Below are 144,179 nucleotides of genomic sequence, written 5' to 3' on the forward strand. Positions count from 1 at the left end.
TATTTCTCCTCTCTGTCCTCCTTCCTTGTCCGTTCAGCACGGGGAATGAAATGTACAAGACAGCGTACATATTTTATTGTATGCATGCTGTCATGCACGCACGGTTAGGGATAAGAAGTAGGAGGAGGCGTTTCGGCCTGGCAACCCATTATAACACATTTTTCTGAACAGTTTCTCTCCTTTTTAAGGGAGAGTGGAAAGTTTCACGGAGCAAAGGAAACGTCTGTTTAAGCTGAGAAGCAGACAGTTAAAGAATAAAGTGAAACTAACCAACAGGAATACTTCAGAAGGACATCAGGAAGCTGCTTTTTTAGTCTGTTACGCGCCTATAACTGCTAATGGGATAGGAGAAATGCTTCTGATCATCAAACAGATTTTAATATCTGACTAAATAAAATGAATACAGTATGCAGTTTTCAAAAATGATTTCATTTATGACGGGGAAAAGCAATTCAACGCAGCCTGTAAAAACTATAATAGAATGGAGTATAATGAAATAAATGTGATAAAACACAATTTCACAATCTTTTGATCCAGGTGTGATTACTCCCAAAATCCCAAAAATCACTTAAGAAAATGTTCACCCTCTCCTGCTATTAACTTTTTGCTTTTCGATAACAGAGAAAGTGCTCCTATATCGGTTCTGTTACTTGTTGTGTATGTGCTCTGTCTTCTTAAGCCCCCAGTCGGTTGTGGAAGATGGCTGCTCAGAGTGAGTCAGGTTCTGCTGGAGATTTCTTCCTGTAACAGAAGGGTTTTCCTCTCCACTGTTACTGCATGTTTGCTCAGTATGAAGGATGGATGTAAAGTCAACAACTCAAGAGATCGTCTACTGGATGCTACATGTCAGTGGCTTGATGCAATCTGACTTGCATCAAGCAAGTCAAAAACTTTAAACTAATTTCAATAATGAACTGAGCTGAATGCTCAGCATCAATTGGAATGTATGGGTGGATGAACTGAAATCGTGTTTTATTGTAAAATGCCACCAGGTGACACTTGTTGTGAATTGGCGTTTGCAGATGACATCGTCATCATTGGTTTGATCTGCATACAGATGGTCAAGGTGCTGCTACCACTGTGAAAACAGTGAAATGCCTGCAGCTTTTTTCAGTGTTGTTAGCCTTTAGGAAATTTGTACCCTTCCCCTGACTGCTACCTTGACAAAATGGGATCATTTTGGTCTTTTGTGCTCTTACCATTAAATTTTTTCCCCTCTAACTGATTTATTTGTTTTCAACAGATATGATAAATACACAAGGCTGGAACAGTTTTCTATTTTGAAAAACCAAATAATTTACCAGGAGTGTGTGTGCGCGTCTGAGATCCTCTATCTGGAGAGCAATATGAATCAGCGTGTGAATGCATGGGCAAAATAAACGTCCAGTGCTCAACTGTCCACCATCTTAACGCAGTTAATACAGATACAGTGATGCGTATCAAACATCCAAACAGTAAGACCACAACATCATTTGGAGAGAGCAGATTGCATCAACTCATTTCTGCATTTTTAATTGTTTTTTTTTTTTTTTTTTTTTTTTCTTCCGTGGCTCCACTTCCCTCCAGGGACGGAGCCGAGTCTAACAGAAAGGTTAGTAATCTCTGATGCAAGCAAGCTGCTAGATTTCAGATCATGTCAAGTCTTTCTCTGTTAGCGTTTTCTGCCTGGTTAATAATGTAGCTTCCCATTCCCCTCATTCATTTATGCAAGCCAGCAATACCTATCCAGATGTTAAGGGGGAAAAAGTGATATCTGAAATAATTACTGCTACCAAGTGGTCAATCTTCTCTAACTGTTGTTTTCAGCTTTTCATTCAGAGCTTCATCAGTAATCAAGGGTTAATTTCACACCTCAGTGGATTGCCTGCCTTAATCTCTATTCAGTGTAATTAAATCTGTCCAATAAAAGGGAGCTCTTTTCCTCTTTGTTCTCTCACATCTCCTTCTCCTTTTTTTTTATTGTTTTACACCCATCACATCTCATCGTCTGAACTACAAGCCATCCAGTCTCGCTTGACAGGCAGAATCTATCCCTAAAATTAAAACATTCCTGACCGAGATTGTAAGAGAGGAAGAGTGGGAGGGAGAAGGAAAAAAGGGGGAGTATGCAGAGTTCGGCAGAGGGAAGGGAAGAAGGGAAAGCGAAAGGAAACTGACACATCTTGTGTCTGTTTTACTTTCCTTTTTTTCTTAATTCAGCAGAGTGGAATGTGAAGATATGACCCTGTCAATCAAGACTCGTGACAAGTTTAATCACGGTGTGCCCTCCACAAAATCAGGGCTAAATAGGAATGCAAATAATAGAGCGCTGGGGCCTCTTATAAATGGTAATCAAGAGGACTAATCAACTGACAGATCCACAGATCTGGCTTGCTCAAGGAGTCACTCAAACTTCTTTTCTTTTTAAGAAACATTATCGTGCAGGGAAATTAAACAAATTAACATCTCCATTTGAGTAATTTTTACTTCAGTTACTGCATTTTATTAACTATTTATTTGATTAATCGACTGCCTTTTTTTTTCCCTCGCTGAGGAGGTGACAGCAAGTTGCACTTAAAGCTCCGCAAAAGGGTATTTTCCTTTGAGAGACAGACCAAGCACCAGATTTTCTGAACAATGTAAATGAGCCTTGCCAATACACTCCTCTGTGATCTGCCACAGAAGTCAAGGGCTCCAAGACGACTTTGAAATGTTGATTCAGTCGAGAGTGGTGACTTCCCTTTGCACTTTTAAACATACAGCTGATCTGAAGTTTCATGTGTGCTTGAAACTTGTGAAGGTTGCCTTTCTCCCCAATTGTCAAAGATGTCAAACTTAAATGGGAAACTCTGTCTTGCCCTGACTGCATCAAAAGTCAAAGCAGTTCTTTCTTACAGAGTCCATAAGATAAAAGATAAGGGGAAAGTCTATTATTTTGCCAGATCTGTTTTTCTTTCATCGCACAGCTCATACACAATTAGAATTAGACACTGTTAAAGCTTTAGGCAGCTGTATTATTTAATACATAAATTATTAACTGGGCGAGTCTCATCCAAGTGCAAAAGTAGCACAAATTTGAGGTGTCAAGGTTTGGCTTTATATTTACATTTATACCAGTGATTTATCCAATGAGGAGGGAAAATCAACAGAGATGCTGTTTGAAAGAAGAAACTGGAAGACCCAACAAACCGGCACCTATGATGGAGACTCCTGTGTACACAGTTTACATGGAGATGTAAAAAGCAAAAAAAGTAAATAAAGAAGAAAATTACTTTTTTTGTGAGTTTTGTTCAGTGGAACCACAAAGAAAATATATTGCAGAAAAATATATTCACAAATCACAACAAAACAGAGGAAACAATTTAGCGTAGCGCCTCTGCAGAATCAGAATGCAATACTTGGTTCTGAGTGTTGAGTCAGCTACTCCTTAGAAAAATAACATTTTCTGCACTAGAAAAAGCTACGCCTATGAAAAAATTATACCACTTAACATATGTTGTTGGAAGCATTGGTAGAACATTATAGCAATTTTGAAAAACCCAGTTAATCATGTGTTCTAACAGAGCATAGAGTTTTTGCTTTGCAAAGAAGCTTTAAGTGTATTTATCTGCATAGGGACAATTCAAAGTGTTTTACATGATGAATATTAAACGATGTAAGATGGATTACTTTATAATGGCAAAAGAAATTAAGGTTTGAATAGAGAATAATTAAACATGTGCCCATTTTTATTACTTGACAGCAAATCAGCGCACATGATGTTTTGTGTTTTTTTAAACTAAAACTCAGTATTTCAGCATAATTTCAGTTTTCTGGAAGTTTGTTCCAGATTAGAGGAACAGAAAAACTAAATGCTGCTTCTGCAGGTTTGGTTCTGATCGACTGAAACACTTTTTCTCCCATAGTTAAAGGATTTCTCTATTTTGCAAAGTTGTGAGTGTAAGTTTGAAATTTAAAATTCTAAAAGAAATTTTAAAATATAAGACAAATGTTATCTGGGTTGTTGAGGACCCAAATGTGACTAAAACTGACATGATTTCATGATGTTTTTTGGTATTAGAACTGCCTTAAAATTACAAAAGCATAACAACAACAATGTATGTACAAGTCAACGTGGACTGATTATATTATTTATGATATAGTTTGCAGAAAAAAGGGAGAAAAATGCTAACAATCTCATCTCATTGTGTCTAATGAGATGGACGCATCATTACACTCTTACTGTTCAGTTTAGAATAATCCAATTCAGGTTAGACCAAATAAAGTATATTAGCTTTTGAGTTTCAAATACTGAACTGCAGCCTATAGATTCTTTACAAAAATTGTAATATAGCCCTTTAATTTAGCAAATCTTCAGAAGCTTCCAATCAGAAACCAACTTTATCAATATCCGTATTTTCTTTAAGAATGTACAATATGCACAACATACAGTCAGATGACTGCTCAGTCCCCATTCACTGGGCATGCAAATTAGCAATACAAAATTTAGAGCTTTGGCTTTATGTTATCTTTAATTTACCAAATTAGTGGAAAAATAAATTCAAAGAGGGTAAATTGGATTTTCGTCAGCATGATCATACATCAGCTTCGATGGTTTGGTTTGTCACTGAGAATAAAACGAGTTATACGGCACGTCAAACGGATCAAACATTTTAAAGACTTAACACTTCCTTCGATTCCTAATGATGGCTTACAGGCCAATTCTCTGGGGGGGAATCTAAGTGCTTCCAAGATATAACATCTTCACAGGCAATCCACATAACCCAGAGTGGCAACGCCAAAGGGAGACTTACACACAAGCCAAAAGAGTGACTAAGAGACGTGTCAGAAGCGCACATCACATATAAATCTCTGCAACCAGAACATTACAACATAAAATCCTCTTTCACCTTCGTGCAATGACTCATCTCTGCAAATTACAAAATTTAGGCATAAATCTGAAATGTTAAGGTTTTGCTCTAAAACCCATGACTGCTCTCTTTCCCGTCTTATTATTTAGCCAATAATGCACATCCAGCATTTCACTTCACATTGATAAAAAATCAAGAATTTCATCAGTGATGTTACAGAGGACATTCAGCTCATCCAGCCTCACCTGCAGAGGACAATCAACATCCAAACAATGGAGGAGCCAACAGCAGACATCATTAGGCTTCTTAACACCTCACAACACACAGACGGATTGACATCCAGCCAATTTGGCCATGAGCTGAGAAAAGCTACTAGTAGAGTGCTAGCTCACAGTGGAATAATGATGGCCTAGGCCTGTCTTGGCCCTTCAGAGGCCTTTTTTGATCAGCAAAAGCAAGAATCCAGCGTGACGTGTAATTCAGTTTACATTCATGCACGTTACCTGTGGCAGATGATCAACACAGATGTTATTAAATGTGATGCACATCAGCTTTGCAGAACAACACCTGTCACCTGTCAGTCAATGCATTCTGCAGTGCAGCGCATGCTGAGATTAAAAGCTTATTAAAACAGGGACAAAGAGACTTATAAAATCAGCATTTCAGAATGTGTAATTTGCTGACAACAAATTACACCATCAGTTTAAATTAAGAAAGAAACAGCAGAGATCATTTGGCACAGAGCTGAGATCTGCTCCGGCCTGTACACAGCTGGATGGACAGTATGAAGACAAATATACAGGGGAATGATGCACGTTATTTATAGCATCCAGATAACACATGGTTTGGAAATTGACAGGCCCCCCTAATGATGCTCCTCAAAGTGGCATGGATGCAGACGAGTGGACCTCTTCAAATGGGAGGCCAATCCCTGCTGACACAGGGGATAATAGCCCAGCATTGAGCCCATTGTCTGGGAACCACACACCAAGGCATTTGGAACCGAGCAGCCCCTGTTCCTGTGGACAAATGATCCGCACTCTGCCAGGGGATGTCAGCCATCAGGACTCTCCGTCAGTCTGTTCACATGAGGAATGATGGCAGAGGCCACTTTCCTTAACCCTGTTAGTTTATGAATAAATACCTGTGTAGAACCAAACATCTATCTGTCTACCTAGTTGCCTACCTACCTACCTACCTACCTACCCACCTACCTACCCACCTATCTTCTCTACTACTGTAGCAACGGATTATGTAGTCAGTTACTCTTCTCTGTTTGGGTTCGTTGTCCTCCAGTTGTATGATCCAATTAACCTCTAAAGGTCAGACAGATGGTCTCACTTTTGACTGTAGGGTTCAAATACTTCTTAGTACTAGAACTATTGGAATTTCATGGTCCAATTGGTGACTCAAAGGTACTTCCGCGCCCTGGCTGAAAAACAAGCCCAAATCATGAAACTTCCACCACTGGTCCCTAAAGTTAGCAAAAGATGTTTATGCTGGTATACTTTGTTTGCTTTTTACCAAATATACCACTTCGCATCATAACTGAGCATCTCAATTCATTTCTTTGGAGCTGATTGGCCGTACCCCCAAGAGAGGAGATAAGAAAGAGTGTAGACGTGTAGAAGGGTCAAAATGGTTTCCATTGTGTGTGTTAATTCATGTTTAGGTAAATCTGGTGCTTGAAGTATTAGCATAGGCAGCTACATGCATTTTAAAGGGGTTCTCAAGTATTTGCAGATCCAGCTATTCATGAGTGGTTGAGAAAAACTGTAACATTTACTACACTGAAAGTTTGTATCATGATAAATACAACACTGGGTTGTTTGGTATGTCTCTGACCTCTGTGCACTCTAATGCCAAAATTAATTTACTTGGACCTGCATTCTAAATGTTTGTGAACAATTTTTTATACTGTAGAATATGAAGCTGCAAATAGTCTAGAAATGGCCTCATGAACTTCTTATGACTGTTGGTCAAGAACAGCTTTGTCTAGAATGTACCACTGTTTCTCCAAAACAAAAACCAGTACTAACATACTTAGACACAGATATTTAGCTTCAGTTTTAAAAAGTCTAAGGAATTCAAATTATCATATCGCATTGGCTTGAATGTAATTATAAGGATGACATGTATTGGAATAAATGGAGCTAATCTGACCTGAATTTCTTTAAATACCCCTTACAGATTTCTTCTCGAAAGTAGGAAACTAAACAGTATTTCAGAAAAAGAATAACACACCAACAGTCAGGCATGATGGTGGTAGTATGTCGGTTGGGCTTGCCAAACTTTATTAGAATCTTGACAGCTTTCCATAAATGATACAAACTCAGCTTCTGCCATTATAGAATAGGCCATCAGTTTGTGTCTTTAATCATGAGCGCACTTGGGTTATGCAAGAGGGAAATGATCCAAAGCACAATATTACATTTACCTCTGAATGTCATTTTAGAGTGGTCTAGTCAAAATATAGACTTAAACTTGACTTAGATGCAGGTGTTGTACTTTAGACAGACCATTCATACTCAAATCCCTCCACTGTATCTGATTTTGCAAAGTGCAGTTTCATATTTTCTCAGGAAAGTCAATCAATCAATCAATCAATCAATCAATCAATCTATCTATCTATCTATCTATCTATCTATCTATCTATCTATCTATCTATCTATCTATCTATCTATCTATCTATCTATCTATCTATCTATCTATCTATCTATCTATCTATCTATCTATCTATCTATCTATCTATCTATCTATCTATCTATCTATCTATCTACCTACCTACCTACCTACCTACCTACCTACCTACCTACCTACCTACCTACCTACCTACCTACCTACCTACCTACCTACCTACCTACCTACCTACCTATCTATCTATCTATCTATCTATCTATCTATCTATCTATCTACCTACCTACCTACCTACCTACCTACCTACCTACCTACCTACCTACCTACCTACCTACCTATCTATCTATCTATCTATCTATCTATCTATCTATCTATCTATCTATCTATCTATCTATCTATCTATCTATCTATCTATCTATCTATCTATCTATCTATCTATCTATCTATCTATCTATCTATCTATCTATCTATCTATCTATCTATCTATCTATCTATCTATCTATCTATGTGTCTGTCTGTCTAAAGCTGGATCTGTTATAATTGCAAGTAAACAAAAGAAACACTCAGCAGCCATTATAAACCCACCCACAGCTGCCACAGGGACCTCCATTAAGCCCTGCGTTCCTGAGATGCTCTGGTCTTATCTGATTCATCAACAAGACGCTGGCTGGCATGATTTATCTATGCCACTTACTTGTTTTCATTTTGCCCGGGGGCTGCTGCCAGCATCGGGGGCTTCTTTTTACAATGTGACAGCTCCATCTCAAGAGAAAAGACTCCCTGTGCAAAAACAGTGCATCAAAACAAATAAGGCCCGAGCCACTTAAGAGAAGTGGCTGGCTCAGGACCCATTTTCACTACATGTCAAGCAAATGATGCAACGGCACGCGCAAATCTGCATTACTTCTGTGCTCATTCCCTTTGTCTGCAAATTCCCCGTATGAGCCCGAAAATGGGGTTTGAAAATAAATACCCCAATACATGCCTGCTTCTCCTCATTCAGACAAAGAATGACTGGAAAAATTGCAAATTTGTTATTGATTATCTGTATGTTTTTGTCCGTACGGCTTTTTATTTCTCATGAAAATTCCCCACCTTCTAGTTTACATCTCTCTTCACCTCCTTTGCTGCTTAAATCTACAGGCATCGGGACGCGCTTGTACATTAAATAAGAACTGTCACCCTGGGCAACTTGCAGCAATGAAGCATTTATTCTGCTTCACATTTCCTGGCACTTAGAATTATTTCCTTCATGCCTGATAACCAAATTACAATATGGCAGGTCTCCCCGGAGCCACGGGATTGTTAGTGCCAGCTCACAACATACTTTCAACTGATGTGGCATTTCATGTACAGCTGCCAATCAAAGGCAGCAGAAGGCTGAGATGTAAATGAGGGCGGGCCCGACGGTGTTCAATTACTGCTCTGAGCTCTGCATAATCCCCCTTCCTACTGACTGACTGACTGACAGCTCCACATTCCTCCTCATCCCCAGCTTTCTCCCCTAATTTCTCCACCTATGTTTGGCCTCACATTGGGACACGGAATCAGACGTTGAAGGGAATACTGTCATTTCCGTTTTCATTCACGATCCTGCATAAAAAATGTATTGTCTGAAACCTGAGGAACAATAATGGAGAGGAAGGAAGCCAACAACAAAAACCACACAATCTGTGAGGCCTATGCATGTCAATGAATCAAAATTTGGTGTAAGAGGCAATTCATTTCCATTATGCAGTGGACTTCCTCCTTTTTGCAATTTGGATTTTCCTGTGGAACGTAACTCCAAATTATTCACAAAAATTTTTCCTATTGAAGGATTTTGTCATGAAGGATATCTAAAATGTTCTAAAGAAAATGTGGCTTGTGAAGCTGACATACCTGGGAACAATGCTACTTGACTCTCTAAGGTAGCATTGTGTTTGTAAAGCAGCCAAACCTAAAGCTGCTTTCCTGATTGGCCATACTCCCAAGAGCTGAGATGCAGAAGGCCGAGTACGTTAGCTTCTGTGGAAGAGCCAGGGACATTTCCACGGTGTGTATTAATGGATATTTTGGCTCATATATCTGTGGATTTTCAGCTATTTGCAACACATTCTGGTCCCTAATCCCTGTGAATACCAGAAGTCCACTTTATCTAAACCTAAATAGTTAATGCATATAAAAATCTATCAAAAGTTTTTTTCTTTTTTTACTTTCACATGTGTCACAAAAGTAAACAAATCAGGCAACAAATAATTTTCTTTTTACATATATTTTCCTATTTCTCTTCTTACTGTCATCATTGCCTTCAGCAGAGCTGCAAGTTAGCACACAATCCCAGAATGCAATGCAGTATGACTTCAATGAGCAATTAGCAGTTGCTCCATTTCACTCATCTGCATTGTTGGATTTTGTCTCTCTAATATTCCTCCCATAAATTATTCATTTCAATCAATCAAATTCATTTGTAAAGCAAATTTCAGCAACAAGGCAAATTTAAAGTGCTTTACAACATCATAAACACATCATACAGTCAACGATTGCAAAAACCAGTAACAGACATTGCATTTTGTCAAATGCCGTCATTAAAACCATCATTACAGATCAAATATGTCGGTCATTGTTCCATTTGTTGTGGCTCAAAACCAACTTTAAACCGGTGAGTTTTTGGTCAATCCAGCACCATGTCACCAACGTTAAACAGGCACTGGTACGTTTGAGCAGTGTGGACTGGTATCAAGACTTCCTGGAAACCCAATGGACTTTCTTATAAGTCTTTTTTATTTATCGAACTTTATCCTTCCACTAAACTTGCCTCTGATATGCTTGGATCCAGCTCTCTTTAAACAGCAAACTTTTGAGGTTTGCCTTTCCTTTGAAGGGTATCAACTAAAGTCTGACGGACATCTGTCATGTCACCAGACTTTCTAATGATTATGTAGAGTTATGATATCACATTTCTTTATCAAAAGTTATCTTAATTGTTTCAGTGAGTCCTTTGTGTCACCATGTTGCCAAGTTTAAGTAGTTAAGTAGTAGATGGATGCCTAACACATACATATTTGTATAAATAATCTTTATAATATTTGAGCTTCAGTTTATAAATGGAATAAATTAACTTTATTGATGATATTCTACTTCACCGCTAGTCACCATATGCCAGGTCAGAGTCCTTTTGTTTCCACAATATAATTTTCCTTTTTTCATTTTGGAGAACAACAGAAATTGCAACAGCTGAGTGGGCAGAGACAGTCTTAGCATCCTACCCAGCATCAACCTTTGGTAAATACTCAGATTAAGAAGGTCCATGAATAGTGCTGGTATCTTCTGCTCTTTCTGTCATAAAGACGCCTTTAAATTCCTCCTAATCCTCATGTTAAAGGTGTGCCAGCTGAGTGGCTTAGGCAATGTTCTGCTACTGACTGACAAATGTTGTCATTAGACCTGCAGGATTCAAAATGCTATGCTCTGCTCAGTACTCTTTTAATACCACAATGCATCATGGGCTGTGATTCTATACAGCTCACCTAGCTTCGTTTAATTTTAAAATATCAAATTGTTTTCCTCCACACTCTCTTGATTTCATCTGCAGTCGTCATCGCCGGTTCCCCCTCTACATCGTCTGTCTAAAAACGGGCACTTTTGTTGCATTCCAAGAGGTTGATAAATCAATCCATCAAAAAATTCTTTGCGGTGAAACTCAATCAAGAAAGGTCATGTCGGCGGGAAAAGAACAGATTAAATTAGCATTGAATTAGACATGGAAAGTGAGCTCTGTCAAAACCATCACTGTGCTCAGCACAATTAGAATATGTTAATTATGCATTTCATTAAGGGGCCTCAGTGCTCTTTGAATGTGAGATGAAATGTCACTGGTGTAGGCAGCCGAAAAATGGAAGATTGCCAGGCACAACTTTCTTTGTGCAATGTGTGACACCTTCATTAACATCAGGGATTGCTAGTCTGATTAGACTTTTTGTATTAGTTTAAGCCTTTAGGCTTTCAAATGCTATGCCTTTTTTCTCCTTTTTGATGTGGCAGCTAAGACCCTTCTCTGTTTCCAAGCAGATATTGTCTGTGGTTCAGTTCTTTGTTTAAAATCTCAAACATAATGCCATGACACCGGACAAAACAGCTCATTGTCTTCGGGTGGATGACGGCATTTACCTCGTCTTTGTTTCTCATAATCTTGGGTCACTTTCAGAAATGTGGGAGTTTGAGAATTTCTGTACTGCATATTCAGTATCAGGATTCTGGGGTAAAATACAACGGATATTGATGGGAAGAAGGGTACGGAAGAATGGTAGGTAAAAAGAGAGGGAAACAGGAAGGTACTACAAGTTCTTAAGGGTTAAAAACTATTTCTAAAAGCATTTCAGGGTTAATTATTCAACTAGAAAGACCACTACTGAAGATCATCCAAGACGAGTGTCAATTATCCCCTGAAGTGGAAATTCCAGCAAGTTTATCACAAGGTAAGACGATGCATTGCTGAGACAAACTGAAAATAAGTGTTCTCCTCTACAATAAAAATACCTTATTTTCCAAAATGACGTACCAACACACACCTCACCTGGATCCAGTGTTTTATTTCCCAGTGTGGCCCTCTACAGACCTATCTGATATACTCTGAAGATGTATTAACATAACAGCTGTTTAGTCTGCCTTAATCAAACTCTGGTTCATTTGCTAGAAAGTGATGCTCACCAAAAAAAACAACAACTCTGGTCCATCTAAAAACTTAGGTCTTGGCCTGGCTGAAGTGAACCCTGGTGCAGTTTGAATGCCTATGTGAATGCCAAGCGGACCAGAGACCATTCCAAAAGCAAGAAGTGGACTACAGCACAGGGCGTTCTGGTTAAATACAACCAAAACAAACATGCAAGTCTAGCCTCTGTCTAGTCAAAAGACTTAAAGTCTGACACCACTCCATTTGTGTTTACATCTCATAAAGCAGGGAGTAGCACTGAGTGTTTTCTGCAGAGGTTTTTGTGTCCTTTCCTTCAGTAGTTCTTGGGGCATTGTCATCACAGATCAGGGGTAAACGGGTGTTTTTCAAAATGTTTGGTTTATTTGACACAAATTAGTGTGAAAGCAAGCTGCTCCAGCTGAAACTGTATCAAACGTTACAAATTTTGTCCCCACTGGAACAAAGTCTGCATGCTTAGACATCTTGTGCACCTTGACATGGTATTCTACATAACCTGGTGGTGGAAAATGTTCATTTGAGTTACTTTGGCCTGCTCTGATTTTTTACATCATCAAAACCGCTGCTCACTGAATGTGTTTTCTTTTTTGGCAGACCAATCTATGTAAGCCCAAGAGATGGTTGTGAATGAAAATCAATCAAAAGAAGATTTTTATTGTTAACCTGTTTACATTTATTTATTGTTGAGATTGACGTTGCCTGTGCACCGTGTTCTACCAAACTTTCAGGCTTTTGTAAGAGGCCAAAAAAAAAAACACTGAACATTGAAAACTGAATGTCAATCAGTGGTTCCTGAATAGTCTCTTAAACTCCTTTCTGCCTGAATGCTTTATGTTGCCGTGATTTGATTCTGATTCTTCATTTTGTGTTAGACAAACAATGACATCATTAAATGTGGTGTTCATCCTGAAAGCAGACAACAAAATCTTAATTTAAGATGTAAAACCCAGAAGGCTATTTTTGTTTCATCCTGATACAAAACATTGGACCTTTTTCGTGTGCCTCAACCTGAAGGGAATATTTTTTGTTTTTATCGTTAACTTCCAAGTGAACTTCAAAAATATACCACACATTGAGACAGCCGACAAGTCATCACACTGCATTTTGTGGCAATCAAACGGAGAACATTGTGATAGGTAAGTGAAAGTCGCCTCGTCGCTGCGGCTTACATTACAGATCAGCCAACTTTGAAAACTTCATTAAAACAAAATGAAAGCATTTCTCTTTGCACTTAAATGAAATCGACATGCTTCAGGAAGAAATGATGAAAGCTAGAAGTGGGAGCTGTCTTCACAATCTCAGCGCCCACATACTTTGATGGCATAAGACGATTCTTGCATGCCGGAACTTTATTGTAGGAATGATTGTTTCTGGAAGACCCCATCTCACAGATGTAATATAGATGTCTTGAATGAATGACTACCTGCTGGTCTATCTCTGTACTCATAACTGTGAATATACAGCACCTGTGGAATAGAGCTCCTAGATCAGGAGCTAATCAGAGGGTGAGGGAGGTGGGGATTCAATTCTTCATGCCTTTATGGGTTGTTGTATACCGGTCATTAATGTAAAATCATTCACCGCTGGCATATTTTAGACGAATATCAAGACTTCCTTTTCTTATCAGTTTAACCACAGAAAGTGCTCTGCGGAGCCTCATAGCTGGTCCTGTGAGGATGCATTACAACGTTTGGCAGTTCATATTTTCTGTAGCTACTGTTCACTTCAACCGCCCCGCACGGTCAGCATTACTTTCCACATGAGAGATGGCCCAGAGACACCCGCCATGGTTAGGGTCCTGTAAGCGATGGACTCAGATCATTCACTGTCTGAGCTCAGTTCTAGCTTTCCGCTTGTCGGGATCCAGCCGGAGCATCGAAGGCTCCGGCAGGAGCACAGCTTACATCTCAGGCGGGAGAAATTCAGTTTGTTCGCAACTTTTCCACAGGTGTGCCATTTGCCTTTCTTGTCTTGCTGTCAAGCGTTCGTCACATTAAAACCTCGGCTGCTCCGACAGCCGCTCTCCTCAGAGAAGTGGATTAATTAAAAGGTATCAATCATTTGTTTTGGGCCTTTTTTCCCTGCGTTTGATCTGATAGAGGCGTCAATAACTAAACGAACAATGAAAGCGTCATGTTAGAAAATAATCTACTTACAGGTCCAGTACTGCAGGGTAGAGCTCAATCAAAAGTGAAAAATGGGCGACTCTGTCCAAAGCCTTAAATGTATTCCATGGCCGGAGAATGAACTCGCCGGCCATGTGACACATGATTTACACAGGAAAAGGCCTGTGACTCTACCATGATAGATCTACGCTCAAGTCTGCCTGGGCTCACTCTATGACATATAATCCTTCTCTTTTAAGTTGTAAGATAAAGATAGATAACAAAATGCTGTATTGATTTCCCTGTCTGCACAGTCGCTGGTTTTTTAGGGCTGCACATATGTTGCTCTGAGTCTTGACCATAGTCATTACTTCTTCCTCACTTCATGTTTTAGTTGATGTTTATATTTTCAGCATTAGCCTTAGTTTGATGTAATGACATTTCATGTTCAAATAAAAATGAAATGAATTCCAATCTATTTAACTTTAGACAGACGCAAAACATTTGTGTCGCCACCGATGCAGCTTAAGATTAGAGAGGTTGCCTCAGTCTGACAGTAGCTTGTATGAGGTACGTTTGTTCTAAATGTGGAATGCAATTATACAAAGCTACAGTGTTTGGATTTGAATTTTTCTGTTAGGTTTGGTGGGCTGATTCAGTAAGTAGATTTATACAAACAATCACATCAGAAAACAGAAAGAAAACATCCATCCATCCATTTTCTTACACTCTTGTTCCTTAATGGGGTCGGGAGGTGCTGGTGCGTCTCCAGCTAACGTTCTGGGCGAAAGAACTTTAGCTGGACGGTCACCCTGGACAGGTCGCCAGTCTGTCGCAAGGCAACACAGAGACACAAAACCATGCACGCGCACACACACACACACTCACACCTAGGGACAGTTTGGAGAGGCCAATTAACATGACAGTCATGTTTTTGGACTGTGGGAGGAAACCAGAGTACCCAGAGAAAACCCACGCATGCACAGGGAGAACATGCAAACTCCAGGCAGAAAGACCGGACTGGGAATTGAACCCAGGACCTTCTTGCTGCAAGGCAACAGCTCTACCAACTGCGTCACTGTGCAGCCCACAAAAAGAAAACAATAGCTTCTAAAAATTAAAAGGTTTCTTTTTTGGAAGAGTTGAAGCTTTGTGGTTTCCCTCATGCATTGACTGATCGCCGATCAGGCTTTTCCATAAATGTAAATGGGTTTGTGGAGAGATGATCAGACACATTCTGACAAAAACTAACTTGAAATTATCCGATGAAGAGTGAGCTTTTGGTTTCTGATTGTTTTTCAAAAGTTTCCCAATGTTATTAGAACCAGGATCATGCATATTGTCTATAATCTATTAATATACAGAGATTAAACCGTGAACAAAACATCATCATTATCAATATTTCTATTTTGGATGACTCTGACAGAAAGTGCATGCTATGCCAGATAGATGTGATGCATTTTAATCTTTTAAAGTCAGGCTGTGTGTGAATCTGGGTCTGGAAAAGTGAGCAGCGGCAGGATGTCATGTCACATTACCATACATGATTGTCATTCCGCATTTAATTAGAGTTATATCACACCAGAAAAAAAAAAAGCATTAAAAAAAAGCATGCCTAACCGTATTCTAATGCTGGCTCTCTCACGCTCTTATGGGTCATTTGACAACATCCAGTAGTCTTTGGGTAAGAGATGGGCGGGTATTTTAGCTTTCCCTTTGCTTGGGGCCCACAGACTCAGGCTCTGTTTACAGGCTGGGAGAAATAGCTTAAATCTGCTGGCGTCAACGCTGATTCATGTCAAACTGAGTGGCAGGTGACCCAGGAGCCGGCAGCCAGACACTGAGACGGATTACAAGTGAGCAAAACGGCAACAACCTCTGGCCTGCTGTGGGGCAACAGATGACTGTAGAAGAGGGCAAAAGGTGGAGTCCCCCCTTCCAACTCTCCATCTATCCATCAACCCATCCCCCTCTTGGCCACCATCCACTCACACTGACTGATAGACGAGGGAAAATGAGAGCATTCACTTGTTAAAATAATACAGCTCTGTCAGTCACTGGTCACATGTTGCAGATGCATTGCTCCACTTTGTAACTGCAGAGTGTTGCATTTGGAGGGGAGGAAATGATCTCAATATTTTCGCAGCTCATATACAAAGCACCTGATTTCTGAATTGTTCGTCAATCAAAAAGGGCTATTGTTTCCCCGAGTGCCGGGTGCTGTGGGAATTACACTCCAGCTCAAACCCAAGTGGTGAGGTGTTTCTGGCTTTAGGGCCAGCGAGGCTGCAAGGAAATAATCTAATAATAGGAAGGTGTGAACAGCTCACACTCTTGGAGGAAAAATACAGACCAAAATAAGAGGGGGGCTCCTGCCAGCCTACAAATTCAGGATTTTTTTGCTGCAAGAAGAAAGGGTGGATGTTCTACGGTTGACATTTGGCAACAACAGAGCCAACAAACCAGAATCCTCCTGACGGAGTCTGAGGGGACCGAATTCAGCCCATCCAATTCAGGTTGTTAGTTTCACAGTCAGAATGGCCTTGATTGTGCACCAATTTTTCAGCCAGTTTTCTGCATTTTTTTCCTCCTTTACCTGAGTGTGCAGTGATGTTGTCAAACAATTTGTAGAAAAATGACAATTTGAAACAAGTTTTAGATGTGTTATATTTTGTTTCGCTTTGGAAATCTAATTGATTCTTAATCAGACTGTAATTCTGATTGCTAGTTATTAGACAAGCTCTGAAGCCGTTGCTGCCTGAAAATAATGATTTCAGATTATTTTTTATTTTATTTTTTTGGAGGGTCAGGGGACTGACATCCAATTCCAATTTTCAAAAGTACTCACACTCTTTGAACTTTTTCACATTATGTCTTGTTAATTTAATTGAATGTTTAATGTGATTCATTGTGCTACGTAAACAAAATGTTTTGCACAATTGTAAAAGACAATGAAAATCTTACACATCAAAAAAGTATGGTTTACATTTGCAATCCAGCCTCCCTTACTAACTAATAATAAGAGTCAATGTGTATCAAATTTACTCTCCGTATGATTCCGGCTGTTCCTTGAAGCTGGAATATTGAATGAATAACATAATGGAGTCCAGCAACGTGTTGAAGAAAGTGGTCTAGAAAGTGAGGTTGAAACCTGACCCCAAAAATACAGAAGCTTAAGGTTTGGATGGTGTTTAAATCTTCTTTGGACATTGCTTGAGACTCGAAGATTCCATCTAGTTATACGACTATCATTCTGTGTTGACACAGCCATATGAACAACCCTATTTAATCCTGTTTATGACTCTTATTGATCTTTATCACTTGATTTCCTCAAAGGACATCAAAAAGGAGGAATCTGTGGCGTTATCGACTTAGAAGCAGTGGTATCTCTTTCCTACAATAGCAAAAAGAATCTTAGCTTGTGAAATTCTGCTTTCTTATTCTTAAATCTCTTACATTTCTTTCCACTTGTAGATTGGATCAATGTTCTTGGATATTGATGTCATTAATCTAGAGACCAGGATGTTTGCAGGGTTTTCAGTGTTTGGAAGGAAAAGTCATTTAAACAGTTTCTCCTAACTTTGGCTTCCAGTTGTTACTGGATGCACACAGAAGAACCAGTGCAGGTTTAAGAATCATTAAGTCACAATAAAATGACAAGAATGACGATAACATTACTCGATGTTTGCAGTCTAGTCAATAAACGGGATGTAAAATGTGACCTTTGCTCAGAGGCCGTTGTGCGCCTACTGATGCCCAGGGTGGGACCCATCACTGTAACCACATTAGTAAAAGACAAGCAGCGAAGGGTCAGGAGGTCATCGTCATTTCACATATTTCTGTGAAACAAAACTACATCAGTTGGGTTACCACTGTGATAATGACTGGTGAAAAAAGGTGAATTTCTCCTGCAGATAACTATGAAGTTACAGTTTATCCTCTAAGAATATTTAAATCCCTTTTGTCACCAGCACACTGGTAGTTTGTGGCATTTTTGTCCTTTATTAAAGTGAGTTTCAATACTCTGCATTAACTCTTTAATGTAGGTAGAGCAGTAAGATCTAAGGATGGAACATGATGATCTACTAAATGAGAAAACCAAGCAGTAAAAAGTGAAGCAATAAAATTTAGCAGAAAGTTTTCTGAGAGAAGCTGTGTGTGACTTATTTAAAGAAATACACACCTTCAGTTGCAAATAGATTGTTTATTAGGGAGTCAATAAACTGCTTTCTTTACATGGAATAAATATTGATTAAATAAAGAAGCTGTGGTTTTCAAAGTTAGAGTTCCACTTTCAGCAGCGTTACAGGCTTACAGGCGCTGAACAAGATTATATTTTGAGGTCCAAATTGAGCCCACATTAAAAGTGAACTGTTATTCTTGTCTTTCTGGACAAGTTTTTTTGTTAGCTGTCAGTTTTAAGCTTGAGATCAAGTGACGGAAAGCCTGAGCTAGAAGGACGCATGAATTCTCTGTTCTTATTGACTCTGATTAGAGTTAATAGATAACCAAAATTACTGCAAAGACATTTGCTGCTGAACTGAATACATTCCAGTTCTGCTAAAAACTTGAAATTATCCGATGAAGAGTGAGCTTTTGGTTTCGGATTGTTTTTCAAAAGTTTCCCAATGTTATTAGAACCAGAATCATGCATATTGTCTATAATCTATTAATATACAGAAATTAAAACCTGAACAGAACGTCATCATTATCAATATTTCTATTTTGGATGACTCTGACAGAAAGTGCATGCTATGCCAGATAGATGTGATGCATTTTAATTTTCTAAAGCCAGGCTGTGTGTGAATCTGGGTCTGGAAAAGTGAGCAGGATGTCATGTCACATTACCATACATGTGACATGACAAAAAAAACTCGATTCTAGTGAATGGCGATTGTTCATGCTGGGTTTGCTTAACATAATCCAACCATTTTGTTCTTTTTAGTTGATATTCACACCAACAATGCAGATCTATTGACACTTTGTAATTTTGAGATATAATGTTTAACTATGTCCTAAAGAAAAGATCAGGTTTCAATCTTGTCACACTCATATAGCAGTTCAGACAAAATAAAAGTTAGCTGCCCTGCAAAAGCACAAAATCTAACCAAGTAATTTTGATCTAGTGTAAAAATCTTAGTCCACTTGAAATAAGACAAAACTAACTTACAAATGACTTTTCAGCAAAATGTAGGAGCTGTTACAAGTTAATAACTGATTAATATGGATCAAAAAGTGGCACATTATTTCACTTATAACACCACATTTTTCCGATGGTATGGAACTAATACATTTTGATCAATTTTAAGCAATTACTGACTTAAGACAAGCTCTGATTTCTTGCTGAAAAGTTACTTATAAGTTAGCTTTTAACTTAAGTCAGTTTACTAGATCTTACTGCTCTATCTGTTGATTTGTGGGCTTTGTAAGGACAATTTTATCACATTTTCTGTTATATTTAATGATTTAAAAAGAACTGCTTGGTCTCCTTTAATATGAATAAATCAAGTAATTGTCGCTCCTTGAGCTCAGGAATTATCTTGCAAGAATAAATAAAAACACATTTAACAAATGAATTACTATTAATTAACACGAGGTGCTCAAAAACCGACCTGCTTATTTAATATGTTCCCCATCTCATTTTTAGGTGTAGCTGTTTAATTGTGGGTTTTATTTTTTGCGCCTCTCAGTGTAAAGCGTTTGAATAAGTGAGTGACTCACTGAGTCAGATCTGAATATCCTCTCTGCTCCTGTCACGAGATCCAATATGATCAAACATGCTTCCAGATATAACACTTATTTGCAGCTCATTTATGGATTACTCAAAGCACAGGCCTGTTAAATGAGGTGCATGCGTTTGCAATATCATAACGAAGCCCTCTAATAAGGGAATGTGTCACCTATGTCTCTGGTGTCTGGCCATTTTGCCTTTTTCTCTGCTAGTCCACAGATGCTCCAGAAGCACAGGCAGCCAGTCGGCAAGAATTAGAGCAGCGTCCATGATTGTGCTGACGTCTGCAAGGGGCCGGGTTGGAGATTAAGCCCAATAAAAATGTGTGATTTGTTGCTTTCATATTTGGAGGATGTCAGCTCCAATTTGAGCTAGCACACTGCCTCGAGGCAGGCTGGGTGACAAACATGAAGGATGCACTGATGAACTGCTGGCAATCAACTGTTAGTTCTCTCATCCACTATACGACGGTGGTGAAAGCCTGCACACATTGTTAAACAGAGGTTCGACATCATTTTATTTGAATTTCATGTAATAAATCAGTTAAAAAGCAAGGAAATTGGATTCAGTTAGTCACCTTTTGTTCATCTATTTTGCTGCAAATCAGAAGCCATTTCTTTGCTTTTGTCACACTCTTCTTCCATAAGGAAAAACACGCAATTTCATGCTGTTTCACAATCTTTATTCCACATCATATATATTGTTAAAGTCCCTCAGTTTAGCATTTATATACAGCATGCGAGCATTTTATGCTCTTTATATGACAGTGGGATGCCTATAAGGATGTTAGGACATTTTAAAGGTGAGCATATCAGCTCATTTTAGAAGCAGAAAACCTCAAAATATTAAAGTATAAATCATAAATCAACCACATTCATTTTTCCATTGTTTTTTTTTAAACAGAAAAGAAATTTAAAACACTATTTTCTAATACAAAGAGCCTTTTGAGTCATTCTCACTAAAACTGGTAGGCAAAACAACAAAAACATGTGTTTTCTTTACAACGGAGACACATTGAATCAACGAGTGACACAGAAAATGATGTAATGAGAACCTTTTAAAGATTAGCTGTAAAGGACATGTGGAAGAGCTCCATGGAAGTACACAGGTGAAGAGGATGGATTTCATCTCACACACAGTAAACAGTCTCTATTATGGAAACAATTTTGTTTTCCATAATTATAAAGCACTTGGAATCTTGGATTTATGGAAAAGAACAAACCTGAGGGAAGATGACTCAACAGGCTACATAGTTAGTTGAGTGGGTAGAAAACAGACAGACCTCTGTCACAACCACAGCTGTTGTTTGTGAGCGTTTCCTTTATTACATAACAATGTGCTTCCTTTTACTGCCATTTTTACTTTTTATGTTAGTTTTGTCTGCAGTTCAATTTGGCTTGTTTACAACAAATTACAATATTGTTGAAAAGTTATTTTATTTCACTAACTTAACTGATAAAGTGAAAAACATTAAGCAGATCGTTTCCACACTGACGTTTTTAAGCTTACGTTTCTGTTATACATGATTATATGTATAAAGCTTACATGACATTTAAATTAGACTATAACATCAGACAAAAAAAAAATGTTACACAGAAATGTGGGCTTTATAAAAAGCATGTTTAATTCCTACTTATTTTTTTAAAATTTATTTTAATCTGAGAAATCAGTCTCACTTTATTAATGACTGTTTATAGCAACTATTCACAACAAGACACTTTACAAAGGCAGCTTTGCTGTCAGCTACATGCATTCCAGGTTTATCCTAATTATTACCATAGAGTCAAGTTTAGGTTATTATCAACTAGTAAAAATAAAAAATAATAATAGATAAATAAATAAAATTATATCTAAAAAAGAAACCTCAGATGACTGAAACAAAGATTAGCTACTGACTTGCAGCAATCACTTCTCCTGAATGAGCCTGTAGCAAGAGTAGCAAGAGTGGACTGTTGAATATGTTGAGTCGATAACTTAGCATTAAGCCCTCATACTGAGCCTGCATGCAGCGTCAGCAGATATGAAAAAAAAACATAACATCTGCTAATATATGGAGATTAAATTAAATCAATAACGAGTCTCTCAAAATGATCCTCCCACATGCCAAAGCCATGTTAACTAACTTCAGTTGTGACATTATTTTCTCTGTGTCTGAGCCAAATGAATGACAGAGTTTGACTGCAGCTGCAGTGTTTCAACATGCCTAACATCCACTATATTATCGCTGTTAGCTGGATGTGATTTTTTTAGGATTTTTTAGGACCTTCTAGAGATCCAGTGACACAGCAGATGTCTTTGAATTATATTTCAACAGCCACATAACTGAACCAAACTTGTACAATGTGGCTCACAGTTCAGATGGGTTTCTAGAAAAATATGATGATACACCTTAACAAGCCTATTCAGAACCAGAGTAACTAAGTCTATCTTAATCCTGCCGTGATTTTTGTGTTTTGAGTAGCAAAAGAAAAAGCAGTCCTTCTTTGTGGATGAATAAAATACAGGCTGGGCTAATGATAAAACGCTTTTAAATTCCTCTTTAGGATGCCGGTTTGTTTGGTCTCCAACCTACTTCCTCCTGGTCAAGTTAAAAGTCTTCACTGTATGAGCTACAGTTTGAGCTGTGGAATTTGCAGTCACTAACTTTACCTTTTGTGGACGTTGTGTTTTGTACTCATGCCTGAGTTTTATGCTAAATGTAACCATGTTACTCTTTAGGGAAAGTGCAGCTGCCTTGTACTTTTTCTTTGTACTTTTCTCAATTTCAGTCATGAAAATGAATATAATTATAGTGAGAAACAAGCCTGAAGACAACTGAATAATAAAAGTTGTAAAAAATTATAATAAATGCCAAGTATTCAGCTGTTGTTGTCTTTTACCAACACAGCTGAGTCTGTTTGATTTACTAGCTGGTCATTTATGTTACTAATGTAGAGATCATCATAACAAATCCATATTTCAAGTGGTAGACACATTTATTAAATGTTTATGGCATTCAAATCTAAATTAAAAACAGTAAATGAACACAAAAAGGGCCTGCAAATTGAAATGCAGCCCTCAGAATCGGGCTTACTGGCAATGATTCAGAATTTAGAATATTAATCAATAATCCCTGTTCAAAGCGTGGCAATAGTGAGCATCTGTAATTATTAAACAATCATTACACAAGAAGAGCAAAAGGCCAGAAAAAAAAGTGAGGAGAAATAATTAAAAAGCCAATCAGGCGGAGGGTCTGAGTCATCTGAACACGATCGGGAGCGAGGACAGACGGATGGATGGACTGTTTAAGATTCTGGAAGTTTGGAAATATCTCATGCATTATAGCTGAAGCCCCACCCCTGGTTCCCCTAGTTTAATCCTTTTTGCAAGTGCTTCATCAACCTTCAGCTTTTCTGACAAGACAGAAGTTTCAGCATGTATGATTAATAAGATACAAATGTGCAACTGATATTTGATAAATGACTTGGGTTTCATATTCATGATGTACAATGAATATGCAGCACCAGGGGCTTAGGCCTACTTGATTGATCAAATGTATTCCATTCATCACTTACTTTTGCTTAATTAGCATATTTGGAGCAACACCATTAACATGGGAGGACTATGGGCTATTTGGTAGATATGATGTATGTAAAAGAGCAGACATACATGCAGAACTCTTTGTCTCGTGGCGCTCCTGTTTCCAGCCGGGAGAATACATTATACAGCAGATTTGTACACTTTCTTATTAAACACAAAGCAGCATTAAAATATATGCTTTTCCACTGTATTTGTTCAGCCACATTTGTGACTAAAAATGATGTCACTCCATCTTCGGTAGTTCAATTTAGGACAATAAAATGTTAGATAACTACTTTGCGAACAGGAACAGAGAGATTTAATGCTCTTTCTGGGATATTTCTCAGAGGGGCGTAATAACCTGGGGACTTTAGGGAGAATAAATGGGAGAAAGGGGAGTTAGGATGTGGGTCATTATAGCTATAAGTTCTAAAGCCCTTCATTAAACACATGAGCTAGTCATTACCCTGCTGCAGCGTGATGAACATTTTGAACCCGTCTCCCGCCCCACCTCCGGTTTACATGCCAGATGATGCAGTGAATCCATGCCTGTCTGGCACAGGGCAAAGCTAAGTCAGGCTCAGTGTAAATGTTTCCTGCGTATCCAAGCAGACAAATTCTGATGCACATTTGCCCTATTACAGCACATCAGCGTCAGCCGGATGCATGCTAGTGCAAGCACGGAGCGTACACTTTATCATTATTTGATAGTATTTTTAATGACAGACTGACAAAGGATTTGCAGATGCGAGCCGCCGTCAGTTTTCGTGAGACTGAGTTTAACTCGGGCTGCAGAGCGAGAAAAAGCCACGTGAATAATCTGATTTTTCAGCTGGGCAGCTAAAATGGCTTTGAAAAGTTACTTATTGGAAACAGCTTTATGTTTTTGAGTTAGGCTAAGGGAAGTTTAAGAAGTTTTAAAGGTATATCACAAGACATCAACATCATCAACACAAGGTATGGTGCAGAATTCTCTATAGGAAGAATTCTCTACCTTCTCTATTCATTTTACTGATCCATTTTTATATATATAATCACAAATAAAATAGTCTAAATCAAGATACGTTTTAAAATACAATGTTCAATATATACAATTAAGGGACTCTTAAGGGATTCTTCACATGTTAGAATGATTTTGGAAAGTAAATTTAATGTCAGAGCTCTTGTGTTTAGAAAGTGAGGAATGGGACAAATGGGGAAAATAAATAATTTTGCACTTTTCTACATTTGGAAGAAAATTTGCTATTTACTATAGACCAGCTGTTTCTGGTCTAAATTTTATTTTATTATGTACTTTTTAGTCAAATCCATATTCTGTGGAGTACTAGAAGAAATCATAAAAAATACATTTAAAAAATGCTTCTCATTAGATATGACAACTTAGCAATATAACACTGTTCCATGTAACTAACAGGGCATATAAATGAGCTTAGGAAGAGAAAGTAAAAGTTTATAACAATGTATTGTTTTTAATGCATATGATTTTTAATTTGTATTTCTGTCTTTTCTTTCTCATTACTGAAGGCGTAGCTTCTCTATCATAAACACACAGGAGTCTGTTTTGTGGGTTTACTAGTATTTCTGGTTTCCAGTTATTAATCATGGTGATGTGATCTCTCATACTAATGTCAAGTACCAGATTTAGCCAAATGACACTTGTTGTTGCACCGCTGTGATACATTTTGGTTTTTAATTTGACACACTGTAACAGAGTGTTTACTGTTGGTCACTGATTGATTGGTACAAAGTTATATTTTTGATGATGTTAACAATAGGCTTCAGCAAAGAGTTGGCTTGTTTGGATTTATTCAAACAGCAAGTTAGCCAGAGCCTTGATCATTTTCCAGCTGCATATTGGAAAAAAAATAGATTTGCTCCCAATTCAGTATAAATAATACTTATATATTTTAACAGAATGTAAAAATAAAAAAGGTACAGGTTAGCAAGGAAATGTTAATGGTTAAGCAGAAAAACACCTGGCCAGGCGTCACTTTCAGTGGAAGAAAAAAACAGAGAAAGAACAGAAAGGTCTTAGGTGTAATAATTGCAAGAAACAGATACTGGAGAGTAGTAGGAGAGCACAGCTGAGTGAGGAAGTTGAGGAAATTGAGGTTGTGCAATAGTAAGGGTTAAATAAACGTATTAAGATACCAGTTGATAGAAGCATAAACAGTTCAAAATTTAAACCTGTAACACAATTTTGATGCAAGGTTAACGTTTTACATTGAGATGTCTGGTTGATTTTCGGGTGGTTTGACCTGACTGGGAATCTGCTTGTCAGAAACAAAACAAATCCAATCTTTTTTCTTTAAATCAAATTAAGTTATTTAGGAAATAAGCAAATTTTAGACTCAGCTGGTTGTTTAAAAATGATCTTTGTAAAAACCTTCTCGAAAAAAACAACTTTATTATCTACTATTCATCCAAATTGCCACAAAAGTAGTATAAATCCAGCAGGAGATGGTTGGGCATTTTGAGGCAAGGTGGTTTTGTTTTTATGCACTTCTGAGACATGGATCTCGCTGGATCTGGAAATGTTGACAGCTTTTTGGAAATCTGAGGGTAAAGGTAAGGATCTATATTCTCTGGGGGATACATACAGGAACTGGGAGGAATTCAGCTGCTAATGCTAACAGCCTTAATTGCAAATATAAGATGTCAAGGACAGCTTAAAATGTCACCTCTATGATCATGCTGTCTTTAAAAATAACAGCAGCTTCTTTTAAAAACACATAGTGTGTCATCGCTCTGTCTAATGTAAATGTTACAATTTAACTGGAAAAGCTTCCATAAGGTTCTAAATTGACTGGATACAAATCATTTTATTGTAAATCGGAGCTTTTTCCTAAATATACATTTAAAAACAAAATATTTTTGATGCTTTAAGGTGAGGGGAAATAAGGTTAGAAAGCTGTAACCTGTCCTAATATGAAACAGGAAAGGCTTAATTTGTACAAATATCTCTGTAAAATTGAGCTGTTTGGGAGAAAGTAGTTTTAGTTCAATAAAAACATTTCGTAAAGACAGCTGATTTTATCTTTTAATGAGAGCTTAATTTCTACACAAAGTAGACAAAATATTGTTGATGTCAATTTCAGTTCTTTAGAAGAAAACGGAATAAACATATAAGGGAAAATGAAAATTAAAAACTGGACTTAGATTCTGTGCCTCGTGTATCTCCTGAAACAATTATCTAAGAAATGTTCAGATTTATTGAAAACTCAGAGTCACGGTAACAATGAAGTAAACCTAAATAAATTTTAGAGTTTCACATATTTCAAACAAATTTAGCTCGACTCTTGTTCACTCCAAAAAACATCCATCCTCACATGTCTGACACTGTTTCCAAAAACTTTTCCATTTTCACTTCATATTTGATAAAACTACAAAAAATATATAAATATATAAATATATTGGCTTGAGGGTGTATTTTCAGTTTATAATGACTCTACTTTTAAAAAATGAAAATGAAATACAAATTGAACTAAATACTCATGCATTGCATCATTTCTGAAACGTTTTGGCAAATGTTTATGTTCATTACAGCATTTATGTTTTTCCTTTTTTTTATTTTGACAGTATTTGTTTTCCATACATTTGTCCCATCCTCTGCTGTGGCTGCAAAAAAGGATCCATTTTCCTGGTTTCCTCTGAACTGCGCTATGTCTGTTATTGATGGCAATCAGTTTGTGTTTGGGCCTTTGTGTGCCCAAAGGAGGCTGACTGTGCTTTGTAATTAGCCATGACATGCTTTATAAATGGTGCAATTAACAGCGTTTATATCCAAACATCCTAAATCAATTAATATAAAGCACACCGAGAATTATGAGCCTATTTCACTTGATTTTACGCAATGTTTAATCTGAAGCAGGGAATGTGTTCATTTGAGGGGCAGATCAAACTACTATATGTGAAACAATTGCTTCAATAATTCACATAAATGCTATTGTTCTACACCTGTACACTGTTTTGTGTACAAACAGCAGATTTCTCATTTGAAAACATTTCGTGTCTACTCCTCTATGCATGATTAAGTGCTTATTTCTTAATAAAATCAAACACAAATTTCATTTTAATATGTTGTGTGCATCTCATTTTCAGTATCTTGGTGCAAAATCCGGACTTTAAATCTAAACGAATAACCAGTAACAGGCACAGTTGTGATCCGCTCCTCGACCAAGCTTTCAGCTCCAGCTTAAGAACAATGCCTGCTTCAATATAAAATAAGTTCCTCCTCTAAAACATAATGGCCCTACAGACAAATCAGAGATCCATCGGCAAAGAAAGGCACTAAATAATTTATAGCTTTAATCTGCTCACTGAGGTGTGTGGTCTTTGACAGTAATTATAAATGCAGGGAGAAATTATAGCTGAATACTTTAACTGCATTAGGAGTCATCTGATGAACAACGTGATTGCCTCCTCATTTCCAACAATAGGGGGCAAGTCGGTGTCACAGCATTCAAATCACCACAGAGCCCATGTGCTTTTCCCCATTTACCATCAAATGTCACTTGCCTGTTATAAAACAGAGATTTGATGGGTGGAGGTAATTGAGGACTTGATTGCTTGAAAAGAGATGAATTGCATAAAATGTTTATGAATTTAGGAGGCAATTATTTTTAATAGCTTTGAAATAATAGAGCTGGAGGAAATATGTTTAATTGTTATGATAGTATCTTGCAGCGGCCGCGGCGGCAGCTTTCACGGGGAAGCAATAAAGTCTGACAGGAGGATGTATCTTTCAAGTGTATCTAAAAGTCATAAGGTGAAAAGAGGTTTGCGCTGTGCTGTAGAGGATGGAGCTCTTTGTCTTATATGTTCGAAGTTCTCAGTGGATACAAAAGCACGATCAGACAGATACTGTGAGCTTCAGGTTAATGCTTTGATTTAGTGATGGACTGAACAATCAGTGATCGATTGGATGGTGACCGGTGATCTTTATTAAATCTGTCAATATTTAAAATCTCCATCATTTCTGGTCCGAAGAACTCGTCAACAAACGGATCCACTTTGATTTTAAGATAAATCTGAGGAAAGCTGGAGATACTCCCTGAACTACAAACTGCAGAAAATTTGTATTTAATTTTATGTTTGTAATATAAAATAGCCTTATATGAAAATAATTAAATGAGAATATGGAGGCAGAATCTGAAAATCTGACTTATTGGTAGCTACATTATTTAGACTGTTGTGCTTCCCTTTGGTTTGAAACTGGCTTACTTTAAATATTTTCCTTTCATTATGAGAAATGCAGATGATGACTTAAGAGAAGGGTTTGCAAATATAAGCAAATGTTTCAGGCTTCTTCCTTTTTCAGATACTAAATCATTTATCCATCAGGATTTTGAGATGCTATGTATTAGTTTTTTCTTAAGTGGTCTCTGTCATCATAACCATTAGGTATTATTTTTTTCCTTCTTATTATTTCCTCCCAGTCTGAAATGAATAATTAACTAAACAAATACATAAACAATAAATTTATTGCAATATCTGCATGATATATTTAGTACACAGCATAATTTTTTTTTTCTTTTATAATGTCGCCTTTTGTCAGCCTCAGGTGTCCATGACTAATCCAAACCTCACTACCGATGGTCTGAATACTAGACTAGTGTTGATCAGCTAGAGGCAAAGTTTGTTTTATTTTCCTTTGAAAATCCAAGTAGATGCAAAAGAAAATGCAGGTACATCTCAATAAATTTTCCCATCATCAAAATATTTATTTCATTGAAGCAATTCAAAGGTTTGTTATATTTTTTTATATATCCGTTGCAGAGTGAGAAATATTAAGTATGCATTTTTTTTTTTTTTTTATAATTAAAGTATACAACTAATACCACTCCCAAACCACCAAAAAAAAAGTTTCTCAGGAATCAAGAAACATTTTATAAGTCTTGTTTTGTTCAAGTATGGTAACGGTTATACCTGTTGATCGTTCACCTTGCTGTCACCTTTTCCTTCCACTCAACTTTCCATTCATTTTCTTGGACAAAGCACTTTGTGAGCAACCAGTTTCTTTAGCCTTTGATGGTGTTTCCTCTCTCTGTCTAGTATAATATCAGTGTGTGAGGAATAAGTTCAGGCGTCATCATTTAGGCTGGAATTATTTATACCACTAGAAGATTTAGATCTAAAATGACTTTACAGCCCTGATGTTTGTTTTCTATAGGAAATGAAACAGACACATTCCCTGAGATTCAATCAGAATAAACAAAACCTGTTAATGAAAATAAAAGATGACTAAATCAACAAGGAGGATAAATATGACTTTCGCTCTTTAAACTGAAACAAGTTTACGTTTTAATGACATTCCTTTTTAATCAGATACACGTTTGTTCTGTTCACTTTTGAAAAAAAAGTAGTTGTTTTTTTTCTTGTTTCTGTAACAGTAACCAGTAGGACGTTGCTATAAATTTAGATTTTTCTGTACTGTGTACACCTATGTTTTTATTACTGATCAAATCTATACAGAAACTTCCATGTCAGCTGAAAAAATGTGTAAAAAAAAAAATCCCATTCACAAAACACAAATACAAGCCATTATCAAATGTTAACTCTTTATTTGAATAAGTAAAAAAAGGTGCAGGTAATCACAGGTGTCATGTTGTTCTCATTGTTGCATGAAACTGACTTTTTATGTTTTCCTAAAATATATTTACATGTGAAATGTCCTTGCTTCCAAACAGTCTAATCATTTTAGAGAAATGTACATAATCCGTGTCTAAACTGGTGATTAAACATTTATTAAAGTGCTTTTTATCGTCTTCTATCATTGCAGCACGAAACATCTTTACATAGCGATATACTGTACAGTTCTGCATGTGTGTTATCATTTTTCAAGCTACCTGCTTCAAAAGCTGCACATCTGTCCAGATGCATTGTATCACAGAGGTTGTACAAGTAGTTCAATTAGCTCATTATTATTATTTTTTTTACTTTAAAATACAATTGAAACTTGACATATACAAATAAATAGTAGTCATAGCCAGGGCTATTGCATGCAAACATCAGCAATTATGTTTCTTCAAGCAGTAATACATTTCATTACTGGTGGTGCATTTGAGCTGGGTGCAAAAGTATCTTAGTGTTTCCTCACACAACGTCTAACCAGTGTGTCTCTGCTGAACTCCATGAGGTTTTTTTTCTTTCTGAAAGTCATGTTGATGCACACTATACAACGCTAATTGAAAAATGGTTGAAATATCTGACCCGTGTAATAAAATGAAAAAGGAAGAAAAGGATAAAAGTTAGAATATCCATATAAAACATTACTCCTTGTCCATTTCCACATATTGTGAATGGTTATCAGGGGACTTGCTGTGAGTTTTACTCAAATGGAGCTTGACTGCATGATTGCTCGCAAATGTCCGACAGCAGAGCTTACATTTAAACTTTGAGTCAATGTCTTCCTCTGACACCAGAGAGTCGGTGGCTCTGATGCTGAGGGCCTTCAGCATTTCTGGCTCCTCCACCTTTGTCTGGTGCTCTACCGGCATTTTGCACATGTCTTTGATTTGGAAACCCAGATGGGATTCTAGATGGGAAATGAACATGGTTGGCGACCTAAACTGGGAAGCACAGTCATTGCAGTAGAAGACCGGATGGCCAGTGTCCATATTCTTCAGGAACTTGGTTCCTCCTGTTTTCCTCAGCTGGTACTTTACATTCGCCAGCCAGTGGCTGATGGTGGTCATCGACAACCCAGTGAACTTGGAGATGTGCATCCGTTCCTGAGGGCCAAGATCTGAGAGCAAATACTTCCCCTCAGATGTTTGGAAGAGGCTGGAGGCAAACTGAGCTTGCAGGATGAGAAGATGGCGAGGATTCCAGTTCGACTGCCTGCCCTTGCGTTTGTGGACGGAGTAAACCTCAGCAGACACGTCCTCAAAGCGTCTGACGTCCGACTCCAACTTCATGGTTGGAATCCTTGACGGTAAGGATGGTTTTGGTGTTGTGGCTTTTGGAAGAACCTTAACCATGTCAGCAATGTCAGACAGAGCGTATTTCTGTGGCATAGGTGTAGAAGGCCCTAGCAGCAAGGTGCTCGCCTTGCTGTGCTTAGATTTAGTCAGATCTATTGGTTGGTCGTCATTAGCCATGAGGAAAGTCTTATCAGGTCTGTTTCTTATAGGACTTCCGAGCATTAAAGGCGGCTTCTCATTGCCTCGGTTAAACTCAGCAAAAATTGACTGGGCGTGTGCAGATAGTTTATCTGCTCTGGAGTTATTGGGTTTATTTGCTTTACCCAGATGATTGTTCAGAACTGACTGTAAAGCACTAAGAGGGTTTATGCCAAGCATATCTGGAGTGTCACTGAGAGGCTCTGATGTAGTGCTGCGTCCGTTGCTGGCAGCGGGGCTCGGCGTCTTGCCTCTGTCAGAGAAATCTGGGCTCAACTTCCCTTTGATCGCTTCACTTCCTTCATTCATGCAGTCTGCATCGAGCTTTGAAGAGGAAGAGGAGTCATCCTGACAATCGCTGTCATCATTCTCCAGCAGATCAAACTTAATATTCTGACTTTCTTTACCATCGCTAATGCCAACCTTTTCTTTTTTGATGTCCACGTTTTGATGCAGTCCCTGGGGAAGCTCAACTCCCAAAGCGCTGTGGTACAGTTTCCCCTTTGGGGCAATCGGCCTCAGCTTGTGGTTAAATGTCTGCTTTAGCTGTGCAGGGGGAGATGCAGAGAGAGGGGTGTTTTTGATGATGCCAGAGAGCTGATAGGCAGCATGGATGCTCGGGTAGGCACTCCAGCTTGGTGTCCCTGTCTGAGCTTTATTGATAGCGGAGGCCACAGTATTGGCTAAAGATTTTAGGATGTCCCCTCCTCCACCTGACTCTTGTTCAAGGTCTTCCTCACGAAGATAGGGGTACTTAAAGACTCCATTGCTCTCTTTTTGATCCTCATTCTCCTGCTTGTCATCTTTTGTTTCAGTTTCTTCCATTTTGTCTGACGTTCCTTCCCCCTGGCTATCCTTCTCACTGCTTCCTGGGGAGAGGTTTTTCGGCGACACCTTTTCTCCTTCAGTGTCGCTGGCTGCAGGCTCAGCTACGCCCTGGATCTTCTCCACAGCCAGTGGGTCAAGGGCTAGCTGTTTGCCCTTTTTAGATGCAGAGTTTGTGACTTTGATGAAGTGCCCAGTGACCATCATGTGCGTGGTGAGCTGCTGAAGTGTGTCATGAGAGCTTCCACACTCCATACATTTGAGAATTTGAGACTTACATGTCTCAAACTGCCATGTGTAGCTGGCTCCATTCTGATATCCATAGCGATTGTTGTTGGCGTTTGAAAGCGTGGCGGCCCGCTGTGCCTCAGAGTAGCCAGATGCCCCAGTGGTGGAGTCTGGAGAGCAGGGCCTTGTTGTTTCAAACACCCGTTTCTTCGCTGGCGGCAGCAGTTTGGGTGTAATCACTGGAATTGGCTCTTTTAAAGGCACTTTTTGGTAATGCTTAGTTTTAATCATATGCACACTTAGATCCTGCAGCGAGTCAAAAGAATGGCCGCAAAACATGCATTTTAAAACTTTCTGTGCATCCTCCTTCCCTTCCATGTCTTGCAAATTTCGCTTTCTAGATTTAGAGGATGAGGCTGAGGAGTTGCTCTGCTTGCTGTGGTTATTATCTTGGTAGTGTCCGGTCTTGTTCATGTGGACAGTGAGCTCCACCAGTGTGTCATATGCAGCGCTGCAGTCCTTGCAGCGGAAGCGGCTGGCTCCTGTGAACACTGAGCCACAAGGTTTGGTGGTTTGCCTATAAAGGTGAACGGAACTGAACAGGTTGGGCTTGGATGCGGGTTTCGGTGAAAGCGTCTGCTGCAAGGTCTTGGAGAGCGCGTCCTGGTGCCAGTCAAACTCATTCTTGCTACTCCCATTGGTGCTGTCGCAGTTGGCTTTGCTGGTATTTTTGCCCACTTTTAAGTCTACACCAATTCCTGTCCAGTAGGAATCTGACAGAAAGTTTGCATAGGCTGCTCTCATCTTCTCCAAGCTGCTGCCTGACTCCTCTTTGTGTTTCGAACCACGACTTTCTTCATCCCTCTGGCTCTCTGGCGGCGAAGACGTTTTAAAGTCTGAGAGTCTGTCGCTGCTGTCGCTGAGACGAGACTCCAGCTCCAACTCCTGATTGGAAAGCACGCTAATGGGGGAGTTCTGGTTGCTGTAGGTGTTGGTACTCTTGTTGTCCAACTCTCTGTCCTCACATGCCTTGGGGCTAGTCTTCTCTGAGCATTCTTCTTCGGTTTGAGCTTCAGTCTCACCATCCTCTTCTGGAATGGACTCCTGGAGAGGAGCATCTTCATCTGGTTCGTACACTGAAAAAAAAGATAAAAGGACAAAGAAAATGTGCATTAAAATACAATGTTTACCTCACAAAATCTAATTTATGCTGAGATTTTTAGTGTGCAACAACGCCCTATTTAGCTTTGAGTCCTTGGTTTTATATTTAATCATTATACTGCTGAAAGACACGGTTGCGACACATTTTCAGTTTTACTTAAAATGTCTTGACTCCATGATGCCAGGCATTGTAATTAGGTTCAGAAGGGCAATTGGAAGAAAACAGGCCCACAGCATCAGTAGTCTCCACTATACAAAAAAGTGGTGCTTTCCACATGTTCATCTTTTAATTTGTCAGTTTTATTTTACTGACGTTACCATCCTTTTCTTAAATGAACATGGGTAAAAACAGGTTCCCATTCAATGGAAGTCATGGATTACTACCTAGCAGTTCCCAAACACTTTGATTTGTTGAAAAAAAAAGACAAAAGTTTTATTTATTCTGTTTTATTTAAGTAATTGTTAGTAAGATGCCAAGAATTTTTAGAAAATATGTTTTTTTTAATATGGGACGGTTTTCATACAGAGCAATGTTCTCAAATAAAATATTTTTCTGAAATATTCAGTGCAAAATATGTTGTTTCTAGACTTTTTATACATCTTTATCACTGGCGTAGAAGTTGCTGAACATTTAAACATTCTGTGGAGTATCATGTAAGTAGCCATTGAAGACATTATGACGTTAGATGCTTTGTGCTTGGGGAAGCTAGGAGAGCATAGCTTAACATAATGCTCTTACTAACAGACTGCTGCTGCTGTAACAGCACCATTTGATTCACGACCCGCCATTGACTTAATGCTGTGTCCAAGGGTTTCCTGGCCTCAAGTTGAGATGTTTACAACAATCATTGGCTACTGAGTGACAAAAGGAAATTGATTCTTCTGGGGCCTGTTAAGTGTTATTGCAAATGACCTATTCCACTGTGATTATGGATGCCTCAAAACTGCAATGGAAATGCGAGCCTTCTGTTCTGGGAAACATCTCATCCTCCCTGAAGCTACGTGTGAGGAATGGATTTACACGAGCCGAGTTATTCTAATGTTCAGCATCAGTCCAGAAATAACCTAATAGGCCTGCATGAACAAAAGGAGAAAAACAGTAATTCATGTTCTGCTACAAATACAAGATCTTCATATTTTGTTGACAGTGAAAATTTAAATATGTTGTTGATGCGGAAAAGCTTGTTGAGAAGCTGATTCAGTTATCAGAGAGCATTGTACAAAATTTCCGAAGATAACTGGCAATCTGTCACGTCATTATTTTTTCCCTGACAGTCTCATAAAAAGCAATTACTTCTTTCATTATTCATATGTTTGTTCCCCCAACTCTTGGAGCACAAACATTATTGCTTCAATTAACAGATAATTAAACAACAGAATTTCTAATTGACACATTTCCCATCATCCAATTAATGGAGGCTCTGACTCAGCACTGCAGGAATTTCCTGCAGCTGCAGCGTTGGCTTCATATGAATTAAAACAACATTTTTCTCTCATTACATGTTTAGATTACTTGAAATTTAGCCACTGATAGCCCCTGTCAATGATATCCCTGATAACACTATACCGCAGCTCTGTAAAAATGTATGAACTCTCTTAAAAAATTCTTATTTTTCCTTTTTGTTGTGCTTAAATGTTTAAGATTACTAAATGAATTTTATAATCACACCAATATACTTCCACTGCACACAAAAACCAGACAAGAAAAACAAAGGCAAATAAACAGTCAATAATTCCATTTATTAATGGAAAAACTATGTAAAAACAGAATCGAAAGCCTAATAAGATCAAGAATTTCCAATGAGTGTTTTACATTGCTGTGGAAAAGGTTTGTTGTTTTATTTCAGGTAAACTGAAATATTTTCAAGCGTGTTTAAGATCATATTAGAGCGTCTAACTTGTATTTAAATGTTATACCTTAATGAATTTATGAAAATAGTGGATAATGATTCTCACTTTGGCTCATGAGTCCCAAAGCCTCAGCAATGGTTGTATAAATCCCTTTCTAACTGAAATGCAAATGACTTCGTTTTAATTTTTGGTTGAATATCTTTAGTTTGTGTTGCTTTTGGAAATTATTTAGCCTCCTTCAAGTTGTTAGACAAGTGCTATTTAAAGAATTTCTTGATTCTACCGGTCTGCCAGGAACAAGGCTTTGATGGGTAGGGAAGATGATTCAAGACAGTTTAGTTATTGACAGTAAATTCATGATTTAACAAAAGGGCAATTACTTTTCCACCTACATCCCATCTGGTTTGGGTGAGAAATTTTGCATTTGTCTGAAAATCTATTGCCAATTATAAACATAATGTGAGCAACATGCCCTGAAAGAGAAAATACAAAAATATAATAGTAAAACTAGTTTAATGTTCTGCAACAACTAAGTTTTGACAACAAAAAAATAGAAGTTTTTTTTAAATAGCAGTGTATCTCTTAATGACATCTGCAAAAAAATGCAGTTTGTCAGGACTGTCGCACATCTTTTGAGATACTTTCCACCTCACGGCCATGCAGGAAAAACGGGCATTTTAGGAGAGGCATGGCAGATGTGCTGGGTGTTAAATATGAATAGGACATAACAGCCCTGTCCAGGCACTTATGCATTTCATGTGGTTAATATTTCTCAGCTGAATAGAAGACTGTCCGCAGAGGGAATGGCTGCAGCCGAGCACTCAGGCGTCCCGCACCGGGCAGCCCATAGAACGTCTCCATCACTCTGAAAATAAGACTTTTTTCCCCTGTATCAATATTTCACAAGTGCCTCGAGAGAAACCCTGGAGATGAACTGGTTGCCGGCTAATGGATGAAGATGGAGATGGGATTCGGACTTTCAAAAACAAACATGGGCCAACTGAGGCCCAGTGAACGAGAGCGTGTAAGCACACACACACACACACACACACACGCACACACACACACTCATAAGCATAGATGCGCTGTGACCTTGCTCAACTGCAAAGGGTTGTTTTGATTGGCTGGATGAGATCAGGGATGGAGCCCAAAACACCCTTGATGCTAAGGGAGAGAGTTGTCAAGAGCACAGATATATGTTTTATTTATAATCTTATATATAGTATTCACAGTGAAGGAGAACAGAAATGGCTGTGACAAGCTCCAGGTTGATGTCCTCCCTCTTCAAAGTTAGCCCTAAAAGTGAAAGACTGCTGGGAATGTTCACCAAAAGAGGGGAGGACATCCCGTACGCTGGTGGCTCTTTTCTTATGCCCATCTTCTGGATGAAAGAGTTAGAAATACAGGGCCTTGCAAAACTGTATAATAAAAGTCTTTTTACATGCTGTCAAGTCAGAATTACAAATATGCTTGCATTTAATTGTTTTTTTGTGACATAAAAATTAAATGGAATGAAAATATTATGATTTTAGGGAAAAAAAGGTTGTTTAAACAAGATGCTTTGGAGAGAAACTGTGATTCTTCTTAGGTCCCCGCTTTAACTAGGCCATTCTAACAAATCAAAAGTTTTGATCTACAACTTTCTGTTGTACATTCATGACTGTCCTGCTGGACTGTGCTCCTTTGTCTCTTGTGTCAAGTTTTATACAATCATTAACATGTTTTCTTCTAGGATTGTCCTGCATTTAACTACTTGACTCTGGCCTGCACCCCCATAGCATGATGCTGCCACTATCTAGTTAGATGTGCAGTGTTTGATGTTTAGCAGTTTATGATTCATCAAATCAGAAACTGTATTTTAGGTCTAAAATTATTCATACTCTTCCCAGATTTAGGCCCAAAGTAATCTTCCAATTTTACCAACTTTCTTCTTTTACTGGAAATAATGCTGACATTTTTGCAGAAGGAGGTAAATATTAGGGTTATGGCAGAGAAAATGTGCAAAAAGGTGGTGAGAAATTATTGGAAGGGTTTGACTGTTGTAACAAAAAATAAAGATAAAAAAAAGATGTGCAATTTGCTACTTGTTCCCAATTATTCTTTTTTTTTTGAAGATTTTTGAAACAACGTCAACATTTCTATTACTGAGTGACACCACATAAATACGGCAAACAGAAATTTAATGTGATTTATATTTTCGTTGAAGGTATGCAGTTTCAATCAGTACCTCTAGGAATCCACAGTACAGGCTCTGATCATTTACTGTACCAAATTCCATGCCAAAAAATTAGGCATAGACATTTTGGAAAGGTATTGGTTGATAAAAGTCCAGAAAAACCTTCCAAATGTGTTGTTTTGGCACATTTTGGCACCATGTGTGCAATTACAAATTTCTTTATTCCTTGGTCTTCATAAAACTGTTCATTAATGTTCTTCAACAAATCTCTCATGTAAAATGCCTCACATAAAATGGCAGTTAGTTACATCAGAGGTACAAGTTTGTAGTTGTAACAAAATGAGTAAACTGTAGGGCTGGGCATTTATTGTATTGTTTATCAGTTATCGTGATACGTTTCTCATCATGATACGAGTTTTGATTCATCGTCACAATAAATTCTAATTAATACAATTTAAATCCTCCCAAGATGTTCTTATTGTCAGGATTGATAGTTTTACTATTTTCGTCAATAAAAGATTTCATAAATATCAATAAATTTAAAAGTACAGTAGCTTAGTGATACAAACCACACTTCTTTACGTGACTGGTGCCTTAAAGAAGCATGGTACAAATAGGTATCATTTTCAAGCATTATTTATGTTTGTGGTTCTATAATTGCTGTAACACACAGTCACAGTTGTACATTTACCTAAAAAGGAGATAATAAATTGCTCTTATCATCACTTTTATCATTATCACAATGGTACCGCCAAATATCATGATAAAACTTTAAGTCCATATTGCCCACCCCTAGTAAATATATTTGCAGAGCACTGCAAAAGCCAAAGTAAAGCAAAGTAAAAGTGCAACATACAAAAGAGAGGTTTTCTTTTCCTGGCTAGTCACATGAACTTTTATTGATATTAATATGTATGTTTGTCCTATTCTTGGTATGTGAGAGTGGAATTGACAGAGATTAGCAGCTGCCCTTCCTGCTGTTCTGTGCCTTTCTATCAGATGCCCTAAGCAGCAGACATCCAGAGGCACCAATTAACCTTCTGGAAGGGATTGCTCCGAGAAAGCTGCATGCCTAACTCTGCTTCCTGCTCTGTTTCTAACAGTGCTTTGCCAGCGTTTGATCTACTACGGCGCTGCAGCAAGTCCCAGTTGCACTGCTCAAAAACACGAGAGCAGACTCAAAGACAGTGACAAAGATCACCGACCTAAGATCATTGCTGAATATAGCGAGGAAACAACCAATGAGGGTCACAAAGCAGCATTGATCAAAGAATTCATGCACGATCTGATAAAATAAAAGTCAACAGCCGGTATTTTTATATTTCTGCCAAAAATAAAGAGAAGGAAATGCCTGCTTTGAAAACAAAGCCAAGTAAGACAACTCCTCGCCTGACCGGCCATAGAAAACAAGAGGCTGGCATGCTTGCCTGAGATTTAGCATGTCATAAACTGCTGTAAAGCCTCCAATCTGTGTCACGACAAATTTATATCTTCAGACAGAGATATGCAAAGGTCAAAAAACCTGAGGTGTCGATCGTAAATCAGACGGCTGAAGTGTTTATAACCTTTATCCGTTAGAACAGACTCTTGGCATGGAGAGGCCTGGATTTACAGAAGCAGCGGCCTGATTCTGGGCCAAAAGACTTTTTCTCTACATCCAGAGAGACCAGCTAGCCGCATAAAAATTACAGATTCATGGCTGCATTTCCAACTGGACTGGTGCTAAAAGGCTTACATGACAACATATTTATACCTCAAGTGTAAAGCATTAGTATCTTCATAGAATACAATCTCCTATCCTTTCCAGTGAGAGTATTTGAAGGGTTTCTAGTGTAGAGCTCCCTCGACACTTATTGGTACTTCATGGCAGAGATGCATACAAAGCTTTCAATAAATTTTGTAATCTTTAATTACAGAAACTAAAACTCAGACTGAAAAAAAAAGAAATAAAATGCAACCTTTAATTTGAGTACATTCATATGCATTGGGGATCTATTTTTACATGAAAATCATCACCTATTGGAACTTCTATATTTAACACATTGACTCCCTTGTCAACATTTCACAATATTGGAGCAAAATGGAAAGATGGATCTTTGACTATTATTCTTTGTAAAATCTCTAATGGCTGCCGAGAGTTCTGGGTCCTACCCACTTTTCTTCAGCTCATGCCACAAGTTTTCTGCTGGACTTAGGTCTAGCCTAGGAAAAGCTATGAAGGAATGCCAAATCTGTGTCTGATGAAATATTTCTGTTAATCTGGCCATGTGGTTTGGATTATCATCCTACTGAAAGACGTAAAATAGATCTATTCTCAGTTTTCAGACAGTTGAAGGTGTCATTCACTCTACCAAGATTCCCACAGCTGTTGGTATAGAAACGAGCCACATTACAGTTCCTCTAACATGATTAATACTGAACGTTTTGCTTTCCATCAGGCTTACTCTGCGTTTTTGTTCCTTTGAAGCCCAGTCATCATCCTACACTAAAGAAATTGAAATCCCAGTTGAATTTGGCAAACTATACATTTACATTTGTAATGGTAGGACACAAACGGATTTTTCCTGGAATGCATCCCAAGCAACCATTTGGCAGCCAGATAACGTCTAATAGATGTTATCAAGCAATGCTGTCCTTATCATCCTGCTCACTCTGTAGTGAGAAGATAAACTTATAATAATTCATTTTTTAAAATAAACTTCTTAATATTGGCTCCGACTGTAAAATATGCTAGATTTTTCTATCCATTTCCTGATTTGTGAAGGTTAATCCTCAGAAACCTTATTTGTATGGCATGTTTTCTTGTGTTTTCCAATTTTAAGAGGCCATAATAGAGTCCAGACTGATCACTTTAACCCTCCTGTATTCTTAACACAGCGGTCCTCAGGAGAACAGGCAGACAGGCTTTTCCTGTCAGACCGTCAGTTCCCGAAACCACACAGAAGAAAAACTCATAAAGCGCATGAGGGGTAGGCATAAGAAACTTGTGGGGTCAAATAACCCCATGTCTAAAGACCACAGGAGGGTTAAGACAGTGGACTATGAATTTTTTAAAATAAATCCAATCACACTTACTTTCTTTGAATTGCATAAAGTGTTTTTGTATTGTGCTGTTTGAAAACCAGTAAATAAATTGAAGATTGTTTCCCCAAAATTTTAATTATGAAATTACGCTACTGCAATAAATGATGGATTTAAATTTAAGGTGTTTTTAAAAGTACAAACTAAATGAATACTTCAGTTGCATTTCCTTTTCAAATCAACTTTAACTAATGGTTGAACCCTTCTAACATTTTCAGCTTGTGTGATTCTATTTTAAGGCTTTTTACACATCTTTAACAAGCCTGTCAATAAGTACGAATGACAGCTGTGAAAGAGCGGTTCCAACGTCAGGAGAAACTTTTGTAATGGTGAGAACATCAACATGCAGCCACTGGAAGGTCAACATTTCCTTCATTAATCTGGCGAGCCTCAGAGAGTTAGCACTGTGACGAGCGTGGCTAACGGACAGCTTCAATCCCCATCGCAGGACTCCGTAAGCATCCGAGGTAACACTATCTTCAGAGAAGATTGGGTAATTCATAGGTGCCGGTGACAGGTCTGCACGTCTGTGCCACTTTCCCCACCGCTCTCCACTTGTCTCAAGCTACAGTTTTTGCTGCTCGCAAATCAATATCTCTTTTTACTTCTCATTGATTGCCTAGCGGTGGGACCAACCTAAGCAGGACTGTTATGACATTTCTAGATTTCCCCCTGTCCTTGGAACAATCAATTACACGAGCATGGCAATCAAAACCTCTTTGCAAAATGAACCTGCTCCATGACATTTTCATCTCCCGGATTTATGCCATGAGAGAGGGAGAAAAAAAAAAGAAAAAGAAAGAAATAGAGGAGAGAGAGAGAGAAAAGGAGGCCTGCTGGATGGGCAGAACACACACTAACAACACAGGTCAGTCTCCAGGCTGTCTCAGAAAATCTAAGATTGTGTTTCTTCTTTCTCGTGTAAATTATAGAGCCAGCTAATTGTGCCTGTACGTTCTGAAACTCTTAGTCACAGCGCTCATCTGCCGTTATAAATAGGTGTGAAATGTCAGTCAAAAAGTACTCAGTGTGCAAAAAAATTATTCCCAACAAACTTTTCCGCGCTTGCAACACTGAAAACAGGATGGCATGCTTCCCAAAAAATAAAGATCCAAACAACAAAAAAACAATCAAGTCACCCTGATGTGATTTCTTCCGTGAGCTATCATTAGAATGAGAATCACATGCCACCAGGTTTAAATATTTGACAGTGATATCTGACTAACTCTGCAAGAAGCGTGCGTCACGATCAAATGCATGCATTGTCAGACATCCAGATGATTGCCTTGATGACATGTCTGAAGTTAAGTCTGAACCGAATCACATGAGAAATGGTGAAGACCTAATTTGGAGCCCCGCAGCCATCTTTAAGGATCTACAAACACCTCTCTGGATTGTTCCCTGTCAGGCAGAAGGCACTCTGAGCCCAAGGACACTGCGGTGCGTCGACAGAACCATCAAACTCAGAATGCACCCTTTGACAAAATGTGTTTGGGGGTTAATTGATATAACGAACAGAGAGAGAGTTTTTGACTTGCTCTTAAACATGAGTGTGTCATAAGATCTCACGAGTATTATTTTCTAACACATAAACCTCAATACAGAGCAGACAAACTGTAACTGTAACTCTAACCCTAACCTCTTGTTGTATTCTAACAGCACACTAGTATGTATTCTGGGAGAAAATAAAAAACAAAAAGAAGGATTAGATAATATGAAGTGGGTTTAAAAGCAGCCACGAGCATCCGGAAAGTGGTTTTGTTGGATCTTTTTAAAGCTCTGAGTACAAAACCACGAGATGGAAACAACTCTCAGTTAATTTTTGTATGCATGAAGGAGATGTTACTTAAAGCGCATTACGTACTTCACTAAACACAAGCTATTCATGCAGATAAATGCCTCGCTTTCACCCACCCTCAACTTTAATATTTAATAGACTAATATAATCAAATGAAAAGTCGCAGCTTGGAGAAAAAAAAAAAAAAACAGAAAAAGAAATGGACAACTTGAGGACAGATTGTGAACACAACAAATGGCACAATGTGCTCAGATGGACCCCGAGCCAGATTAATAAGATAGGATCGCAAATATGACACCATATCCTGCCATCTGGCTGTTCATTTGGGCAAAAATGATCACAATAATTATGGCAATTAATCAAAAGTGTTTTCACAACCAGCACTCTGTTAACTAAAAACACGGAGAACCCTGGAATACACAATTAACACATTAACATTAGGCGTGCTTACTTTCGGTTACTGTGGAGCATTTTCTGTTGGTTTCTAAAAGCCTGCCTGTGCATGCTGAACGGGAGCTAACGGTGGTATTAAGTGAGCCACACCAGGCTGCAGCACCTCCACTCCAGGAGCTCCTTCACTCCGTGATGTCAGCGAGCGACGCTGCTCCTTTTGATGCCTGCTAGAAGCTTCTGCACCCATCAGTCGGCCCCTCAGTCTAATTGGAAGTGAGCGGTGGGAGAGCACGGCGATCTGCACTCCAGCACCTAAGTCATCATTTTAAACTTGCCACTGCTGGCACACATTGCATGCTGCTACCTGGTGTAGCCCAGCAACAAAAAGAGTCTTTTCAGGGGAGAAAGAGAAAAATATGTCCAACAGTCCCACCCAGTGAAATAGACTAGTTTCATCGTTTGATTGGACTAATGAGAGGAAGGTCTTTAGCTACATATGTCTAAATCTGTAGTTAAGAGTTACAATGTACTTTTGAAAATAAATTCTAGTCAAACTGTGCCATCTTGATTTTGTATTTTTAGAATTTTTAACGTTTCTAAGTATAAAATACAATGTATCAATGTGAGACAATTCAAAGTCGCTTTGACAGCAAGCAAGGATTTAAAATGTATATTGAATAATCTGAACATAAAGACTTGTAAGTCTAGGAAGTTGTGCAACTACAATAAATAACATCTAAGGGCAGGAGTTTGTCTGAAGTAATTTCTGGTTTGATCGCGTCTCATTAAAAGGTGAAAAATGCTTCTTTTTTTCTTCTTTTTTATGTAGTAAATGAGAAAAAGATGGAAAAAAATGTAGTCATACGGGTATGAAATGGGAATATAAATTGGTGAAGGCAGGAAAATTAAAACTCAAAAATTCTTCGTCTTTGTTTTCACAAATAAACTGGATTTTGTTAACGTGTGGCAACAGTAATAACCGCTCGTTTGAAGTAAATTGTGATGTTGTAATGCAATAAGATCTCCTCATAAATCTTATTTCTTCTTCAGGAAAAATTATAAGTAATTTTAATTACCCATGGAAATCAAGGATTTTTCAAATTATTAATCGCCATGGTTTATCAAAAGTACCACTACTGAAGCCTTCAAAACATAAATTATGAGTCCAAATTATTTTTATACAATAACCCTGCTTTGATGGCTCAGCATTAAACACAACTGAGTCCATCAGAAGAGGATAACAATATCCTTACGCAAACTAAGATAACCAATTTAGCACTTCCCATATAAAATGTTTCCTTACCATGTTATTTAACATATTTCTGCTTAAAGCATAATTGTTCAGGTTTGATCAGACTGAGTTCTCTACATTTTGGGAAGATCGTATGCAGGTCTGTTCTGGAAAAAACAAACAAAAAAAACCCTCCAAAAATCCTTTACTGGCTATGCTAATGAAATGCTAACTTTCACGTAGTGTCAACAAACAAACACAAAACAACTGAAATATATATTTTTTCACACTGAAAATGATTAACCTGTAAACATTTTGTTTTAGTCTGACTAGTGAGTGTTTCAGTTTTTACTTGTTATCATTAGCTAGCTCCAGTTAGCTGCCATTAGACATACAGCTAGCTTCCATTAGCAACATCAGTATATTATTATGGTGATTATTTCGCATTTAGATCAAATAGAATTGGTCCGTCAATGTTGACTGTTTCTGTTAGGACTCCAAAATTCTGCTAGAAACAACTTAAAAGTAATGAGTTTTGTTGAAGCTAATGTTGCCTGACAAAGTCATGCTAACTGCAAAATGATAGTACTTTTTGAGGTAGCTGTCCTCAAGCACTGCAATGTTTCAATATCAAAAGATCTCAGTGCACCTCTTATATTTGGTCATGTGTGGCATAGTTCAAGACTGATGCTCATATTCAATTTTCGTTCAGTTTTCAAAAAAGTCTCTCTAAGCACCACAATTAAAACTTCACACTATTCACAGAGGCACATGTCTTCAGATCCACTAACAATCTGCATAAAATGATAGCAACATGGTTGTTTTTGCCATTTTTTCTTGTCAATAATTTAAATTAGCGACTGCTGAATGAGCTGTGTATGAAGTTCTGTATGAGCAGTAATAAATATAACATGAACACAGCCTGTCCGTCTCCTATTTGTCCCATTTTTCCAACATGCAGAGATTTTTCTAAACAATCTGATGAATGCGTAGGAGAGTTTAACATCAGTGGAGGAGTTTATGGATGATCCTGAAGATAAAGTTCCAGCTGGAGGAGCAGGAGCAGGACAGCGTCGGCTGCAGTGCATCTTCCACCGTAGCGGGAGGGGAGCAGCGGCGCGCCGCTCTGTCACTCGCTTTCTGAAGAGCCTGTGACACGGCTCTCCACGAGCGACATGATGAGGTCTGATGGTTCCTTTCTGCAGAATAGCAGTTTACCCCTCGTTCACCCTTATCAGAGAGTGAACCCATCATCTCGCTGCACGCCACTCAGGAGCGCCTTGCATATTGGAGCTGACCAGTCGAGCAAACAGGGCGGTACTAATAAAAGACCATCTTGCTTCGGTTCAAATTTCCCTGATTGAATGTCAGTCAGGAATGTTTGCGTGACAGCGGGGTAGAAAGTGGGCCATCATTTAAAGGAACACCGCCATGAACACATGATGCCTTTGTTCTCTGTTTATGAGTGAAAGGTATGATGGCCTGCAGCCACCTAGCATGCTGTTTGTTTTCCATGCAAACTAAATAAAGCGCTTCTCAGTTTCTACTTAAACATTTCTGCATCAGAGCTACGCCATTCTGATTAACTGCCTTCAAATGTTTATTTCCTCGTTTGCGCTTTCATTACTTCATTATAAAGTACCGAATGAAGCGGCCCGCCTCCTTGGCTTTCTGCTGTGTTGCATTCAGTTTCCCCCTGAGAGCTGTGGATGTATATACAGTGCTCACAGGCCCTGCATCATAAACTTTGCATGAACCCTAAACGCAGGCCCTCCCAAACAACACGGGCCCTCCATCAAGGTCAAGCCCTGATAAATCTGATAGTGCAGCTGGAGGAGAATGTGTGTATTCTATTAGAACAATCTGCATTTCACTAACTCTTCCCACCCGCTCTATTCTGGTCCGAATCTTTCATTAGATTCTGGACGGACTCCACCAGAAGCTTTTCTCTAACATGCAGCTTCAGTAAAAAGAAGCATTTTATTTTTTGTTTTGTTTTTTTACATTTTAAGTTCATTATGCAAGATTGCTACTTTTTCCCTTCATTAAATACAATGAAGCTACAGAGTGAGAGCTTGCAGCTGAAGCGTGGTACTGTCAGTTTCTAGAGGGTGGCAGTGGGGGGGGACCAAAGGCTGCTTCATGGCAAACATAAAGGGAGAGAAAGCGAGCCAGCCCAACCTGGAGCTCAACGGGACGAGAAAACGAGCAGCAGCCAGAGAGGGAGAAAAGCTTCAAAACAGCCACTTCCCTCCCTTTTTCACATTCATTTTAATGGCAAATTTGTTGTCAAGTGTCCTCCGTGAAATGATTAGGGCCCGCTGTTTTTGTGAAAAGTGCAAACTTCTGGATTTGCCTGCCGCGCCTTGTCACATTGACAGGCTATTCGGAGAACAATGGTTGCCCAAACAGTGAAATGTGTTGGCACCCAATAGTTGAAAGTTTCCCCTCAAATACGGGCCTGCCGCTGTTTGTGGTTATTCCGCCGCGTTGATATCTCGATGTTGATTAGAATGAAAAAAGCAGCCAGTGAATTGGGCTCCCCAGAGCCGGCACATAAAGCACCGCGAGAGATTGACAGTCGCTCCATTGAGCCAATTATTTGTGTTCATGAGACCTTTTTCTATTAAAACTGGTTAAAGACTCCAGTCATTGTTGGGGTGTCTGAATTAAGCTGCTGGTGGAGTTTACGGAAAACCAACAGCAGTTAATGGCAGCGCTGCCTACTTAACGGCGCTTTTACTACATGAACTAATCACAGCTATAATAATGTTTCCATTACGTGTTAAAGTTGAGCACAGTGCTTTTTAGAATAAAATGCGTAAAAGGCAAATTATCCTCAAGTCTACAATAAAGGAAATGCAATAAAACCGGATCAGGAGGGCCATATGTGTAGCATTAATGTAACACTGCAAACATACCAAAGCTGGTCAAATGTTGCTGATGGAGAGAGGAAATATTTTCCACCTCTCACTATATCGTCATTTAGTCTTTAAGTCGACGGCGTGACATTTCTGAGGTGTTCGGCTTTAATGGAGGAGGAGCAGGCTGCGGAGCCCTTTTATTCATTGCATGGGAAAAAGTGGTTAATTTATTGAAAAGAAGGTAGGCGGACGAAGCAGCCGAACGGAACTGATACCCCGCGTGGCTGTAGGTTGTGCACCGAGAGGGAGGAGACAGGAGAGCAAGAGGAGGGAGGAATGGGGGAGTGGAGTGGGGGGGGAAGGAGGCCGAGGAAGGCGGAGACCAGAGCGACAGAGGAACGGCTAATGGAAATGAGTGACAGGCTTTCAGAATGATTTACAACGGGTGGCGCTGCGGCAGAGTCGGCGCTTGATGGATGATCCTGAAAGACGGAGACGAACCATAAATCATGTCTTTGAATCATTGACAGAGATAAAGGAGGGGGAGAAAAAGCAATGGCATTGACGTTCATTCTTCCAATAATGTACATTGACGAGTTACACTACGGAGCCTTAATTAAAAAGTGAACACGGGTCTTCTCCCTCTCTCGACTCCCCTCTTCTCCTCCTCTTGCCTCCCCCCTGTGCCTCCATCCCTCTCTTCTTTCTATTGCGATATCAATGGTAATTAAAGATGCAGCATCCCCGGCCCATGTCCCACAGCCACTTCCTCCAGCTTCCAACAGCAGCCAGATTAGATAAGTGCCTTGCTAAAAGATAATGTCACCCCTCAACAATATCAGGAAGAGTCCGGCTCATTTGTTTCTACATCTGTATGGCCAAAAGTCTGAGATGAGAAAGAGACAGGACATAAAAGAAGGAATAAATAAAAAATACTCACACACTGGTAATGTTTAGTAGAGATTGTAACTGACTGACTTCATGCTTGACCAGTGAACTCAGTATCAGTAAGGCAATTTTCTATATCTGCACAGTCACAAGTCTAAGATACTCGAATATGCCATGTTATTATTACTTCACTTTTAACAAGACATTGTTCCAATCTTATACGTAGAACTAATACCTTTTCATCAATATCAAGTAATTATTGACTTAAAACAAGCTCATGTGTCTTGCTAAAAAGTGACTTGTACATTAGTTTCGTATAAGTCAAGTGTATTAAGATATTTGATCTAGAAACTAGACGAAACATATTTGGTAAAATTGTGTGTTTTTACATTTAGGGACTACTGAGCTGTGTTGACACTCGATGTGGAAGCTATAAATACAGTAAAATGTCTCTAAGTTACAGTATCTGTGATGGATGTTCTACACCTTAACTGTTGCACATTTAGGATGAAAAAGCAGCTCATATACAGTGAACCCCTGGTTTTTGTAAGGGTTAAAATCTGTGAATAATTGAGATCATGCATATAACACAAACAATAATATTTACAGTCTTCCTGATTTCTATCTTTGGGGGTACAGCCAATAAATGATGCTCTTGTATTGGATGCTTTGCAAAAGTAACAGGTATTTCAGCTTCCCAAGATGCATTTTCTTTTGAATATATTAGATATATGTAATGGAAAATATTCTGGAATATTCTAGTCCGAAAAAAAAAATCACAAATAGTAAATCCCACATAGTCGGGGTCCACTGTGTTCTTCAGTAGGAATGCACCAAAAAATAAACAGGTGACGTCAGTTGATCGACTTTATGCCAGACTTTACTTGATCACTGATTGGCTGGCCAGAAACTAAATGTGCAATCTTGTTTTTTTGAACTAGTGTACCTACAGCTTGCAGTGCTAAATGAGCTAATCATGCTATATACTAATGTACGACTGTTTTAGGATAACCAATGGAATTAGGAGATGTTTGCAATCTTCTAGGAACAAAGATAACTAACTCAGCAACGTAATACAGGAATTGATAATTAGCATTAGCAATGCTAACTGTGCTAAAAACTAATAAACTTGTTAACTCTGGGATTTTTGACAATGTCATATTAGTGGAATTTTGTTTCACTGCAGAGCGTTGTGACGCCTGCTGCTCTCTCTCTTATTACAGAGCTTCTCAAAGCTCTATAATAATTATAATAAATTAATGAATTGTTTAAAAATCTAAAATGAAACAGTGATGAAAGAGAATGAATGGTTCTTAAAAAAATCTTTATTTTTAGATGTAGAAACATCTTTTGCAGTATCTTTAGAAGGTGAGAGATGCTGGTTTAACGTACAGACAGCTCTGGTTTTACTGCTTTTGTAGGCTTTCAATGATTCAGAAATACAGCTCTGTCACTTTAGACTGCTTTTGAAAAATAGTTTTTTAGAATAAATATTTCAGTATTAAGACAGTTGAATGTGTTTCATGGAAATTAACACCCCCACCTTTTCAATGTATCCATGAACTACATAAAAATACTTTGTTGTCAAAACATAAATTGGAACTGGCTGAACCTGAATCAGCAGGTCAGAACTTCACAATCAGCATCTTTGATCGGTGGATTTCTACTCTTTAGTTTTACTTTGCGTGGACCTTTAAGCAAATAGAGACATTTTTTAAATCTGCTTTCCCAACATCTCTTTCTCGGGAACCGTGGTGCTGCTCTGCCTTTAGTGCAGATGGCACTTTGATAAGCAGGAGGAGCCCTTCAGGAAGCGCAGAGGCTGAATGAGTGGCATTCCACATCAGCTGAGCTCCCTTAAAGTGCACACAATAGAGCAATGAGGTGAGAGTAATCCTAAACATCTGTCTTGTGTGTTCTACACACACAGGCTGTTTGTTCAAGTTCAAGGATAGACATTAGCAAGATCAAGGGGTGTGGGGGGTATTCAGAGAGGAGGATGTATCAATTCATGCACTAGTTCTCCAAAGGGATTAAACAGGGTCTCTGCAGCCTGTCCCTCTCTCTGCTCGGGCAAACAGAATGAAGAGGGCTGCCCTACTAATGCAAATATCCCCTTTCATGACATTACAAATGAATACTGAGATCTGTCTATATGATTGGTTTAAACAAACCGGAGGTCTGTGCAGAAAAAAAGCTGCAGTTTGCCGTTCTGCTACACGGAGCTGAAATGGGAGCTGAACACTTGGTGGTCGTCGTTGAACGCCGGAAGACCGATGGCGGTGACCCTGGTCCTGCAGAAACCCACGCTGCCCGCTCTGCCTGGGTCTGCATGTTTCTGAATGATTCATGCTGCCGCTCAAACACAAAAGCTAGCACACGATTCCAGTGTCATTTTCATCTGAAGGCTTGAAATTGTTCATATCATGTCTGATCGCATCCTTGCATCAAAACACCGCTTGATGGACAAGGGAAATAATTACTTGTCATTCACATGTCTGGGCTTTCTCTTCTCGCCTCTTTTGTTGCTGTTAAACATGTTTCTCTGTTAAACACTTTTCCTTCGCACCCTCCCCCCCCCTTCCCGTCCCAAAACTCCAAAACAACCTCGACTCCAACTTTAAAGTTGAGATGAGAAAGTGAAGATTTGCTAAATCCTCACACCTCTACGTTTGTGAGAACTGACTCCCCGGCTGAATGAATCAAATGCTTCGAGCATAATGAACTTCTTGGAGTCTCTGTCATTAGCGGACAATAGCTCCAGCTGATCTTAAATGGTCTTAAAAGATGATCCATAAAGTAATGAAGCCAGCTCTGCTGCTGGCCTGACGCCCGAAACGGGACATAATCAAAGCCGCAGGGGACACGCCGGAGCTACTGTTACTGCTCAACATCCCTCCACTTCCCCACTGAATGCTCTTTGAAGGGTAAAATCTGCTTGTCATTATGCTGTAGATTGTGAATATTCAAAATTCACTGCGTGCGTTTCAAGGCTGTCAGCCGGGAGCACAGAGCGCCTTCAAACCCTGCTGGGTCTTCTGTAAGAGCAGCTTGTAGTGTCCAAGGCCCACCCTCCTCCTGACTCTTCTGCCCGGACCACCCTGCTTGCTGCGTTGCACTCCATGACAGGACGATGCGGCTCAGTCCTTGGACCCATCGCATTGTTTTTCTTGGACCATGGTGAAAGCAAATAGCAGCTAAAGGGCCCCTGCGCTCGGAGTAAAAAACCAAAAACCCATGCGGTCGTTCATCAAAGCCAAGACAAGTCGCTACTCCCCCATCAAACCCTCCCCATTTCCCCCCTGGGGGCACAAGCTATCTCCAGCCTCCCCCACTCTGGGTTTTAACTAGGACTCCAAATAATTCCAGAAATGACAAATGATACTTATATCTCTGTGCCTGTGCCGAATCAATAAGCATGCAGAACAACTATCCATCTTGAGAGGTATCGACGTACGCGGCCCCAACGTCGGCGGAGAAGCACTTGGTGGCTTTATTCGGGGGGCTGCGATGGGCGGAAAAGAAAAAAAAAAAAAAACACAGCACGCTCTCCCACAAGTGGTAGCAATCCAAAATCTATTACCAGGAAGTGCAGCATGTGGAGAGATTTTTCCCAAGAACAAAGATCGCTGGGAAGAGAAAGCGGACCGATCATTTGTGAACTGGGACGGGGTTTATTTTGACAGAAGCACCTGCACATGTTTACATGGCAGTTGTGTGCCGGTGTGAGCTGATGGGTGGCGATACGGCCCCCTCTCTGGTGCTCTCCCCCCAACCCCCCAGCTGGATCGGAGCAGCTGACAGATAGCACTTCAGAGCAGCTTTAGCTGCAGCTCCCCTTGAGGGGTGTGATTGATGACTCGCGCTGCCACCTAGATCCATTTTCCCCTCCAATCTGACTCCTCACAGGTAGCGTGCAGTCCTCCCTCCTTCTCCACCTCTCCCTTTCTCTCTCATCTCCTCTAAAAATTTGAGAGGGCTCATTTTCACAGGAGGAGTTTACCAACAGAGCGACTTCAAAACATCTCCTTTGGACAAATTAAAAACAGAATCGTACAGAGGAAATAATTGGGGATAAATGCCTTGCACAGCCGTTTTGATCCTGAACATTAGAGATCAGAAAAGTATAAGGAGGAAAAAGAAAACAGTTCGATGTTTGCAGGCATAATGTCATTAGCAAGGAGAATGTTAAGACCCAAGACCCCTGCAGGTCTGAAGGCATTTAAGAACAGTTAGCTAAGCCATCTGGTAGACAATTACACGGGAACAAACACACCGCCTCAGCAAATAAAGCTCAGCTCATCAATCACCAGAATGGCCAGAACTTGGCCTGTTATTCCCTCTGATTTAATAACCCGGTGAACTACAGTCTTATCCAGTCAACTGAAGAGCATCCTTACATTCACCAAAAAGCTCACAACTACAATGTCCTGCCAAAGTATTCATACCCGTTCAACGTTTTCATGTTTTCTAACATTAAAACCACAAACTTAGTTTTTCTTTTTTTTTCTTTCTTTTTTTTCAGATGTGTGATAGATTAATGGATTCATTAATCTTGGATTAATTGATTGATAAGATTGTTGTTTTACAAAACAAAAAATTAAAAGTGTATATTGCTTTTGTATTCAGCCTCATTCACTCTTAAATCTGATTAGACCTGAAGAAACAATGTGAAAAATAATTTGGTATGGTGGTGGCAGCATCATGTTGTGGGGATGCTTTTCTTCAGCAAAAACATGGATGGTGGTAAAAGTTCATTGGAAGACAGATGAAGCAAAATACAGTGGAGAAACATTATTCTTAGAGGTTACGGACAATTGCTACCAGCGAACAGCTAAAATTTGCTTCTGGATTGGCTGTTTGCTAATGACGTCCAGTAGCTTTGCGCCTACATATTTAAACTTTGCAAACTGCTTTTTTTTGTTGTTGAATATTTTGGATATTTTCTATATTAAAGCAAGTTTTCCGCTAATAACTGAGGGTTACGTGAATCTACAAAGGCTGAACCAGGACCCTGCAGGTTTCCTCTATACAGGGTGATTTTGTACATAATATAGGCTGTAAAAAACTAAGGACACTCAGCAGGACAACAACCCGGGACATACACCCAAAGCTACAGTGTAACGGTTAAGAATAAGACATAAATCTTTGTTTGTAGATGTCCAAAGTTGACATAATCCAAAAGAACTCCAGCTGTGATTTAAAAAAAACAGTTCTACAACTTATTTTATACTCTTTCAATTTATACTCTTTCAGTATAAATTTCAATTTATACTCTTTGTTAAGAAATCAATTTTCTTCCACTACTTTCTGTTGTTCTACTGCACACGTTTCTAATTAAATGCACTGTGAAATAAAAATTAAACAATTTTGCAAAGCAATCTGTGTAACAATACACACTTTTATTTTTGTCTATGTTAACCTTAAAATAGAGAGGAAAAAAAACTTGATTTTATGGAAGTACAAACCAAAGAAGGTTAAAAGTAAAAACATTAAACGCCATCACGGTTTCCACATTCAAGTAGTTTACTTAATTAACATTTGCCCTGTGATTTTAATTGCAATCATACTTCCCCATGGGACCTGGATGTGGATTGTCTAGTAATTGCAGATGTTTATATATGAGATGGTGACCCGGTGTCAAGCCTATTCCTGACAACCACGGAACCAGACGAGAGGAGGCACTGTCACCGAGTGAACACTTAGATTTTATTTAGTCAAGTTTACGGAGAACCGCTAAGCTGAAAACTAAACTAGCGGCACAGTATCACAGGCTGAGAATGAAAACAAAACCATAAATATGGAAGGGCTGCAATTCACTCAGATGCAGGTCAGCCTTTGTCAGCTCCAGTTGAGAAAAAGAACATGTTCATGCAGTGTTTGTGGGTTGTGGCCTGGGCGGCCCGTGTGGAAGAAAAGAAGTAGGCCACCGCTGCGGTCTCCGATTCTCCTCAGTACACGCGTCACCTGCCAGCTCATGTGGCCCAGCGGAGATGTGAGCAGGTCTGGCAAGAACCAAATGTTTTCATTTACCTCGGGGGCATCCGTGCTCTCCTTTAGCAGGCGACGGCAGGCTAACATGTCGAGATACCAGTCCAGTCTTTGCCTCCGAGAGAGGTCGGGTTCAGGAAGCATCAAGTTTTGACTGAAAGGAGGGAAGGCTGCCCCAACCTCTGTGGCGAATGCGCCGCACGAAATTTGACCAAACCATGTCAACATCAGGGCGTGTGAGAATGCACAAAACAAGAAGGCAAACGATCAACTTTGTTTCATGGCACATTCCAACACCTTAGAACTTGAAAATGTGCTTCATTACACCTCTCTGTTCGGGTTTGATCCGCGCTCACGTTGCTTGATCGCTCCACGGTCTACTGGGCAGCAGGGGGTGGTGGTGTTTCTCTGGCTAACACTCAACACGTCTATTTCTAGCCCAGGACTTGCTGACAGCACGTTTAACTTTGTGATCCGCACATGAGAGACAGCTAACGGTTACTGACAGCTTAAACGCACCATCTCCCTACACAATACCTTATTGACACGTTCCACCTCTCTTTCAGATAAAAAAAAGAGAAAGAGAAAACAGAGATGGTGGGTACAAAAATATCATTAAGAGAAGGCTGACTTCCAGCCAGCTTGTGGAAACCAGTGGCCTCCGTAGGGGAGGCTTTGGGCAGGGTGGGGCTGTCTATAGAAGCCTGATTTATGATCTACTCCGCTTTGCATGTGTGTTCACAGGTTTCTGAAAGTTACTCTCAATTAGAGCAGCAGGGGTTAGGAGTATGTTTTGCAGAGGATAAGTTAAAGCTTGACACGTTTATTTCTGCCTGGTGCAGCCGAGGAGCCGGTGACAGCCTTATCAAAAGTCGTTTTCTTTGATCACCCAGCTCCAAATGTAGGAAGTGGTAACCGTCCCTGACAAGTGAAGAGAAAAATCTAAAGGAGCACAAAATGTTTATAAAGCCCAACCTTAAAGGGATAGTTCAGGATTTTTGAAGGGAGGTTCTATTATAAGATTGTACGCAGTTAATGTAACAGCAGATGAAAACTTTCTTAGGATTTTCATTTGATATAAATCCAGATTAGCTGGAGCCAAAGCAGATTTTTGCTGTCCTTAAACTCAGATGTAACATAATTAATGTGTGTGATCATTTGAACTATTTTCATGTGTTTCAGCAGTTATTTACAAAGAAGTTCATTAAATATCTAAAAGGCAAAAGGAGGTAGGAGATGTGTCACCAATAATTATTGAACCATTTCCAAATAATTAGTAAATAAGCTAGCTATTAGCTGTCCAAAAAACCATTAAAAGCTGCTGATCTGAAAGGAATTGCATTCTGGAAGAGGCAAAAGTAATTAAAAATATCTAAACATATATGTTCAAATTTTGCTATACCTTTTTTGTGCGTGTTTTTAGGTGTTTAGATCACTTGTATAAGCTGTATAAGTTTGGTTTTAATTTTATTGTCTACATATATTTCAACAAGTCAAAATAAAATTGCATTTCTGTCAAAAGGAAGAGGAATAATTGATAACTATGTAAAAATGAAAACAAATCTTTTGCTCTTTTTTTTTTTTACTTTTCTAGAAGATACTTACCCTGGTCGGAAGAATATGTTCTGTTTTCAGTGTGTGTTTCACACAGGAAGATCATTGATGGGACGCCACCTCTAACCTGTTTCCTGTGTAAATTATCATCAGTTTCTGTGTAATTTACCTTCCAATGCAAACTAGCTGATGGGGTGTGAGGATATTTTCAGCTAATGAAAACAGACAAAACTGGGTTTAGGAGAAATATTTCTGTGAAAAACCAAAATTGGTATTCACAAGCAGAGTGAAGGTTTCAGAAATCTCAAACTGCTTTTTATCTCCTTTGATTTAATCAGTCCATATATTGGTTTTTAATTTAAGTCTAATGTGAGACAAAATAACTGCACAAAACCTTCATTAGTGTTAATAGAAATGATTTATATTTAAATTTAGATCTAAAGATGATCAAATGTAGCTCAGTATCTTTGAAATATTCAGTAGGAAGTGAAGACAGGAAGTTATGAAACTGATCTTAACGTTATTAATAGCTAATGTTTAGCTACCATTAATGTTCACTTTCTGTTGCTTCTACATCATAATTTTAACATTTTACAGTCTACTCAAAGTCCTTTAATCCAACCTCAACAACAACAAGTTTGAGTAGCTTTGAAACCATACATTTTTGATAACTGGATCACAGCTAGCTTAAACTGCCATCTAATGTATATTTTTACACATTTTTAACATAATTTCACTGCAAAAATCTCGAACTGTCCCTTTAAAGAATTAAAAGCAAGTGAAGAACAAAATGTCATCACTTAGAATGACAACAAGAAGCTGACAAAAGAAGCCCTAATCACATTTGTACATTCAAATTAGCTTAGAAATAATTCACAGAAAGAGTAAGCGGGGATCTGCATCAAGCCGAAATCAGAGGAACGTCCTAATGAATTCCTCAGGACACAATCCCTAATTACGAGGGAAAATGCCACGTCCCTTCACAGTTCGTGGGGTAAATCTTATTTTTGAGACGTTTAATGACTGATCCAGCCAGCGAGACGGCAGAACAAAGCGCCGTGGCGAGGAGTTACTCATCTCCCCGTTGAAAAAACTCCTCCGTTTAATGATTCACCGCTAAGGAGAGTCCACACACTTCCAGAAGAATTCAAATCCCTTTTCCCACAGCCTCTTTCAGTCCGTATGATAAATGACACCCGTCATTCCGTCGTTGCCAAACAGCACAGAGGGGAATTGTACTGATATATGATTCACAAGAACAGGAAATAAACTCTGCCTTTCTCTCTAGCTCTCCCTCTTGCCAAGTAGGACGGACCTGGACAGTGTCAAGGATCTTTTGGTGGAGGCGGTGGGACGGGGCTGACGGCACCCAAGCCCAAAAAGGGAATAGGACAGTGGGTTTCCAAAGTGAACTCTCCCCTCTCTCAAAAGCCTGCAGCTTCTGGTGACTGATGAAAGGCACAGCATTAAAATAACACCAGCATCTCTGGGAAAAAAGCTTAGGAGGATGAAGAAAAAAAAAAAAAGAAAGAAATTAAACAGAGGGCAAATTAAAGTCTGCAATTACCAAACAGGGGGGGAAAAATATAGATTGAGCAACCTTCTTCTGCCCCCAATTACAATGCAGCAAGCGAGGCTAATTACTGCGCCTTGATTATTTCAGATTTCTGACTGATGAGGGTGACAACGACTTGAAGAGATGAGGTGCAAGTTCAAATAGGCCGAGTACACACAGACAGAACGTATAGCCCGCATTAGACATCTCAACAAATTAAAGACTTTCTGCAGCCTGCTCTGATGTGACTGCGGTCGGTGTCCCTCTGCTAGAAACAGACGGAGGGACGCATCTTGCTGATGCTCGCCTCCAGGCTAGTCCCTCCAGGCCAGTGCTCAGCGGCAGGCCTCCCACTTGGGCTGAGAGCGCGGGGATGTGCCCAGGGCCAGGACCAGCAGCACTCAATCACCCAGACAGCGACATCCTTTCGCCATCACCATCAGAGAGGCCCCTTTGGGGTGGTGAGCACGAGTGTCGAGTGGAGAACGGGGGGGATATTTATGGGCAGAGTGTTCCCACACACACACACAAACACACTCAAAACCATGCGATTCCGTTGATATACTGAAGGCTGGACTGTGAGATGGAGCCATAAAGTTCATCTCCTCCTCATTTTTAGCCCCTAACCAGACCCCTGGAAGTGCTCCTCTGAGTTTTACCGGTTGGGACTGATGCACAGAGCAGACGGCGTCCGTCAAGGCGAACGCAAACCACCATGTTGAAAAGATGAACTGAATGATCAAAATAAGTCAAAGAAAGCAGAACACACACTCCCTTCTTGGGATGCTTTCATCCTGCGTGAGGAGCTACACATGTTTACCTAAGAGATGCATTTCACTGCCTCTTTACCTTTGATTTTGGAGCACAATAATTACAGAGGAAGCCACGTACGACCCTGTGGCAGATTAGGGAAGTGGTTTGGAAATAGGTTCAAATTGTCATTCTGAAGTAAAAGGGCCTACTTTGCACCACCAGGGGTTTCTTTCCTCAGGCAGGCCAGGGGATTAAAAGAAGCCATAAAAGGTCTCTAATGGCATCAGTAATGTCTCGCTGCCATTAAAAACGGTGAGAAAAACATCTGCTTTGCATTTTTCACTCCCCTGCTACTCATTTGTCTTTCAAACTATCTGAGAGAGTGCCACGGTTTCATTGTGCTCATATTTCCTCAGAATAAGGTTATTTTACTGACTTCATCCGACGGGTGTTTGCATTAAATCAGGATTGTGTTTTCACATGCCAAAACAATGGCAGAGTCGCCGAGGTCGCACACTGCAAAACGGCAAACCATCTACGGCTTGAATCATCACAGTGCCTGAGTTTCACAGTGAAAAGTTGTGTCTTAGTTTTAAAGAAGCAGCAGCCCCCCCTCAATATTTATTAAATCCTCTGGTAGATATGTATTTATAGCTTTGCACTTTAGGAAATGAATCTTTTATTGGGGTAACACAATTTTTAAAAATCCAACGTTAAGTTTGAGAACATTTATTCATTGGGGAAATAAATGCTATGTTAAGAAATAATCATTTCTTAACATATTACTACTCTGTTGGTGCTCTTTTGCCAATAGGGCAAAGTTTAGTTTTCTGCAATAACATTTTACAAGAGAAGATCTTTGCACGGTATTTTAAATGTCCCAACTGCAGGTCCTGTTCTGTTCTCCCTCTACTTTTGAGCTCACCCCAAAACGTTTCAATACGATTTAGGTCTAGGCATATTTTATTGAAAGTTGATTTTGTGTCAATTTGATCATGTGGGTTGAAGCATTGTTTTTATGAAACACCCACTGATGACCTACTTTCAGTATTTGTGCCAGAGGCCAGCAGGTTTGTGATCCCATATAATTTAATGAGGTTTCCAGCACCTTCCCAAGTAAAATAGGCCCACAGTATTATACAACCTCCACCAAACTTCACAGTGGCCATTCGGTGTTCTTCCATGTACTTAATCTTAATTTCACTCAATTTGAAAAGTGGCTTAGAGTAATGGATCTGTGAGTCATGTCATAATTACAACATAGGTAAACAGAAAGACAGGGAATAATTGTGATGATCTAATTAAAAGTGTATAATTTATATCGTAGCAATTTTATTTAAGTAGCACTAACAACAATGGCTGCACCAAAATGTTGTTCTGTCTGGTTAAATGACTCTTATTGACACCAATAGGGTGCCACTTGAGTCATTTTGTAAAAAAACAAATACATGTGATTTTTTTCACACAATATAAGCATATTCAAATATGTGAATAAATACTTTTGGATCCTTACGATTCCTAAATGCCTAATGACAAACTTGCTTCAGGTAATTTGAGTGAAGTGACCAGGTTTTTCAGACGGAGCCTCCGTCACGCCTAACAGTGACCATCAGGCGCTTTTCCATTCACATTTTGTTTCACAAAAGTTCATTTCTTGTAGCCATTTTGTATCATATGAGGTTCAAATCAGGCTACTTTGAATGGGATGTTTTCTATTGTTTCTTAGTTTGAAGGATGGATAATAGAAAACAGCCTCTGTTTCATCCCATCCCAAAGGAAGCATGAAGTGATGGATGAAAAACAACTTAAGTTACATTTATTTTATGGGAAGGAAGTCATTGTGTTTCCAGCGAATTTGTTAAAATAAAATGTCAAAGAGTTCTTTCCACTTGGAATAAACGTACTCAAATAAGTGAATCACTGTGGAGAGTGCTCAATGTTTAACTTCCTCAACAAGACAGACTCTTAATTCACACCTGGGTCACATAACAAGAGTCCGCTAAGAGTAAACACCTTGATTGCTTTATGGTTGGCCCTCTAACCATTAGGGGTGCACTCTTCCTGCAGCTTCTGGGAAACAGAAGCCCCGCTGTAATCTTTCCCTGCTAACCCTTTAATAAAGCATAGCCTGCTTCATTAACTTCCTCTCACAGCATGATTGATCGGTGCCAGTCACAGAAACCCCATCCTCGCTCTGCCCACTGCTCCTCAACCAACTAAATAAAGCACTCTTTTTTTTCTTTTTTTTTTTAATTTCCAGCCAGCTACCACCCATCCCACGATTAAAGGAGAGTATTCAGCATGAGCCAAAGAGGGAGTGGCATCAGCTGTGGATGGCAACGCAACAGTGTTCCTTTTGTTCAAAGGCTGGGTCAAAATCAATTTTATGGGATGGCATTATAGCGAGCCCCAGTAAGTACGTTTAATTCTTACAGGTTTAGATTCAGTCACCACACATGAAATAAAAAAGCCTTCAACAATGAGCTCCTCTTATTACGCTGGCAAAGTGCAAAACAAATGCAGCACCAGTGTAAAAAAATAAAAAAAATAAAAAAATCAAATGGGATTAAAGGTGCCGTTTATAGACAGGATGAGTCATTATTTTGCCTGCTGCTTTAACAAGTCCCATTACTGAGCGACATTCACTGTTTCTTTTCCACTAATTTTGAGCCATAACTGTCACAGTAGGACGAATATGGAGATAATCACTGAGAGGGAAATAGATTAGATTGAAAAAGTTTGATTTCCTTAAATTACACATTAGATATTACCTGAGGAGCAAAACCCAGCAAAGTGAGGCCTTAATGGCAACTTGAGAAACTGCACATGAATACTAATTCAGAGGAAATTATGCACACACAACACACAGATAGCCACTACACAACATTCATTTACAAAATGAGAAGCTACATATTGATGATGCTACTAAAGTGAATGTACAATCTAAGCAGAGGGAAGGAAACATGTATGCTGGAAGATAAGAGAGTGGGTAATGCAGCATTACAGTAATAATGACATATTTTCTTGTCCTCATTTAGGAGCTGGACTCCTTTATTTTTTTCTGTTTCAGTAATACCCAGAATGCCTGTGTGCGCTGCGATCCCTCACTGCTCTACGGTGGAGCAATAGAGAGATACAGAAGTGCTGGATGCTGCTCAGCTGCAGTGATAAAGTCAGTAATATCGCTATCTCGCCCTCCTCTCCCAAGGATCGCTATAAAACCTATTTCGAAAATTGCGCCCATATATTCAGCGAGGACAGTTGGCTCATCGCGTTGACAGTCCAAAGTTTTAGGCTGAATTACGCCGCCGTCATTCAGAGGGCTTTATCAAAGAGGGTCGGTAACTCACAGACCCAAATCTGTGACAGGTCGGGCCCGACACCTCTCCCTTCCCTCAGCCTGCCCGCCCGCTCCCCCCTCCGCCCCTGCAGGCAGCTGGTGGGGTTCGCTGCCACTGAAGCGCATGCTGCTGTCGCTAGGGACACAAGATGGTGCCGGGTCACAACACTGAGAGCTGCACACCACCCAGGCAGACAAGCACAGGAGCACAACTCCAACACACACACCGTCGGACAGATCAAAGATCGAGTAATCTCAAGTAATATTCTTGAGGAATCATTTTAAATTACCTTTAAATCATCTGTTTCACTTTTTTGCAGATTTAAAAATAAAAAAATCAATACCGACTAGTTTTGCATAGTTTGCAGTTTTTTCACACTGACATACTGTAGCTCCTAATGAATATCCTGATGCTTATCTGCTGTTAGCTACATCTGATGCCTTTGTGTGTAACTTTTGAATAGACATGGATCAAGAACTGGGCTTTCTGCTCTAACTGGTCAATTGTCAACTTGACTGGTGGAAGCCCTAAAATCAGATCTTTTTCCAAGTCATCAATCTACCATAGATGTAACTAGTAATCTAATTACACCTATGTACAAAAATTTTGGATAATAAATCAGTCTCAAATTTCTGATAAATCCATTTCTCATTTTTAGAGGAGATTTTTATCCTGTAAAGCATGATTGCTAAATAGTGTTGTTTCTTGAGAATAGTCAGTTTAAAGCTAAATTAGACACGTTACGTTTTCCTTAGCAGGACAGAGCGCACTTTAGTTTTCTTTTAATCCAGGAGCTTTCCTGAGGGACACTTTGCCCCCTTTTTTCTACAGTCTGAGGGGTGATATCACCTCCAGCTGTTTACAATTAACTGGACCTTGTCCCGTCGCAGAGCTTAAGTTTTACTTGTCCTCCTTAAAGCCTGCATTTTCCAGATGGTCTAATACAAAGTTCCCTAAGCCCAACACAGAGACCTGCAGGACCCAGAGTTGTATCAATCTGCAGCAGGGCTTCATGGAAAGAGTAATAAGACTATAAACTGTTGGTTTGGCAAAGGGAAAAACATTACACTTATAATTCTCACTAACACTCATCCCCTGCAGCTACATGAACTGTATTCATTTTCACAAATTGCATTACATAAATGCACAGAGGACACAGTGCCCATCAAAATATAACCTGCACTCTGGGGCTCGAGAGGCGCTGGCTGCTGGCTACGCAAACTACTTTGCTGCACTCGTCAGCAGGAAAAGTGTGCTTGGGTCAGAGTGATACATGCCCACTCTCTGCGTGGAGTTTAAGCTGCAAAGTTTAAAAAAAACATAACAAAACAAAACAAAAACTTAGACCTATCTGAGAGCGACAGCACTGAGTTCCTTTGCAGCTTGCGGACGTCGTGTGACAGGCAGCAGCATGAGAACCCACATGCTTACTGTACGGGGGGATAATTCTGCTATCAGCCGCGGCCCAGATTTAACACAGAACAATGCAGGCCAAGTTCTGAGCTCTTTAAATTCACGGGACAGGGAGCCGTCAGAATGAGGCGGGACAGAGAGTTATCTGATGTAAAGTTGTCCAGATCGCCTCTTCAGAGACTTTTTCAGGTTGAAGAATTTTGAATTTTAATTCAACAAAAAAAAAAAAAAGGAAACACAAAACGAACTGTTTGGTTATGCATAATTCATTACCGTGCAATCACTGCGGTTTCTGTTTGGTGCCATTTCTGCTATGATTTTGTTGAGAACTTTTCATGCGCAGGGGTCATGAATAACGTCCAGCGTGGGATTGCCTTTCAGCTGTGGGCAGGAGAGCATTCCTCTACGCCGAGCGCCACCGCTCCTTATCCAGCCAGAGGTGGAGATGATCCTCTCTCTGTTACAGCTTGGCTTTTCCCTTTGTGTACATGTGTGTTTGGCGTCGTCTCGGCAACGGGGAGTCGTCTCCTACGTCGGGCCGGGCGTCTCCACCCTGAAGGAGGCAGGATCCTGCCAGTCTACCACAGGTTTAGTTAAGTAGGCACCCTGTGTGAGCGAGTGTGTGTGTGTGTGTGTGTGTGTAGTGTACATATGGCATCATCAAAGCATGCCAATAATTACAGAGCTGGGTTATTACTGTACGTGACTGTTGTTTTCATTAACATTCATTTCCCGTCTCCGGTTAAGAGTAAATACCCACCCACCAGTGTAATCACAGGTTTATTTCAAACCAGTGCAGCTATCTCCATAATTTCATCAAGCCCCCATAACTTGACAGGGGATGTGATATTTATCTTTCAAGAAAAAGGCCAGAGGAAGCACTCTGCAGGAGGTAAATACAGACGACAGTGGAATTCCAGTCATTTAATGAGTTTGTTCAAACACACACACACACACACACACACACACACTGCAGTAAACAGGGATCCACTTGAAAAAGTCTTACAGTGATGTATTATATCACCGACCTTGGGATTTTTTTTATTTTTTATTTCACACGTCATGATGCTAACGACTTAGAGCTGGTCATGACCAAATGGGATCGCATCTTTGCAGATTTACGTCGCATTGAAATGCAGGCAACCTTGGCAGGAAATAAGAGATTGGAAGAGGGGGGGGCGAGGGTTGAGGTGGGGGGGAGAAAAGCCGGCCTTTCATCATTTTCCCCAAATCAGAGGAGGAAATGAATATGGATACCCTCAGGCGTGAGGGGAAGGAAATTCAGGGGCTGATGAGGTCCCTAAAGGATGCGTCTGGACAGTACCGGAACTTTTCAGCTGGGTCGCTGCCAGGGTGGGAGGGCTGCCACAGAGCATGTAGGAAACTCATGCAAACAGCAGACAAACACAAAGAGGAGGGAGGGGGGGGACATGAACTGAAAGGACACATAAACAAAAGCATGTGCTGATAGACGCTGGATGGATGAAATGCAGTTTTGCTGCTTTTTACTGCAGAGAAATAACACTATGAGTGTCCTAAAAAATAAATATTATAACTATATGATCCTAAGATTTAATTACAGCAGGAGCGTCCAAACTTTTGGTCACATGGGCCAAAACCATCTGGTCAAAAGGACCTGTGGACCAAAAAAATGTTTTCCAACTCAAAAAGAATCGACGCCTGTAATATTTTAATTAAACAAATAATGTAGATAAGGCTAATAAAGGAATGTGTAAATTATTCCTGATCCAAATCATAAAAAGGGTTCTGCTTTAAAGTAATTTAGCAAATTTTCTACGTACCAATTGGGAAAAAATTAGAACACAATTTAGTCAATTCTGATCAATAAAATCAGGATTTAAGTTGCCCTTTACTTGAAAGTGCTTACAATATTTAGGCAAATTTATCAAGTGTATTAAAAGCAGATTTGGGTGCAGCAAAGTTTGCTTATGAGCAAAACATCACTGGTTATTTAAAGACAAATACTTTGTTTGGGTGCAAAAACACACAAATAGACTCACCATTCGCACTGTGAAACATGGTGGCAGCAGCATTATGCTGTGGGGGTGTTAGTCTTTTACAGGGAAGGAGGAAGAGAAAAGATCGGAAGTTGGAGTTAAATACGTTCAGGACCATTTGTTAGTTTAGATCCAGATTCAGATATGAGGGGTTAGGGGAAAGGAGACACAGGTGACAACTGGGAGGGATCTGACACTGATTGACAAAACTGAGAACTGTTTACGCTGTGGAGGTTGAATGTTACACAGGTGAGTTAATGTGCAAGTGAGGAGAGCAGAGGGCTGAGGCACTGAATAAATTTAGTGAAAATAACCACAAAAGAGTCCAACACACCATGAAAAATAAAAGCCAATCTTGGAAGATCTCCTGGAGGCTGTAAAAGACTGGAGACTGAGCAGAGGTTCACCTTCCAGCAGGACGACGACGCTAAACGTCCACAGAGCCAAAAAGTGTGGCCCTGTCAAAGTCTAGACTTAAATCCAATTGAGAAGTCTTAAAAATTAATGCTTAGAGATCCTCTCAATCCATCCTGACGCAATCGCTGTTATTTTGCAGATGCAAAAGTATCTGGGTTTAGATGTGCAAATCTGGTAAAGACATACCCTAAAAGACTTGCAGCTGTAATAGGAGAAAATGGGAGGGGGCTGAATACAAATTCAGATGTCTACTTATAAATTAAAAAAATCATTTTCTCTTTCTTCTACGTCACAATTCCAACTAATTTGTGTTGGTCTATCACATAAAAGCTTAATGAAACACACAGAAGCATGGTGCTTATAAAAATGATATACGGTAGGACGTGACAAACATTTTAATCTAAGGGGACATTATGAAAGTACAGCAGTAAAACTCACACACATGCACTAGTGTGGCACTTCCTGCCTTAAATCTCTGAATGCTGAGATAAACGCGGCTATCACACTTGGTAAATACTCATATGGCATCCAGCAAGTACTACTCGCCTCAGTGCGGTGTGCCGGGATGGAGCAGGCGAGGCTTAAAGAAAATTAAACTGGTTAGACACACCGAGCCAGCGGTCGAAGATCAACAGAGGGGCTGGAGAGTCAGGATGTCTCCCTCCTTAAAGTGGGTTAAAACTGATCCCTCACACATCCAGAACTTATTCACACAGGGAGAGGAGGACACCCAGTTAGGGATTATAGCAATCTGCACAACGGTGAAAGCACGAGGAGCGGCTCCACGGGGAGGAAAAGGACATGCCATGTTCCAAAGTATGCAAACGAGCTTACGATTTGCATTTTTAAAAATAGTCACAAGCAAAAAAATGTTAAAGTCCAAGAGGGTTTTGAAAACTGTATGTGTTCATTTATGTCAGGACTTGAGAAAACACATGAGCATATTACTGATTTATAGAGAGCAACTCGGACAAAGGTTAGTTTTACACCAGAGGATCTTTCCATCCTCAGTTATCCAAGTCAAAACTTCAAATTTAGTTCCAAACAAATCTTCTTACAAGTTGAGTCTGTGACATTACAGCTAAAAGACTGAAATATTCAATTGATTAAATTCAGACAAAAACATTCATTCAGCTTTCCCCCCCCAATATGATTGATAAAATATAATAAAAACAGAAAATGTAATTAAAGCATATTTATCTGAAGGTAGATAAAGAATCTGAATATGAACTGCTCACACGTGTCGTAATTGAAATATTTTCCATCTTCTAACTATTCTGACTCAGTTTGAATAGAAAACATGGAGAGAATGTGCCTGTTTTCAATAACGCATTCAATTTTTTTAGAAATTGTTAAAATAAAATTTTAATTTAATTTGGAATTCACAACTACTAGCAAATCAGATTTAATTAATAACTTAATTTATTTCAGTTCTGACCATTAGAAGGGAATTCTGAATTTCATTAGGATTTCCACTTTTTGAATGGTGCACCTTTAATTTTAAAGGCAATCGTCCATGCATGCAATAAAGTGCACAGATCAAAGTTTTAAAAGTTTGGCAAACTTTGATATCTTAACAAATATTAAAATAATATTATGGGTTGTAATCTGAAAACACATAAAAGTGTAGAAAATGAACATCTTTATATTTTTTATCCAACTACTTAGCTAATTTTTGGATTTCTAACCCTTTACTAGGTTGTGTTTCACAACCTGCCATAAGAAAAGTGACATAAAATCAGATTTCAGATGAATGTTTTTCCAGGTTAGAGACACATTAACTCTTTCAGGAGCTCAGTTGTTTTCACTGTTGATATTTATTTAGGTGACATTCAAGATTTGAGGTTTAATAATCAATTTTAAAAAAACTCCCTACTTGTATTTCTATAGGTTAAATGTAACTTGTATTTTTCTTTTTTAAGTACATCTGCATCCAGGAATTATTAATTATTAAGTCACCCCTTCGTCTTTCACGTCTATTGTCTTTTTAGCTCTCAACATGTGAACAACAACAGAAGACGGAACCAATTAAAATAGAAAAGTGTTGATTTTTATCAATCAGAAAATGGCTGCAAGAAAATAGAAAGTTATAAAAAAGTGTTTAAAAAAGCAGCTCTTTTTTCACTTTCGTTTCAGTGTCGGCATATTTGCAGAGTGAGAGGTTCAGGTAAATTTGCTGCTGATTCAACAGAGTAAAACCTTCATGAGGGATGAGCAGGAGTTTAAAAAATGTTTACCTTTTGTGTAACCATGTGATTGCTGATCAGGATCTGGTTGTCTGGTGTTAATCACTTCTCTTTACCCGCCATATACCACATGATGCATGATACATGATTAGCCAGAGACTTGGCCTAATACCAAAATTGTAGGAGAAAATTGCACAATGTATGCCCAGTTTAAGTCTGCATAACAATGACCTTCTACTGTGGCCTTTTCAGTTATCAGACCCAAGTCATAAGGGGGTAAGTTGAGGAGAAGACTGGACCCAGACTCAGAATGATCTGGATGTAAGAAGCAGAGTTCAGGCTCCAACCTTGTGAAATGCTGCATGAGAAGAAAATGTGCAGTCTAATTAATAACATGGGAATAAAAATAAATCATGGTGCTAATGATTGTCTAACAAATGATTTCATGTTTAAGATATATTTCCTGCTGTTGGATTTATCCGAAAATCTATAAATGCACTAAAATTAATGGTTTGATTTTAAAACATGAACATTAACTGTGAAAGGAACCTTTGAAACATTTTATTTTAACCCTCATCTTCTATTTTTTTTTATTCTTCCACTAAATGTACTAATTATGTGGCATGTTGACAATCTTGTCTTAATTACAGCCTTTTGTCCAAGAAAAAAAGCGCAAAAACAAAGCAGAATTACGAGAGTTTCTAAGAATCCTGTGACTCCTTTAAATCTGACAAGATAATCTTACTCTTACTTCTCAGTTCTTTCCCCAACAACCAACAACCATTCCCTCTTTCGAGTAAAAACCACCAGTGTGGTAGTGATGATGGAGGAGATTGTACTTTTGTTATTTCCAGATCCATCACGGACCAACCACTGCACCGCTGCGTCCTGCCCAGGTCACTCTGTGTTAAAGTCGGGGCCTTCGGCAAAAGCAATGATCTGCACGTGACCTCTGCTACATTTTAGGGATGAGTGGGCCCCAGGCGACAGTTACCACGGATACACAACACGGCGCAGAGATGACATGTCAGTCACTGATACAGTGAGTGAGACGGGGAGTTGGAAGGACAGGTAGATATTCAGACTGAATACGAGCTAAATATAACAAGAACTACTTTGACAGAAGGACAAATGGCTATAGATAGAGAAGACGGGCATGCAAATGGACACAATATACAAAACACACTTATACATAACTAATTAATAGGATTTAAATTTGACAGCTGATGAGTTTTAAGGTGTGTCAAAGAATGAAAAAAAAAGAATCTTGAAAATAATCCCACATAATTCAGGTTCTTTCAGATTTTCACACAAAGACAGAGGCAGCGAGAGCCGATTCCCCCAGACAAAAATGTCTTTAAGGTTCCCAGCAGACTCAGTCTCTCACTGAATAGCTTTGCTGACTGCGACAACACTGACCTCCTACCGCCACAGAGAAAATGACCACTTTCTCCCAACTTCCAAATGGCCAGGGGTTTGGGGGGTGGGAGCATGAGAGATACCACGACTGAAAATACAACAGACAATTGCTGACTCAATGTTTGTCAGGATATGGGAGGGAGGAAAATGTGTCCTTGACACCTTAAGCGGTTTTGGATTGAACACGACTTATTTTGACAGTTAGTTCTATATCACTGACATTTGGGAGGCAGACACACACACACACACACACACGCACGCACACGCACACACACACACACACACACACACACGCGCGCGCGCGCGCACACACACACACACACATGCGCGTGCACACTTCAAGACAAACATCTATTCTTCAAAGAATAGAGCGACACATTGAAATCATGCTTTAAAGCCACTAGAAAGATTTCTTTGTAACATCAACCATTTTGATAAATGTTGCCACCCACAGACAACATGCCGTGGTCAGTTTTCATTTTGTTTGCAAATGTAATTTAAATCATTACTTAATTAAAATAAAATCTACCCTCCTGAAAACAAACTTTTCTGTAGAAATGGCTCTGGTGACTTTAAGAAAGTCATGAGGGATCTGAGCTAAATCCAGGTATGTTTCTAGTTATTCATTATTTTAATTCGATCAGCCCTATAAATACACAGGTGGGAAAACTTCAGCTAATCCGGGAGCTAAGTTTTGTTTAGCAATTTAGTGCTTTTTCTAATTTTGAACACATTTGGCGCACTTAATGTCCCCAAAGTTAATTTTTTTGGCACAATTTCTACAGCACTAACTTACTTGGCTGTTTTATAAACTTTCAGTTGAATAAAATTTGACAGCTGTTAAGTAGTTAGAGATTTATATTCATGCTCTTATTTTGAAGTGGGTGAAGAAGGTTTATGCAGTAGTTCCATTTCCTCTCATGTCATGTTCTCCACCTGAGATGCGGTGCAGCACATGACTTTTATTCTGTGCCCAAAATGCAGCCTGTAGGTCTACAGCAAACAGTGGAAAATCTAGTGATGTTCTAGGTGTTTTACAAAGTTCTGCCACGGTATATTATGCAAAATCAGCCACAAAGTTAGTAGTACTCAACAACTATAAAACTGAAACCATGAGTGAAAGATCTGTTCCAAACATTCGCTTCCTGAAGCACAAACCATACACGTGGTTATGCAATAATAAACTTGATCCTGTGAGGTGCTATGTTGCAACACATGTTGTGTCACTAACATATAATAAGTAAGAAAATGGTTGAATTTAGTGCTTCATGGTCAGTACAGCTAACTTTTTAGTTAGCGCTCTTCACCACTGTTTAAATATGTTTGCCTGCATTCAGCTATACGTTTAACAGTATCTGAGAACACTGCATGGATATCTGGGTAATTTGGGAAATAAAATACAAGGAAATTGCCTATGAAAAGGACCAGTACACTCTGGAATGACCAGATGTGATTATTAAAATCTTCAGCGATCATTTCGACCCAACTCGCTATAAAAACCTTATGGTCTCTTCGATGCCTTGCATAGTTAAGATACTTATTTGGTCCCAACGCGGTTTCTTCCAGAACTGCTGTATTGCTCACTGCCTGGCAGCCAGACTCATAACAAGCCCAGTTGTAGCCGTTAGTCCCACTATGTCTGCACCTGCAGAACAGCTTATACCACAAAGAGCTTGAGTCTGGCACTCAGACTGTGGTTGCACTTGAGTTTCAAAACTCAAGACTTCAGACTTGACTTAGATTTGAAGCCTGAAGACTCAAGACTTGACATAGACCTGAAATGGACTCAAGATTTAGATATTGAGTCTTGGGAGCAATTAAAAAAGTGTTGACCACACAACTCACAGAAATTTAGGAGTCAGAAAATAATGAGCTCTCTGTAGTGTTTCTTGACAACGTGTCAATAAAAGCACATAGACATGGTTTAAAAGTTCCTCTATTTTTATTTCATAGCATTAAAACCCATCAAGTGGCATTTGCAGTAACTCAGCCATAAATTGCTACCCTGAGAGAAATCTGCATTTTCGCCCGTTAAAGAGTGTGTTTCATTTATTAACAAGAAATGTTTGTGGATTATGGGCTGTAAATGGTTCATAAGAAGCTCTTAATGTTTAATGTAGCATCGTAGTAATAATAACCAAACAAATTCCCTCTTAAGCTGAACTTTATAATGAGTAACTTTGAGTTATTTCAGAAGTAAATAAAACTTCTCTACCTGCAGAGATATAGGCAAAGACTTGTGGTTCTTTAAAAGAAAATAAATTTCTGTTTGATTGACTCAGATTCAGCATTAACGTATTTCTCCAAGTATTTATTTTAGAACAAATGCTCATTTATATTTTTGCTGGATTTTACACTTTATGATATTTAAAAAAAGATATTCCATAGTTGTTTCATTGGATGTAAAACTGAAAGTTCCAAAAAGTAAAAGTTTTGTAATTAGGCCAGTTCTATGTTTTGGTCAGACTTGCAACCGATGTGAAAATGTCATTGCAAACTTCAGACCTGTTAACGTCTCAACATTGCTTAACTACTGAGAGTGATGCGACTTGAAGGGCACATTAAAAAACCAGATGGAAAAGGCCAGGCTTAAATGAGTAAAATTAGGCCTGAACACCTTGCCACCCAAGTCAAATTCCTTAGAATTACTCCTCTAGATGCTCGACTGTCGTAGTCTTTACTATTGATCTTGTTCCTCTTGTGATGTCACCAACAAAAAAATAAAATAAACAAAACCCAATTTGCCAATGCTTTCTTTAGCATGCCTTAAAAGAAAGTAGAATTTTGTGAAATCCAGCAGTGGAAAGCTTTCATTGTCACTGCACACAAAAAGAATCCACCACTGGATCCGATGTTTAAGAACAAAAACTTTTCACATGCAAGGCACAGTCGTGACAATGACCAGGCCCGGCCAGGTTTTATTGTGATGTGTACACCTGCATTATCATTACCCCCCTAATGAAAAACAGCAGCAACACAACACCATTATTTTCTACACTCCCCGAGGGCCAATGCAGGCTCCTTAGATCCTTAATCCAATCTGTTTACACACACCCACACACACAAACACTTGGCCTTACAAACTAAGAGCCATAAAATATGACTGTAACATATTGCACTATTATAGTTTGCTTTTAGAGGCCTCGCTGTCACTCAGTTAATCTTAAGAATGCTGTTCTGGTTTACAAGTAACAGCTGAAAATCAAGAGAAACATGCTCCCATCTTGATAGACAACATGACTTATAGCTGGCCTGGCTAGCAACCTCTCGGATGTCTGGCCTGAGATATATGGCGAACAGGCAATCGTGGGAGGACACGAAGTCCCTGAAATTCTTGTAAAAGTGGGGAGGGTGATGAATCTGCATCTGCTCTTAACCGTGCAGACACACTATAGTTATCATCAGTGAGGTCATGGGGTATCATCATGTGTTTGGTAGAGGATGTGTAACCTTGAAAAAGAATGAAAAAAGAGATGCCAAAACGCTTCAGGGAAGCCAGAAACCAAACGCCAGATGGATGCACTTTACTAAAAGCCTGACCACCGCCGCTGCTCACTCGGTTGCGGCCTCAGCGTCGTGAAATCTGGGTGACGATGACATCACCCCACGCCCACATGAACCATGCATGTGACGTGGCGGTGTACTCCCCACCGGCAGCCTTTGGCACAGTGTTTGCTCTCAGTCGAGACGCAGTTGGGCCATAATTAGACATGCTGCTTCCTGTACAAAGACCTCCCTGTGTAATATTAATCATGTGAGGATAAAGTTGTAAATCCATCCCCTGCGGAAATTCCCCCCGTCTTTCATGTGTTCTCCAAATGGAGAAGAGGGTTCTTTTTGCTTCGGTATGAAAGAAGCCACCCTGGCCTTGAAACATGCGGCTAATAACAATTCCAATGCAGCGTTTTGCCAAAGAAAAGACAACAGAAAAGGCAAATCAGATCAACGTGATAAGCTGAAAATCTACCGCAACCCCCAGCGACCTGATCTTCCAACGTGTGAGCTATGATGATGTGAAAAAATATTATGAGAAGATTTTATGGGGTATTTAGTGAAATTAGTTCATCTTCATGGAATATCATGGCATATAAAATGCCGCAGAATAATATTTTTGGTTTCCCAGCATTCATTTTCTTCTCTAAATTAGACCATTCGTCATGCACTCATTACAAAGACAGTCAATTTTGAACCAATTCCAATTGCCTCTAATTTCTAACTGAAATAATGCAAGATGCACATTTTTCATCCGCCTGACATCCATTGACTTTATTATTGTATGAAAATGCCAGAGCGGCGCTGCATAAACGCACACAAAAAAGTCATCATATTTCGCATTTTGAGACGGAGTTTACTGGTAGGTGTTGCACTCTGCACACAATCTATTAAAATCCAAATCGAATAAGAGAAAAGCTTTTTTCAATCATCATGCAAATAAGTGCTATATTAGAAAGCAGAGTTTGAAAAGTTGTTTGTTTCATTCACTCACTTTTGCTTCAGATTAGCTGCAAAATTTGGCTTGGAGGTTGCACAGCTGACAAGAAATCACTTTAAGTAGCTGCAAAGAGCACGCAGTCCGAGCCATGGGCTACAAAACACCGACATGTTGTGTGCTTCTCCTTAATCAAGCTGTAAGTACAACAGAATTATTCTACATTCATCACGGACACCTAAGCTGTCACTGCTGTTTAATGAGTATCAATTAAGCTGTTTCAACAGACTAGCTCAGCACATACTGCAGACACAAACAGGCAGGCGCAGCCCTAAGGAGAGGCTTCTTAACACCGAGCCACATTGGGCCTCAGACATAATTTAGGCTCGGCATCGGGGCGGGAACAAAGAAAAGAAAAATCCGAGAAGAGGTGTGCCGAATTTTCATTTAATATGTTTTAACATTATTCTGGCATTTTGTTCCTTTTAAAGCTGAAATTTTTGCACCTACATTACACCTGGGTACATCATGGTTTAGATTATTTGACAAATGCTTTGCAAAATAATAATAATAATAATAATACAAAACATTTTATGTGAAATGTATCTATTATGCAAACACATAAGAGGTAACCCCTTAATGTGCTACATGTTTGCATTCAGGGATTACTTTATCGGAAAAAAAAAGTACCTTTTAGTAGCAAATTTCATTTTATTCGAGTCTTTATTTTGAATTCAAAGTGCACCTCAGAGATGCATGGGGCAGAATAATAATGTGTTTAATAGAGTGCATGATCCACTGGACCCCCTGCTATGGGGAAAAACTAATTCTTGTCACTTAACATTCAGTTTGACATTAAAGCTTGTTTGCTGCTAACAAAAATTATCAAATGAGGCAGTCAGTATTTGAAAGCTCTGCTAATTAGAAAGCTGAAGTTTTACCCCTCAAAGCAGAGCTTCCATGGAGAGAAGAGCAGCAACACACAACTTATTGTGCTGGTTTTATGGCACATTGGTGTCTTTACTTCACTATTAAACAAACGTTTAGAAGCTAAGACATTGGTCAAAGGCAAACTAATTTAAAGTCTGTTCACTTTAAATTAGGGGAGAAGACCAGCAGAAAATGTGAGGTGATTATTTGATATCCAAAAGCCACATGACATCTTCTGAGTTATTAACGCCACCTTGACATGAGTGCCTGGTATGCATCGTTTCAATTTGAAGCAGTGGACATGCTTATGCAAGATAAAATAACTAAAGAGCCCAAAATATATCAATCAACGTCTAAATGGAATTATCTGATAAATATTTACAATAAATTTAGATCAGACGTTAAACTCTCGTCCACACTTGTTTTGCTTAATTCAAATACAATCATTTCATACATATCAGGATGATATAAATTCAGGATATATTATTGGGATGTTTAATTTCAGTAAATTTGATTATTTGTTGGCGTTACCCCAAGATAGCTTCTTCAATAAATTTTATAAATACGGCTCTGGAAAACAATTAAGAGCCCACTTCACTGAACCCCACTGGAAACCTCCTGGTTATTCCACCTAATGTTGATTTCTGAACTCTTCCTGAGTTAAAACATTAGTATTGTTGTTTCTAGATGAATGTGAACTTGTTTTCTTTGCATTATTTGAGGTGCATTTTGTGTTATTTTGATCATTTCTCACTTTCTGCAAATAAGTGCTAAATTTAGCGTGGAATTTCAGAGACATGTTATCAGTAGTTAGAATGAAAGAACAATGTTCATTTTACTCAAACATATACCTATAAAAAGTAAAATCAGAGAAACCGATCATTTTAAGTGGTCTCTTAAATTTTTCCCAGAGCTATAAGAAGAAGAAAGTTGTACAGAGTTTGTTTTTTTTCACCTTTACTTGTACAGCTAAAACTCGTTGAGACATGAGACCTGCTGATTTGGTGCCATTGTTCTGCTGTAACTGGCTGATGATCTCTATCAGAGGACTTAGTTTTCACCAAAGGCAGCTTGGCGGTATTAAAAGGCATAATGTGGGAGACATTTTTTTTCGCTGCCAGAGAGTGGCTGGATTGTACAGAGAGTGAAAGCCTCTGTTTGACCCCAGAAGAGAGAGTCAGACGATCAGAGGCCATCGAGGTGAACAGCAACGCTGGAACATTGACTGGATTCATCAAATTAGCTTCCATGTAATTGTACTGCATGACGACTCGTAAAACATGTCGGCCATAAAGCTGTCAGGAAACCATCAGCCTGGTGCTAAATGAAGTTACAAAAGGTGCAAGGTTCACAACTTCATACAGTGGAAGAGCAAAGCGTCCAGCAGCACAGAGTCTGGCTGTGACCTCATCATTTGTGGTAACCATAGCAATCAGAAAACCCATACTGGTTGGGAGTTGGTGTTTATTGCTTATTAAAACACAACAATTAGAAAAAATGTTGTCACTGCTAGTCCAATAAGATATTCTATTTGTCATTAATAGTAAGCACAAGACATCCTAGATTTGGTGTGTATTTTGTATGTCCAATTTAATACTCACTATTAGATCTGCTGATTTCGACAATGCACCTCAGCAGAAACTTGATAAATAATTTTCGAAACCTCCACAACACCTGACTGCATATTTAGCAGTCTGACCTCCCAGAGACTCGCGGAGCATGCAGTGCGACGGCAGTTTACCTTTGTAATTGTTACAGATCACGCCATTAGCACAATATTGTCATAGCTCCTGCTCCCGCAGTCTGCAGCAGCTGAGGGTTAATTTGCATAATAAATCTTAATTGAAGCTCATTAAGGATTTGATAAGAAGCAAATCAGGTACACCGCCGGATAACTTAAGATTAATGTTTTCTCCGTCTTTAGGCGCTCGCGTATTAAAGAGAAATGTCACGTTCATTAGCAGAAGTTTAACATCGCGGTGCGTCAGGTGAAGTTTAACTTTAGCAGTAGGAATATAGGCTGGGGTGAGATTCTCAGGGTAACGGTAAAAATAAAAATGAATATGTAACATGATTTCCTTCCTTTTATTTACCACAGGATAGCAGCAATTCCTAGTTATTGCTGCTAAATTACATTATAAAAATGTTATCTATAACTTGACTCAAGGAAAATGAGTAACAATCCAGTTTTGGACGTTTTTCAATCAACAGCCTTATTGTGCAGAGCTTTACAATATTTTGATTTTGTTGCTGCCTGTGTAGAATAACACAGAGTAAAAAAAAACTTTTATTAACTGGTCGTTAGCAGAGCTATCTGCTGATGTAACATAATAGAAATGCCAAGTTAGTAATAACATTAATGGGAGGCACTCCTTTACCTTCCACCCATAACTTTCCGAATAACCAACATTATTCCTGGTTAACTACAGAAACGTACAGGAATGACTAATAGTTTCCTGAAACCAGGTATTAAACTATTCACGACTGTTATATAATCACTTTAAAATGAAATCACCATTAAAAGCATATATAAGAACAATGGTTTTACACACTCCAATTTTTTTTTATCATCTATCAAACGCAGCATCTCTAGGGCCGAGTATATAACGGACATTCAACCACCAATGAGTGCTAAATGTTAAACACAGCAGCATTTTAGACTTTATAACTGCCAAGGAAGACTATTAAAATTCAGTTTGCCTTCACTATGTACGTACATAAACTACAGGAATAGTCCGCTGCCACAAAACAGCTACAAGGTGAGTTATTTCTATTTGGATGTATGTGATGGTGTTTGTCTTAATAACTGGAACACAGATTAAACAAAGTCTTCATTCCAATATTTTATGATGATTTTTGATCATTCTGATGACAACATTTGAGAAAAAATGTAGTTTCTTGTTTCCTCATCATGTAAAGCAGCTTGAATTGCCTGTTGCTAAAATGTCCTGTACAAATAAACCAACTTTGCCTGTTGGATTTCTTCCCAGCTTGGGTCTGCTTCTACTCCAAGATAATACACTTTTTTTTTTTATAGCTGAATTACCTCTATTTTGTTAATCACATTAATTCATCAAAGAGACAAAGACAAAACTTCCTGCAGTCCTCCACAAGAAAAGCCCTACGCATAAATGAACTGCACGTATAAGATATTTAAAAGCTAATGAAACAGCTTAGAGTTTCCTCTTTGCTCATATAAACTCAACAGTCTCAATGTGTGTTCAGCTGCAGACTGTAATTGTCTGTGACATCATTAAATAAAGGTAATTTGTCTGTTAATATAAATAACATACTATATGGTATTATTACTTCCACCGCTACTTCTACTAATAATAAAAATAAAACTGCTTACATCTAAGCTGCTCTTGTGCATTAACTTCAGCCTCTAATAACACTCCTTGCATAATTGTAACACATTTAAGCAAAACTAATATTTAGAACTGTGATAAATTTGCACACAGTGAGGCCAAGCATGATGTTAAAATGTCCTTTTATTACAAGCCTGCCAGAAACAGGTAAGGGAGGTTCAGTCCAGGGCAAATCTGCTCCAAACAAGAAAACTTCCTCTGGCACCTTCATAAAAGAACCTTCTGTAGAATAAACTGTAGGAACAGCATGATGGAAAATTTCAATGCCGTGGGTATTTTTAAAAGCTTGACATGCTTACTACAGGTAACGGTCCATGCTTTTTTTTTTTTTTTTAGATTGAAATCCTGATTATTTTAATTACAGTTTGGAGAAATGCATTCAGTGTTCTTCCATTTGAATGAAGGCAGAAGAGGAACGCCAGCCCGTTCGCTGCCTGTCTGAAATCAGAGAGGCCTGATTTTTAAAGCTCCTAAGGACCTCTTTCAAAAAGACATCTCCGGTTAGGCTAACCTGATCCGGCTGTGATTGTTTTCGAGAAACCTCCAAACCATATGGCCTGCATACATGCCCTCTGCCTGACTACGCATGTAGGTCAACTACTGCAAGATGGATGTCTTCACTTAAATCATCTCAACTTTGTATGGACACAGATTACATGTTGACACAACTGCAGAGGATATAAATTACCAAGTTCTAAACTGTAGTGGGAAATGAATATCATTGGAATAACACAAAGCATATGAGCTGCAGTGAGTTTTACCATAAACCACGACAAACTGTACCTGCTCTGTGGAAATCAATAGCAGGCCCACTGTGCTACTGTATTAACTGCAAGCTTGCCTTGCACTCTTATCCTCTAAATCCACATAAATGAACAATCTAAGCTATAAAGTCTCCTCCCCATATTCCTCTGTAAATCATTATATCTGTAGGGACCTCGACAAAATACCATAACATAATTTCTTTTGTACTTGGAATGTCTGGCAGAAATAATGAGTTTCAGCCTCCCCGCAATAAACTCTCCCAATATTCCAGTTATTGTCAGGCTTAATGAGTAAAAGAGAGGGAAAAAAAAAAGAAAAACATAACAAGAAATAGTGGCTTTTCTGCAGCAATGATCACACGGAAACATTATCCACATGAATCACCTCCGACGGCATATCAAATTGTGTCATTTGCCTGGAAACTAGTACAGGTCTCAGAGGGAAGGAGAGGTGAATGAGCGGTTGCTGTAGAGAGGTGCAACATGGCGCAGGAAACTTGCCTTGAGACCCATCATAACAGGCTGCTTTTTTTTTTTTTCCACACAGGAGAGCGAGATCACTGCGCTGGAGGGCAACGGGAGTCTCGCTTCTTATCACCTAGACAGCGCACCGCCTCGTTGGCCTCGCGCGCAAACAAAAGGCTTCCACAAACCACTCGCTATCTAAACCTGTCACCTACATGTATGATAAAACGCACCGAGATCATCCTAACGCCACCTGACTCCATGCTACTTTTTTTCCCCCTGCTGCAGACACAAAACTAGCTGATGAGGAGAAAGTTATTAAGGAGCGTCTCTATGGGCGCGCTTGAAAGTTGGGAGAATTGCAAGCTTTGCAACAAAGTGAAAGTTTCCTTTTGCTCACAAGCTACTAAAAAATTTCACGGCTGGATTTGATCAAAACAAAACATACGCCTTGTTGACATGAATTCAGAGAGATGCAACACACATTTTAATGACTGCTAATGATAACGCTCCCCTGTAACTTTATCTAAAGTTCTCTTAAGGCTATGAAAGAAGTACACTAACGAACCCAAAGGTATGTGATCTGGTGTTAAACAGGTTTTTCAGAGCTGATAAAAAATGCGTCTTAAAACTGCTTCAACTGTAGCATGATTTTCAAGGCCAAACGGGAGGCTTGCCTCCTTGTTTTTATGGATTCCTTCCTAAATTCGGAGGATTTTCAAACATCAAAAAGAAATAAATGAGTCATTTGTTATGTTTTGGCAGAATTTGCAATGATTATTACAGTAGAAACATCAGATAAATAAGAACAAAACAATCCCCTTTACCAACACCAGAAATTAATTCTGCCTTAAAATCACAAATTTAATTTCAACTCAAATATAAAAGAGCAAAAACAACTTCCTAATTTTAAATTTTGTGACAAACGACCCGCACAAAATCAGGAAAACATCTAATTGCAAATACTATTTCTAAAATGATCGCACCAGTTCTGGTTAACCTACATTCCTCTGGCTCTTTTCTATCTGTGCCATTTCAAAACCTCCTCTCCACTCTGTGAGCTTTACCACCTCAGACAGTAAAAATATACATTAGGTTTGGCCATTAAGGGCAATAGGAGTCCATACAAGTGGTCAAATATATTATCGATCTGCATAGCAGAACTGCATGAGGGTTGAAATATAATATTCAACCGAATATTGCTTCCAAGCAGTCCTTAGTGATTGCAATTTGCCCACTGAGAATTGTGATAAATCCTAATATAAAACAAATGCAAAAAAAAGGTGTGTCCAAATTTTGGAATGTGACAAGGAATAAAAGTAGCTGCAGAATGTATTTATTTCTTTTAACTGTGCATGTTTTCTCACATTTACATTATTATTATTTTTTTTTTTTTAAAAGAAGCACAATTTCTATCACCTTTACGGCACTGGCAATAATATAGCAAGACAATGTGCAAATGTGACCCGAGGTAAATAGGTGAATACATCTCCCCCTCCCCCGCTTGTTGCTGCTCACTTCCAATCAGCTGACTGAAAGATGACTATCAGACATTCCCTGTGTTTACAACAAACTCAAATTTAGCTGACGTGGAAAGTAAAATACAACCATTATTAGTTTCTAATAATGTTATTGATGTCATAAAACTACAGGTGGAAAACTACCATTGGCATAAATGTTAAGCAGCAGACTGCAGGCTAGCTATCTAGGCAAATAGACTGACTAATAACCTGCTAATTTCAATGTATAATAATCCCAGAGTTACTCTATAAAGAACAAATATGCTAAAATAAATAAATAAATAAAATAAATACTGTGCAATAAGCAACTATTGAATTTAGCCAGAGTTCTATATTTTTTGTAAATCTGTGTATCACAATCAAAATAAAAATAAATATTGGAGATTTAACTGTAAGAATCAATGTTTGCTTGTTGTTGCTGCAGCAGCAGCAGCGTGAATGCTACCCATGTTTATAATAGCATGAGGATCCCATGCTGGCCCAGGCCTCATTCGAGCAAATACTTAAAAATATACTTAAAAGTCTCTTACAAGAGTTGAACTGTGAGATTACTGAAAGATTTTCATTCAAAAGTGGCCAAAGTATTTCACTTTCCACTGTAATCCAACGCAAATTGTTTGTGAAATAGGCAATCCGAGCCGTGAGAACAGAAAATAAACGATCTAAGAACCCGACAGGCCCAGCAGAATCCGGACACAGCAGACCTGGATTTAGAGGCAACATAAGGTCCTTGTGTTCAAACTCAGGAGCTGTTGAGAATATTTACATGGAAGAAAGAAACAAAAAAAATAAAATAACAAAACAAATTGTCTAGTTTTTTTCTAAACACAGATTATTTTTAATCTGCTTCTTTTTTTCCCTCAAACTTCTTTGAAATTTAGTCAAAGAAAAAAAGAGACAACTGAACGAGTCCTAATCTGATATTTCCAGGCCTTACGTTTTCTGCTGCTTTCCCCGCAGATTTTCTCATCCCGAGCCTACTTCCCTTTTTCTACTTAAACTGGATAAACAACATCTGCCTTGATCGTAGGATGTTTTTCCTGAACAAACCACTTAGGAGGAGTTTCTGCTAGCCAATTCCCACAAGCTGCTGTCAGTCACTAGCTGGCACTGCAACACTTAATGCCTTTGTCTGTTCTCCAATTTATCTTGTTAACAGCAAATTGGGCTAACGGCTTGAAGCACGGAGCTATTGTAAAAAAAAAAAAAAAAAAAAAAAAAAAACTGTGAGGGGAGTACTCCCACGGCCACAGAATAACATATGGCCCCCTTCACTCAAAAATGCATCCCGAGCACTTATAGGGCTTCGTGTTTACACCGTATATAAACCTGATACACAAATTCCATCTTGGACACGGCGGCCTGTTAGCCTCTGGCTTTGTGATGCTTGCCCAGTAATAAAGCAAAGCTTTAGTGCAGCCTATTCTGCACCGGTGAGTAATTGGCATTCTAAATTACCATACAGACCATGTTTACAAAGGAAGTAAATCTGTGAATAACCGGGCCTTTACTTGTGCAAGCATTCACAAATATTACTAGGTATTTGTGGAAGGGGTGTGGGGGGGAGGAGGAGGGTCGTGATATTACAATCCCTAAAAAAGGACAAGCAAACAGGATGCTGAATCCGGAGGATAAATGTCTAAACTGGGAATGGGGTTCGTTTTGGAGGAAAAAAAAAAAAAAAAAACAATTTTCACCAAGAGAGAGATGCTGCATCTTTAAGAGCGCCACCAAAGACAAAAAAAAAGGAAAAAAAATGAAACCTATTCCTTTGCATCTTCCATGCTCTTATTCCAATACTGCTCTCTCCTTGTTCCCCCTCCACACATCATTAAACATATTATTATAACATGACTGTCAGCCCGCGCCTCTCCTCGCTCCGTTCTTGCTCTGCCAGGTAATCAATTTGTCGTCACTCTCTGTAACCCCAGTAAAGTCATCAAGTGAAATGAGTTACAGCTGCAAAGAGCCTTCAAGAATACAGGAGAGAAGGAGTGGGGAAGAGGGGTGAGTAGTAGTGGGGGGGTGAAAAGGGGAGGGGGGCAAAAAAAAAAAAAAAAAAAGCGAGAAAAATGACAACACAGCCCAGGAATATTCCACCGCTTGATAGCACATCCCAGGTCTTGAAGATGAAATATTAATGCACAATTTGTTTATCTGCGGGCCCACATCTCTCCGGTGCCGAGCTGTTAATTTTCTATCGGCACAGACAACGGATCAGTCAGTCATGAACTCTTCACAGCCATTACCGGGAGACATTTTGATTAAGTATTCCTAATGTAGTGGATAGGAAAGAATGAAAACACTCTGCCTGCCAACTTTTGATTGACCATTAAGCCACTGATGAATGTGCCTGTCAAAGAGGAGACAATTACCTCAACAATGAAGAAACTCTTCTGGAAGGCTTATTTCTCTGTAGGGCTGACACATTTACCAGAGTACAGGCGAGGCAGCTGAGAGCGTGTAAAGGGATCACTTAGGCATCTTCTCAAAAGTTCTCCGAATAAAAGCTGGGGGCATTGTTTCGCAGAAAAGGCGGATTTTCCGAAGCCTCGGGGTGTGAGGTGGGGGGGGGAGGGGTTGAAACGAGAAAAAAAATATTTACTGTGCGAATGTATGGCGATGTGAGCGAGCGTGTGTGTAAACTGAGAGTGTGTCGGGCAGATAAGGGTCTCAGTATCTTAAGCGGCTGCAAAGAGATGCTATTATTTGGCAGAGAACAATCGCCATCTGGTTGCTGCATCCGCAGCCGTAATAAAGACTGATAACTCCTCGACGCACCACAACCAAGTAATTGCATCCTCAGAACGCCGGAATGCCCTTGATCAATCTGGGTTTAATCCAGCAGCTCCATCACTGCTGAAGCTGTTTGTTTTAAGGGAAGTTTCAGGAAAAATGGAGTGCAGGAAATGAAAGAGGCGGTGTTACGTTGAGTTGTGTGACTGTGGTCAGAATTTTTCTACTTTTTTTTTTTTTTTCTATTGCTGTAAACATGAGATCATAAAAAAAAGCATCAGAAGATGAAGATGATGAGTTCCACAAGCAAACGATGTGGCCTTCTGCACAAAAAAATAAAATAAATCCGGTGTGTTGTGGAGGTGTGCTTTACTCTTTTTCTCCTGGATAGACCTCACGTAAGTAAGTGTGTAGTGTGTCTGTGTGTGTGAGGGAGTGCAACCCATTCTCCATTTGTCCATAAGATTATGAAGAGTTCATACAGAGTTCATCTGCTACGGATACAGCGGCAGCAGCACATCTTTCAGCCCCTCTCTTCTTCATGCGGGTCAAATCGAAACACCCTCAGAGATTTTGTTGTTTTTTTCTTCAGCTGTGAGAAAAAGTTTCTAAACAGTGAGTGAATAAACGCCCTGTGGCTGCTTTTAGCATCATAAAGGAAGGAATAAACAACAATTATGCCTTTAACTCTTTTTTAGATGTGGGCCGGGTATTCAGGTATCGACTTTTCAAATCACTTACATTTTCCCTGAATACGTTCTTATGATCTGCTAAAGAGAAAGAACCAAAGTGACCAGATTTTTCACCCGACTTTGCACGTTAATAGAGTAACCTTAACCTTTCCCTCCCTCCCCGGCCTGCTGCTGCACACTGCCAGTCAGCTGGCTAAAAGAAGGGAACTACACTTTTCATTCACTTACAAAATAAATAATATTCTAATTTTGTAAATATTTACAATTCTGAAAGTAAAAACCAAAAACTGCTTGCTGGTTAAAGCAGCAGAAAGCCCAACTAATTACCCGGCTAATAGCATATTATTATATTTCCACTGCTGCTCAAGAAGACAGACAATAACATAACTGTTTGACATTCTGCAAAAAAAACTATCACTTAGTTCTGTATCAGGTTTTTATATTTCTGCTTAAGTCTAATCCTCCTAATCAGAATAACAATGAATAAATATTATATGTTCATATAACATTCCTAAAGTACAAATCAGTATTATTTACTTTAGCAGCTTTAAGTTTAAGAAAAACAATTAGATCAAGTTATGCATTTTATTTATTGTTTACCAAGCTCATTACTTTATTTATCATCATATTATTACCCCCTCCACCCCCCCCTCATAACTGTTTGGATAATTTGTTTTATGCTACATGTACCCCCCACCTTGCTGCTGTAACATTGGACCTGAGCCCAAAGTGAACCCTGATGGGTCCCATCCGGAGGTCCCTGAAGAAAATACAGCTGTTCGGAGTCTGCGTTCAGATTATTTACAGTTATATAACTCTGTCCTGAATAAACTACAAAATTCCTGCTTAGCTGGGGGCTCCTTGGGACACACAGGAGGAAGGAGGCGGAGGGGTGAAGGAGGAGGAGGGGGGGGGGGGGTCCCACTGGATTAAAGTTTGAATTGTGTTTAAAACCGGTTTCCACACAGAAAAGAAAAGAAAAAAAAAAAAAGAAATCCCACTCGTGTTAAGGTTTTCTTTTTGTCGCTTACCCGCAGCCCGTTTGGGAGCCTGCTGCTTCCTCCGTGGCATTTTTGCTTTTCTTTCTCTTTCTGGAGTCGCAGCTCACTTCACTGTGTCCAGGTGAAATCTGAATGCGGTCTGTACGATAGTCCATGCATACACACACACACACACACACACTCAACCGCACGCACACGGAGCAGGGAGTGCGGAGTGTGTGTTAAGTCTCTATTTCTCCCTCTCCCGAGTTGCTCGGTGCGTTCTGTTTTAACAAAAAAAAAAAAAAAAAGAAAAAGGAAGAAGGAAAAGAATCCAAAGAAGGGATCGTTTTCAAAAGCGAGGAGCAGATGTTTCAACCGCGGGCTCTCTCTGTTCACCTTCCTCTTCTTCCTCTTCCTCCGGGCTGCGAGTCGTCTCTTTTCACCATCCGCTTTTGTCCATCAGTGCCTCGTACGTTGATCGATGTGTGTCAGTCAGTCAGAGAGTCCGGGCAGAGCGGCTGTTGTGGTTTTCTTGCGTCCGTGGATAAAAATGTGCGCGTAAAAATGAAGACAAGGCGTTCTGGTAATGGTACGGTGGATTACGCACGGTGCAGGCGGAGGGGGAGAGGCGATGCCAGCAGACATCGATCCATAGAACAAACTGAACATTAAAAACTCCTCCCTCCTCGCCTGGACTTGATGATGGCAGCGAGACATTTGTTACACTAGATAACCATGAGTTTATTAAAGGAACAGAGGCCAGAGAAAAGACACGGGAGCCGGGGCTGTGTGTGCCGCGGCTGCTTTCTGTCACTCTCTGCTTTTCTCTGGCTTTTCTGCCTCACAGCTTCCGCTCTGCTCGCTGGAAGAAGTTTGAAATATCTCAAAAAAAAAAAAAAAAAAAAAAAAGCGAAAGAAAGAAAAATGAATGAAGTTCCTCGAATCACACGCCGGTTGTAAGAAGATTCAGGTGCATTTCAATAAATTAAAATATCACTGAAAAGCTAATTTACCTTCATTACAACTCAAAAATGCAACTCCGTCAAATGCATTACACACACAATTATATATTTCAAAACATTTCTTTTAAGTTAACTGAAAAAAATTATTTTATAAGAACATACAATGATATATAAAACATAATTGCTAAGGAAGGTGGAAGCACACAGTGTTTTGGATAGAAAGTTGAGTGGAAGGAAAAAGTGCATATATGATTAAAACAATTTTACATGTCATCTAAATACATCAGAATATCACCAGAAAGCTCATATGTTTCAGCAATTTAATTCAAAAGGTGAAATTCATCCACAGTCAATATGGTGGTATATTTAAGCTCTTCATCAAAAACTGAACTTTAAAATGACTTTTAATACAAAAATGTTTTAACCTTTTAACGGCCTTTACACTCACAACAATGACTGTTACCTTCACACTTATCTGCACATTGCAAACAGTCTGCAAGTTATTACTTATATTTATATTTAAGCACTTATTTGGGGTGAAACAATAAAACTTACAAGAGAGGAAAAATATGTCTGGTTTCCAAGAATGAAACTAGAACACTAGGATTACCCATTTTCATAAATAAAAGTTTAATCAATCATTAAAAATAACTTTGTTTAAGTTTCTCTGGACCGTTTTTTTATATTAGGATATAAAACATTTGTTTTTTGTGAAAGACAAAACACCGTATGAAATCAACTTCACAATTATCCTTGATTAGGCTAAATATTTAAGTTGTAGAAAAAAATTTAAGTCTGTTATAACAATAAAAGGCCATTTTCTTTAGTGGTTTAGTGCTTACGGGGCAACCACTGGCCTTCAAAAGCATCTTCAACAATAAAAAGATTGATAACGTTTTTGTTGTTTCAACGTGCCACCCCTGACATGATGCCACCCTGGGCACTGAGCCATGTCACCCATACCAAAAACTACAACTAGTCAAGCAGAGGCTTTTCTCTTATATCTATAAATTTTTTAGGAATTTACCAAAACTCCAAAAGCAAAGCCAATCAAAAGTCATACATACAGGAAAATAAAACACAGGATTACCATAGCTATAAAATGTTAACTCCTTTACTAAAAATGACGGAAAAGGAAAGTGAAAGTTGTTTCAGTTTACTTCACACCATGCTTTTATTCTAAAACTGTTTCCTTCATACTCTTTACACCTAAAACAATATTTTTCTAAAGCATTCTTTCCCACCACATCCTCCATATGTGGTTGTTGCCCCACAAAGGCTTGCTTTCTCTTTTAAAAGCCTCTCATGACCTAATCAAATATGAAGCTGAGGTGATGGATGACTTCATTTCAGAGAGACAACACCCCTCAGAGATCCAGGCTCGCCCCGCATTACAAATGGCTTCCTGATAATATTCCATCACCCTATTTTGTGTCTGTCACTCATTTCACCAATGATACCTGAGACCTCCCGTGAACTCCACCTGAACTTGTGCGATCAATCATGGCTCAGATCAAGCTTGAGCCTTACCTGTTTGACAGCTCCTAACACCCTGTGTGTACACAAAGCGTACGTGCGGCGTGACAGCCGTTGCAACGGTGCCCACCGCCGCCTCACCTTATCTCTCCATGAAAGGCCGCGCTCCACTGCAACCCGCACCCACGCTGTATTCGTGCCACAGCTGCCTCTCCGCGCCTTTACGCCCCAAACTGTGAAAATAAAAAAATAAAAAGTTTCTCATCGTTTACAACTTTTTACCGGCCACTCATGCGTGACATCCGTGTGCAGATGGCGGAGTCTGTCATCCTTGGAGTCTTGATGAGCTTCTCCTACAATCACACGCCTGCCATTCGCATACCTGGCTGCGTTAGGATTTTACTCAACATGTTCCTTTTTAGTTGTTTTTTTTTTTTTTATTTATAGTTGGCGGAAAGAACCTGTGGCTTTCATGACACTCATTAGCAAGCAGAGCTGCTTCTCTAACAAAGAACAACAAACAACACTTTGACCATAATTTGCATGAAAAGTGCCCTGCACATTTTTTGGGACCACTGATAAAGATTTGTAAAAAGCAGTAAAACAGTGATCTTTTTTTTTTTTTTTTGCAGAAACATTCCACTTAGATTCTTTTTTTTTTTTTACTTTAACATTTTTATTCTTCGAGGTGAAAATTTCACATTACAAAATGTCTTCTTTACTTATTTTTCTCCATTAGATTCATCCCTGATAATTGTAGGATTTGATCAGTGTCTGTATACATTTAGTAATCCTTCATTAACTGCACAAAGGCCTGTCCTCCTATAGCCGCTCTTCAAAATGGGTAAGACAAGAGAACATGCCATACATGGATATTGGATTTTGGATTTTATAAAAATGGCTGCACAAAAACATTGGCAGTGTTTTCGGTGCTCACAAGAACTTTTGAGCTACAGTTTGGAATATAAAAAGCTCTGGAAAAAATTAAGAGCCCACCGCACTGAACCCCATTGAAAACTTCATGGTTATTCCACCAAATGTTGATTTCTGAACTCTTCCTGAGTTAAAACATTAATATTGTTGTTTCTAGATGAATATGAACTGGTTTTCTTTGCATTATTTGAGATTTTGACCATTTCTCATTTTCTGCAAATAAATACTAAGTTTTTGCTTGGAATTTCAGAGACATGTCAGTAGTTCATAGAATAAAAGAACAATGTTCATTTTACTGAAACATATACCTATAAAAAGTAAAGTCAGAGAAATTGATCATCTCTTATTTTTTTTACAGAGCTGTTCCTGCAGTGGGTGATGTTGCCATCTTTGTCATTTGCATATTTTATCATGTACTGTAATGATGGTAAATAAAAAAAGCATAGATACAGTACAATAAAGATACAAGTGTGCCCTCATACCACTTTTATCTTTACTAATAAAACTGTTTATTAAAGCTCTCATGTCCTACATCATTCTCAGATTCATTATTGGCAGACATGTCACTCCTCTTCAGCAGTAGGAATCATAACAGCAGCAGCTGTAACCTCTCCAGCTCCAGTCAGAATTTACTGAGAATGTTCAATAAGTTATTTTTGATTATCATAAATGTGTTAGGAAGTTGCATGAAGTATAGCAGAAAAATTCTGAAAATATCCTCAGATATTTTTTAAAATGGCGAAATAGTGTCGTTAAGGGTTCAAAAGGCTTAAAAATGTCACTGAAGTAAACCAACATGTGACAAACTCTTTAAGTATCACTAAAAAAATAGAATTACGGATTGACAAAAAAAAATGCTTTGCGTTTTCAAGAGTTCAAAAACATTGTAGAATAAGGTTAAAGGAGAAGCAGGTCGGTCAAAATAACTGCTCAAAAAAATAAAGGGAACACTTAAACAACACAATATAACTCCAAGTAAATCAAACTTCTGTGAAATCAAACTGTCCACTTAGGAAGCAACACTGATTGACAACGGGGACCCTCGTCGGGTCAATCAGTGTTGCTTCCTAAGTGGACAGTTTGATTTCACAGAAGTTTGATTTACTTGGAGTTATATTGTGTTGTTTAAGTGTTCCCTTTATTCTTTTGAGCAGTATATTTTTCATCTGACAAAATTAAAAATAAGTCAGTAATGTCAGACTGTCCAGTGGTTTTTCCTAAACACTACTGTTTATCTTGGCATCATACAGTTAGGTGAAACATAATGTAGGAAAATAAAAGATTTCCAAAGCTAGAACTGCAGCAAAACTTTCACTGTTTATTCATGTAATTGCAACAAAAGGGGATTTTATCAATTTAAGGCTTCTCTTTATGTGTACAAAGAGTGGTACAGGGTGCTGTATGTAAGCCTGAGTCAGTTCTGGAACAGTAAGTGTGCCCTCATTCCTTGGAAAACCAGCCATAACACCTCGGTAGCACGAACAAAATCGGCCTTTTATTTACTGTCAGCAAGGTGGTTTTAGAGCAAGTCTTTCATTTGCACACTTTTGACCTCTGATGTTTGCTGTACATCAGAGGTCTTTGACTCGTCTTCACATTCTACTTTGTCCTCAGACAGCAGAACCTCACCCCTCAGTATTAAAGTTAGTAGTGGAGTTACCGTTGATTGAATGTCCAACATTGAGTCATTAAGCTAAAAACAAAACCTAAATGTGTTTGAACACATTTAAGGTGACAATGTTTGATGTCAGTGTCACAAAGTACCTAATTTATTTTCAAAGAATGAATAATCTGAGAGGGTTATAACTTCTGGTATGAGCCTACAAGTTGATTTAGATACATATAGTAAAAACTTCATGATGCTTCTTATTTATAATTTTAAAGTTAAAACACACGACCTGTCCTGGATATTACATATGTATAAATTTGTTAAAGGAGGGGTATTATGTATTTATCAGGCACAAAGTGTCATTTTATAACTGAATCAAGTAACTATGTCATCTTCAGTTGTTATAAAAATGCTATACAGATATCAAATATGTCTTAATTAACTTCCTTGAAATTGTGCCACTGTCTCTTTAAAAACTCCTGGTCTTTCTGAAACCCCGCCTTCAGGAAGACATCACAACATGACTCTTCTATTACCGTATTTTCCGCACTATAAAGCGCACCGGATTATAAGGCGCACCTTCAATGAATGGCCTATTTTAAAACTCTTTTCATATATAAGGCGCATGGAATAGACGCTACAATTACGGTTTCCACCCGTCCGTTTTGAGCCTATATGGTTTGTTGACATTCTTTATGTCAACAAAGTGGCTTTAGACATTCATCCGCGGTGCTTCGACTAGGGTTACCAAGGGACCAGCCCCTATACATTTAAAGCCAGGGGTGGTGGGGGGGTCCGGGGGAAGAGAGACAGAGACTGCGGCGACAGCATGTCGGTTGGTCTGTGTTACCCAGAAAGCAGCTGGGCACAATTTTGCAACACCAAAACCGTGAGTGAACCACTTCTTTATTATTACACATCCACATTTGTAGAGAACGGAACAAACCGTATCCCAGCATGCACCGCGCGCTTCTTCTTCTACGGGGGAAAATGAAGTCGGCGGCTGCTTACCGTAGTTGCTAGACCTGTTGTGGCTCAATATTGGTCCATATATAAGGCGCACCGGATTATAAGGCGCACTGTCGGCTTTTGAGGAAATTGAAGGTTTTTAGGTGCGCCTTATAGTGCGGAAAATACGGTAACATCTAACGTTTTTACCAGCGCTGGACTGAGAAGTAGCTTCTATAATGAGCCCAGCAGGTGCTCAGTTCCACCAAGTCTTTACAAATTGTTGCTGGCTAGTTTGAAGGAGCTGAGTGAGGGAGTTTTGGGGAGGGAAGCTGCAGATCCAAGGAGGAGCATCTTGGTTGCACCAACCTTTTTACACATTTGAATGGTTGCCAAGGGAGATTAATGGATTTCTCAAACATGCATCAAAGAATCAAGGAATAAAATTATAACATGACGGAAAGCTCCAAAAAGTAAACTTTACATAATACTGCCACTTTAAATAGTATCTACAATCACAGAGCAAGTGTCCCGATCACTTCTGCAGTATTTCCACAATAGTTCCTCTGTTTTCCCACTGCAGGCAAACCCCATCACACTTCACTTGCAACTGAGCCGAGTGCTGTTTGGGCCGCACCGGCGGTTAGATGAGCTTTCACACCTGTCCAAACAAAGCAGACAATCCTAGGAAATCAACTCTGGTCAGTGTTAAGCAGACTGAAAACTATTAAAGCACCCAAAGAGTTGTGTTGGTAGGGGTCCAAATCTCCAGAATGTAGAACAAGCTGACTGGACGAAAACAGCGATCAGAACCAAAACAAATGGAAACACGGTATAATATGAAAAAATAAGTAGGTAATGTTAAATTAAACTAAGTTAAAACTGAGATTTGAGCAATTTCAGCAATATTTACCTTCCATAGTTTGCTAAAATAGTTGCTAGTTGCCAAGAGAAACAAACTGATGTGCAAGTGTGAAGTACACCTGTTAATGGAAGGGAAATGAAAAGAGAATGAACAATAAATCAATAACGATGTATAGACACGTGATCAATATCAAGAGATAACACGTCTGATAGAATATTCAATCATTTAACTGAACTCCTATCCAGGACCGCATGGCATTCTGGGGGATCTAGGCAGTGGAAAGGCTTCAGGTAAGCAAGTTTGGTGGAATCAACTAACTCACTTAGTAGCAGCAGCCATTTCACGTTTTGCCACCATTCCTCTTTTCTGTTAAAAAAAAATCCAGCACGGAGTGAAAACTGTGGATAAATCACTAATTTGGCAGTGTATTAGATATTTAAAACAAAAAAGTAATCAGTTATTGACATTGACTGAAATGAAACGATATATTGTGATGTGATTTTCAGCCTTATCCAGCGCTACTGCAGCAAAATAACAAGAGTCATATAAATTAGTGGGATGAATTGGAAAAGGGGTAAATTGACCAAGACTCAATTCTCCTGGTGCGCAGAATCGTGCTGTCTCTCTGATATTAATTATGATATTTCCTTCTCAACTACTAAAAGTGTATTGCTAATTAAACAAAGACATTGGATATGAAAAGAGAAAAACATCCACTCCCTCTAAAGTTGCACAAGAAGCAAAATCACAATTCATATTAAAATATTTGATTTTACTCTTATTTTGTTTTGAATACATTTATATTACAGAATCTCCTACATACCTGCTGTGTCTCCCTTCTTGTTTTGGCCTTTGAGCCAGGTCATGGCAGCAGCTTGGAACTAACTAGCTTGGAAACATAGTAAAGCCTTTAGCGGCTTAGACACATATTTCCCCTAGGAGTTGGAAGCAAGCAGCACAGACCTAAAAACAGACTGAATATTGACACCAGGTAGTTAAAAACACAACTGCAATTGAATACTAATGTTGCAGCATTTCTCCTGAATGAATAAAGACAAGGGGATTTCCTTTGATGCTAATCATGGCACCTTTCCAACATATTTGTAGGAGCATTTTGTCTTTATGGGCTGATGTCTTTATTTTAAAATTTTCAGATGAAAACAAATGTTTTCTTTTTTTTTTCTCAAAAGATTTCTTTATTTCTAACATCTCTTTATGCAGTAAGGGCACCATCTGAAACCGTCTTTACTTTCAGCTGCCGCATTCAAAAGACGGACAATGCAGCAATTAAGCTGTGTTATTCCTTTTTCCTCATCTCTGACATTTGTGCCTGTCTCCTCCCGATCGAGCTTTTCAGACGGATTTAATTGGACGAATATGAGCTCTCATGTGCACTTAACAAGGAATTCAGACGGTATCCTAGAAAATCTGATGTGAAATGTGTCAAGCTTTTTCAGACTGTCATTAGGAACTGAACAATTGTGAAATGGCTACATTTCCTTTCATTACAGATGTGTGGTTTGGAAAACTCTCCAGTAGGTATGAGTCCATACGGGATTTCTTTGTACGATAACCTTGTATAAAAATACCAGCTTTTTATTACATCACAAAAACAAAAAAAAAGAATCTAATACAACGTACTGGCTATAGCTGTTATGTTATCTTTAAAATGTACATATTATATAATACTATATTATTTTTTTATAACATACAATGGCAATAAAAGAAATTTTGATTTTATATTTCAGCAACAACGTAGTTCAATGCACTTTATATCATGAAATTATATTAAAATGTATTATATTATATTGTATTATATTATATTATTCTGGTTAATGTAAGATGGGTCTATGGAGCTCTAACCTGGACAACATTTCTGCCATGTCTGTTTCTGGTTATCATCTGATGACAATTGGCCTTAAATAAGGCAGTGAGACCAGCAAAGCTTTTATTTTTCAGGTTTCTTGTTGCTATGCTCTTGGAGTTATTTTAATTTGGACACTGTGAAGGATTTTTTGATTTATTCTCCATTGTTGGCCAATGGGTCTCATTTTCATGTTGCTTTTTTATTATTATATCTTTTGGCCTATTTCATGTTGACAGACATGTTGACAAGTTCTCTTCACCTTACACAGATTTGAATGTAATCAGGCGTTAGTGTAGGTACAGAAAAAGTAAAAACAGAAGAAATGCATAAGATAAAATACTTTTTCATAGAAAAACCCAAGACACCATAGAGCTGCTCACATGAGATTTCTGAGCTCTCTCCGAATCCTAAACACCTGTAAAGCCTTTGGCGGATCCTCTCTGGTCAAATTTGAAATTCACCACAGTTTTTAATTTCTTAAAGCTCTCTTCACGTTACGTGGTTAAAAATTTGTTATATTCTCATCTCAATAGGGAGTCTAATTATAATACCTTTGTCACAATCAAAGGAGGGAGGCTTTAAAAAAAAATCCAACCTGTCTGTTCTCTAACGATGAATTTCTATGTACAGCAGACAGCCTGTGATTGAAGTCTGGTTTCATAACATTCAAAGAAGTGTCGACAACATACACCTACAGCTAAAAGCAGCAGCTTGATTTCAGTTTGTTAAGGCTTGTGAAACCTTACCAGTGCTAAAAACAAAGAGCTGTTAAAAATTCTATGTCTTATAAAAAAATCTGAGAGTTCCAGCTGCGTGATTGACAGGTGGTTAAAAATAAAAAATCCCCAAGCTGGACGACGTTGCAGCAATTTAAAGACAAAGGCTTAATAAGAACATGCTTTAAGTTTGAGGTGTAAAGAAAAAGAACATGAGACCAGATGAGGCTGATCCGTAAACAAACAATTAGTGCTTTTGAATTGCTGCCATCGACGTAAAGTTTTGATGAATACAGTAGATCATCACAAACCTGTAGTGATTTATTCTAATTATTGGAAACAGGATTTTTCTTAATAAACTACTTCATAATAAACTGGATCCCTGGTGAAGATCCAGTCATTGTCTATACCCATTTGTTGTGCAGATTTTTTTTTTTCCCACCATCTTGTTTTATCAAGCTTCTTTTTATTTTGACTTTGTACTTAGGTTCACTCATAGAACGAATAATTGAAATAAAAATAAAGTTTTTTTTAAAGATGTTTCCTGCTATGCAACTTTTAAAAATTAAAATCAGACATTGAACTGAAATCTGAGATTTTTTTCAAAATGTGAAATAACAAGTGAACATGCTAATTTTAATCAAATTAAATATTATACAAGTAAAAGTAAAAAGCAGTTTTCAAAGAAATTACTCAAGAAAAAGTACAAACATATTTGGTAAAAATATTCCAGTACTGAAAAACAAAGAATCATTTCATATTTAAAAATTACATCGTCAGACAGAATAAAATATTAAGTTATGTGGAAAATTAATTAATAGTAAAAATACTAAATATCAAAATCGGGCAAAGGAAACATTAACAAAAACTGCTTGTGTATGTATGTCTGCATCTTGTATATGTTTGGATAAAGCAAGTTTGTTCTTTATTCAACAAATAAAGAACATAAATATCTTATTTGAAGATACTTTATTTACTCAAGTACAAGTAAAAACTACAACATAGTAAAAAATACTCCAAAAAGTAAAATTTTTCTGAAAGGTTATAATGTAAATGAGTAAATATAACTAGTTACAGCCCAACTCTGATCTGAATAATTCAGGTAATGACTATGTGAAAATAACTACCGGCCTGAACTTGCCCATATCTACAGTTAGAGTCAAAGTAAACACAAATTCAAAGCAAACTCAAGTTTGTTTACAGTAAAGAGGGTGGTAAGAGACACAAAGATCAAATATCAGGCGTGGGAATAAACGTGGAAGGTGCAGTATCAGGAAATGTTTCCTGTGTCTGCACAATGACGCAAAGTGTCCAGTTGGACTGAGAAGAAATGGGTATTTCTGCTCAGACACCCGGCTCTGCAGGGACTCCTTCCTGTAGGAAGAACGCATTTACGCTGAAAGCTGGTGAGAATGAAGAAGCCAGAGTGAGTGTTGCTGCTGTCGAAAGTGCAGTTAAAGGAGCTTTGTGGGACTCAGCATGTTTGTCCTCAGGGCTGAATGTAACAGATGACAGAGATCATTGGAGCTTTTTTTCGCATCAGTCACAACTCTCTCCTTTCCCCAGTTTTATAGTGTACTATGGAGACGCAGACACCGTCGTGATATTTGTTGCGCTGTTTGTAACTAATGTTGGTAGCTGACAAGGAGCTGCTTGTCGCTCTAACCATGACACATGCTAATACGCCTCACTCATTCCTCTCTTGTTCCATTGTTTTGGTGACTATTTTTGATCCTATACTGCTGCAAGCAGCCTGTATGTCATGAAAGGGAACTCGCACAGATATATAAATATATATGTGTAATTTTTATCCAAGCAGTAGAATCCCAGCACACACTGCAAAGTTGTGTGAAACACAATGGTCACAAATGATGTCTGCATTTTAGATCCTAAAAATTTTAAAAGGAAACAGAAAAAAGCCCTGATGTTCAAAATAAAAAGTTACATATAAAATAGGCACTAAAAGCGAAAAGTGGTTTCTTTTGTAGTCTGACTTGAATCTAGCTTAAAAATAAAATATGTGGAAGTAGTTGGAGATTAGGGTTTTGGCAAAGAGACTTGAAGATGATCACCACAGATAAGCTGTTAAAGTAAAGTGTAACGATTTGATAACTGTAAAGACAATCAAAATTTTTTTTCCTTATCATGAAGAGGGGTATAAAAAATTTTCAGAGATTTTTAATCAAATGTAAATAAAAATTTGATTAAAAATTTTATTTTTTCTATTAAAATGTAACATTGTTTTATTATCTTTTAATCATTTTAATGAGATGCCTCCATTATTCCCTAACAGAAACAAAACTCTTGGTCGATTCATCACTTTAAAACTAAATCTTCCGAGGTAATGAAACGTTTTGAGGTTAATTGCAGTTACAAACCTGCTGCCCTTTGTGGTAGCAAAACTTCTCAGAATCAAAATAGAAATTATACACATATTTACTGCACCTCAAATGATTACAAAACATGTTTTCTTGAGCAAAACTGTTGTATTGATGATATATGAAGACAAAGAGGGTTTTAAGTGAAATGAATTTTTAAAAAAGCATAAAAATGAATACATTTAGCCCGTCTCATTTGTTTTAGCTAATATGTTCAATATCCACAATTTGGTGATAAACAATTTGAGTGTTTCGTCTAAATCTAAATATACCAGATTAAGAAACAAATAGTTCTCAAGAAGGAAGCGGATCTGTCCAAAGAAACCAGTGTGACTCCTTGGTCAGTATTTGTTCACCTGTCTCCATGGTAACTAATTGTTAATGACTGGGAGTAGTCTCTGCTGTTTTTTTTTTTACTTCTTCTAGGTTTATATGAGATATGCACCACAGCATCAAGATAACAACCACTGCTTTATAGACCGGAGAGATGCTACAAGCCTGCTAGCACAGCTAGCTTTCAATCCGTCCAACCCATTTGAGGTTGAGCTCTTTTGCAGTGAAAGATGGGCCGGCCGTCTTTGAATGTGCAAATCTGGACATAACTGATGCTTCAACCTCCTTTTCAAAAATAAAAACCAGGTATTACTTTCCTTTACTTGGTATTTGCATACAATCCAAACAAAAAGCAATAAAGTTTGTTCCTCTAATATATCAAAATGTGGTCCAAAGGGTAGTGATACTTTGGCAAGGCATTGTATCTATTGTGAAATTACACTATGACCCATGTAATAGTACGACACACAACTTACAACACACAATCGACGCTTCGTCATCAAGCATTTTTCTGTAAAAAATAAAAAATAAAAGAGTTTGAAACTGAGTCTGTCAGCTTTTTTCAGAACAAGTAAAAGCAAATAGGACATGCATGGAGGATTAATGGCCACCTTTTTAATTTAACCTAATACCACCCATACAAACACCCTTTCTTACAATGCTGCTTGACCTATTTCGTCTCATGTAATATATCGTTAAAGCAGCCTTGTGAAATAGCTTAATTATTCATGCTTGATTTCAAAATGAAGAGCTTTGAGAACATGGCTCCATGGGAGGATTGACACACGCAGCAGTGCTCTTACAAGCACACACACTGAGCCACACTGGGGCCCCACTTGCTCCGAAGAAAGGAAAAAAAGGAAAACCTCACACAGCCTTGACTGACTTCGTCCACCGTGTTGTGCACAGAGCATTAAAGCAAGAGTGAAGATAAATGCGCTGTCAGCGGCTTTAATGATTTATTTCAAACATTTCTCTCGATCCAATAAGGTTACAATCTCTGGCAGGTAATTGTTTACAGAGAAATAGAGGGCATTTGTTTGTTTTATTGAGCACTGAGCAGAGTGAATGCGCCTAGCTCAGAAATGGACGCTTCGTCATAAATATCAATTCATTGTTTGAGAGTCTTCTGTGCTTGTAATTCTCATCGCACCCAAAACTGCGCATACAGTAAAAAGTATCTGCCCCTCACAGGTTTGGCTTTTTTTTGTGTGTGTCAGACTTAAATGTTTCAGGTCACAATATTTCTTTTTATATCAGATAAAATTAGTAAATGCAAAAAAAAAAAAAAAAACATTCAACGTTTTGAAAGAATGATCCGGTGTGAAACAACAATTGCCACCTAAAGCAAATAACTGCTTGTACCATCAAGCATTTGTGATTAGAAACCTCACTTTTTAGGATTTTTCTAATAAGTGAGGATGGAACCACGAAGAGAGCAGACATCATGGTTCCATCAGTTACGCCACGTCATCCAGGTTCTGGAACAACAAAGCAGGCCCAGACCATCACACTACCACCACCATGTATCACAGCAGGGACAACATTCAGTCTTTGAAATCCTACGTTTGTTTTTATTATCAAATGTAACCAGACGCACATCATGCAAAAATGCTTCACTTTTTCTGGTAAGTCCACGGAATATCTTAGGTATCACCATAATGTGTTATTGTGTCCTGTTTGGACTTGGAACTCCTGTCATAGTGGCCATTTTTGCCCAGATTTGTGCTCTTTGTTGAAGTACTCTTGGAGTAAATTTGGTCAGACTGCCACTCCATTGGTCCATCTTTTCTCCATTTGTGGATATTGACTCTTACTGTGGTTTGGGGAAAGGGTTTGAGTTGAGGTTGGAGATGTCATTATGTTGTCCTTATGCTATAATGCAAAAAAATAAAAATATCAGAGACAGTGGGAGAGAGGGGTAAAATACAGTAGTTTCTCATCCAAAATAAGAGACTTGTCAGGTATGGTTACAGGCAAAGCAAATGAACAATAATAACCCGATGATAAACGAAGGTGCAGAGAGTTGGATGGAAGAAGAAGGGGGTTAAATACTGATTCTTCAGTATTTCCTCCTTTACTCCCCTTTGTCAGGGCGTTGGGTCTTTTTGTTTGTAGGGTCCGAACAGCTACGCACCGCCCTTGCCGCTATATGCGCAGTTAGGTAAGGCATCAGAGCAGCCTGTCACTTGTCCCTTGCTATTGCTTTAGTCCGCGTCGACAGTTGTGTCCACCCTGGGTTTGTCAGTGTCTATTCAGACCTGACCTGTCTTGTTCAGCTCATGGCAGAGGATGCTGATGGACATTTCCAGTTCTCCTTCTCAGTGTCCATCACTCGGGAGCGGGATGCATCTCTGACGCATCTTAGTTTGAGCTCCTGAAATTTGTTGACAGTTGCAGAGGGTGGTCTGCAGTTCTGCCACCCTCAATTACGGCAGATGTGATGTGATTCTGACTTGAGGGATGTAGGTTGCCTGCTGTGCATAAATGTTCAATTGCGGTCGATCGATATCTTGCTAATAGGTTTTGAAAATTGAAAACAATGCAAATAGAACAGATGTGCAAACCCCGCTGAGGGATTTTGAAAAACAAGCCCAAAGGGCTAAGTGAAGGTTGGGTAGGTGACATCATTTATTTATTTATTTCCAGTCCTGGCGGATTAGATTCATTCATCCTCTTTCATGTTTGTTGCTTTGCTGCCAGTCAGTCGCCTGTTTGTTCTCTTAATTTCCTGCGAGTCGCTGATGAAAAAGAAGGAGTATTTAATTAGCACTCCCTCTGTTCTGCTGAAACTGCTAGTGTGCTTTTTTATGGGACCAGGAGAGGAGCTGAAGTCTCTTTCTAATGGAGATGGAGGCAATCAGATAACCAACACTGCCACCCATGCTCTCTCTTCCTCTTCTCAAAGAGGACAACTTCAGCTTTTAATAAACATGTAATAAGAAGGAAAACAGCTGGTAGCTGCATCACAGATGGCGCCGTTCTTGGCATCTCCAAGAAAGGGACCGCACGTACAGATGGCTCATTATTCCAGCATTTGCTTATGCATATTGCACAAAATTTTATTCCAATGCTTAACAACCAGTGTAAGCAATACAGGTGTTGCTATTTTTCACAAGGCTCCCCTTGCAAAGCGAAATAAGCAGACGGCGTCTTGGTTTGGTCATGTCTTTTGATGTGGATCAAACTCACACGAGCCTCTAAGAAAAAAAAGAAAAAAAAACTTCTCTGCATCAATATTTCATCGCCGTCTCTGTTTGTGAGGAGCGCCACGCTAATCTGCACTCAGGTGCGATTCGTGCCTAAACCAGCTGTCAGTCTTGCCGTGACTGCAGCTCTGTTTTCAGAGTGCACCTTTGTGTCGTGGAGGTAACAGCCTGCAAATACCTCAGCGGGTCGTTGATTAAGACAGAGGGAGAGGTATTGATCACAAAGCAATGGCAAAAAAACAAAAAAAACAAGAGAACCCAAACCAAGCACAGCTGGCCAAGAGCAAAGCTAATGACCTGGATCAGACATCCAGGACCAGTGTAAAAACTTTTGGACTGAGCGTTTTTATGCGGAAGCACAAACTTCTAACCCCTTTGCATGTTTCTGAACTTTTGCATCCTCTGTGTATTATTTATATGCACTCAAATAGAAAATGTCACTGGTGAAAAATAATTTGACTGAAAACAAGGCGAAGGATTGCGTCCCATGAGAGAATAATATTCTTTTGTCGAGGCTTTTTTTAGGTTGACTGTTTTAAATTACAGATGCTCTCTAATTGGCCACGGTCAAATAAAACCCGCCTAATGAGGCATTGCATTCATTTGCTTATTTCCTTTCAAGTCGTTTCCCTTTGTATCTGAGAGCAAAAAGTCTGCTCTTGTGCTCGCTGTTGTTTCGGGTATTCTTAGTCAAAAGACTCTCGTGCCTCCAATGAATATGTAAATATTTATTTTTTCTGCAGCAGAAGAGCTGAAACAGTGAATTTACTCATTAGCTATAAAGAGCAACACTGCTATCGCACCACTAGTATTATGAACACCAGCTGCCTTTTGAAGGATAATTCAGAATTTTTTTAAAGTGAGTTTATGTTACGAAGTCATAAGGAGTTGAAATCTCTCCTACAGTAGCTAAATCTGTTAGTGTCTTCATTTTATAGGAATCCAGATTCTTCTATTTATACCCTAAAGTCGGATTTCCGGAGGTCATAGAAGGAAATACAACAAGAACATCTTCTAAAGTCGGCATTCTGACCTCCCTATTTCCAATATGGCTTCCCTCACTGTTAAACTTAATGAAAGTTGCAAATCTAAACTACTTATTAGCACTTCTGACAGTCAGCATATAATTTAAACAAATGTACGCATAGAGGTGTACAACTAATATTGATTAGCATGTTTATTTACTGTTTAGGCTGGTTTCTAATATGTAAACATGTCTATAACATGCACATATGTATATTATTATTATTAATATTATTATTATTATTATTAGTGCACAAATGTAGTCTGACAAAAAGAAAGAGTAGAGGTAAAGAGCACAGTTCTCAGTCAGTTCGGACACTCGGACCAAAGAAGACCTGAGGGGCCTCCTTGTGGACATTTTCTGGGGTCACCTGACGTAGAGGGGACTTCGGGGCAGATCCAGAACCTGCCAGAGGGAACACTTTGGGTTCCCATAGGGGGAGAGAAAAATCTGTTCCCTTCTCAAATGAGTGAAAATCAACAGGAAGATAAACTCAACGTCAGTTGAAAATATCTGAACTGTCCCTTTAATGTAGGCATTAAAAAACAAAGGTCTACTGCAATCTCCATTACGTGATGAACTTAGCTCGGACTCCGCCTTTAACGTGATGATTAAGTGTGCTAATCACAAGTGAGAGCGAGACGCAGACACTTTTATTCCTCTGCATGTGTGTGCGCGCGTGTGTCCTGAAACATCCCAGGGATTTTCTTTCAGACCTCCTCACACTTGACACTCCATGTATGCTGGAGCTGTCCTGTCCAATTTATAACAGAAGTCAATGTGACCTTTATCCCGGCAATGACTATAATGTACTTTAGCACATGTCAGTCTCAGGTCAGGATCATCCCCTGTGTCATATGTTTTGTCTTGCATGTAGCAGAGCCACTGGGGACGTTCTGCTGCTCCTCTGGGCTGCAGCAGGTTCCACTTTAAAGGGAAAGCAGACAGGTAATAGCTGCAGGAATCATGTAACGTGTTATTAGAGGCCTGTTTAATAGAATAAGCTGTCATAGATCCTTTTCTTTTGCTCTGTTATATCTTTGTCAAGCATAATGCATTCAGTACAAACTGCTTTAAATCCTATTTTAACATCCGCAATAAAAAAAAAATTCCTATTATTGTCTGCAGCCAATGCAGAAAACAAAGGAGGCCAAAAGGATTTAGCGTGCTTAAAAGCATAGGTAGGCTGCACAAAATAACTGTCACATGTTTTTGGCTCTGATTTCGCCCCTCATACTCTTCTTATTGCTCATCAGCTAACTTGTCAGGTCTGCTACATCCCTTTGATGGCATCACTGACAATTAGCAAGACGATGCCACACAAAACCATCTGGACAGGCACATCTCTCGTTGCTGAGGGAGACAGTTCCTGGTGTGACAAAAATAAATCTCAAGGTCAGTGGCTGTCACTTTTTAAAAAGTATCAGATTCCTTCAGAGGTAGATTTATGAGATTGGATTTATTTTGAGCAGGTTTACGGGCTAATGACGAGGTGTCTGAGGCTGCTGAGCAGAGAGGAGGAATTAAATCAGAGAAGTACACAAGCCTGGCCCTGTTTTAGTTTCAGAAAATGTTTTATCCACATTTATAGACACAGGGTTGGGAAAAAAATATTTGCCCCCTTTCAGATTTCTTCTAGTCATGCTTTTACTCACACGCTTTTTGTTGTTTCCAACTGTCAAAGAATGTTCATATTAGACAACGTCAACCAGAGTGAAAACGAAACAGTTTTCAAATAGCAATTTCATTTATTAAAGCTACAGAATGTAACTTTTATTAACAAAATATGCTTTTTACATGTTTGTGTGTCCAAATGTCGTGACAGTATGAGACAGACAATCTGTGAAAAGATGGAACTCTTCCACCTTTTCCCTGAGTTAAGAAATGCACAGCTCCAAACGACCAATCACAGCCAGGAGGAGGGTCTTCACAATGTCAATCATCTTCATGTACTCGCTGCTAAATGTGCTGGAGGCAAAGAAACAATTTATTATAGGAAAACTGTTTTTAGCTATATGGAAAGGGTAACAAAGCCATTTATAAGGCTTTGTTAACCACAATGAGAGTTATTATCCACTAAGGAGATAAGATAGAACAGTAGTTTACCCTTTCAGCAGTGTTTGGTTCAAATAACTTAGCAATCAGAATAATTCACAAAGTCCTCCAGGTCTTGTTTGCTTGCATTGATTCAACAGGAAAGAGACTGAGCAGGAATAGCATCAATGGAACCAAAACAGAACAAAAAGGCCCATCATATATTTACAAGAAAATAACATCTGGATGATCCCCAAGGCTTTGGGGAAGATTCTGTGGACTACAGGACAAACGTGGATCTTTTTGGAAAGTATCCAGCCTTATATTTACTGTAAAACTAACACAGCATTTAAGAAAAATGACCATCATATCAATAATAAAATAATGGTGGAAGACTGATGGTCTGGGGCTGCTCTGTTGCTTCAGGACATGGATGACTGGTCGTAATTAATGGAACCATGAATCAGTTCCAGAGACATGAAGCTCAAGCACCCTTGGGTTATGTAGAGGGACAATGATCCAAAACCCACAAACCTGTCAGGTTCTTTGAGCCAAAGAAGGCTTGGAGTGACCAAGTTAAAGTCTGGATTTAAATACAGGGTATTCATCCTCAACAAATCTCCATTGCTCCTGAATTAAAGCGTGTCTACACCAAAACAGTGGACCAGAATTTGTCCAGTTTTATGGAAGAACAGACAGACAGGCTGCTTGACTACAAGTCTAAATATGATAGACCTGCCATGCCATTTTTCCAGGACACTCAGAACAAAAGATCAATTATCAAGACGAGTGGGAAATGGATTTTTCCCCTGCCCATACGCAGCACGTAAATATATGGTGCTTTGACATACCTCTTTATATTGGATTTGAAGGGCCCCGGCAATGAAAGTCAGATTGGATATAACTCTGTTAAGGCTCACTCAAAGCAGCACAAACTCAGCACAACAGCAGGGTTTGAGGTTTGAAATGTTTCTTTGCTTTGGTAAACAGTAAAACTGTTGCATGCACTCAAAGAGATATCGAACCATATATTTTCTGTTAAGGTTGACTCTGGATTTTGTGTGAAATCTTTTGTGTCCTTGTCCTAACGTAATAATTGTGTTTCTTTTATTTCTTCCAAACCAGTGACCTTTATCTGTTTCATGAAACAAACCTAAACAAGCAAGAATTTTCTCAGGTCTTCCATGAATGAACCTTGCTTTTACAGGGAATTAAACAATAATCCTAAGTCCTTCTGCCTCAGTGGTGTCAAACATTTTAATTTTGAAACCAGAAATAAGACAAAGAATTTTGTGTGTATAATTTCGGTCTGCTAATTCAGATAATTAAAGATCTTGATTTATGCTTTCATGGAGGTTTAATAAGCTATCAGGACCTAAATCTGACCTAATTTTGCAAATTTTGACTAGAAACATAATTATCTTTTTTTTACTCATGTTTGTTGTTTTTATCAGATTTTCTTGCTCAGTCAATTCCAGATGAATTTAATTCTGAATAAAGTTCACACTGTTTTGTTGATGCATTTGACTTTGTGAATCTTTCAATTTGTTATACAGAAGGGTTAAATAACATGTAACTTTAAAAGTAATTTAACAAAACTCTACATGAATTTAGTCTTTTCTGTCAAAGTGAACAATAAATGCACACAATGATTTTTTTAGAATTATGTTACCCATTTCGACTGCCTTGTTAATGTCCTTTTAAAAACAACTTTTCCTTCCTTATGTTTAGTATAAAAGCTTTTAACAGAATGTAATGTTATCTTTGATCAGCCCTTCACTATTTCCAATGACTTTATTTTTGTCGACTGGCTATGATCAAGGTTGAAGGGGCAAATGGATCATTAAGCAGAAAGTAGAACACGCTGTCATTGTTTTGAAGAACATATTTTATGCAAGCCCTGCTCTTGCAACAGTAACTCATCCACAGCTCTTCCGCCATAGCATGGTCCCATGATGCTTCTCCGCTTGTGTGTCCATACATCATGTTTGTGCATGCTGTACTAGAGCAGATCCCCTACAGAATAAGCTCCAGTGTGTCATCCGTGCAGAGTTATCCCTCACCACTGGCTGACCGTGGCATTATTCCGATGGGGACTGTTTGACTAATAAGCATTTTCGTTTCACAAGCACTAGCTCTAGTCAATGCTGCTGCTATGGAAATATACAAACTCTATCAGAGGACACCTTGGATGAAAATGAAAGGAAAGGTGGCCAGCGCTGTTAACAGCAGTAAAAAAATTTCTCACAACGGTCAATAGCAAAATATCTACACTGTGTTTTTAATCGAGAGTTTTGCAGAATACGCTGTGATGATTTATACGTCATTGCACTTTTTTCTGCCTCAGGTTCTACAGAAGAGTTCTGGAGACTCAAACATACAATAGGTGTCATAAAGATGTAAACACGGTACGTGATTTGAAATGCATTAAGCCAAAAAGGGAAACTCTGCTTCCACATTTCAGTTGCTCACCTCTCTTCCAAGAGGGATACTTCACAGTTAAGGAAGTACAACAAAAACACAGGGGAATTATGTGTTCTGCAGATGTTACATAAATGCAGATAAACTAAAAAAGTACATGTTCTTTAGAGTATACTTAAGCTAAGTCCATGCATTTTATAGCATGAGTGGTCCCGGGAAGCGGAGGTTAAAGCAATCAGCTAGTCTGCAGTATGTAAATTCATATTTTGAGTGTATAGAGTCTCTGAAGTATTGGAAAATGATCTGAATATCTTCAGTGGTGTGTTTCTGTTTTACCATGCTCGAGTTTAGTAGGAAATCCAAAATAAATGACCTTATGACCATCTCTGCTGCTAAGTCACTGTTTTTTTATATAACCACCAGTGTCAAAAATATTTCAACTCTACGATAAAACCTAGATCTTCTCCTCCCACACACAGTAAAAGATATATCACTTTTTTCCAGTTATTGGCTCTGTGAAATTGCAGTTTTACTCATAAATTGTATTTTTTTTATGTTTGTATGTATGGTACAAGTATTTAACCTTGAACTTTTTCTCAATTTGTTACAGTAGAACCACAAACTTCAATGCAGTTCATGTAATAGACCAGTGTAATGTCATTTATTATTATCAATGAATGAATGAATTTAGTTAATAACTAGTTCTATGTGGTATGTCTAACAGCTTTACACAGCTATAGACTTAACATTCCTCCAAAGTCTTCTCTACAAAAAGCTCGTGCTCAGTCAGATTTGACAGAAAGCGCTGGTTAACATCAGTTTTCAAGTCTTATGATTCTCAGTTAGATTTAGGTCTGGGCCATTTTAACATACAGATATGCTTTGATCAAAACTGACTGGATGTTTAAGCTGAGCAGTGTGAGTTTTCCTTCACACATGGCTGCTTACAGGCAGAAATCCTCAGTTTGGGGTATGTGGCTCAGTTCTCAATGTAGTTGTTCCTGGTACAATTTCCCTTCTCTCTCTGCCCTTCTTCCTAATGAATAAATGGTAAATGGAAATGCTGTTGAGAATATCGTAATATTTACCATTTTAACACAAGAATAAAGTTGTAATTTTATGAGAACTCTACACCAAACTGCGCTAAAGTGAGGCATACTGAGCATATTGTGAAGATATATTTGGCATTGGTTACAAATAAGGAAATACTTAATCTTTTAAAGCTAAAGGTAATTTCACTTATATAGCACACATCAGCATCAAATAATTATCAACCACAGAAGTTTGAAACGATTGTAAACGATGTCCAGTTCAAATAAAGAACCACTGACTAAGCTAGTCGCATCTGATTTTGATTCTACTGAACTTTTTTCTTATTAAAACAACTTTTTTTCTCAGAATTTTCCAGTAGTATTGCATCTTTATTCTGCTGATAGAATAACTACTCTCAGAATATGACTGTTCTCACAATACTATGATACTTTATTCTTGTATTTTCTTTTACATCTTAGTCTTCCCCTAACAGTCCATCATACTTGCTTTACTAACCTCTGCGCCAGTTTTCTTTTTTACTGTCACAAACTTCTCCATCTTTCCAACATGGACGTAGATATGTTTCAAAATGTCCGCGCTTGTATCCTCCTCCATCCATAGACATAATATAAGAGTAGACCCCGCATTGGCTGCTCCGGCGCAGGAAATACGGCGGCCATCTTGGAGCGGTCGTCCCTCCTACTTTACTCAATCAAAACAGCAGAAGATGCCTCAGCACTGAGGAATACTGTTGTTCGGATCGATGGACTATTGATGTGAGGGCTCCACAGACAACATTTCACAAGTAAGATTAACATATTATTGTGTATATTCTGTGACTGGAATATTACTTTACTGTATTTATGTCCACTGGCGAGATACCAGCTAATAGGTACAGTGCTTGGCGTAATACGGGTTCAGCCCCGCTATAAAGGCTAACTGAGATTCTGTAAATCTAAAAAATATGTATTATTCTCTAACATTGACTGACACAACATTATCTGACACAAGAGCCTATATTAGAAATGAAACAATGTAACACATATTATAAAACTTATATTATGTGTTATAACATTCACCAGCAAAGTTTACACAGGTGGTAAAGACTATTATTTATATGTAATTCTTTCACTAGTAAGATACATCGAAAATCTTCCGTTTTTGTTTTGAAAGTTTCCTAAAGACACGATGTGAGGAAGAAGAGAGAGATATCTTTAAAGAGAGACAGATTCACTGCAGCGCGGATGAATCTCACATCGGATTTTGGACTTAATCTCAGCTGCTGAATCTCGTCAGCTGAAAAAAAAAAAAAAATATATATATATATATATATATATATATATATATATATATATATATATATATATATATATATATATATGTGTGTGTGTGTGTGTGTGTGTGTGTGTGTGTGTGTGTGTGTGTGTGTACATACTTATAAACATGTATCCAATATATTAAGTATTAATCATTATTTATTTGTGTTTGCATAGTTATATAAATATGTATTGATCTTACTAAATAAATTATAAAATAAATTATGAACGGCTGTGGGCTTTGTAATATGCCCATCATACATCAATATCAGAATATTCCATTCCTATTCTATTGTTATTGCCACTAAGCATATTTAAATATGCTGAACTATGTATTAAAAACATACTTAAAAAATACAATTGTTTATAAATGTAGCTTTGATAGATGTTTGAATATGGTTTCCAGTAACAAAAAAGCGTGTTATGATCGATTAAATGCGCTGATACGTCATTGTGCCTGCTAAACACATAAGCTGAGTGCAGTGGTGGACCGCTCCAAGATGGCCGCCCTAAATCTGGTCAGCGACAATAGGTGAGAGCGGTCCATGAGGCGTCTATTCTTATATTATGTCTATGCCTTCATCAGTGGTCACTGTCGGCTACTTCTTCTACTGGCCTGAACAGGCAACCTGCAGATTAATTTCAACCAGTGGTGGAGAAAGTACTCAAAAAATTTACTTAAGTAAAAGTACAAATACACAGACAAAAATGTACTTAAGTAAAAGTCAAAGTACCACATTAACATTTTACTTAAGTAAAAGTAAAAAAGTCCTGGCTTTTAAAAATACTTAAGTATTAAAAGTAAAAGTACTTGCTGAATGCATTGCCTAATCACTAATATCATTAAGTGTACCAATCGTATTTAATTTTAGTACATCAGAAATGTGCCATTTTAATGAACAATGCCACAGATAAAGCATGTTTTTATTGAGTTTACTCTGTAACATAGTTTAGACTTAGATATGTGATTCTATGCATCATAATTTCAGGGATGGAAACATCTCGTCTCCTGTCCTAACATAACATGAACTTCACTTTTTTTGCCACACATTTATTTTGAAAGAAATCCAACTGGCAGAGGAGGACATGGAACCAAGGAGCCACGTAGCAGAGTTGTAGTCTGGACCACTGAACCCAAGACCAAACCAAAACCAGCACCCCATGCTGCATGACAATAAAATTAAGTGCACCTATCAAAATTGCTTCTCAAATTGATCTGAAAGATTCACTTTCCCATAAAAACACCTAGATATTAAATACTTAGAGCTGAAATAAATTTAACCAGTGACAATTGAAACTCTTCTTCATTCTGTTTTGCTTTCATCTCTGTGCCACAATACACAGAGGTCTCCTGCCATCCCTAAAAAAATAACACCCTGGGTGGTTGCCCATATTGCCAATGTCAGAAATAATTGTCTGCACCATTAAACATAGCAATTAACAACGCTCAACTATGAACACTGTCCAAGGCCCAATAAGCAAGAAGTAACCAAGCAGGAGGAGCACCGTGACAGTTCTCATCCTCCCTCCTGCTGCAACGTCTGCCACTATGACAGGTGACGAAAACAAAGAGCAATGAGCATGCTCTGCGTTCCTATGTTCTTGTTTTATTTATTCGCCAATTAAATATAAAATAAAATAGCTACTGCAGTGTACGCAGAGCATTACAAGAGCAAAGAATGGCTCTCAGTGAGGCTTCAGCACTATAGGACTTGGTCAAGATCCGTCCAGAAGAATCGGATCGTCCATGAATGTCATATTACTATATTGCACTTTGGTCACAGCGTTGTCCCATATATGCAACACCTCAGTCAACACCTCCACACAATAATTCAGTGCATGAGTGACAACTTTTTTTCATCGCAGATGCAACATGTGTCTCAGTACAGCTAGCTTTGCTAGCATCACGTCCACGGAGCTTACCTTTCTTTAAGCTTTCCTTCCAAGTGACGCTAAAAGTTGGACGAAGTCCCCACCGTCTGTGAAAGCGAAGCGCTTCTGATTTTACATGTCGCCATATCTTATGATTTATGCAGCGCTATTATATTACTGACCTCAGAGGAAACCACTGCGCATGTCTGGAGCTCCGCGTGCGAGTAAAGGTGGAGGCGATGGGTGACAACAGACACTAAGTCACGTTATTGCTTGGATTTTACGGCGCCACCTTAAATCCCTGAACTTCACATTTTAACGGAAAAAAAGAGCAACGGGACTTGGATGTAACGAGTAACGCGACAGTTTGTAGAAATGTAGTGAAGTAGAAAGTACAGATACTTACTGTAAAATGTAGTGGAGTAAAAGTAGAAAGTACCCATTATTAAATCTACTTAAGTAAAGTACAGATACACGAAAATTGTACTTAAGTACAGTAACGAAGTACTTGTAACGAAGTACTTGTACTTCGTTACTTCCCACCACTGATTTCAACTCTGCTGCCACCTATTGACCGGAGGTTTGTTTATCAGTCAGGCATAAATAAAGACAATAACAAAATCCATCCGCGCTCCACTATTTGAGAAGTACTGCTGTTGGTGACGGCCATATTTTGATAAGTTAGCTGTGTTGACATTTTCATATAAACAGTGCTCCGTTATGTTAGGCGCTTGGGATAAACTCTTCCTGCTTTACATTTCTTCACAACTGTGTCCCTTTCCGTCCAATCAGTTCCTCTTTTTTTATACAAAAATAATCTTCGACACACCTCTGAGGCCTTCACAGAATGGCTGGTTTTAAAATACAACGGGGAGAAACTGAGTGCACTGGATTTTATTCAGAGGTATAAAGTAAACACAAATTAAAATCACATTTTTAAGTGATTTATGATGCTACTTTGTGTTGGCCTGTCACATAAAACCCTTATATTTGTAACATGACAAAATGTGTAAAAGTTACTTTAACGTGCTAATTTACCTGTGTGGTTTTTTGTTTATGGTGGCCAAATAAAATGTTTTGCAGCGCCACACACATTCAGATCCTGAATGAAGCCTTGCGCGGTGTCATATGCAGTCCCTGTTAGTCCCGTCATGGTGCAGGCCTGCCTCTGCTGCCGTCACCACAGCAGACCACCCTGACAACATCTTCCTCTGTTGTGAGTCTTCCCTGCAGAAATGCCTCTCAGCACAGGGATTCGGTCCGTGGAGGGTTCCATCAGATGGCGCAGAGCATCCCGCAGTCTCTCACGCTAGGGCTTTGGTAGAAGTTCAGCACACATGAGACACCATCATTTGAAAAACATCTGTCACTCTGACAAATAATAAGTGCACAGTGCCTCCAGGGAAAAGGGAAGTGCAAGCTCCATATTTTATTTCTTTCTGTATAGCACTGCGACTGGCTGCCTGTTTTTTGGTGTGTGTGTGTGTGTGTGTGTGTGTGTGCTGAACTGTACTTTATACCTAATGCATGCTCACACTGACAATTGACATTTTAAGGACATTACCCTTCACAAGGCGACCTGGACAAAAGGCGGGGAGATTTATCTGCCGGGGCGGGGCTGGTGAAATATTTTGATTTACATTTTTTTTCCCCCCTCTGTGCAGTTTGAAATGAATGCTGAAGATGTACATCACACCCCATTGCTCCAAGCTCGTTTGAGCTCTCGGCAGAATAGCCTGATGACCTGAGATCAGGTAGGGCTATAACTCCCCGGGGAGCTTGCTAAGCCAAGACAACGCTGCTCTGCTCTCCTTTTCTAATTCTGCCAGTTCCTCCTGGCTTAATTGAGAATTTGAACAAACAAATTAATCATTGCAGCCCATAAAAATGACAGGATTCATGCAGTAGCATTCTTCATTCTCTCTAATTTGTTGTGTGTTGTCGTCCCTCCACCTCTCTTCCTGTGCCTTTTCTCAAACCCCCACAGCATTTTTTTTGTGCTGAATCCGCTGCTTTACCCCCTTATGAAAATTACAAATACTTGTCAAGGTTAACGAGTTAATATTCTCATTCAATATTTATTTTATGGGCGAAAGAAAGCGTCTCCCTTCAGCGCGTCCTCTTGCCGAGCGAAGATGGGTTTGTTAATCAAAATGACAAGGACAGTGTCCTTTTGATAATCCCCTGAATCATCGGGAATAAAAAATGAACTTTATTAATCAGCGGCCTCTGATTAATTGTTATGAAGTGTTGCTCATCCATTTCCCCTGCATTTCCGTAATTTTCACAGAAGCCTAACAATCTCCCAGATGATTTGAAGCCTTTTGAGCTGGCGTAGCATTCAACGGCGCAGCAATAAATAGCTGGGCAGCACACTCGTCCCTCCTGGATGAGCCACTTTTACAAAAACACAATGCCGGCCGATTCTCCATCTATGCTTACAGCGCTGGGTTTTCTTTTTTTTTGGTTGTTTTTTTTTATGATATGACTTTTTCTCAGCTTCTGAGTTTGCATTTTTTGAAATTGTTTTGTCCTAAAACATCAATAATGACACTAACACCCGTCAGTATGTTTGCATTCTGCATTAACACTGCAGCATCTCCCCATTCGCTTGCTGAATGCGAGAAATGACTGTATTGCTCAGCATGTGAGGGTAACCCTAAGGTTAAGCAGCAACAAATAAGACATGAAATAACCAAACATGTTTGTAAAGACTAATAAATTACAAATAAAGCACCTAAAAATAAACAAGACTTCCCCACAGCAGAACACTGATACCCCTACCTTTGTTCTTAAAAAAACTTGATAACTTGAGGTTTTTTGATTAATATGTAACAATGCATGTCATTTTCACAGTGAATGGTGCAAGGTTGGTGTTCTGATGTAATTTAAATGAGCATATCCGACATGTGGTGCTCATTTCCTCTAAAGTCATGTCCATGAAAGGGAATATCCAAACCACAGGAAAGTTTTATTCAAGGAGACTTTCTTTCTTTTCCCTTCTGTCTCCTAAAGGCATTTCATACAAGAGGAAGGCAGATATCACTCTGCGGCCAATACGTATCAGCAATATCCCTCTGTATTTACCCAGAGGTTATTAGCTTTATATTTAGCACAATGTTTAAAAGTCAAGTGATAGGAAGTATACATTTAACAAGTGTGCTCTGGTTATTTTAGCCTCTTCAACTGATTTAAGAAGGCTGGGTGTCTCACATGCAATTAATTGTGGAGGTGTTTTATCCATCAGAATGAATAATTTAAAGGGAGTGTTAATAGGTATCCCAGACTTGGCCGAAGGAACAGAGACAAAGTGTTGTTGAAAGACATTTCATTACTTCCCCTCTGATGCTGCTCTTCATTTGTTCTCCTGTGTCTTTTTTTGGGTCAGTCTGGATGCAATTAAGGGCAGCAATAAGGCAATGATAACGATAATAAATGACAAATTTCATTAAAAGATGAGTCACATTAGGAAAAATGTGAGATATCAGATTTGTGTGACTATTAGATTTGATTTATTTCTAAACTTGGTTATTGTAATCGTTTTAGCTCAGAGTCTCTGTTTAAGTTTTCCTTCTAAATAAAAGCCAGTCATGTTCTTAGTCCATGTAATTTTGTGTAAATCAGAGGAATAGCAAACAATAGCAGGAAAATATATGTTCAGTACAGCGGGCAGCATCTTTGAAACTATAATTGTTATACCAACAAATTTGATTCATATGTAATATCTGAATTTTGTAGCACACTGCAAAATGAGGCAGACATTAAAATGATGTCTAGCCACCAAATAACTGTGTTATACAGTTTTCTTATCTTGTCCTAAACGTGGTGTGTCTGTAAAACATGTTTTGCTTTGACATCACCATCCAATTTTTACCATACTTTGATTATCTGACCATCGGAATGACTCCGATGCTTTACCCCCAAATGAAAATTACAAATACCTGTCAAGGTTAACGAGTTAATATTCTCATTCAATATATTTTTTCTTTTTTTCAATGCTCTATAGAGCTCAGGAAGATGGCGTCATGCAACCACCAGGTGCCATATTGGAAGGTGGAGCTACACAAACACTGTACAGAGAGTAAATGACTGGTCTGCAGGTGAGTGAATGTTCATCAGGCAGGCAGAGAAAGAAACATGAGAAATAAACATAAAAACAGGTGTGATGTTAGGTGATCCTCGCATTGTCACATGTTTTTTCTAAAACAGTTGTAGTGTGTTTTTCTTGACATGCTGCCTTTCGCTTTCCATGACAATCTTACATATGTGGGCTGCATAAATGTAAGCGACGATTAATGATGATTAATGGGAACCGTCAGATCAAGGTGAGAGATTAAAATGATTGTTTGGGTTTCTTGCTCAGAAAAAAAACACAACATGGATGTCTATATATAGTTTTTAAATAAATTCTGGATTTCTTTACCACATTTATACATCAATCATTCCACAAGTCTCCACTTTGACATGAATTTTCCAAAATCTGTTTTGGCACCAAATCTGTTTCTGGCCTAAGAAGCACAAAATGTTCGTTTGATCAGTAACGATTTCGAATTACAATTTATTTTCTAAGCATTCTTCAACTAACAAGATTAATACCACAAATAAAATGCTGATATTCAATCAATATGATGCCTATGCGTGACAAATACAAGCGGAAAAGTGGAGAAAATGCGTTGCATTTTGGGTAATTATTTGCCACGCAGCTGAAAATTCCATTCAAACATATTCAAAAACTAAAATCCTAATATTAAATGCATTAACTGTCTTTTTTAGCAGAGATGAAGTACATCATATGCATTTTTAAGATGAAAAGTTTTGCCTGTACTTTATTACATGAATGACTGTATACTCTCCTAACACATGAAAGCACAGTTTTCTTTGCAGGAAGTCTAAAATTGATAATGTGGGGTACTTGATCTGGGAGCAGCTTTGAACGATGCCTCCCGCGAGCGCGCCTGTTTGTGTGGAGCCACTCTGGTGGGAAACAATGTGAACTTCACTGACTCCCACATGCACAGAGGGACGACATTAGAGAGAAATCGTCTCTGTCAGATGCAATAAAGGCACGTCCACATGTGCATAGCTCCCCATCCTTCACACTTGGTGTACACCAAACCCACAACATGAATTAGCCATGGCGACTCTTGTTTCTTTTTTTTTTTTTTTTCCCAGCAGCCATCCAAGACGAGGACATTTGGGGAGATGAAAGGAACATAAAGGGGGTGTTACAAGCCAGGTCTCCTGAAATGTACCCAGTAAATTCAGATGAGATATTGCAGAATTCATTTTCTGAATCTCTTTTTTTTTTCTTCTCCCAACTGCACAAGACGTCTGTTAATTTTTCACAAAAAGATTCATAAATACTCGGGGCCCTTTTGTACAGTTTCCTCTGATGGAGATCTGTGACAGTGGGAACAAAAAAGACCCTCCTTTAATGACAAGTGCCAAGCACATCAGCCAGGCCCCTCTTTTCAAGTAATTCCAACCCGGGCTATTCAGGGTTTGCCCTGTGGCGAGACCGAGCACTTCGTTCTCCAGAAATAGCCATAGCTCATCTTTCACAAGGACTCAGGTCGTCTTATCACCGCGTAGAGAGGTTCATTTGAATTTCTGTCTCTTCAATAATGCCTGGCAATCATGATGCCTTCTTAATATTGAAGTTTGGGGAGTGTTTGTGTTGTTCTGCCCCCAGGCTCCGAGGCAGGCACAAAGAAGTTGTAAGTTGCCATCGAATATCTCATCAGATGATTTTTATCCGCCTGCACAGGCAGACAGTTCAGCCTCGGCTGATCTTCTCTTTGCGAATCACGACCCTCCGAGTGGGTTTGCTTTTTTCTTTCTTGACATTATTCAACCTGATTTCATTCTTTTTTTCTTTTTTTTTCAATATTATAACCAAACGCTTCCAAACTAGCCGTAAATTTCAACCGGCTTGCTTTTGTTAGCTTTGCTTTTATTTGTCGCCCGACTCAAAGCCTCTAAAATCTACATTTCTTCTTGCACTTTGTTAACAGCAGAAAGCAAAGTTGGCTCCCCACATCTAATTAACACCCAAATGCACCTTGACAACTTTGTCTGACATTCACTCTGCTAAAAATCTTTTTTAGATTTGCTCAAAAAAAAAAAAAATCCCACACACTTCAACTAAAAAAAGAGGCACTTTTCTTGATAAATTTAAGATAAAAGACGTGGCAGTCATTTTCCTCCATGACATATTTGTTCTTTAACAACAAATCAATGGCTGTGAAAGCTTGGCACCTGAATACAGAACAATGGGGAGATGAAGCGAAGATTGTCTTCATTAGGCACATTAATATTCATAGAAAGAAGAAAATCTGACACCACGGAGGACTTGGTAACCTTTTCTCATATTAGATTTTTTTTTCAACTTCTTAACACAATTAAAGTCCAGCAATGACTTAATTAATGCGGCTTTCTGTCAGGCGCTTTAAAGAACTGTCAATTTGGCCTGGGTCTGCCTGTCAGCGGGGAAGAAAGACAGTCATCCCACTCTTCCAGGAGACAGTCGGAATCACAGTGCCGGATAAAGTCACATTCTTAGACACCTTGCCAAATTGATTCTTTTAAGGGTTTTCGAGCAGATTACCATTTCTTTCCTCCTGTCTTGTCTTCTGCAGAAGTGTCAAATATGGGAGAAAAAAAAAGAAATCGTTTTAGGTCTTGGCTATCATCATGCTCTCCTATTGTGCTTGTTGTTGTGGATAAACGAGGAAAATGTGGGTTGAATGAAGCAAGGTCTTAAATCTGTAGAAACGCAATGCAGTCTGAGTATGTAGTTAAATAATATTTTTGAATTTTTAGCTTGTATTGAATTATGACACATTTCAGCAACATATTATGGACAATATTGGGATTGAGCATGTATTTTCTTTCTTGGAACCATAACTATTATTTAGTGAAAGTTTAGGCTGTAAAAATGAAATATTATTGAAAACTACTGCTGCTAATGTCTGTAGCTACATTTTGATCTTTCCTACCTCTGAAATGGCAGACGGTCTCCCATTTAAACCTTGATTTGAGCAGATTTTCTGTAAGTCTCTTTATTCTCCCTTTGCATGCACAGATTCTCCCAGGGTACTCCTCCGTCAGCCCAGTTTTCAAAAATGTCTATGTTAGATATTAGAGTATATTTTTTGAATGTGGCTCTTTTCTTGCATGAAGCAGAACTAAAATCCTAAGACCTTGTGACATTAGGGCTGTATCTGATTCCCTTCTGTTGTCTGAAATTCACCTTTTTTAAGGAGCAGCATTTTTAAAATCGACTTTATTGATCTTTACATCATGTTATAATGTTATTCAGTCATCAAATACATACCTGCAGTGTTTCCTTGATTCTTTCATTCATGTTTGAGAAAAATGTTAATTTTCCGTTTCAAACACGACTCTCTCTCTCAACTCCTTCAGACTAGCCTGCAGCAATTAGCAAACACCAGGTGGAACTGCACATCTGCTGAGCTTATTATATGGGCCACTTCTCAGTGAAAGGCTGGTAAAACACTGTTAAAGGGTTAAATCCAGTTGAGATTCTGTGCATTAACTTAAACAGGCAAGTTACGCTCAGAAACCCTCCAATGTGGCTAAATTCAAACATTTCTGCAAAGAAGAATGGGCCGACCTTTACGGCCAACCTTCTGCAGCTAACTCCTCAGATAGCCTTGAGCCTGCAGAGAGAAGGCAGTAAAAAGTGAGAGTCAGATGTTGCTGAATTTTACTTTATTTATTCCAAACAAACAAGGAGCAATACTGTGTTTTTACCAAATCTCTGTCCTGAAACCACCTCCTGTTCTTTCTCAGATAAAATTTTGGATGGTGTGAATTTTCTCACTGAAAAAAAAAAATGCAGTCAAAACCAGATAATAACAATATGTGTTTTTTTTTCTTCCTTTTTTCCATCTCTCCACTAGGTGTGACCGCGCAGGGGGATCCGTACACTGCCATTCTCTGTATTAATGAACCAATACCTGTGATCATTCTGCAGGAGGTGTAGCCAGCCTGGCAGGTGTGCTGCCACTGGGAAACAGATTAAAATAGTCAGGGTTCCTTTCAAGGCTTGTTCGGAAAACAATGGAGGCTTCACAAGGTAATCATGCCATTATATGAGACGGAGGGACTAATTGGAATTATACTAGAACAGGCAGGGAGCTCATTAAAACCTTGAGCACTACCTCATGATAAACAGTCACTTTAAGGGCTGGCACTAATATGATGAGGCAAAGTCTTTATTTCTCTCTTTCAAATGAAACACATCTGATGTTTAAGCTCCTTAAACTCACTCAGCAGGTATCGAGTGGAATGTAAGACTCCTAATTGCGACTTGGAAATTAGTACAATGCTTATGAGGAAAGCTCAGTCGTCACGTAGAAACGCTGAGTATTTTGGCATCATTCTGGGATCATTCTGAGCTGTTTTCGCCGTGCAGACATTGAGGGTTTTTTTGTTTTCTTTGTCTGCTTTGCAAAAATGCATTTCAGTGTTAAGATATATAGATAGTGGTTTCGATATAAACCTTGCTCATTATGGCTATAGAATAGAAAAGAAAAACAACACTGTACGCTTGTTATGGGCTCTGACGCCCTGTGATTAAAATCAGACTCATTTTGCTTGATGAGAAATTGGCTTTGCCCAAAATAACTTTATGTCCCTGTGCTTTCCAACCACACTTCATTAGCTCCATCTTGCTCAGGCAGGATCCTTTGTGCCATTTTGACTGTATTCAAATCTCTTTAATGCCATCTCATGTTTAAAGACTGGCCATAAATCCCATATCAGTTCTTAATGACCACTGCTGGCTAGCCGGTAATATGTCATTGTTCGCAGGCGATCACCCAGCGGGGAATAGACCATGCCAGTCTTTGTAATTGCACACCCAGAAAGATTTATATTGCCATTATGCACACCCATAAGAAATAATTCAAACATATCATTGAAAAAAAGAAAAACATCCTGCACACTGCTGATGTCCAAATCTGCAGCCACTGAGATATTCTACTGCTTCTGTTCACTTGGATTTTTTTTCTGTAAGTGTCTTGTTTTTTTAGATTCGTTTGGATCAATGCGGTTTAAGAAATAAAACGCATCCAAAAGTCTTCATATTCCTTAAAGGTTTTTATATTTAATATTCAGTTTTAAGTTTTACTAATAACACCAGCACAATATGGTGCACAAATAAGTTGAAGGAAAATAAGACATGTTTTTTTCTTTGTTACAAAGAATCTGTAAACTGTTTGCGTTCAGCCTCTTTGTACATTTAATAGAACCATCATCTCTACTTGATGACAGATGCAAGTCTTTTGGGGTATGTTTATGTTTTCTGCACATCTGGAGACTTTGACCCATCTTCTTTGCAAAACAGCTCAGACTCAGAATTGATAGAGAGGATCTGGAAACAGACATTTTGTTGTAGCTTTTCAACTGGATTCATGTCTAGACGAGCTGCGGCTGGACGTTTCAGGGTCATCAGGTCTTCTGCAAATGCATTGAACTCCTCACTGACCTGTCTGTTGTGTTCTTTGGTCTTTACTAATGTTCTCTAACAAAGGTCTGCTTGAAATTATCTGCATTTGATTTTATTTAGGGGCATCATCATAAAAAGGGCTGAATACAAAACAAAACAGTACACCTTTCAAAATATTATTTTTAAAAGGATGTAAATATTTTCCGCCCACTACTTAGTTCTGGTATATCCCATAAAATTTCACTAAAACACATTAAAGGCAGCAGCTGTACGTTGACAAAATGTGAAAACATTCAAGGGGTGTGAATACTTTTGGAGAGAACTGTAGCTGTAAACTCTTTCATGTAGTAAAGTGTCTGGAGTTGTTCCCCCACACACCTCTCTGCCTCTGCAGAATCCCTTCTTAACAAACTCCGGCGTTTTCCTCCCCAAACGCCCACAATCCTTAGATGACGCCCGAGATGCGGTGATGGAGGACGCCGTTAGCTGAGCTCCCCTAAGTGTGTCGCCGCCGCCGCAGCTTTTGTTATGCTGCCTTTCCTGGTTCCTCCCGAGAGGGGCTGGCAGGTGTGGGCTGACGCAGGTTTGATCACCTTGGTGAATGTGGACCTAAGTGGTTTCTCTGCGTCCGCAGGGAGGACAGCAGCAGCAGCAGCAGCTAACGGCAGAAAGGACGAGTGTTTGACTCCCGGTAATGAACTGCCTGGTTGAACAGGATTGCATCATGCTTGTTTTCTTTAAAGGGATTTGACAGGTGCTCAAATGTGCTGGTTGACGTTATAATTTGAACCTCGGCAGCACATGGGGGGGCGCAGATAGGAAAGGTTGCTGCAGATTGATGCAAACACGACAGGTGCAGAGTTAATATATTTACAAGTAACTGACATAAAGCGAAGTTATGTGCTTAATCCTAGGGTTTTAGAAAGTTTACAGCTATCGGTGGAATAACAAAGGACCTTGCTTGTTCTCTTTGTCCTTGGTTACCGGGCCGGGGAAGTGGAGGGGAAGCTGAAGTCAGCCATCAAAAGCAGGCCAGTCACACAGACTCCTGTTTCTGAGTCTACTGAGACCGCTCCCAGGGACTCTTTGTTCCTTTTCAAGCAGACTGCCGCTGTCTCCGCAGCTCAGGGGGCTCACTCACCAGTGACAGCCCCAGTCAGATCATACCCCCACAATCAAATACAGTTTTATTAGATCTGTCTTGCAGCGCGGCACTCCACTGCAAAAACATGTTTTGTTCTCTTTAACCTATTCCACCGGGGACACAAACCAACAGTGACACTGTCATTTGTGAGCAATGCAGTATGACTCCCTTGTGGTACAAATGTCAGATTATACCGTGCAGTACTAGTTATCCTCCCTAAATATAGCCTCTCTGGTATCATAGCCTGTCGCAAGAAATTCATGGCTTCACACACATGGCCTTTACAGAAACCCCAGACACTGTCACAAACCTTAAGAAGTCGCCAGGATGAGACTAATTGTAAATTCATATCTGTCTGCAAACTCTCCTTGTAATTCTGAGAGGAGAGACACCTGCCCTCAGCTTGATCCCGACTCGTAATATGTGATGTGCACTTTTCACTCTCTGTACATATCAAATTGATTTGCACATGGAGTTGCCATCTTTTATTATACTGGCATTTAAGTACCGTATAGGATTCAACTATGCACATGTCTGAAGAGTCATGATTACAGAATGAAACGGGTTTAATAGTGGTCACTCACACAATTGAGCTCCTCACATGTCGAGTAATTCAAGCAGCTGAAATCCTGTGCTTCATGTTGGTGTCCTGCATTAGGGCCGTTGTAGATCGAAAAAACAAAGAGTACATTTCTGCCACAATATACAGAAAGTTTGGGATTAGTCTAAGACATTTTCTAGAGGGAAAAAAAAACGATATTTCTGAGTTTGAAAATTTGAGAATTTGCTAAAGAAAAAGTCTAAAATGTTTGGATTAGTCTCAGAAATATTCTAAAAAGAAAACAAAGAAATTTTAGAGATAAATACGTTGAAATTTCAGAAGCGTGTTAAGAAGCATTGCACCGTTATTCCAGCTTTCCAAACTTTTCTCCTGAATATTTTATAAATGCTATATGACAACAAAATTGTAAATAGGCTATTATTTAAGTACTGAGTACACATACAGTAAACTAAATGAATATGCTTTTCAGTAGGCCAACATTTCTGATTTATTAAATCTTTTATTGGTGTCATGATGAAAACAGGGTTTTCATCAGCTTTATACCATAACCATCATAATTAACAGAAATAAAATGAGTTATCCAATATGAATTGGATAAAAGCAGTAATTTAGCTTTTCAGTGCTATTTTAATGTACATACAATCTATAGCTCTCAATTTTAGTTGATGGAACTCAATTGATGCTTATTAAGAAACGCTTTTACAAAAGGATGCAGAGGAGAAATTGAAATGTTACACATTAGCATTGCCTCGTGTTTACTTTCCTTGTTTTTGGAGAACATGAAGAGCTAATCAAGATCACAGGGTGTGGTGAATCAAAAGCAGTAGTTGCTGTAACATGATCATTATTTTGTCTTGAAGAGGAGCTTGTTGTTCCCTCGTTTCCCTCAAAGCTTCCTACAATTTATGCTCCTTTCATGGGAGAGAATCGCACACAAACAGCAGAGAAGATTACAAGGAAGCGATCAAAAACCACCACAAATGCTCTGACTGCTCAGTCATTGGACCGGGCTCGCTCGGATAAATGCATGATGCATGTGTGGCATCGTGTCACGTCAAGGCCGGCCATTAGAGACAGCATGTCACACCGAGACAAAGTCTCACTCAGACAGGATGTAATACATTTGTAATGTATCTCACTGTTCACTCATTTGCACTTCTGAGACACTTCTCATACATTTAAGAGAAGAAACCGATTTTTTTTCTTTTGGTTTTGTTTTGTTTGGTCACATTGTTGAAAATTTAAAAAGCTTTTGGGGGGTTTGCCTCTTTACTTTCAATTTTTCCCATATCTATTATATTAAAAAAAGTTTTAATCAATAATAATCTTGCATTACTGCTAACCAGAACCAATGTTCAATAAGGCTTATATCTCTTTTTTTTTTTTTTTTTTTGTCTTCAGACATTTGCTCCATAAATAATCAAGTCCTTCCCTGATCCCTGCAAGTAATTATCTGTGTTCTCTGACAGCCGCAGCCAGCAGCAAACTGACAGGCCTCCGTGAGGGAAATGTTGTGTAAATTTTATGAGTGACAAAGGAGATTAGTAGAGTGACTTTGTACATGCAACTTTGACCTCGTTGGGGCTGCAGGAAGGTGAAGGGGAGGCAGGAGAGGAGTCGCTCCAGGAGCTACTTTACTCCATTTCATTTTGTTAAATCATAAATTTCGGGATGAGGTAGATACAGCACTGAAAATGTGCTTGGTCCCTTAATTGCTTCTGTTTTTACTTTTTCATCCCAGTGAGTCTTTCATGTCTTTGTAAGTGAATTTGGAGCCACTCCTTGTTGTAGAATTGCTTTAATTCAGCCATATTGAAGGTTTTTGAGCAAGAACGGTTTCTTAAGTACGCTCTCAAAGTATATAAATAAGATTTAAGTGTGGACAGTCAACTCCATAACTTTTTTTTTTCAGCCATTCAGCAGTTGACTGCTATGCTTTGGATCTATGTCCTGTTTCTAAGCTTAGTGAGCATGAACTGAAGGTCTTCTAGAGAATATAGATTTTTTTTTCATCAGTGAGGTCCTGCAAAAACAAAAAGGCCTAGATCATCACACTTCCACCAGTTTCAGTTAAAATGTTCCACTTCTGTCTCGTCAGTTCATAAAATACTTTCTCTAGATCTCGGGGATCTAAGTCATCATCCAGATGTTTTTGGTCAGTATGAGACATCATTCTCTGTTTTTTTTTAATTTTTTTTTTATCATAACCTCTGACCTTAACTGAAAGAAGTGAGGCCTGTTGTGCATTAGATGTTGTTCTGGGCTCTTTGGTGACTTTTTGGACATGTTGTTGACCAATTCTTGGAGAAATTTCAGCCAGTTACTTCTGTGAAGGTTCACTGCTGTCACATGTTTCCTCCACTGTGGTTCTATGTAGTTCCATAGCTTCAAAACTGGTGTTTTGACTATTTGACCGATAGAGGACAATAACTTCATCTGAGTTGTTCCTAAATGTCCCTAGATATGGAGAGGTTTTTGGGCATTGCTTTTTGAGAACTTTTTCCTGCTTCAACTTGCCTGACAGGTTCTTTTTTTTTTTTTTTTTTTTTTTAGGTTTTGTTGGCTCTAGTGGCCTTCATTTGAAAGTAGTTAGACATGAAGGAGGGTTATGAGAGAGGAGGAAGACATGCTGCAAATGTCACCAGGCCGGGAATCGAACCTGCAACCACAGCCACGAGGACTAAGGCCTCAATACATGGGTCGTGCCAAGGCCCTGCGCCACCACAGCACCCCCTGACTGGTTCTTTTTTAGTGGTTTATTGATTTTGCAGGCCAGGATGTAAACAAGACCTGATGAAGTCAAAGCTAGCTTTCCAAGAAAGCAGAAAATGGGGTTTCCTGGATAATTTCAATAATCGTTTGATACTGGCATATTTTTTAACTATATTTGACTGATGTTAAAAGTTGTTTGATGCTCTGAAAAATATGTGAAAACAAAAAGAAAGAAAACATGAGAAATCTAGGGGTCCAGATATTAAAGTTGCATTAATTCAAACTGATGTAGACTTGAAGGAATTTTTGAAAATCATATTAAGAACAAAAATGAAACTGACAAACAGTGGTTTGATCTCAGGAAAACTGAATCACTCGTGTCGCATGGCCACAGTGACTCACAATCACTTCTCCAGTGTGTTTATACGATGTGTGTTGTCATATTTTGGCACCATATTGTGTTGGATTTGGGGGAAAGCAATACTTTTCCACAGAAACGGTGATTCTGGAGAGGCACTCATCAGTTAAATAACAACCTGCCTCTGCAATTTCTGTCTCCGAAACTGCCCCTTTATCTCACACCTATTGTATGTTGCCACAGAAAGACCAGCCCTCGGCATTCTTCGCTCTGATTTGCCATTGAAGGCTTCTCATACAGTGAGTCTGCTCGGAGAGCCTTTGTTCCGCCTAATTACAGGGACGATGATTTCAACACGTACGTATGCCTTCCCTCCAGCTCTGTGATTGTCTGGGAGATTTGATGAAGGCATCAGGCGCATGTGAGCGCAGCCGTGTGTTTACCCAGACAGTCGACGGACTGATGTCACCCGAAGAGAGCAGCAGAGGTGGGCCTCGGCGGACTCCCTCTCTCCCCGTGCATCTGCCTGTCTCTCCGGACATGTCAGGGGAAGTGATGATAACAGGGTTGTGTGCCGAGTTCAGCGGCCACGCAGCGCTGCAAATCTCCCTGGCCATCTTGCACGGCTCACGCTGTTCAAACAGGTTTCCACGCCGGCTTGTGTCTTGTCTTGTCAAGTGGCTGACATTCTGATTTAATCAACATCCATGCCTGCCAGATGAATTAGATCACTATCAAAAATGCACAGGGAGCGCCATGTCCCTCACTTGTCAGAACCAAACTCATCTGCTCATTTATTTATTGCAGTCTCCATGAGAGGAGCGGCGTAACACTGTGTGGGCTCAGGGCTGTCTGTCCTTGGTGCTTTGTCAGACTTGGATGAGCCCCGGGGACTTAGAGATTTCTATCTCCACTCTGCATCTATTGAAAACACATATTGGTGGTCTGGAGAAGAAAAAACAAACATGGCATTCCTCCCTCTGGTCTCCTGAGCGTCCGACTGCTATCTGCGCTCGGAGCAACAGCGCTCGGTTTTAATTTCCCTCCTATCTGGTAGTTAATAAATCTAAGACCCAGGAACTCCAAACAGATATGGATCTGTTTTCATTTTGATGAATGACACGGAAATGTTTAGACATGTATGTTGACTGAGCTTCTCAGTTCGTTTCACGTTGCGTCTTAGTTTGCTGTGGTAATTAAAACAAATGCAGAGGATGAGCACGCACAGGCCGAACCGCTGATGGGTGCTTGATAGAGCAGAAACAGCTGAAAACGGCTGATAGTCTGCTCACTTGATGATATCAAGGCCAAACTGCTGGTTCTCTGAATAGTGGACCATTCTGACAGACGTACACCACAACATTCAGGCTGGGAGTCACTAAACAGAAAATATGTGCGTGGACATGCATGATTTGACCTGATGCTCTTTGGAAAGTTGTGCGTTGAGATCAAGTCCCAGGCTAAAAACAGGATAAAACGCTGTTTATTCTACGTTAAGTCAAATCACTGAGGTTTATGTTGACAGTATCCTCAGGGAGAAGAAACTAGACCCTCTTTCACTTCTAGAGTTCTACACATCAGGAAATAATAGAAACAATCTGCTCTGATAAGATGATTAATTAGCCTGCAGAACCAGCTTTTACAGTAATAACTCTCAGTAGTTATTTTCTGTTTCACTTCATCAGTTCGATCACTGTGGATGTTTTCAGTCTATTCTTCTTTCCAGAGTTACTTCATTTCATTGACGTTCACAGACCTGTTTCTGCTCACCTCTCCTAAGATCCAAAAACAGCACCGTAGATGAGTTAAAGCCTGGACTTTGACTCAAAATACTTCACTAAAAAGAGGAGTTCATAATTGTACAACGGTGTATTAGGGCTATTGCAAATAGAAAAAAAGGAGTACACTTCCATAAAACATAATCAGAAATTTTCAGATTAATCTCAGAAATTTTCTAGAAAAAAACAAAGACATTTCTGAGATCCAAAAGTCAAAAATTTGCTAGAAAAACTCTGAAATTTTGTTATTAATCTCAAAAAACTTGGAAATTTTGGAGATGAACATTTTCGACTTTTAAAATAATGCCCACAATAATTCTACAAGTTATTGTCCAGTCCCTGTTTCGCTCAGCAATGCTCACAAAGTGAATGCAGCCGATGATCTCAGATGATGATATTATATAAATCACAAAAAAATCCATAAATTGGGATTCATGGTTGCATTTCTTTGGTAATAATTTAAAAGGGAAAAATGACTGAAAGGGTCCAGTTGCCATGGAAGCAATCATCAAACTTCATCTACCATGCTTGACAGTTGGTATGTCATACAGCGGTGATGTGATGTGATGTGCTGTGCATTGTTTTCTCCAAATACGAAGCAGTGCATTGCAGTATGGCCAGATATATCTGCCTTGGTCTCTTCTGTCTGAAGGATAAAGGTTCAAAAGTTTTGTAGTTATTTCAAATCGAACTCTGCAAACATCAGGTATGCTGCTGTCGTCTTTTCAGAGCGAAGAGGGTCGCATTAAACAAGCCAGACTTGTTCTGTTTTATTTTTTCTAATTGTTCTGTTAACAACTTTAAAAGGGGGAGTATAAATGTAAAATTTTATTTTTTGAGTTTTATATATAGTGTTATTCACTCCTCAGAAACACACAAAAACAGCTGTAAACAGCAAAATGGAGAAGCATTGTTGTGATAATACCCCTTTAATATTTATTATAACAGAGACCACATAGCGTTAAAGTATTGCACAACCTTTTAAGGGTTTTTAATTTTTATTTTTGCTAGATTGACCTGAGAAGATTGGCTACTGTCTCAGCTTTTTTTTTCCATTTTAAGACTAATCTATCTTGCAGGATGATGTTTGACTTAAAATTGCTAAAACCCATCAAAGCAACAACTGAGTGTCTAAGATGAGAGGCGATTTCTTTCCAAACTGCTAAAAGTCCTTCTTTTATGGAGATGCTCATATTTGCTGATGATCAGCTAATCAATGAATTTCATTGGCAGCACTTAGTTTCTACTTGGTAGGAATTGACATGGTGGAAGCTGCGTGTTTTGGGACACTTTCGGTTGTATTTAAACAATGTTAGAAAATTCTAAAGGCCAGATCATTTGTACTATATCACACGTAAAACTCTAGAGCTGAATGTGACTTTAGAAGTGTAGACTATTCATTAACGGTTCAGTGTTTTCCTAATGCGAGTGTATGTTGCATGAATTACCAGTGGGAGGACGGCTGCAGCGTAGCTGCGCTGAATAGATTCAGATTGAGACGTCCACTCACGGCCCACTGGTTTGATATTTCCATCATCGACAGCAAAGGAGACTCTGACAGTCGGGCTGCATAAAGCCAGCTGTTTTCATGGTTAGAAGCGTCCTGAACGTGCACCCAAGTTGAAGGATCGGTAGGAGATTATTAACCAAAGTGACACCCCGAACACAGACTTCCACAGTCGGAAAATCACCGGGCGTCTTTCCCTCCCTCTCCTTCTGCCGCTCCCGTTCTGGCGCTCTAATTTTGGAGCTGCAGCAAAGTGCTCCAGCGTGTTCGTGTCAAAGTTCCAAATTGAAAAGTGTGATTAGGTGGGAGGAACATTAAAAATAGATAAACACACATCTGTGGACTAATCTGGTAAGCAGAAAAATAAACAACAGCAAAATACAAAAGGAGGAACAAAGATCATGGACTGTTTATCAAATGATTTGGGAATAAAAGGAGAGGTTAGATCTGTGATTGGTCTCAGAGATTGATGTCCTGAAATGAGTTTGCTTTCACTGAATTATTCAAAAACATAAATCAAAGCAAACTGTCTTTGGATCCCTGAAAGACACAATTGCACTACCTGAAATTTATTATTCATTATTACTTTCCATTGATGGTGACACTTTTGTCATGTTTGGACATTTGAATGATAATTTATTAAAAAAATAATTTCTGTTTATATAAATAATAATAAAGTTTTACTTAGATGTTACTGTCTGCAACCTGTGAACCTTGTTGGAAATTTTGTGGTTGTAGGAAACATAAAAGATATTTTGCTTTTTTCTTAAGCTTCCTTAAACTTGTGATGAAGCTTTCTTTGAATTTTCCAAACTGGGAACTGAAGAGTCTCTGTCTGATTTACTGTCAAACAAACCATCAGATCACAAAACAAGCTATTATTATTATTATTATTATTATTATTATTATTATTATTATTATTATTAGTAGTAGTAGTAGTAGTAGTAGTAGTAGTAGTAGTAGTAGTAGTAGTAGAAGTAGTAATGGAAGAAACAATTGTATAGTTGTTATAGTAATAATTATTGTTGTAGCCACAGCAGCCACATAATATTATTATTATTATTATTATTATTATTATTATTATTATTATTATTATTATTATTATTATTATTATTATTATTATTATTATTATTATTAACTATAAGTGTTGCATAATGCCTTAATGTGATATTTTATGTAAATAGGTGTTATATACATAAAATCACAAATAAATCAATGTTAATGTTATCAGATTTCAATTACACTCTTAAAGCGATCTGTTTGCAGTGATGAAGTCACTCAACTCTGCATGCCAAATGCTTGAAGTTACTGATTTTCACAATTGTGACTGTATGTGTTTAAAATGTTTTCATGATGTGAAGCACTTTGGACTGCGCTATAAAAATAAACAATTTACTGCCACACCAAAGAGTAGCACACCGTGTCACCTTCATGCAAGAGGTGTGCATTTAAACAAAAGCTTCAATAATGTGAGAGAACAAATTCAGTCATTTCGTCACATCCAGACACAGAAGGTGCTTTATAAATATACCAACATGCGTGAAGAGACGTTAAACAAAGTGTTGAAGCACCTTAAACTTTCTTCTTACGTCTTTGTTTGTGTCAGTGAGTGTACTTCCAGAAAGGCGTGGAGACAACATGACATACAATAAAGAACGGAGATTCAAATACATTTGGAAGTCTTGCAACTGTAAAACTAAACAAAAATATTTACATTTTACTGCTTAAAATTGGACTCTTTGTGTCTTTTCTGGCTGTTTTACATGTGTTGGGTTTAACAAAACTCCCTTACACGATGTAAAGATGCTCTTTTAGTTTGTTTACATGATAAAATGCAAGTAAAAGATGAGGGATTCCTCTTGTCAAACGCAGCAGTCACTGCTTTTATCTGCAGCTCTAAAGTATGATTTCATTTGAGTCCGTTGACTAACAGTCTTTGTGCAGGAGGTGCTGCTTCATTGTTTTCCAATCCAGGTCATGTTTCGGTCACTCCAGAATGTGATATGAAAAATGTGACAATCTCTAGTGATGCCTCATACATAAGAGCGGAGGGGGGAAAAAAGCCATTTGGCTTCAGTGGATCAGCATTCTTCTCAGGTCTGTGTGCAGCATAGAAAATACAGTATCATTTCGGAAGATGCATGCATTCATCTTTGAGCGAATCTGTCCCCAACTTATGCCTTTTTAGCCACCTCACAGAAAAGGCGGGAGGCGGGGGGTGGAGGGGGGGAACGAGGAAATGAAAGCCCCAGCGCTGCTCACTCATCTAAGAAACATTAAATGTACGGTTTGTTTACCCGCATCTGCACTTATGAATCCCAGGGGTGCCGCAACCTGTGTATAACTCACCCTTAGGGCCTTGGAGTATTTTTCACTGTGGAATGAAATTTTATAGCATGCGAGATTAGCCGACACTAATGCAAGGTCAAAAATAATAGAATCAATAGGCAGGCTTGGCGATGTTAACATTTACAGAAAATAATGGGCTGAAAAGCGCTGTCGAAAACAGAATGAAATGAGTCTCTGCAGAATTCTTATTGATGGCTTTTCATTATTTCTAATAATTTGACTTTCTTTTGTGTGCTGCTGCAAGGGCTATGGCCCTTGCTGCGGTGCAACTGTTCATCTCTAAGCGTATGTGTGTGTGTGTGTGTGTGGGTGTGTGTGTGTGTGTGAAGGCATTTTGCGATTGTATTCGCGTGATGTGCGTGGGTGTGCGTCTGTGCTTCCATGTGCACGGGGCACAACTTTTTATGTTCAATAAACAGTTACTCTCTCCCAAAGTCTTTCAGCGGCTGATCAGATCCCGGGGTTGTAACGCTGCAGCAGCAGTTTGTGAGATGAATCCCCGCAAGTTGGGCCAGCCTGGTAGATCTGGGACTCGTCTCAGAATTGTTTTGAAAATATGGGCCGTTTATTGGTTCTGACAACACTCACTCCCTCGGAGAATGGGCCAACATCTAATGAAGTGTCCAAGATAAACCCAACCGAGTGTTCTCCGTCCGCTGACCCCAGCGTTTTATAGTCTGGCTGTTTCTGCAGCTAATTCAAGTGTGATTACAAAGGACTGGGGGGAAAGTGGGGCGTCTGAGATCTTTCTCCAATATCACCCCGTGTCTTTACCCCCTCCAACTAATGAAAATAATGGTTATGAATGTTTTTGGTGCACTTTGATTGTCACATCAACTGTTTTTATTGCTGTCATTATGGTTTAACATCGCACTGTTAATTCTGTTAATTAAAAAGCTGATTGCTTTTGCCAGTCTGTGATCTCCATTTGGTGACTCCATATGGTAGAGATTGCCTGTTGTAAATTTCAATGAAGCCTTATCGCTGCGTCGCTATGTATAATCAGGCTGTACAAGTGCTGAAATCGCCTGGAAACCATCATCATCCCTCCTCGCCTTCTCCAAGTCGACAATTTTACTCAAACTAGCAGATTTTTTGTTTTTTTGTCTTTCAAGTCACTCCAGAGACTCCAGGTCATTGTTTGTTAGCAGAGCCAGCACATTTTAATGGATACACTGAAGTGCATCACGAGCTCTGGATAATAACGCAGTAGTACCAAATTTTAGTTTTAGGAGACCACACTAAATGACAGTGTTGTAATTAAACGGCGTAATCAGGACGTGGAATGACAAAACCCACAAGGGAAAAAAAGCAACATTTGAAAGCTCTTCACTGTGTTTTTTACGTCAACAAGCATCAAAAAAGACTGGAGACGCACTTTTTTTTTTTTTTTAGCAATCAGAAAGCATTAGATATAAAAAAAACTTTCGATACATAAGAGAAGTTCTGAGCTCAGAGGCGATGACCTACTTCAGCTGGGTTTTTGTCAGTTGTTTGTCTTTGTGTCTAAGCCCCTCAGTCCACTCCTGTTGTCTGAAAACACACTGGTTGAATCCCAGAAGGCTGGATTAGGTTTTCTTCTAGGTGTCAGGAAATAACTGTTGTGTTCAATATGAAAGCACAGGCACCACCACCATCCAGATGAGCCACAGGAGAGGCGGAAAGGTCTTTTAGCATTTGATGAGAATTAAAAAAAAAAGAGGAATGTTGACATTAAAACAAATGTTGGATTCAGTTTATTTGATTTTTCTACTTCTTTTATTTTTTCCTTTCATGGGCAGATATAGAAACCACTGGAACGAGCTGTCAGTGGGATCAAAGCTGTGTTTCCTGTTGGTGTCCTTGGAGCGGGTGAGTACACACAGACAGAAGAACTGGATCCACTGGGCACAGACAGAACTGAGACTGGAATCACAACACCACAGAAACGTGTCAGCCTGAGTATTCTGAAGCTCAGAGATTATTTATCCAACAGGTTTCTGCCACAATCTCTCTGACCACATACAGTGTTTTGACAAAAGTATTGAACTTTTCACATTCTGTTGAATTAAGGTCATTCACTTTTCTGTATTTCATTTTATGCGACAGTCTGATTCAAAGTAGAGGATAATGCTGTATGGAAAATAGATACTTTATCTAAACTTTTTCCCAAAATTTTTTTGAGAAGTGTGGAATTTATTTATATTAAGCCTAGTTTATTCTGATGCCCTCCTAACCAGTCGGGTAAAGTGTGATCTAAGCAGTGCGGTTGGCAGTTCTGCTGCTTCTCCTATGCTTTAGGTGGATGGCCATGTATTTTTTCTCTTGTGCCTTACTCACAAATCTTAGCAAGTCATTTTGGTCTAGTTTTAACTCCCATATTTTAAGCAAAATGTAGGAGTTTGTTTTAATTCAATAATTCCTTAATATTGATGAAAAAGTATAGGTTCCAATGGCAGATTATGTCACTTATAACATGAAAGAAATGTCTTGTCAATGAAACTAGTATTTTTTAATCAACATTAAGGACTCTTTGACTTAAAACAAGCTCATACATCTTGGTGAAATGTTATTTGTAAGTTAGTTATGTTTTATTTCAAGTGTACTATGATATTTGCACAAGAAACTAGACCAAAATGACTTGGTGAGGTTTTGTGTTTTTCTGTGTAGGCGCCTTTTTCACTTCACAGATGTCAAACTAACGTCCTCAAGTGCAGAAGCAGAGAAACGTGTAAAGGTTGGGCCTGGAGGATTACAGTGTCACCTGCTGTTTAAAACAAAGACTATTTATGTGTTGGTGTGGCCCAGTCAAAGTCCAGGCTTAATACCAATTAGGAATCGGGGACAAAACCTGAAAGCTAATTTTCAGAGACAGAGGATGAGCTGCTTGGTCGCTAATTACACTGAAAGTCTTTTTTTGTCCATCCTATTCATTCAACTTCACAATTATACATTACTTGGATGCTCAAATGCATAAATCATATTAAAATACATAGAAGTTTAGGGGTTCTAATGTGACAAAAATAAAAAAATTAAAAAGACGTGTAAAATAAAAAACGTGACCTCAAGCTCAACTACCAGCTGTGTTTCTGCATCCCCAATTTGATTACATGTATTCCAAACAGACCTCTCACAATTCATAGCAACATAAAACTCATCATTCTGGCAGTGTCACATAACAGTTGTCCAAGCGGCCCTTTGAATTTTTGACAGATTTTCTGCCGGACGATGTGCTCGTGTGAGAGGAATGTCGGTGTTTACAGAGGAGACAGGCGGAGCGTTCACCCACGGACACGTCGCCCTCGCCAGGCCCGCTCCACATCAGACGCCCGTCACTTCTGAAGCCAGCCGATCTGTCTGTTCTGTCTGGAATCTGTTTAGGTCACTCGGATGTAAATGTTTACACTCGACAAACGTCGGCTATGTTTTTTTTTTTTTTTTTATGATCCTGAAATGTGCGTGTGCAGCTTTGAGTGCGTGGAAGGATGGTGGCGCTTAATTTACAGTCATCAGCAGGAATGTGAGACCTGTCACAGACACCAAGTATTGGTTTTAAAGCTCGGCACCAGGCTTATCCTTTCAGCTGTGTGTGCTTGTTGTGTCTCCTCCCGCTGCATGCTTGTTTGCAAATGCCAGGTAATGTTAAATATATTTGCAAGTATTTTTTTTCAGTCCGTTTTCTCTTTTCCAAAATTGCAACAAACGTCTACAGAATGCTTCTGCTCTGATATCCAAGAGGGAGTATGATAATCATAATGGGAAACTGGACACATTGTTATTGCCTTTTTTTTTCCTTCTTTTTTTTGTGAAGGGAAGAGGGGCAATAACACCTTAAGGCTGAGCACTGCAGTTTCAATTTGTTAAAGCCATTGTCCTGAGCTCTTTTCAGCAGACATGCTATTTATCATTTAGGCGGCCGTTATTTTTAATGAGTCTGTTATCATTCATTTTAGGGCATCCCACCTTTCCTTGACACGGATAGTATTTCTTTTTATATAGGACATAGGATTTATGTCTCCTTCTCCTCTCAGCCTCCTGTCCTCGCTCCCCCGGCTGGGCTGGGAGCTGTCAGCTGGATGGCAGTGCAGGAGGGTGCAGCGGTGCACCGCCTCACACAGTCCAGCACCCCACAACCACACGGCTCAGAGAGCTTATGCCACAGCTTGCTGTTTTTTTTATATATATATATTCTTACGCAGCAAAAGGTGTAGCCATATTATGGCTTCATACTAATCTCATTTTTGTCTTAGTAGAAATGGTGCCACTTGTTCCCAATTAAAAGAAAAGAACAGTGGGGATATGGAATTCCTGTTCTTGGAGGATGTGCAGCAAGTTTATTTTTTATTTGTAATTATTGTCATTTTTAAATGTGTTGTGGGCAAAAAAAAAAACAAGCAGAAAGAGACCAAAATGAAAAACCACCAGAAGACAAATGAAAAACCAACAGGCAGAAGCAGTTCTAAATGCAGTACAAAAATAATCAAATAATTCTTTAATACTGATGGGAAAGTATTTATTCCACTAGCTGATTATTTCACTTATAACATGAGAAAAATGTCTTGTTATGAGTGAAATAATCTGCCACAGAACTAGAACTTTTTCATCAAAATTAAGAAATTTAATTTAACATCAAAACAAGCTCCTAAATTTTGCTGGAAAGTTACGTGTCAATTAGTTTTGTCTTATTTAAAGTGCACTAAGATATTTGCACTAGAAACTAGACAAACATTAGTAGTTAAGATTTTGTGTTTTTGCCACGTGTTTCTGACCGCATGAAATCAATGGAAGAAAATGTGAATTATGCCAATAAATGTCACCTTTAACACCTGGCATGAAGAACGCAAAGTTCCAGAGTGCTAATGAGAAGCAGTTTTGGACTGTGGATGATTGGATGAAAGTGGGACTCAGCAACGAATCCTGAATCTCGATTGGCCAAGCAGAGGGTGCCGGGACGTTTGTTTGGTGCCGTCCCAATGAAACATAAGGATTACAGCAATTTTCCACAGTCACTGATGGATGTCAGGTAAAGGAGCAGGGCAGATGGCAGTCATTACCTCTGCAGGAAGCGCACAGGTGGACAGTGAAACTTTAGGCACTTCTCATTCCATCAATCAAAAGTAAATTTGGTGATGAGCTCATTTTTCAGGATATTGCCATCAAAGAAAGAGCTTCAATACTTTTCTTCCGATCTGGTCAGCAGTTGGGCTCTTAAGCAGATACTGCATGACAAAGCTGCCTCCTGCACAGCTTATTTGTCAGCTGCAATGCGTGAATATGGGAATCTGATTGACGAAGGACATTGTTTTTAACAAAATCCAAACTGGAAATCATTCAAACCTTGACAAAAGCCACCAAAGCAATGATTGTAATGGTTGTATTTTTCATGAGTCCAAATAGTTTTAACTCATAATTTACGTCTTTTTTTTCTTTAGTCAATGTAATACGTTTTTTTTTTTAAATTCATAGCAGTTATTGAATTAATTCAGCTGAATGAACAATTATTTTGTTCCATATTTGTGAACACAAATAGTTGTGAACACTGTTTTCCTTTTGGTTGGTGCCTAAGTAAAACATCTAAGTGTCTGTGGACTGAAAACTGAAAATTTCTTGCCAGCTAATAAATTCAAAGCAATTAATACATGGAATTAGGTGAGTTTATCTTTTCAATTAATTTTTTTTTGTCTATCTTTGCAAAATCCCTTTGTGTTTGTTTTTGAGAGGAATAATGCCCTTTGAGTTGCTTTCATTGCACTCATTAAAATAAATCAATTTCTAAACAGTTGTGAGAAAAAATATCATCCATTATTCAATACTTTGCTTTTAAAGGGAGCTATATTAACTGCCTGATCTCCACAGCAACACTTTGCTCAGTGCAGGTGGCATCTGTCTCAGTATTTTCTGCTATATTTATGGCCTATGTGTGATGCAGTTTGGTCAGCATCTGCCACATTGTTTACTAGATCGTTTTATGTGGACTTGTTGTTTAGGTGCCTCGTAATTTCGGATAAGGCCACCTGTGATGCTCTTAAAGAGACAGTGTGGTGGTTTCAGTGACTTCTGGTGGTAAAGTTATAAACTGCAACCAGCACTGTAACACAATTGTTCACCTCACCACATTATGAAAGTTCAGTTTGGCACTTTCTGTGTTTCCACTAAATAAGAAACACAATTTAAATCACACATGGATAAGTTTGTTCACGATAAGTCATTAAAAAACATGCTGCACCAGAATCCTCCAACTACTTCCTGTCATCGTCTTCTCCGTGGTTTGCACCAGCGGTAACATTTATTAACCATGCGACTGGTGTGATGCAAAAAAGGTGTTTCCATTCCAGTTTCGCAAAATAAACCAATTTTGATATGGCAAAAAAAAAAAAAACACCTCACTGAGTTCAAAGAGTTTTTTCAAAATTGGCGCGTCTCCATTAAGCAAATTTATTTTCCAAATCTCAAACTGCACAGTTATTTGGTCAATGGAAACTATTGTAATTAGTGAAAACAGTTTAAGTGATCTGGTCATGTGTGTCTGTACATGACCAGATACAGACAGACCCAGAGGACGGTCAGGGAGCCTCCAGCTGCTTTCACAAAGCCCTCCAGGCTGAGACTCCTTCACTTTCTGTCCACTCTGTCGCTTAACTTCTAGTGTGTATTGATGCTGCAATTCAGAGTAGAACTGAAAGACTTGTAAACAAAAAAGAAATCACCAGAAAAATCATAATAAAAACACAGGGTGAAATTTAAGCAATTTGGCAAAATTATATGACATGTTTTCCAAATATTTTGTTGACTTCTAGTCTTGGATTCTCTTTTGTCTATCCTACATGTAAACTTGTAAAGCGTAGTTTACAAGTTCGCAACTTGTAAACTACGCTTTTGACATTTTTTCGCAGTAACCTCCAACTCTCTCTGCAAACAGATCCTAAATTTGAAACTGTTATTTTCTCCCCTGTGTGAGTCGCTCAGTTTTGGTTCTTACATAAACGTGTCACAGTACCATCCAGTGTGTGCACCTCTCAGTTTTGCTAACAGTACCCGGGTAGAGGTGCCTGTCCTCCAAAGTGTCGGTCCAGGCCATATGTACAGCTGGCAGCAAACTCCAACGGTAGGTGAAAGAATGTGCACTTGGCATCTTCCTCACATGCACGTTTGCACACGGTTCCTGCAGCAGAATTGAGCCGACAGGTTTTGCACAGCAAGATGCTTTCTGCTCTACTACACTTCTGGGTGGTGGTACCAGGAAGTCCACTCAGCGCCAGCACTCCTTTCCTCATGTGACATTACTATGTTCTACTTTTCCCAGGTGATGCTTTGAGCAAAGACCTTAGATACAAAGTGGGATAAAAGTAACAGACTGTGCCATGCGATAGGCACAGCGCCCTTCATTGAAAGTTATTGCCAGGCAGTCTAGGGTAATTCATCACATTTTTTTTTTTTAGGACAATACGAGGAAGCCCAGTCCAAGTACAGATGCATCATAGTTGCACAGTGAGCATTTTGTAACAAATAATGTTGTCATCAATTTTCATCTTTTGTTTAAACATATTAGTCTTTTGGACAAGATAGGTCATATTTCAGCAGGTTGATAAATTTTCTCCCCTCTCCTCTTCACAGAATGTGCACTTAATTAATTACACAACCTTTAATTGGACAGATTATTCCTAATGGTGGTACAGTGCTAAATGTACAAACTCTGAGAGGGCTCACAAGTAATTATTTTAATGCCACTTTCTCGGCTAGCCGCAATCAGTATATTTCAAGTAATTGGTATTTTTCACAGGCAAAGGTACAGATAGTTCAAATTAGACAAATTACCTTTACATTTCTGTGTTGCATTTTCTGCAGCTGATGCCTCATCTACTGCATCATTTCCATGCGTTGAGGCTGTGTGGCGTTAAGGGGCGTATGATCGCCCCCTGATATTTTACGATATCTGGCAGTATTACCTCCTGTTTAATTACCTCGGTAATGTGCATTGATGTACATGATGGATTTTTACGGAAGCTCACTTCTTAACTATCGGATGCGGCGACATGAGTGATCATCGCTGCTGAAAGTGGTGCTGTAAGATAAATTAATAATTGTGGCGGAGGAAGCAGGATACAATTAGCAAATGCATCTGCGGCCGACTAAATAAGACAAACACGGACTCACTAACGTGCTGTTGTATCATTTTAACTGTAGATATTACAGAATAATCTTGTTCTTTTCTTATTTTAAAAGCTCTTCATAATATTTTATGTATGTAGCGCACAAAATAAGTTGGCAAACAAACTTAATTTACCCCTACGTGCCTTCTTACTCTACACCACAGTGGAGGTGGAGCAATTTAGAGGAGAAAAAAAGAAAGAAAGTGAGAATGATAGCAGTGTTAAAACTTCACAGCTTGACTCTGAGATAAGGAGAGAGTGGCTGAACTAATGGCTGAGGCCGTGGTTTGCTGGTGCTGAGGCCTCAAAGTCGTATAATTCAAAGCATGTATGTCAGCCTTGTGCTCATTACCATGACTGATCGTACTGTCTACCAGTATCCTGCCCGCCTGGCACCCAGGACCTGCAGGTGGTACTTTATCTAATGTCCGTGTCAATTTTTCACAGATTTTTTTTTTTTTTTTTTTTTGCTTCTAAGCTGTCTTAAATCAGCACTTGGCAAGTAACAAAGGAGGGAGAAAAATAAAGGCGTTAAAATGAACATCTGAATGCAGCTTCTGTTAGTTCAAGCTAAAGGCAAAAACAATGAAGCTTCACTGCGGCGCAGCACCCTGCTCAACTCTCCTGGTACATCTTTACATTTCATTTCACTGCTTTATTAACCACAGAATTGCACAAATGGATACTACAAAAATACATTTGCTTGATGAAAACATGCCAGTTTCGAACAAAGTCATGTTTTTTTGTGTGTTTTTGCACCACACTGGTCACGTGATCAACAACCACTGGCAAAAACTATGAAGAAGATGACAGGAAGTCGTAGGAGCATGATGGTTTCTTCCTGTTTTTCTCAAACAATGTGCAGCTGAGCCACAAGCATTCATAAAAGGTTGTGTGACATTGCAACGCGTTGAATCCACAGCTCTAATGTAAAATCACTGACTACAATTTTCCCAAAACGCAGCATACTTAGCCGCTCTGAAGTATAAGGCGCTAGTTGTTGATGTCTGTGATTTTCATTTCATTTCTTAATTAATGGAAACACTACAATAGTGAAATTGTGTTTTTATATATCTATATAATGTCAATTTTATTTATAAAGCACTTTAAAAACAGATATTAACTGTGCCAAATTGTACAGTATTCAGGAAACAAAGGTAAAACGCACAAGAATAAAAAACTAATTAAAACAGACAGGGCAAGTAAATTACAACTTAAGCACACCTACTGTATTTTAAAAATATTTTATGACTGTCCAACATAAATTAGTGCAATACTTTGAAGTGAAAGAACAATCATTTATTAAGTTTTTGAGACATAATAAAACTCTCTGCCCCCTTTAGCCTGCTCCACCTAAATGGCATCCATTGCCACCATTTGCCTTTTCAATATGTAAATACAGTCTCCTTGTGTGAAATTTAATATCAGTGTGAATATAACTTGCCTGTACAGGCCTGAGAGGTTTGATAGCAGATAACAAGCAGCACCATGAAGACCATGGAAGTCAGCACACGGGTCAGGGAGACGGTTGAGGAGACATTTAGATAACGGTCCAGTTGTAAAAATGTTTCCCAAACTTTGAATATCTCACAGAGCAATCAGATAACTGACAATAAAGAATGGGATACCTGCATGCCAAGACATAGTCAAGGGAAGGAAAGCATTAATCAGGAGGAGCTGCAGAGATCAACAGTCTACGGGAAAAACACGTTTCCAAGACATCTACGAGTTGTGGACTCCAAAAAATCTGACCATTAGGGGAGCGGGAAAGTATTGAAGATATTGAAGAGCTTAGAGCTAAATCTAAGCTCCTGAACTTGAAAATGAATGTCCGTGGATGCTCTCCATCCAGGTGGGCTGAGCCTGAACTGTTTGGCAAAGAAAAACAGTTCAAAGAAATTTTTTATATCCAGTTATGTGAGGCATATAAAGACATTCCACTAAAAACGTTCAGCTATATTTCCTGAAAAAGGATGTCACACCTTCTTTGCGTAGAAACTTTTGGAAACAACGCATCACTTCGTTTCCCCTGCACAGCCAATCACTGCTTCAGGTTGGCCTATCTCATAAAATCCTAATAAAATACATTGAAGTCTGTGGTTGTAAAGTGACAAAATGGAAAAAGGTTCAATCCTTTGAAGGCCACTGCATATCAGTCGTGTCTGAATTTTAAATACTTTTCAGTCACAACAGAAAGAAAATCCACTTCATTTTTAGATCAAGTTTCCAAACAGCACACTATTATTCCATTTTGACAAACGTCTCGGCTCAAAAATCATGCGTCACCGACTATCATTCGTCTCTCCCCGGTATTGATGCCCCCACCCATTTCTTCTCCCCCCCTTTTTTTTTCTTCCTTTTCCCTCATTCTACCCCCTCTCTGTCTCTTGTCCTTCTCTTTTATTGCTTTGTACAGCAAAGCACCATTACTGATCCCTTCCAAAGCACAAACTAAAAATCTATCCCGTTGTCATTTGCCGCACCGTGCCATCTATCATCGGGGGTGCTTGGCAGCGTCTCCATACGAGAGAGGAGGTGCTGGAACAGGAGGCAGAGTCAAGGACTTTCACGCGCAACAAAAAACTTGTCACAATTATTTATGGCTCTTGCTGGGACACATAATAGGACACATCAAACTGCTGTTTTTTTGTGTGATGAGCGCCCTCACATCGCTGGCTCCCTTGTCGAAGTGGGTCACAGGCATCTCTTGCCTTACACATACAATTTCCAAGACAATGGCAGAGCACTTGGGGAAGTGACAGTGACAAATACTGGAGCCCCCACGGAAAGCTGGGCAGGCTGTTACATGAGTGATTGCGCCAATAATCATGCGGAGTCGTCACGTGTCTGTGGAGCAGGAGGGAGATGGGCAGCCGGGGTGGCAGGGGGTGGGAAGAGACACAGGGGGAGTGTATGAGTGTGTGTGAATAGGATGAGGAGGAGCCAGTCGGGAGGTGGGGTAGAGGCAGGGGCTGCAAGCCTGTGTAGAGAAGTGTCTAACAGGTCCTGGCAAATCATTTTTTATTTCCTTATCATCCATCTCCCACTTCCTCCTCTCAGATGAGTTGCTGCTAAATGACTGTCACTTTGGACGGCGCTGTGATATGTTCTGCTGTAGCGCCCGTAATTGGGAAAGGGTCACCAGTGCCTGTTTCTCTGCGTGACCTTTCTTAAACTTGGCCGCCCAGGGAATTGGACAGAGGCTCAGATTAAATTACTTCTCCAGCGCCTCGGCCCTTCACCTTAAGTGCTGGCACTTGGCTCCAGTTCATGGGAAAGAGGCTCTGTGTTCTCGCTTCAGCACTTCAGGCACCAAGCACAGACTTGCCCAGTTTGCCAGCCTGAGTTAACAGGAAAGAGGTCTGGGATGTACATACTGTGTTTAAATCCACCGGAGCAGTCACTGCATTCAAAGTGAAGGACCAGCTGGACTAAGATGTTACACAATGAACTGAATAGACAGCAACTTGCTCAGTTCTGTTGTACTACAAACACAACTTTTGAAGTATGTTACCAAAGTTTTAAGTGGTAGAATAACAAAGTAGAAGTCTTTCAAGTCTTGGCAGTGATTCCTAATTGGAATTAGGTCTAGACTTGGACTGGGCCACTCAAACTCATGACTATTGTGGGGTTTTTTTCGTTCAGGGTTTCCCTTTATGTAGCCCCGTGCATCATATCATCAACTCTGACGGGTTTCCATCTCCCTGCCCATGAGAACATGATACTGCCACCACCCTGTTTCACTTTGGGGGGATGTACACTTAAAAATTAAAAATATTGAGTTAATTTGTTACAAACACACTCCAGGCTGCCACACTTCGTTTGAAGCATTAGTAATAACTGCAATAACTTTGTTTTCCTTTCGGTGTTGGTTCCTTCTGTAGGAAAACAACAATTCATAGCTGGATGGTAAATCATCATCTTGCTGTCAACAATAAACCCCCACTCCTTCCTCCCGTCACCACTTAAACATGGCACATTGACCTGACACAGCGATGTGCGGAGAGAGGCAGCTATTCACTGCTCTGTTAGATATGATATAATGAGACGCACTGCTCTGAACGTCTGACAGAAGAAAAACCACCACGCAATTGTTCCTCCAAAATATCGCGGGGACGTCTAAATAAAAATGTCACATTTTGGCTCACTATCATGCAAATTAATGGCACATCTGGCTGTAAAATAGACATTACGTGAAATCAAATCATCTCAGAAGACATAAAAATGCTCTGATCAAGTGTTCGTCGTCCCCTCTGAGAACCTTCAGCGGCTCGAATATCTCCTAAATTACTTTGGGTGTCAACAGACGGCAATCTGCAACGAGGCCATGTTTTCCTACATAATGACAACTGATAGCTGGTGTCAGACAGGTTATGCTTTTCAATTTGTGTCTGGCAATAATAACAATTACAGCTCATGCAAGTCCTCATTACCTTATGGTATGAATTGTGTTTGCTGTGCATATTTCCCAAAACACTGATATCCATACCCATCATCGCAGACAGGCGGCAGATAAGAGAGCAGTAAACATGATATAAACTTTTTTTTTTTCTGTTTGACCCTTGAAACCAACCTCTCATTCCCTGCTTATGTAATATTGTCTTAAAGGTGTGGGCTCCATATTTTACATTGTGTAGATTTATTTAAAAGGTTCACTGAACCAGAAAGAAGATTAAATAAATATGCCATAGCACATTTTGGCTATAGAGTGATGCATATTCTCCTGTCTGTGGAAAAGACATTATGGTTGTTGTGCTAATTATATCATGAGTCTTTATTTCAGCCTCTCTGCAGCTTACAACAATGGCAGTTTAATTCAAGGTTCTTGGCAATGCGGGTTTCTGGAGAACAGGTGGTGTGACTTGAATATCAGGAGCCGCCATGCTAATACAGCCACCTTAACATTAGAAATTAAAGCATCAGATGGAACAAGGCAAGCTAAAGATTGAGGTTTTTATGTTTGGAGGCTGGGGACAGTACAAAAAAACCCTAAAATACTTAAAATAAGTAACTTTTCAGCATGAAAAGGAGTTTGATTTAAGTTAATAATTGATTAATATTGATAAAACATACAAGTTAGAAGTGAAATAATCTGCCAGTGGAACAAGACATTTTAGCTTGTTCCACTGGGTCTTGACAGGAAAATGTAAAGAGTCCTTGTGTGCTCATATTTCCTCACACAGTCTCTTAACATGCACGTTAGGCTCATAAGTGAATTAAAATGAAAATTATTGACCATCAGTGAGTTTGTTACATGTTGTGTTAGTGTTGGGATGAACAGTAAACCGGTGTTTGCTCTGCCACTTCTGTGTTGGTAGCTGGGATAAACAGCAAACTACAAAATCCTCACGTCAGCAGCCTGATTTATGCCCGCTGACACATATTTTGTCCCAAAATCCCCGTCTTGTAGGCAGAGTTTGTAACAGTAAATAAAGAGCTTTCAGCCTAGACGAATCAGAAGGGAAAAAGGGTGAACCAACCTGGTCGCATAAATATGCACGCAGGAAAACTTTTTCCCTTTTAGATTCAATTTCAGCATCTAATCTATCGACACCCCACATCCTGACTCGGCCTCAGGAGACTCAAGAAGATTTCACACATTTTCACAGAATATTTGTCCAAAGTTATGTAGAAAGCAGCTGACTTTTGACACTTTTGACTGTGAATTGAAAATGTTTTAACAGTTTTCATTTAAGGGCGTTCACATTTTTCTAACCAAGCTATTTTACTTTATATTATTTTTATTCTTCCAGATTTTGCTGTTATTTTTCATTTGAAATGACAGGATAAATGTAACATTAAATGTGGAAAAAAAATTAAACAATTCATCATGGTCACAAAATCCTGATATTTTGTGTAGTGCTTGATTTCACAATACTTGTGCAGCAAGATTACTTTTACAAATACCTGAAATTTAGACGCATAAGTGTGATTTTTTTTTCTTCAACCTTTTTTAAATGAGGGTTATCTGAATCCACACACTTCAATTGTATGGCAGCACAATTTGAGCTGAAAATCTCCCTTTGGAAAACCTTCATAAATCAAACAAGTTGAACAGTTTTGTTTGTACAGTGTATGTCGTTTGCTGATGAGCTCATGTACATGAAGTGAATCAGCTGAAGTGACTTTTTAAACAAAACGGTACATGCTTGCTGGGTCTTGCTTCGGTGTCAACCGCATCTCAGAGAAACACTCAAAACTAGCAGACAGTGTTGTGTGTATGAAAATGTATTTTAAAAAGTGAATTTAAGAAATCAAAGCTAGACAAAATACATCTGTGGTTACTCGTATGCAGCCAGCTGCATTTCTAATTTATTCACTTTTATGCATCCATCCATTTTCTTTACACCCTTGTCCCTCAGTGGGGTCAGGAGGGTTGCTGGTTCCTCTCCAGCTAATGTTCTGGGTGAGAGGCGGGGTCACCCTGGACAGGTCGCCAGTCCGTTGCAGGGTAACACAGAGACAGA

At 39.0% G+C, this 144,179-nt stretch overlaps 1 protein-coding gene across 1 annotated transcript; it reads right to left on the reverse strand.

The window, feature by feature from the left end:
- Positions 1-30,093: 30,093 nt before the first annotated feature.
- On the reverse strand, positions 30,094-85,581 carry tshz2 (teashirt zinc finger homeobox 2). Its single transcript, XM_008414560.3, has 2 exons — positions 84,752-85,581; positions 30,094-33,862 (listed from the first exon to the last, which is right to left on the reverse strand). The coding sequence occupies exons 1-2, from the start codon at positions 84,789-84,791 to the stop codon at positions 30,822-30,824; spliced, it is 3,081 nt and encodes a 1,026-aa protein (XP_008412782.1). The 5' UTR covers positions 84,792-85,581; the 3' UTR covers positions 30,094-30,821.
- Between the last annotated feature and the right edge of the window lie 58,598 nt (positions 85,582-144,179).

This window comes from Poecilia reticulata, chromosome 7 (genome assembly GCF_904066995.2).
Source record: "Poecilia reticulata chromosome 7, P_reticulata-male-v2, whole genome shotgun sequence".
Lineage (NCBI taxonomy): Eukaryota > Metazoa > Chordata > Actinopteri > Cyprinodontiformes > Poeciliidae > Poecilia > Poecilia reticulata.

Excerpts from the sequence above, each read along its gene's own strand:
- tshz2 (XM_008414560.3), bottom strand. The coding sequence starts at position 84,791 with ATGCCACGGAGGAAGCAGCAGGCTCCCAAACGGGCTGCGG. Across the intron at positions 33,863-84,751 it reads GGCTCCCAAACGGGCTGCGG|TGTACGAACCAGATGAAGAT; the intron begins GTAAGCGACAAA and ends CTTTTTTTTCAG.